Below are 144,179 nucleotides of genomic sequence, written 5' to 3'. Positions count from 1 at the left end.
AATTCAATGCACCTTTTTTCTGAAAAGAGAAGATGCATTTTGTTCGAGCGATTATAATAACCAATCGGGTTCCTAGTGGTTGCTTCGAATTATAAACACCAGCACAGACTAGTTGGGCCGAATGGCCTGTTTTTGTGTTGTATATTCTATGTAATTCTAATTCTATGTAATTCTCTTTCTCCAAGCACTGCTGGAAATTCCCTACCACAAGTTCCAGACAGAGAGTGTATTTTTTCAAACATACTAAACCATGGAAGAAAAAAGACCATCTAGCCCATCAAGTCTTATCCTGTTACAGACCATGGGAGTCATTTTCACCTTTACTTCCTGGGCGGTAATCTGATAGAGCAGCTCGCTCACTCGTGTTGAACCCGCCCAGTTGTCATCCCATCGATATCAATGGGACAAACATCGGGCAGGTTCTACAATGGGTGTACCATCCACCCCTCCAGAATACCATCCAGGTGATGAAGGTGAAATATTACCCCCCTCCCCCATGTACAATAAGCCAGATCCTTCCACACACCATGTAAAATCCACCTTTATCCAATGATTGAATTTGGAAGGAAAGTTCTGTTCTGATCCCAAAGACAATGCAATTCCCCACGCGGTTGAGCCCAAAGCACAAAAAAGCCTATAACTTTCCACTAAATTTACTGTGTGGGAAATCGCAAAATATCACAGTGTTGCAATAGAGAGTACACGTCTGAGGTTTGGGCTATTCCGGTAAAAGATCAAGGCCCAAAGTGCAGGACACCACCAAGGTCATCAGAAAGACAATCAGGTGAGCTCAGTGAGAGAGAGTTGCAGTGTGTATTCTAATGCTTCTCCCTTTATTCTAATAAGGGTTGCAAGTTCTGACTGGCCTCCAAGTCGATTTGGGGCCAGTTGATTACCAAAAGCACAATACCAGCTGCGGCCTCTGCAGACTCCAGGAGACGCGAAATAGTAAGTCTCTGAGAAGCCACAAAACTGAAGAACTGTAAACTCATTTTTATAATTATAGATTTCTTCAGAGAGGCATTGGTAGAGTACTTCAAATGTCCCGACATTTTGCTTCCCCTTTGATGAACTCAAGCAGTGACATGGCAAAGATAAAATATGAGTCACGGTTTGGGAATGAAGCATGTTGGAGGTGACTGGCACTGGCTTTGTTCCACCTGACTCACACTTTCCTAAACTAATAAGCACGATCTTTCCAAGTGGTGATGATACTGCAGACACATATGGAGCTTCCTGTCACCTGGTATTAGGCACTAAAGCTTATTATTGGACTTCACTTGGCTGCAATCAAACCCTGCATTCTGTCTGGTTGTCAACCACTTCAAGACCTAAACTGAATTAAATAAATAGGGTTTAACTGTTTCTCATAAGAACTTCCACATCATATTTCATAGGTCATTGCACCAGTGTAAAGGAAACTGTTCTATTATTTGTTAAAAGCATCAGGATTTGACAGGCAGTGAGCACGCCAGATACAAGCTGATAGCTCATGCACATCTGTTGCTGTAAGGCTCATATGTGTTTTAGTCTGTCTTCTCTCGTTCTCTTTTCAACCACATTAATGTCAGGTATCATGGCTTTGGCCTTCATCTGGTTTGCTCAATTTTGAAGGCCCTTCTCCACCATAGTCTATCTTCCAGTCTAGAAAAGCTTCAGTGTTAAACATATTGCACAAACAATCTTCGACATATGAAACCCAAGCCTGAATTGTTTCAGCCTATAAGACTTGCGTGAATAACTGAAAATAACTATTTTAGCCCACCTTGTGCTGGGGATACATATCCTGGACTGCAGTGTCTATCAATGCAATTCCCTGGTCGTTATATTTTCCACCCAGGTGTCTCCCCTCCGCTCCTGAATGCATTGAATCATGCTGGGGTATGGTTGAACGCTACCATCCTCTGTCCAAGTAACCGTTGTTCATGTGTGAGCCTGGACAGAACGACGCTAGGCTATTTGGCTGTGGCGGGCAGCACAGCTGCGCTTTACTCGGTCCTCACCAATATCTACACATGGACTTCCCACCAGCAGTCATTGGATAGTGATGAGGAGTCAGAACTCCAGCAGAGCCCAATAACAGCACCTCCATCCCCTTGGCTGCAATCAGCTAACTTAAGATAGACCGATGATTTGAACCTTAAACGCTGCTCTCTGATAAGAGAGTGTTCTCTCATAAGAACATAAGAAACAGAAGCAGGAGTAGGCCATTTGCCCTTCGGGCCTGCTCCGCCATTCAGTAAGATCATGGCTGAACTTCTACCTCAACTCCACCTTCCCACACTATCCCCATATCCCGTAATTCCCTTCGTTCCCAAAGATTTATCGACCACTGTCTTGAATATACTCAACGGCTGAGCATCCACAGCCCTCTCGGGCAGAGAATTTCAAAGATTCACCACCCTTTATGTGAAGAAGTTTCTCCTCATCTCAGTCCTAAATGACTGACCCTTTATTCTGAGACTGTGACCCCGTGTTCTAGATTCCCCAGCCAGGGGAAACATTTTCTCAGCATTACCCCTGTCAAGCCCCTTAAAAATTTTACATGTTTCAATTAGATCACCTCTCATTTTTCTAAACTCTAGGGAATATAAGCCTAGTCTACTCAATCCCTCCTCATAGGACAATCCCCCCATCCCAGGAATCAGTCTGGTGAACCTTCGGGTAGTCTATTGGCTCCAGACTCTCTGGCCAAGTTTTGCTGTGTAGTGCTGCATCTGAGCATTTGACTGAGAAATAGGGGATCACTCCCAACCAAAGCAGGCAACTCTTTTTCATGATGGAACAATTGGAAATAGAAATCAGGGAAAGTAAACCAGTAATTTATAGACTGGTAAATACTATGGCCTTGAAAATCCATGTGGGTTCTGGGGGGCACGCACTGTAACTCCAGCAGGAAACCAACACAACCCGCCAGAAAAGCAGGCACCTGATTGTGATAGGTCGCTATTATTGCTGTGTTTTCCTGGCCATCCATGTATGCATTTCAAAATCAAACCCTTTCCCTACACATGTGCTCCATCACAACTCACTCACAGTTGAAATGCTAATGGCAGTTCTGTACTCGTGGAAGAAGGGCCAGTGCTTACTATTATGTGAAATATCCCTTGTGTTTGGCATGAGCTTGAGGAAAGAGATTTGGTTTCTGTTCATCTGTTTCGGCCTCCACTCTTTCACCAGCTGGTGACGGGTTCCGAGGCGGCGGCCATATTGCTCTTCTCCTTTGCACTACCGGTAACTTGAAACGTCTTGGAAAAAAAATGGCTCAGCAGGTCACGCAACATCCGTGGAGAGAAAAACAGAGTTCACGTCTCAGGTTGAGATGCTGCCTGACCAATTGGGTATTTCCAGCATTTTATGCTGTCATTTCACATTTCCAGCATCCGCTCGAAGAGGGGAGAGGAAGACATTGAAGAGGAGGAAGCCGAAGAGGAGGAATCAGAAGAAGAGGAATCAGATGGAAGGATTTGTTGTGCAAGGGGATTGTAATGTATTTGCTTCATGGGTTCTTTACTTAAGAATTCATAGCAACATATTGCTATTAAGTTGATTTATTAGCAAAGGTTTAACAATCATACTACACAATACCAGTTCATTCACCAGGCTCACAACTACCTGCCTCATCGTGGATCACCCGAACCCAATTGGTTGGGGTTTTATTGAGTCTTGTGAACATCATGTGACTGGCTAAGCCACTCACAACTCAACAGCTCTACAACTATTTGAGTAGAAACTTTAAATCAAGTGCCTGGAACAGCTCCACAACTATTTTTGTGAACCCATAAATCAAGTGCCCCCTTGTTAAAGGGGCACTTAAACCGGCAAATTAAACAAATTAAACTTTAAACTTTAAACATCAAATTAAAATTTGGTTGGCGGAGGTGATGATGCACTCCAGTCCCTCCGGTGCCCACCTCTCGCGAAAGGCCGCGAACGTACCGGTGGACACCGCGTGCTCCATCTTCAGGGACACCCTGGCTTGGATGTAACCGCGGAAGAGAGGCAGGCAGTCGGGCTGTATGACCCCCTCGACCGCCTGCTGCCTGAACCGGCTGATGGCACCCTTTGGCCGTGCCCAGGAGCAGTCCAACGAGGAGGCCTTCTGACCTGCCCGCTCCCCTCCGCACAAGGTGCCCAAAGATCAGGAGTGTGGGACTGAAGTGCAACCAGAATTTGAGGAGCAGCCCCTCAGATATTGAAAGAGGGGCTGCAACCTCACACATTCACAAATATATGGAACACAGACTCCTCCAGACTGCAAAAATTACAGGCGGCCTGGGAGCCCGTGAACTGACTTAAAAACTTATTGCACGGGATTGCTCCATGCAGCACCCTCCAGGCCAAGTCCCCAATAAATAAAGGGAGGACTCCCACGTATAGAGCACCCCATTGGGGACCCCCACCTCCTCCGTACGGCAAGATGGTGCGTCATGGCGTGTCTGGACGGCAGACGAGGATGGCAAGGTGGAGAGTGTGCAAGAGCAGCCCGTACAGGAAACCCCTCCACACAGAACTGAAAGGCATGGAGGGGATTTCCCGGAGGAGGCTCAAGTTGTGAGGCGCCGGCTCCCGAGGGAGGTTTCGGGGTCAACAGCTCTATAAATTGTGAACATACTCACAGGTGCATATATTACAGGGAGGAACTTCCTTTTGCCCTTTACAAGGCAAGTGAGAGTTAGCGGGTGTCCTCGGGGGTGGGGAGTGGTGGAGGGGGCAGAGATGCGGGGCAGGGACTCCTTACACCATAACTTCCCACTTCTGTGGCTCAGCTGGTGGTCAGTGTTGGAGTGGGGGGTGATGTGAGGGCATGTTGGGGGAGTGGGGGGGAAGGGGCGGTACTAACCCTACTGCTCTGTTTTCCTCCTGGATTGCCGGATGACATTTGGATGGGCTCCCTGAGGAAGTTGGCCTTAAGCTGCTGTGCCTTATTGAGGGCCTGAGCAGAGGATCTGAGCAGGGACACACAGCAAGAAGCTGTTGCAGGGTCAAATGCAGCTATTTTCTTTCAGCTAATCAATACCATCTTCAGGGCTGAAGCTGTTCTGGCTGCTGTTTTTAGACCTGCCGTGGGCAGAGGTATCTGACCTATTTACATCACCTGAACCTGATTCAGGTCAGTGCAGGTGGAGCGTACTGTACCAGACTAGTCACGTATAAATCCCATTGGGCTTTTAGTGGCACCACTAATTTGTTTAGACATGTTTAGAGCAAATTAAGGCACACATGAAGGTGCAACTTAGAGGTAAGATCTTGCAGTCGTCACAGGCTCATTATCCCTAGTTTATTAGATACTTATATTGATTTAAGTCTCAAAAAATTACAGTATGCCATCCCCTATGTGAGTTCTGGGATTATTGCATCTTTAATTGCAATTATCTACTTTCTAATACTCATCACTCCGGACCTATCCCTGAAGACATAGATCAGCAGTAGGTTCGTTCTGAATATATATGAAATTGCCATGAAATTGACAAATTAGTCAGTGCATTAAAGATGATGAACTTTTAGAAAGTTTTACACTACATCAGCCAATTGATAATTTTTCAATGTACTATTTTTTTCAAATCCAATTTTCTCAGTACATTGCATATTAACTAGCTGAAATGGCATTAACGGTGAACCTACCGCCCTATTAATGCCGCCAATTAGCCCACTCACACCTGCACCGAGGCATCCTGCTTGGGCGTCCAAGCAGCTGCCTGTTTCAAGCTTTAGGCCCATACTAATATAAAAGCTGGTGTCCTATGAGGTACATCGGACCCGAATTGCCATTTTAGGATAGAACTGGTCAGAGCGGGCGGCATGCAATCTCCAACCAGTTTCACTGGCGGTGGCGGCACAGAGGCCCTGAAAAGGTGAGGGTGTAAATTATTTTTGAGGGGCCAGGTTGAGCAGGAGTGCTCCTCTGGGCCCCACACAGATAACCTGGGCACCTGCTGCTCTGCAATTACAACACCCTTCCTTCATCTTGGACCCACCTTGCAGCCGGCCTGGCTCCAGGCCGCCAGATATTGGGCCAGCCTGAATCCGGCGAGCTGCATCGGGACACCCGCTTGGTGCCTGTAGCTTACCAGGTCCCATTTAAATGAGGACCCGGCCTCACAATGGCTCCAGCCGCTTCACCCCGGAATCGACAGTTTGCCGCCACGCTCTGCCGATTAATCGCCCAAAAGTTAGAATTCGTTCCATTAAGCCCGTCAACTCCTTCCACGGCCTCTGTATAATCTAGCCTATTATAGACCCTGTCTCACCCATTTCATCTCGTGAGGGAAATTTCTGCATAAATATTCTCTGGTCCCCAAAGGTGATCAAAACATCACTATCAGGATGCATTTCAAAATTGTAATCCTTCCTTGCACGTGTACTCAATCACAACTCACCCACAGCTGAAATGCTAATGGCTCTTCTGTACTCCTGGAAGAAGGGCCAGTGTTCACTTTCATGTGAAATATCCCTTGTGTTTGGCATGAGCTTGAGGAAAGAGATTTGGTTTCTGTTCGGCTTCTTACCGGCACTCCGTAGTGCCATGAAATGATGATAAAATGGCGGCTGCCGCTCTTTCACCAGCTCTTTCACCTGGTGGCAGGTCCCACAATGGCCGCCATATTGCTCCTCCCCTTTGCGCTGCCGGTAACTTGAAATGCCCTGGAAAAAAATGGTGTTGCAATGACGTCAATCCATGTGCAATGTCGAGCTGTGTCCTAAGAACACAAGGTTAACCTGGCATGCAAGCAGGCTGAGATTGGCGATGTTTGCATCTCCTAAAGGGACACACACATCATTCAGCTAAGTTTGAATGAAAGGTGTTGGACTGTTTTTTTTTGATTTTATTGAAGTGGTGGCTTGCTGTGATAGATGTGAAATATTTTTTAAGTGTGTAGGGAATGCTGATGGATGCTTGCAAGGGCTCGTATGGTAAATGAAAGCCTTTGAGAAGACAAAACATACTGTGAATACTCAGCAGGCCACGCAACATCCATGGAGAGAAAAACAGAGTTCACATCTCAGGTTGAGATGCTGCCTGACCAACTGAGTATTTCCAGCATTTCATGCTGTCATTTCACACTTACAGCATCCGCTCGCAGAGTGAAGAGGAAGACACTGACGAGGAGGAAGCCGAAGAGGAGGAATCAAAAGAGGAGGAATCAGACAGAAGGATGCATCCCAGACAGCCCTTTTGTAGCCGGGATATCCAGGATGGAATCATTCGCCTGCGGTCCCAGTGACCACAGCCCAAATTCCCCTTTCAACATTAGTCCCACACCTTACCTTTCATCTGTTACTGACCATCACAATGCCCTCTTGGCCACAGTAGTGAAATAAAAGCCACCACATTACAAACTTTCCTATATACGTCTATCCATCCAATGTGACATCAAGAAATCAACTCATCATTCTCTTAGTGAGTGTCTCGTGTGAGCCTTTGCCTATCTACTGATGCCATGCAGTGCTACCCCAGTGGCTGCAGCATGGCTAGTGGAAGACTGCTGAATTTCAGTGGGGGAAATATCCTTGCTGATTGAACTTGAGGAACTGGTGGCTGGGAGTGTCACATCAATCTTCTTCTGTTCTTTTTCTTTTTCACTCTCCTCTCCCTCTACTTGGTCACCTACTGGCTGGGCAGGCTTCATTTCTTAGCCGTGTGAAATTAGGAAGGCGCAAGTGTGGAGTTGTGGTGACGGGAGGGTGGGAAAGCAGGAGGTAGCTGCCAAAAGGAGGATAACGTATGAAGACACGAGCATCTTTTATCCTTTCCGCTGTGCTGCTGGCCAAGGGCTCAGCCATGCCCCTGCCAAGACTGGCCAGCACTGTCTGCTCCACGGGGGTGAGGTGAGGCTAGGATTGGGATGTGCGCCTCGGATTAGGTGCAGATTGTTGGTCGGTGAGTGACTGTGGGGGCGGCAGGGGGTGTGTGTGGGGGGCGGGGTGGGTGGCGGGGTTAGTTGTGCAATGAGCAGTATGTAATGCTAGTGGTGCAGTTGGTAGAAGACGGCTTTTGAAGGTGCAGTCACTCACCTTGACCAGTAGTCTGAAATCATAAACCTTCTTTGGGCACTGGAGCCAGGTGGTGAGGGTGATACTGCTGGCAGTGACGGCCTTGGTAATGTACTCCCACATTGTTCTTGCTGGAGGGCCTCCTGGCGCCTGTGGGTAGAGGACCAGTCTTTCAGTGTTGACCCCCTTCACAAAGCTGGAGTGTTGCATGCGAGACCCTGGCTGCCCCTTCCTCAGCTTGCTGAGCCACTTGTGTTAATGCTGAGGCAGTTTTCCCATTTGTTGATGTTAGAAAGGTAATTAAGCTTCAGAGCTAAATATTCATAAATCAAAGGTAGTGCTGTGACTATACTGGCAAGGGGCTGGAATATGCTCCCACAGGATATAGGATACCAGGAGAATTCTTGTCATCTGATAAGCAATCCTTCCCTTGGCTCTAGTCACAACGTTGCTTATCTTGCTCTCTTGATGACTCTGAACATTCCCTCAAGAAATTAATCAGGTAGGGGAGAGCCCATGTTTGTATCAGGCTTACACTCCAAATATGCTGTTCTACATTTTCCTTCTCCTGCCTTGTATCTATTGTGTTAAAATTGAGACTCAGTGCACTATTCAACCAGGACCTCAAAACTGAAGAATTCCTACGACTGGATTTTCCTCCGGGCATAAAGAATCATGGTCAAGAATTGCAAGGGACACAATCTGGTCACCTCTCCCTCTCCTAACCTTTCCGACAGACAGCTTTTCTGTCCCTAGAATCATTCCGAACCAGTGTAAAATGTCCACCTGCACATGTTGGTTGGCTTCCACTCTTTTAAACCTCTCCCCACCAAACTTGGCTGCTGCGAGTGCCCCACTGTGGCACCTTAATATTCCTTTGGCTGGATTTTCCGATCCTTTGCGCTCCGGGTTTCGCCCCCAGACCAGCGTGAAAGGTGGCGGTGAGGTCTCCAGTGTCCTGCTGTGATCCTCCAGTCGGGTTTTGTGGCAGCACAGAGCATCACTGCCCGTACCAACACCGGCGCGAGTTTTGAGTCTTGCCAGACGCGTCTGCAGGAAAGTGCGCCCGTAATGACCGCCTGAGAAATCAGAGCGGTCCCACAATGCCGGCGGCGGTGAGCAAGGAAATGGACTCCAAAATTAAGTGCGAATGATTTTGGTTTTAACTTTTTGTGCGATTTGTGTTGCAGTGGCGTGGGCAATGGTTTAGGAATGTTTTTGTGGGTTTTTTTAGGTCCCCCCCAGACCTCCCTTGGAGCATTCCCTGGTTGGTTGTTTCGCTCGGGAGTTTTCCAGCCTAGCGACGAGAGCAGTGTACAACGCCTCCCTGAGCGCTGTGCCCCCTGACGCTGGGGCCAGAAGCCTAAACTTAAATACTAAAGCGCAAACTATTCCCGGCCGGTAACTTTCCTGCCCTGCCGCCATTATCGCCCAGAGAACAGAAAAGCCTAAAATCCAGCCCCTTCTATCCAGCAGTACTGGGTTCCTCCTGAAGAGAGAGGATACCACTGCGAGACCATCCTGCAAATGTAACTGAGCTGGCCCTAGAAAATGGGCAGGGTTACAACAGAGTTGACAGCCCAACTCACTTGCAGCAGTGATATCATCCTTAAAGTTAATCACCCCTCTTAACTCCTTGAGTCGTCCATTTATCCCATTATCTACAGATTGGTATTATGATACTACTTCTTGATTTACTTTGCCTTCTCTGACTGTTATCAGGAATGGTGGAGAGTTAATGTTAGCAAGTCATTTGACCATGAGTGGCATCACATGAGTCAGCAGCAAGGGTCACTATGGGCTTTGCCCTTCATCTGGATTCCTCAACAATATAGGATCAATGCTATTTGATGCCAGTCTAATATGTACAAATGAAGTACACGAGGCAGTTTTATTCAGTTTCGAGGAATATCTATTTCACCTGCATTAGTTGGCATGAAAACACCAAAGGAAAATCTTCAGAATCGAACAAGGTAATTTGAACAAAGTACTAGCACACCATGGGGTGAAACCCTTAGATTATCCATCACCTGGAAAATTCCTTTCCCTTATATCGGGTGTCAACTTTTGCCAAGTCCAAAACGAACAGAGACCGCTCATAGGTCGAATCAAAGTTTAAATTGTAAAGTTTGCTTTCACGATGATTAAAATTCATTAACATTTTTATTATTCTTGTCTCCACATGATAACACAGAGAAGCAATTGGGAAATATGAACTTAGTAACTGGACTGCTTTTAGAAATCTTTAGTCAGCCCACTCATATCCAGACTGTCCAGTGCAAAATTGGATGAGTGGCAATTTTAGCCCAATAACCTTACTGCCAGGTTCTAAATGTTTAGGCCATGAAATTCCATGCCGATTTTTCTTGTTTTCTGACGTAACTCCACAGCGCGAAACACCAGAGAAATCTTACGTGTCATTTCTGGGAGTTAACTCAATGCCGTGTAAGGGGCAGAACTTCTATCCATTCTCCATGGGGCAAATGACAGCCAGAAGACAAAGCAAAGCAAAGGGACTCTCTAAGCCAGGAGTTTCCGATCCTCAGGCCCACAGGAGCCTTAGCATTGTATTGGCTGTAGGTATGGCAACTGTGAGGGGAGCACACCAACCTTCACAAAGGGTATGTGGGCCCGGCTAGTGACCTGGACTCCCGAAGGCTCTGAATTTCTTTTTAAGTTAACAAGATTAGCTCTCTTGATCAGGGGGCCAAAAGGAACAGTTTTGGAGTTGGAGAGGAGGAGCTTGGGAAAAGTCTCCCTCTCAAGAGTTTCCAGCAGTCACAAGCTAGAGATGCACCTGTGGTAGTGTTTGCACTCAACTAACCCATGCGTATAAGGTGCCCTCCCTCTGACCATGCAACTTCAAGGAGATCAGCATTGGAACTGATGGGATCGAGACCCAAGGAATTTCATGGCCTTTGTTTCAAAGAATTTATGTTACATTTCATTGTTATCTCGTGACCCCTGTCAGAAAATGTTGGACTATGGATGTCAAGGATAGGATTGAGTTCAGATGTGATGCCTCGAAAGATGAATACTGACTGTCTAGGCTCACACGTTAAGAATGGCCATTTGACTGAAGTAGCTGAGGGTGACTGGCATCTGTGGAAATGCTTATGAGATACAGGGAAGAATTCTTTACATAATAAGTGAAAAATGCTTGGAATAATTTGCCAGAGGAAGTAATGGAGACAAAAACGTTAAAGAGGCGCTCATAATAGATCTGAAGTTTATAATGAGAGAATTAGACTGTGGCCTTTTTTACATTTCTTTCTTACATTTGATATATCCCTGTATGAGCCAGCATCTTCAGGAGAGGAAGAGAACTGGGAATAAAAGTGTACTTCAGACTTGCAGTGAAACAAAGAACTTTATTATAACTTCCATTTTTGCTTTGCACTCCAAGAAAGAAATGTCTGCAGCCTCTGTGTTGCAGCATCATGCAAGGCCATTTCCTTGATGGCCACCTGGAGCGTCAATGTGGAAATATTAAATTTAAATCTGAACGATGAATATTTAATGAGAATAGGTGAAACAGTGCCTGGAGGCACTGCGATGCAGCCAGAAGAACAGAACGCTTCCCTATAGCTTTGATATTTCTCACAAGTCATCGATAAAGCTGCCTGGTGTGTAGAAACACTCAGCTAGTAATTTGAAAATATAAATGCCGAACCAGTTGATCCAGATGTGTTATGCTTGTGTACGATATACACAGATCGCTTATTTTTTTAAACCCCCCCCCAGTATCTTAATATATAAATGAATTATATGGTTGGTGCAGTGCCATGCAGATCACAAAGGTCCCAGCTTCCATCCCCAGTCTGTGTTGAGTTAGCAGGTCTCCGCCAGGGAGCTGGAACTGGTATTACATTTGGCCTGAGTGCCCCAAGGCTGGGAGCAAAGGAATCCGCCAGGGTTCTCGCTCCTGATTGCTATCTAGTGACCTGGTTTGGCAGGTACATGTGCACGTACATTGGGTGAAGACAGAATCAGGCTCAGTTATAATCGGGGACAAAATTGGTGAAGGCCCCCGCCCGCCCAAGTGCCGTCCAAAGGGCTGCCGATGGTCGCCGAGGTACCTGACGGTGCTTTGGGTGGGGTTTTCATCAAAAAGGTTCTTGAAAGGGCGGCGGGCGGCAAAAGAGGGACTTATGCCGCCAATCTGGGTGGCGGCCAGCGGGAGCTCCCAATCTCGGTGGCAAAGGCGCTTGCCGCCCAAGTGCTGCCGAGGATGGAGTCGGACCCACGATGGGTTGGAGACCTGAAAAGGAAAATCATCAAAGAACGACCATCGGAACACCTTCGGGGATCCCATCCAGGTAAGTCGCTGTAAAGAAAAAATTGAAAAAATGTTTACTAACCTTTTTTTTCCAGCTCTTCCTACTCACCGTCGGGGATAGAACAGCCTCCAGCCAGCAGTCCTTCCCCATTCCGGCGCCAACTCCAGCCATCTCCCGCCCGCATCAATGTGGCATCTCGGCGAGCGGGCGGTCAGTTGCGCTACTCGGCCGTCAGCAGGCAGTTCCAGAAGGTTCTCTCCTCTCGCCCGCTCCAGCCCAAATGGAAAGTGGCACTGAGTGTAACTTCAAGAGGAATGTCGGCGACAGTGGGCGACAGTGGGCGACAGTAGGCGACAGTGGGCGGTAAGGCCATCAATTTCGGGCCCAGATGTCCTCACGGTCTACGCTCAAAAATGAAGAATTACTATTTTGAGTAAGGAGCCAGAGGGTAGCTGGAATTATACTCAGCATAATTCAGACCCTTAGGGAGGGGAAGGGAGAAATTTGTTGGGAAAAATAGTTATCATTTTGTGATGCAGCATTTGTGGTATTTCAACTAAATTAGTTGTTCTTGCTGAAATTGAATCTAAATGAGCTGCTTTATTATACACAACATGACGTTTGACAAGAAGCTGATAGTTTCTGAAAGATGACTGACATACACTGATTTGACAAAATGCAGTGTGCTGAGAAATGGCAGAACAACAAATTCGGGACAGATTTGCTTGAGTCAAGGCTACACATTTAACTGTTAGATATATGGATCACAAATGGAATTCGATAGAATACTATGTTGGACAAAGGCTTAGTATCATGGAATTATAGAATGGTTACAGCACGGAAGAAGGCCATTCGGCCCGTCGAGCCCGTGCCAGCTCTCTGAGAGCACTTCAACAGTCCCACTCCCCCACCCTTTCCCCGTAACCCTGAAAATTTCTTTCCTTCAGGTACTTAGTCAACTCCCTTTTGAAAGCAGTGACTGAGTCTGCCTCCACCACCCCTTCAGGCAGTGCATTCCAGATCCTAACCACTCGCTGTGTGGCTTAATGCCATTTTTTTAAATTGAGAAGCCTAAGTGAAGGGCCAATGACCATAGTGCAGAACACCATCAACACCATTGAAATTCGACTGGTCAAGCCACATAAATGCCGGGGCTACTAGAGCAGGTCAGAGGCTGGGTATTAACTCCCCCAAACCTCTCCAGCACCTGCAAGGCACAAATCAGGAGTGTGATGGAATACTCTCCACTTGCCAGAATGAGTGCTGCTGCAAATAAGCACAAGAAGGTTAATGCTATTCAGGACAAAGCAAACCATTTGATCGACCGGCCATCCACCACCTTAAACCTCCATTCCATCAACCACCAGCGCACCATAGCTGCAGTGTGTACTATCTACAGGATGCACTGCAGTAATTCGCTAAGGTTTCTTCAACAGCATCTCTCAAACCTACGAGCTCTACCACCTAGGAGGACAAGTGTAGCAGATGCACGTGAACGCCATGACCTCCGGTTCCCCTCCCTAGTCACGCATCATCCTGACTTGGACACCTATCATCGGTCCTTCATCGTCGCCATGTTAAAATCCTGGAACTCCCTATCTAACCATACTGTGGGAAAATCGTCACCACATGGACCACAGCAGTTCAAGAAGAAGCCTCAACACCACATTCTCAAAGGCAACTAGGAATGGGCAATAAATGCTGCCCTTGCCAGCGATACCCACATCCCGTGAATGAATACAAAACAAAACACCACCAATGTTGGAAACAGTTGGTGAGAAGGAGAGTTAAAATCAAAACATTATTGTTTGTTGGTGCCAAACTTAAACTTTTGATTTAAAAGGCTGTAGATAGTACAATGGGACAATTGAGGCAGGAAAGGAGTTTTGAGGTCCTGGGAAGGAGCACTTTAGTGTAAAATTTGGTATTGCCAGCTTTGAGGCGGTGATGCTGCCGGGGTGCTACCTTTAACGCCAGGCGATAGGCGATGTTTACCACCTCAAAGTGAGATATTCAGTGATATTGCCCCGAGAGGAGAGTGGTGCACTAAGGGAAATGTTGCACAATCCTCTTAGGGCGCTAAAGGCCCATCGCGGGGCGGTAGCATGGGAACGCTTCTCAAGTTTAAGCGCGAGGATACCGGCATCCTAGCGCCTAAAGTGGAGGTGAGGTCGACCATGTGAAACCTGCAAAACAATGGAAGGGAGCCTACCAACAGCCTTCCACAGGGAAGAGAGATAAGTAATTGTTAAAAATTTAACTCTGAACACTTACCTCTTTATTCTCTGCGATATCGCCCCGGGATCCTCTGTGCATCATTTACTTCCCCCTGTCGGGAGCAGTGCCAGGTGCTACGACAGGCAAAAGCAGTCACTTTCAGAAACATGTCGCAAAGGGGGCTTTGCACACTCCTGACATCACCCAATGGGTGACGCTAGAGTGCACAGCACTAAATGACAGCGCCACCCCTAAACCACCAGTGAAGTTCGCGGCAGGCTGTCAGAGTGCGGCGTGCGGGCGGGAAGTGTTTAGCGGCCCCTTAGCGCCCCTCTCTGGCGCTAATGTTGGCGCTAAGCAACCGAATTTCTCCCCCTATGTTTTTAATCTTTATTTTGTTTGTTTAGTGGTGACTATTTTTAACAGTAATAAAAATGTATGTGGTGCTTTGAGTAGGTCTATTGCCTACGAGATCCAACACCGCCTCCAGTGCGCCAGTGCAGCCTTCGGCCGCCTGAGGAAAAGAGTGTTTGAAGACCAGGCCCTCAAAACTGTCACCAAGCTCATGGTCTATAGGGCTGTAGTAATACCTGCCCTCCTATATGGCTCAGAGACATGGACCATAGTAGACACCTCAAGTTGCTGGAGAAATATCACCAACGATGTCTCCGCAAGATCCTACAAATCCCTGGGAGGACAGGCGCACCAACATTAGCATCCTCATTCAGGCTAACATCCCCAGCATTGAAGCACTGATCACACTCGATCAGCTCCGCTGGGCGGGCCACATAGTCCGCATGCCAGACACAAGACTCCCAAAGTAAGTGCTCTATTCGGAGCTCCTTCATGGCAAACGAGCCAAAGGTGGACAGCGAAAACGCTACAAGGACACCCTCAAAGTTTCCCTGATAAAGTGCAACATCCCCACTGACACCTGGGAGTCCCTGACCCAAGACCCCCCTAAGTGGAGGAAGTGCATCCGACAGGGCGCTGAGCACCTCGAGTCTCAATGTCGAGAGCATGCAGAAAACAAGCGCAGACAGCAGAAAGAGCGTGCGGCAAATCAGTCTCACCCACCCCTTCCCTCAATGACTATCTGTCCCACCTGTGACAGAGTCTGTGGCTCTCGTATTGGACTGTTCAGCCACCAAAGAACTCACTTCAGGAGTGGAAGCAGGTCTTCCTCGATTCCGAGGCACTGCCTATGATGAGGTCAAGTATTTAGTGTTTGTGTCAGTGTCATAGTGCAAGAGCTGGAAATGAAATTGGTTGGTTCAAGGAGTTAGTTTCCCTAAACCTGCTGACAGTCTAAGTGAACAGTTTACTTAATTGGCACCCATGCCATTTGACTCACTATCCATCAGCACACTATGGCTGCGGTATGTATTATCTACAGGATGCATTGCAGCAACTCAACAACAATTCCCTCCCCTGTGACCTCTACCTTTGAGAAGGACAAGAGCACCAATATCATTGGAATACCATTAGCTCCAGTTCTCCTCCCAGTCACATACCAACCTGACTTGGACATATATTGCATTTTCTTCACTGATGCAGGCTCAATTTTTTTTTAATTCGTAGCCAATCTTTCCAATTCTTTGTCAGATCACAAACGCCAGAGGTCACCTTGCACACATCATGGATCACCCTGTGCTAATGCTCTTAGCCAAAAGGCCTAGAGCCCAAGCACCGTTCCTGGAAGTACTGCAATACCAGGTTCGTGCCATGGAGGTGGATGGGTCAGCAACCCCACACATCTCCGTGGAGGTGGATGGGTCAAGCCACCCCACCCACCTCCTATTCCCAAAAAGCATAGGAGAACCACCTTCCTGATCCAGGGAGAACCACGTTGGGGTCATGGTTACTCCCCTGTCAGGTCAGTTACGCATGATCTTAGCCAAAAGGCCCAATATCCAGAAATTCCCTACATATTACCTTGTGGGACCACCAATACCATAAGGATTACAGCAGTTCAAGAAGGCCCACCACCACCTTCTCAGAGCAACTAGGGATGGACAATAAATGTGGCCATGCCGATGTCACCCACATCTGAAGAACAAATAATAAAAAGAAGGATGTCTCGGTAAACTGGTTTGTAGTCACAGTATCAGGTTTGCAACGTGCTCTGTGTTGCAATGCTGAATGCAGTTCTGTGCACTTGGTATGGTTCCATGAGTGCTGAACAACCTCCAGTAACTCACCCAGTGGCCATGGGTGTGTCTCGATAGTGAGCATTAGCAGCCAATTTGGTCACATGGGCATCATAGATGAACCTGATCCTGTTCTGATTTGATGTTCGCACATGCATATTTTTACTTTCAGTATACTGCACTTGCAGGGAGCATGTTGGGCATATAAAAAAGGGTAAACGGTGTAAAACTAGGCCTGTACAAATGCTATCTCTCTTCCTCTCCTTCCAATGATCATAGCTTGGACTTCTTGAATGATCTGGTTTCTCAGCCTCTCTATCACAAGCTTCTGACTCATTGCTTGTTCCAAAAAATTCACTCTGCAGACCAAATGGCTAGTGAATTAATTCCTGGACTTACACAACTGACACTAGAGCCAACAGGTGCCACTAATTCTGGCAGAAAATGGTCTCACCTTCGGGCAGATTTCTCCCCGGGCTGCCAGAGGAACTGCGGCAAAAGTAAACGGGTATCACCCCGTTTGGGGGTGGTAACCGAGGCGAGGCAGGACTTTCTGAGCCCGGCGCGGAAGTTCCTCACTGGCCGCGATATTGGGGTTACCGCCTCCCAAAGGAAGTGGAGCGCATTGTTGGGTACTCCACTTCCTCTCGGGGGCGAGACTGGGGCTGTAAGCTTGCAAATGTTGCAGCCTCTCCACGTAGCACTGTCGTGAGCACAGACCACCGCCCCCCCTTCTATTAAAGGGGAGGCCACAGTCCGAGTTCTGCAGTGGAGCGAGAGGTCTCCACTACGCCACCTGGGAGCAGGGTGCCGTGGCCACGGCCTGTCACAGAAGCAGAGTGCCGGGGTGCACCATCGCAGCACAGATCCCGCGCAGTACAACATGAAAGGCCTGACCGATCGGGAGAAAAAAATGGCACCGCGCATTTAATCTTCGCCCCGCGAGCGGAGTGCGGCCTGGTTCACGACACGTGAGGCTGACATCGCCTGCGGCAGCCTCACAGGGCGCTGCCCAATTTCCGCCACGGGGCGAAAACTGGTCGATGATGTCATCATCGCCGGCGCAGTAGCCTTGGGCGCTACTGACAGGAACAGGGCGCTGCCAGTCCTGTGCCTCCGCTAACTCCCGAGCAATTCCGCAGGAGCCGGTAGCGACCCCCTGCCCCCGGCGAAAAACCATTTACGTCTCATTAACACCCCTCAGTGGTGCTAACGGCAGGAGCATAGGAGCCCAATCTCGCCCCCAATGGGTTCTGCTGCTTGCACTGAACACCACATGCTGCAATGCTCAGGTCACTTGTGCAGATCAGGAATGTGTTGCCTTTTTGCTGTGTTGATCTGTAAACCTCTCCCTCTGAAAATGGGCAATCCGAAAATCAAACCTTCAGTAACTGCATGGCCTCTGAGTATTGCCCACAGCCGTAAACAGGGCAAGTTCCAGAGAACTGGAAGCTTTGACATGCCACAGACCTGCTTCAAAGAAGCTGACAAAAGAATTGTAACATTTCTTCAAACCTTTGTGCAGCTTTGTGCCAGTTACTTCAGTCGTTAAATGTTTGTGTGATTATTCAATAGGCTTATTATATCACTCTATTCCGACAATGAATATTCAAACTGCTGCAGTGTCCTTGAAAACCCAACACAACTTTTAACAGTGTCATTCATTCAAATGGGTTCAAATATTTTCACATGTTTTTTTTTCTGTTGCAGTGGATAGTTTCTTGCCAAAATAATTTTACATTGAAGTATGGAAGCACCAGCAAAGTGCAGCCCTTGTCTATCGAGCCCGCATGTCAAATCCGTTGATGTCCAGCTGAATTCTACTATGAGAATTATCACCAGTACACTTTTATCGACACCGACACCTTGGCTGCCCGTGCTTGCAAACATCGCACCACCACAACTACGCTGCAAACATGTAGTCTCCAGAGAATACAACCGCTACCACCAACAAAGACCTGCCGATCCAGGCCGACTTGAACAGCCTACCACCAAACTGTCTCAAATCTAGAAGGCCATTTTGAACCATTGTCGAAGCCCTTCAGCGATCTCCCCTCAGCCTTGATGACCGATGGCAAAATGCTTGGAAGAACCGTGACATGTGGAATGGATTCCTTACAGAAGACCTCACAGTACAACCTGAAGGATCAAACCTTCCTCGCAAACAGTGGATAACCATCAACCGCATCAGAACTGGTCATGGTAGATGCTGCCACCTCCTCCATAGTAGGAAGATTAAAGCATCCCCAACATGTGAATGTGGAGCTCCTGATCAGATCGGAGCACATCATTGAGCACTGCCCTCAGACAAAATTTGCATGCATGCCTACAAGGTATCCACGCTGTTACACAGAAGCTTTGGCCTGGATATTGCTTTGCTACTTCCATATGAAAGAAGAAGAAGCGTGCAGCCCTCTCCTATCTTCCAGAGTTCTAAGCTTTCAGTACTTGTGGAAGATCCAATAGAAAGAGGTTGGGGCTACATTGGATAGCCCCTGAAAATGGAAGGTGGGATCGCGATACGCAATTAACATACGTCCGTTGATTAAAATGCAGGAGGCGTGCCAACGCTGTGCTGCCTGCTCATCATCATGTTTTCTGCGTGCAGCCAGCACTAACTGTGCTGCACATTTGCTGCATGCTTTAGCAGGGGCGGGGGGGAAATCTTAACTTCCAAGCACGACATAAAGCTCGCCTGCACAGCTTAAAGCTAGCCAGCACCTCTTAAAGGAGAGGTTAATTGTGGCTGGTGCAGGTGCATGAATTGAATCTGTCCTGGGAAAAAGTGAGGAATGGCACAACATGGGAGAGAGTGGGCTGCATTAGAGGTCTCGGTGGGGGAGGGGGAAAGGAGTAGAGATAACCTGCATCTGCAGGGGGCAGGGGGCCCTCCAGACACATGGTCAGAAGACAGTGGGAGCAGATAGCCATGGAGGTCAATGCCAGGAGTCAAGCCCCAAGGAGCTCGATGCAGTGCTGCAAGAAGTTCAATGACCTGACACGAGTGGCCAAGGTCAGTGAATGCATCTTCAAATGCTGCATCCTACCAACTGCACCATTAACTTCAAAACTGCTCAATTTACTATATCCCCATCACTCAGCTACCAACAATCTCTATCAATCAGGAATCATACCTAACGTTCATATGCTTTACCTCACCCTCACGCACTTAGCATTGCTGCAAACCTCACACCCACATCCCACAGCTTGTCTACACATGCTACATCACCCAAACACAGTGCACGACATTCACTGACACACTTCCCTCTCTCTTGAAGGACAAAGCAGCTCACAACTGGAGGCAACTGGAGCGAACCACGACATACAGAATGTCCCAACCCGCATGGAGGAGTAGGTGCTGGCAATTATTGGAACAGCCATTGCTGACATCCTGACCAGTGGCACGGCTGAAACCATCGAAGATGATGGTATCCTCACACCTAATGCTCCTTCTCACATCCCACTTCCCCCTCATCCCATAATCCCTTCTGATTTACAAGCTGCAGATGGTGTAAGCATACACTTTCCCCCACCCCCCACATCACAACCTTACCCTTGTGCCTTTCTATTTTCGGATGCCCAAGGGGTGCAAGCTGACCAGACAGTGGAGGAACACCAACAGGAGAGTGGTGATTAGAAATTCTGCACCATCATTTCATTTCACACTCGCAGCCACCAGCTCAGATACTGATGCTCACATATCTTAGAGGATAGAATAGAGGCGGGATCTGCATGTGGTGAGACACTGGGCACGAGTACATGGCAGCCAGGGCAGGGGGCAAAGATAGCGCAGTTGTTAGCTTGCTGCAGGGTAAGGTGGCACACGGTTTTTGCTGTGGAGGACTCAGATGAGGACTTTAATGGGGCAGCCTACAGAAGAAGGCTGATGGGTATGCGCAACGAAATGCTTGGTGCATTGGGAAGCCTGCCAGAAAGCCTGAGTGCAATGTCAAGGCGCATCCACCTTGCACAGGGCTTTGCACAGAGCTTGGAGCCCATCCTTTCCAGCGTGGAAGTGGTGCCCACCTCTGTTCGCACACTTGTGGACCCAACCATGACGCAGCGTCTGATGGCCGATGTCACAACTTCCATGGAGGGGAGAGTGCCAACAATAACTGAGAGAGGTGGAAGATTTGCAGGTGTCGCAGCAGTCCAGCAACCTGTCCGGCAACAGATTACTCGGATTGCTGAGGCACTGCCCCGGGGGAAGTGGCAGTGGCTCCATGGAGCACAAACCTGCTGTCCTCTCGTCCCGCCATTTCATCAGTATCCTTGCTGCTGCATGTCAGCCAGCCAGCACAGACTGCTGCCGCCCGTGCCGAGAAGGTGCATTCCGCAGCTGAGTCTTCTAGACCCAGAGATGCTCAAGGTCATCCTCCAATACCATCTGCAGTCTCCTCCACTGAAAGTCAGCAGCCTTCTACCTGCCTTGCTGTAGCCACTGGGGTCGCACTGCATCAGAGCACTAGGATAGGCAAAGGCACAGGGAAGAAAGACACTAAGGGGATGCACAAGGGTCATTAGTTTATGTTTGTATGCAATATGGCAGGATTTCATTTTCAAATTTGGTTTGGTATGGTTGTTTTGTGGTGGTTTTTATTTTTGCTGTGATGATCAGTGACAGAGGGGAAGGGAAGGTTCGGGTCTATGGGTGAATGGGGAATTGGGATTACGGTTACTGGCATCACATTCAAATTAGTCCTTCACAGACAGCCCGGCCTGAAAGAGGCTGTCCAGGTAGCCTCCTCCCTTCCTCTTCCTCCTCTTCCTCCTCCTCCTCCTGCTCCTCAGCTGCTTGACGTATAGCTGGTGGCAAGGGCTGCTCCCTTCATGATGGCGAGCCTGTGCAGCATACAGCAGATCATTATGAATCTTGACACCCACTCTGCCGAGTACTGCAGGGCTCGTCCAGAGCAGGTCCAGGCAGTGGAAGCGGTGTTTCAGCACACCAATGGTCTGCTCAATACTTTGTGTGGCAGCACGGCTTTCATTGTATGTATGCTGCGCACGTGTGCGTGGATTTTGCAACAGAGTCATGAGCCATGTGGTCAGCGGATGGCCCTTGTCGGCCAGTAGCCACCCTTTGGTTTGTCGAGATGGCTCAAATGCACCTGGCACAGTGGAGAGCCGCAGAACGGAGGCATCATGACTGCTGCCAGGATACCGGGCATTGACCTGCATGTTTCGCTGCCTATGGTCGCACACCAGCTGGATGTTGAGGAATTGGAATGCCTTTCGGTTCCGGTATATGGCAGGGTTGACATGCGGTGCCCGCAGAGTGATGTGCGTGCTGTCGATGGCACACTGCGTGATGGGGGAAGCCTGAGATCCTAGCTAAGCCGCATGATCGCTCCGTCTACTGGTCTCTGGCAAGCGAGAATTAAATCAGTTTGCTCTCTTTGAATAGTGTCTTCCCGTATGCAGCAGTGGACTGCAAACTGCGAGATGTTGCAACTATCGCCGGCTCCAGCCTGGAAGGAGCCAGGCACGTCAAAGTTGATTGCCCCACTCACCTTCACAGCCACTGGCAATGCCGTCCTTGCCCTGCTCGGAGGCTGTGGTTGTGGCTGCAGCAGGTGGCATATTTCAGTGCGGATGTCCTTAGTGAAGCGCAGACATCTCACACATTGTTCCTCACTGAGGATCAGATAGGACATTTGCCTTCTGAACTGCCTGGCCGCATATGGCCTCCTACTGAGAGCCCTTCTCCCCCTCCTTTTCCTCCCTCTTCGAGCAGCTTGTCCCGCTCTGCGTGGCCTCTGCTCATTCTCCCAGTGATGTTGTATTCCAAGGGCAATGCCTACTAGTGCACCCATGTCTGGGGGCAGTTAGTTTGTGCAGAAGCCTTGAATTCAACAACAAGTTCTTCAGCATCTGCCACACCACTCCCTGTAGACTTTAGCAACTTGAAAGGACTATGGAAAGCACTAAACACTTGTAGAATCGTAGAAACAGCCAGAAGAAATCAACCAGCAACTAACCTGTAAGTAGTTGAAGATCCTTTAAATAGCACCGGTGCGGGCCCTTCCTGCTGCTTAACGCGTGTTCAGCTGTGCGAGGTTAAGCGAGGGCATCGGCTGGAGCGTTTCAGCTCCAAAATGGCACCGCTGGCATCAAATCAAATTCCAATACCTACTAATGTTGTACGGTGATTGACGCCATGATCTGCCTGCTCTGGATACTTCCGGCGGACGTTAGCTGCGCGCGCTAACACCCACACCAATATGGCACACGGCACGATTCATGACAGAAGTGTGCACGCGTGCATCAGAAGCCATTTTGGTCCTCGAATAGCACCCATAGTTCCCAAACAACGGGCGCTACCGAGCCTAATTTCACACCCATTGTCTTTCCTGACACTTGATAAATCAGGTTACGGCCACTGTCGATGGCGTGAAATCCACTTCCTTTATATTATTATGTGTTGTCAGTGGCTGGAGTGTCATTACACCAACTCCTGCCCTATCTTATTCTTTCCTGTGACAAAACTTTGAAATATTCGTCGATCAGTTTATATCATTTCAAACAACTCGGGTGGAAAATGGAGCTGCTTTCTTTACCAGATTCAAAAGTAAGACAGGTGACAGTCCGACAGTGGGAAGAGAGAAATTCATTTTGATCAGGAATCAGACATGATAAAGTTGCTTTGATGTTCGGACAGCATACTTAAAATATTAATGAGTGCAGCATCTTTCCATACTAAAATGACATTTCCAATTACAGTCGGGTGTTAAAACAAACGGGCCCCTATGATAGGAAGCTGACAGTTGCAAGCGATTATCTTTCAAGGTGTGAAGGATGTTAACATTTCAGTTGCCTGACTGCTTCAAAGACTTTGCTTGAACTTCAAAAGAAATTCCAAGCTTATAACTTTCATCTACCCTCCAGTTTGCATTAATCTCGATGTATGGAAGATAAGAGTTTCATAAGCACCACTTACAAAGGTTTCAGCAGACACTTTGGGGGAGAACTATCTATGGTCTAGCTAAGTGTGGCTGAATTCGCCTGGTTCCATTCTTATCTATCTAATCGTAGCCAGAAAATCACATGCAACCGGTTCTCTTCCTACTCCCGCATCGTTACCTCTGGTGTCCTCCAAGGATCTACCCTTGGCCCCCTCCTATTTCTCATCTACATGTTGCCCCTTGGCGATATCATCCAAAAACACGGCATCAGTTTCCACATGTATGCTGACGACACCCAGCTCTACCTCACCACCACTTCCCTCGACCCCTCCATGGTCTCTAAATTGACAGAAATTTTCTCCAAATAGATTTTAGGAAGACCGAAGACATTGTCTTTGGTCCCCGCCACAAACTCCGTTCCCTAGCCACCAACTCCACCCCTCTCCCAAGCATCTGTCTGAAGTTGAACAAGGCTGTTCGCAATCTTAGTGTCATATTTGATCCTAAAATGAGCTTCCGACCACATATCTGCGGCAAAACTAAAACCGCCTATTTCCACCTCCATAACATCGCCCACCCCCCTGCCTCAGCTCATCTGTTGCTGAAACCCTCATCCATGTCTTTGTTACCTCCAGACTTGACTGACTCTAGCAGAGTGCAGGGCTGATCGATCACGGCCGAAGAAAATGCTGAAAAATTGATGGAAGGGATTCAGAAACATTTTTTATTGACACAACCATCATCACCTTTAAATACCGCTCCCCAAGCGTCCAGCGTCCCTAACAACGCCTCCTGCGGCTGTCGATGTTGTCGCCCGGTGATGTTGCAGGGGGCGGAACCGAAGTTCGAGTCCGGGCCGCCACTGGGGCGATGCGCAACATGATGACATCACGATCTCCAGGAGCAGGAGATCGTGGCGCTACGGGTTACCGTTGCCGCAAACCTCCACGGAATTATATAGAAACATAGAAACATAGAAAATAGGTGCAGGAGTAGGCCATTCGGCCCTTCTAGCCTGCACCGCCATTCAATGAGTTCATGGCTGAACATGCAACTTCAATACCCCATTCCTGCTTTCTCACCATACCCCTTGATTCCCCTAGTAGTAAGGACTTCATCTAACTCCTTTTTGAATATATTTAGTGAATTGGCCTCAACAACTTTCTGTGGTAGAGAATTCCACAGGTTCACCACTCTCTGGGTGAAGAAATTCCTCCTCATCTCGGTCCGAAATGGCTTACCCCTTATCCTTAGACTGTGTCCCCTGGTTCTGGACTTCCCCAACATTGGGAACATTCTTCCTGCATCTAACCTGTCTAACCCCGTCAGAATTTTAAACGTTTCTATGAGGTCCTCTCTCATTCTTCTGAACTCCAGTGAATACAAGCCCAGTTGATCCAGTCTTTCTTGATAGGTCAGTCCCGCCATCCCGGGAATCAGTCTGGTGAACCTTCGCTGCACTCCCTCAATAGCAAGAATGTCCTTCCTCAGGTTAGGAGACCAAAACTGTACACAATACTCCAGGTGTGGCCTCACCAAGGCCCTGTACAATTGTAGCAACACCTCCCTGCCCCGTACTCAAATCCCCTCGCTATGAAGGCCAACATGCCATTTGCTTTCTTAACCGCCTGCTGTACCTGCATGCCAACCTTCAATGACTGATGTACCATGACACCCAGGTCTCTTTTCACCTCCCCTTTTCTTAATCTGTCACCATTCAGATAATAGTCTGTCTCTCTGTTTTTACCACCAAAGTGGATAACCTCACATTTATCCACATTATACTTCATCTGCCATGCATTTGCCCATTCACCTAACCTATCCAAGTCGCTCTGCAGCCTCATAGCATCCTCCTCGCAGCTCACACTGCCACCAAACTTAGTGTCATTCGCAAATTTGGAGATACTACATTTAATCCCCTCATCTAAATCATTAATGTACTGTGTAAACAGCTGGGGCCCCAGCACAGAACCTTGCGGTACCCCACTAGTCACTGCCTGCCATTCTGAAAAGTCCCCATTTACTCCTACTCTTTGCTTCCTGTCTGACAACCAGTTCTCAATCCATGTCAGCACACTACCCCCAATCCCATGTGCTTTAACTTTGCACATTAATCTCTTGTGTGGGACCATGTCGAAAGCCTTCTGAAAGTCCAAATATACCACATCAACTGGTTCTCCCTTGTCCACTCTACTGGAAACATTCTTTAAAAATTCCAGAAGATTTGTCAAGCATGATTTCCCTTTCACAAATCCATGCTGACTTGGACCTATCATATTACCTCTTTCCAAATGCACTGCTATGACATCCTTAATAATTGATTCCATCATTTTACCCACTACCGATGTCAGGCTGACCGGTCTATAATTCCCTGTTTTCTCTCTCCCTCCTTTTTTAAAAAGTGGGGTTACATTGGCTACCCTCCACTCCATAGGAACTGATCCAGAGTCAATGGAATGTTGGAAAATGACTGTCAATGCATCCACTATTTCCAAGGCCACCTCCTTAAGTACTCTGGGATGCAGTCCATCAGGCCCTGGGGATTTATCGGCCTTCAATCCCATCAATTTCCCCAACACAATTTCCTGACTAATAAGGATTTCCCTCAGTTCCTCCTCCTTACTAGACCCTCCAACTCCTTTTATATCCGGAAGGTTGTTTGTGTCCTCCTCAGTGAATACCGAACCAAAGTACTTGTTCAATTGGTCTGCCATTTCTTTGTTCCCCGTTATGACTTCCCCTGATTCTGACTGCAGGGGACCTACGTTTGTCTTTACTAACCTTTTTCTCTTTACATATCTATAGAAACTTTTGCAATCTGTTTTAATGTTCCCTGCAAGCTTCTTCTCGTACTCCATTTTCCCTGCCCTAATCAAACCCTTTGTCCTCCTCTGCTGAGTTCTAAATTTCTCCCAGTCCCCGGGTTCGCTGCTATTTCTGGCCAATTTCTATGCCACTTCCTTGGCTTTAATGCTATCCCTGATTTCCCTTGATAGCCACGGTTGAGCCACCTTCCCTTTTTTATTTTTACGCCAGACAGGAATGTATCATTGTTGTAGTTCATCCATGCGGTCTCTAAATGTCTGCCATTGCCCATCCACAGTCAACCCCTTCAGTATCATTCGCCAATCTATCCTAGCCAATTCACGCCTCATACCTTCAAAGTTACCCTTCTTTAAGTTCTGGACCATGGTCTCTGAATTAACTGTTTCGAGGGCATTGGTACTCTCGCCGCGCCCAGGTACAGAGCCGTTTGCACCTCCGGGGGCACTAACGGGGGGCGCAAAGGAGGCCAATTTCTCACCCTTTATCTCATCAGGAGCCTTGAAAGCGGAAGAACCGGGGATTATTTTTTAAACAATTATGACTCGAGTGCAATTGCTGAATGTAATGTATAGTGCCTCGCCTTGTTTTAAATGTATTAATTCATGGGATGTGGACGTTGTCGGCAAGGCCAGCATTTATTGCCCATCCCTAATTGCCCTTGAGAAGGTGGTGGTGAGCCACCTTATACAACTGAATGCCTGGCTAGGCCATGTTAGAAGGCAGCTAAGAGCAAACACATTGCTGTGGGTCTATAGACCAGATCAGGTAAAGACGGCAGATTTCCTTCCCGAAAGGACATTAGTGAACCAGATGGGTTTTTACGACAATCCAATAGTTTCATGGTCACCATTACTGATACTATCCTTTTATTTCAAATTTATTTAATGAACTGAATTTAAATTTCCCAGCTGTCGTGTTGGGATTTGAACTCATGTCTCTGGATTGTTAGTCCAGGGCTCTGGATTACTGGGTGCAATGGGTGTAGTGAATTGAGCAGTGAATGAGGCTAGTGGTGCAGTTGGGAGGATACAGCATTTGAAGATGCACACCTTGACAAGCCATGTGAGATCATTACGCTTCTTACTGCACTGCATCCAGGTTCTTGGGCTATATTCCTGGCATTGACCTCCGCCGCTATCTCTTGCCACTTGGGTGACCACTTTGCAGAACACTCCCGTTCATTCTGCAAGTGTGACCCCGAGCCTCCAGTCGCCTGTCACTTAAATTCTCTGCTCCACTCCCACTCTGACCTCTCCGTCCTCAGCCTCCTCCACTGTTCCAATATAGCTCAACATAAGCTCGAAGAACAGCACCTCATCTTTCGATTAGGGACTTTGGGGCCTTCTGGACTCAACACTGAATTCAACAATTTCAGATCATAATCTCTGCCCTCATGTAATGGGATGGCAGCTGTTGATGCTTCTGCTATTCCCATTTACATCTCTTCTCAACCCATCTTTTGTTCCTTTACTTGTCCCATTACCATCTCCTTTTGCCTTGTACCAAGATCCTTTTTGTCGTTTAATCTCTCCTGCCTTCCACCCTATCATGGACCTTCCCTTTTGTTCTTTCCTCCCCTCCCCCTTTCCCCGCCTCTGCACTTGTTTAAACCCTGTTATAACTCTAACCTTTTTCAGTTCTGACGGAAGGTCATCGCCCTGAAATGTTAACTCTGTTTCTCTCCCCACAAATGCTGCCTGCCCTACTGAGTATTTCCAGCACTTTCTGTTTTTATTTCATATTTCCAGCCTCTGCAATATTTTGCTTCTGTATTAGTGGTTTCCCAATTTCTGATCTGGCTGCGATTAGCCAGTTTACCACATTGCAGGGACTAACCTGGGGCACTCTGATCAACACTGGGCAGAACTACACTGGGCAGTGCCTTGAACTATGGGGCAATCAGGAGAGCTTCTCCTCCTCTTTGTAATCTTGTTGGATTGTGCACTTTAAGACGACACCTGGTTTCTCAACACCAAAGGCACCAGCATTGGCCATTCATACGTGTTGGAAAATACTCTCTCAAATTAAATTTATTCCGGTTCACAAGGGATGGTTTCAGACCTTAGTCCTAGTAGAGGCTGATCGTGGTGGGTGCGAGTGTCCTGGTAGAGGCTGATACTGAGCAGTGCGAGGTGTCGGGGGTGGGGGGGTGGGACGTTTGACATCATCAGTCAAATACATCAACCTGTTGGCATTTGTGTTGCCTAGAATATGAGCAGGATTATGAGCCAGGGTCGTCAGAGTGTCTGCAGCTCTCTGGTTACATGTTGCTGATCCTGGACAACCCCCAGAATCAACCCACCAAAGGGAGTGTTGAATTTCCACTCCTGAATACTGAGCTTTATATACTCCCTCTGACTGTGGAACCACTTCCACTTGAAGCCTTTATGCACGGCTCTGGGATTGCTGGCACTGAGGGATTTACGTCATTTGCTTTAGAGCACAGATTTCAGAACACTGACAGTGTGGGGAGCTATTGTCGAAAAGTCACAACATTTGGAGTTGATTTTAAGGCTGCCTGCTAACAGAGCAAAAGGGGTCTCATGCCATCAGAGGTGGCTATTCCCCATGTACAAGTTAGATGTTGCAGTAATGTGTTTTGAGTGTACATTTATTACAGTTATGGGCAATGAAGTACAGAGGCATTTTTTGTCCACTTGTTTGACCTCAGGAACGATCGAGGAGATCTCCCCTGGCATTGCTCATCCCGAGTCAGAGGAGCTGCTGTTTGATAACAATTAGTGCGTCGTGTCAAATTGGGCATACCATCAGGGCTACTGATTTATTGTGACCAAATGAGTCAAATCCGGCCTGTATTAGGGATCCCTACCAGTGTTACAGATCCCCAGCATCTGGCCCATGTAATAAAATGATCGATGATAAAAATTAAATAAATAGGTGGTGGTGGGAGTGAATGTTTAAGCTGGTGGATGGGGTGCCGATCAAGCAGACTGCTTTGTCCTGGGTGGTGTTGAGCAAGTTAGTGCAAATTAATAAAGCATTAAAGAAATAGCAAGTTTTGGCAGTGCTGCAGTGTGTCCTCACCGATTGTAACACAGCAACAGGAGCTTTATAATGAGCATATTCTCAGGTCAGCAGTCAAATACCCTATTCGAATTTGCTTCAGCTCCCATCGTGCTGTCTGGGTGTTCAGACGCTGGCATACATATTTATTTTTAAAATATGCTTATGCAAATGAGTACTGGAAGAACTCATGGAGAGTCAAGTTATTTTTTATGGATACGTCTCCTCGAGATTTAACGGAGTACTGAGCAGGTTGCTTGACATTGTTTAGATTCTTCAAAGCTCATTAAAGCACACTAGTTTTTTTCTTGAGGAACTTAAGACAGAAGGTCAAAGCCTGTAGTGTGATAACCACAGAGTCTGAAGTGAGTAGGGGGAAGAAATGAAGTAAATTAAGAAGGTATATATAACTGATGCACAGCTTGGACTTTCAGGGACCGCTTTGTGCTCAGAATATGCTTATTTCTCAGATACGAAGCAGAGGTAGAAGGGGATAGAGATGTACAATGCTGAGCCTTGCTCCTTTTGTGCTCCAAACACACTTCCAAGGGCTTGGGTGCTAAGCTCTGTCACCTGCAACAGGTAGAAGTATGTTAATTCTATGGTAATGAGACAGGGATGGCATCACCATAACACCCTTCTCAGATGAATTCTGACCTTAAATTTAAATGCCTTGCCAACCAAAAAAAGAACTGGTGAAAGTACAATACAATCCTAAATCCAAAAATCTCAGGACTGTACAGAAACATGGATCCTTTGACATAGACCACTCTGAAACATGGATGTGAATCCTTCCACTGCTGCCTTCCGCCCCCCCCACCCACAAGTGGTAAGACTTTTAAAAATGACTTTATACACTGTACAGCCCAACCCGTTATGGGGATGGCTCAATGTACTTGTATCCCGTTGATCAGTGCACTCTGCTCATCTATGCAATTCATAACTATTGGTTTGTTGGGACTTTCCCAGCCTGCAGGGAGGGTTCAACAGATAGAAAATAAAATAGTGAATTGGAAGGTTACAAAGATTGCGTATGTGCAAACCTGTGCATCTATAGAATCATAGAATAGTACAGCACAGGTGGAGGCCATTTGGCCCATCGAGTCTGCGGCAGCTCTTTCGAAGAGCAATCCATTTAGTCCCATTCCCGCTGCTCATTTCCCAAATCGCTGCAATTTTTTCTCCTTCAAGTATTTATTCAATTCCCTTTTGAAGGCTACTATTGAATCTGTATCCACCACCCCATCAGGCAGTGTATTCCAAATCCTAACCACTCGTTGCGTAAAACAGTTTTCCTTATGTCACCGTAAATCTGTGCCGTCAGGTTACCGACCCTTCAGCCGTTGGAAACAGTTTCTCTTCATTTACTCTATCTAAACACTTCATGATTTTAAACCCCTCTATCAAATCTCCTCTTCACCTTCTCTGCTCGAAAGAGAACAACCCTAGCTTCTCCAGGCTATCCACGTATCTGTAATACCTCATCCCTGGAACCATTATAGTAAAGTCGTCATGTCCTTCCTAAAATGTGGTGCTCAGAATTGGACACCGTACTCTAGCTGGGGCCAAACTAGTGCTTTATATGGGCTTAGCATAACTTCCTGGCTTTTGTACTCAATGGGGCTGAAATTGCCCTTTTCTATAAGAGCCGTGACTGCCTCAAAGAGGTGCATCAGCGCGACCGCCCGCCTGACGACAGCACATCCGCCCCGCTCCAAAAAAACCAAAGCTGAATTTTCCCGGATTGTCCGCCCTATGTATTGGGGCAGACAGAACACTTAAAGATCGGTAATTGCGCCCCTTTTCAGGTGGGATGCAATTTTGGCTCCTATGCCTCTGTTTATAAGGATCAGGATCCCACATGATTTATTAACTGCATTGTTCCTGTCGCCTTCAAAGATTTGTGCACAAACCACCCACCCCCAGGTCTCTCTGTTCTTGCAGCCCCCTTTAAAATTGTACCATTTGGCTTGTATAGCCTCTCCTCATTCTTCCTACAAAATGTATCACCTCGCGATTTTCTATCTTGAATTTTATCTGCCATGTGTCCACCCATTCCACCAGCCCATCTGTGTCCTCTTTAAGTCTCTTACTATCTTCCTCACTGTTTATGATTTCTAAGGATCACGTCACTGCAGATTTAGAAATTGTGTCCCATACCCCCAAGTCCAAGTCATTAATGTTGACCAAAAACAGCAGCAGTCCTAGTACTGAACCCCGGGGAACTCCACTGTATTCCTCCTTTCACTCTGAAAAACAGCCATTCACTACAGTTGTTTGTCAATTGCTATTTAATACACCCCATAATATAAATAGAATAGTTTCCATGCCACTGGCAGGCTGCAGTGTTACTGAATGCCATCTCCTTCTCCTTGAAGCAGCTGTGTAACATGAATGCAGCATTTGATCAAGGTCTTGCCTTCAATCTCTCATCATCTTGTCATGACCAGTGTGACAGCAGCAAAGATAGGTGACTTTTAACTGTATCAATTTAAACGCTTTTTTAGTGAACTTTTGCACTCAACTTGCAGAATATTAGTGTTAGAGAATGTCCTACATGTGATTAAACTTCAAGTTAAAATAGCTGCCTTTGAGTTTATTCACGGTGTCAGCTGTGGCTCAGTGGGTAGCACAATCGCCTCTGAGTCAGAAAGTTGTGGGTTCATGGCCCCTATTTTCGCCATCATTAGGCACCGATATTTTGACGGTCAGCAATTTATTTTGGTGTAGTGGGTCAGTTTAAATTTTCACCAAAGTGTTGGCGCCAGCGCCGACTATCAGCACCAGAGGTTTTGGCGGCAGATATTTTGGCGCTGGTCTACGTAGAAAAGTGATTCCGCGGCGTTTCTAGCCAGTTAGGCCATTTTCCCCATCACCAATTTTTATTTAAACAGCGCACAGAGACCTTTAGAGCCTGTTTTAAAAGAGCCTACCTTAAGTTAATGAAATCAGCGCTGGCCCGCTTCTATCCCTGGCCGAAGGTCCTCCACGTCAGACTAAACAACAAACCCCAGGTAAAAATAAACCAGGCAAAAAGTAACTTACAGAAGAGCCTTTTCGTCTACCCGACTCGACCCGCTGCAATCCTTGGCAGTGGCTTTCTTTTTTACAGCGCATGCGCAGTGAGTGTATTTTTTTACAGCGCATGCTCAGTGAGTGTATTTTTTTACAGCGCATGCGCTGTGAGTGTTTTTTTTTACAGCGCATGCGTAATGACTGAATTTTTTACAGCGCATGCGCAGTGAGTGTATTTTTTTACAGCACATGCGCAGTGAGTGTTTTTTTTTTACAGCGCATGCTCAGTGAGTGTATTTTTTTACAGCGCATGCGCAGTGAGTGTATTTTTTTACAGCGCATGCGCAGTGAATGTATTTTTTTACAGAGCATGCGCAGTGAGTGTTTTTTTTTACAGCGCATGCTCAGTGATTTTTCGTGTACGCTATAAGCCCCGCCCCCCCCGAAATGGACTCGGGTAGCGCGGTGCTTAAAATAACTTTTAGTTGGTGGAAACTGCCGGGTTTTGTTTTGCCGCTAACTGGGGGGAGAGGGGGGAGGGAATGTACGTTAATGTGCGTGGGCGCCAGAAATCTTTATTGTGGAAAATAGGGGCCATAGTCCCACTCCGGGAATGTGGGCACATAAATCTAAGCTGACACTCCAGTGCAGTGCTGAGGGAGTGCTGCATTGTTGGAGGTGCCGTCTTTCAGATGAGACGTAAAACCAAGGCCCTGTCTGCTCTCTCAGATGGACGTAAAAGATCCCATGGCACTATTTCAAAGAAGAGCAGGGGAGTTATCCCCGATGTCCTGGCAAATATTTATCCCTCAATCAACATAATAAAATCAGATTATCTGGTCATTATCACATTGTAGGAGTTTACTGTGTGCAAATTGGCTGCCGTGTTTCCCACATTACAACAGTGATCACACTCCAAAAGTACTTCATTGGCTGTAAAGTGCTTTGAGACGTCTGGTGGTCATGAAAGGCGATATATAAATGCAAGTCTTTCTTTCTTTTTTCCTCTTACTCCCCTCAAAAATCTTTCTTACACTTTAAGACAGAACTCGCAGTTGTAGTAAAGCATTCTCTTTTTGTGCGGATAAATACTGCTCATTGACATACCGATCAATAAATTACTGTAGGATTCATAAACTTAAAATTGTGAGACTCCGTGCCAGGAATGGGTCAAAACATTGGGTGTGGAAGTCAATGCGGCGAATTCACAGTGGGGAAGGGCAACGCAAATCTGGTGCAGTGTTCCATGCCTGCTTCTCTGATCAGCTCTCTGGATGAGCAAGACTCCACACTAGGAGCACAGTACTTTCATGCAGTACTACTAAAGTGTGATGTTCTGTGATTGGGGGCTTCTGAAGAGCCATGCAGCATGATGGGTCAGTCAACAACAACTAGTATTTAAATAGCGTCTTTAACGTATTAAAACATCCCAGGGCGCTTCACAGGAGCGTTATAAGACAAAATAAATTGACACCAAGCCACATAAGGAGAAATTAGGGCCGATGACCAAAAGCTTGTTCAAAGAAGTAGGTTTTAAGGAGATTCTGAAAGGAGGAAAGAGATTAGAGAGGCGGAGAGGTTTAGGCAAGAAATTCCAGAGCTTAGGGCTTCGGCTTCATCAGACTTCATACGTATCTGGTCTATCTAGCCTGATTTCATGAGCTACCTTGAGAGCACAAATCCCCTGCCAAATGAGGGATGCCTGTAAGATGCGGGAGTGATGGGACCAGCGGATGGCCACAGAGCACCACCAGTGCAGTCTGGCCTTCCTCCTGAGATTTCACATATCCGGGAATTCCCATTGGGAGATCCAGTGGCGGCACTAATGGAGCCGGAAGAAAAATATATGAGCAGTTACCCCAAAAGGCTCCTGAAAGCCTAAGTGGCAGCAGCAATAAATAGCGAAACAGTACAGGAGTTGCCTTAAAGCTGTTCACATTATCTTCTAACTTTGCCCTTCAAAATGAACGTCTGACTACAGCTGATCCCCAGCAACCCTCGGTGCCAATATATATCTGCCTGGGTTGAAAGTGGCACTGTGCCAACATCAAGGCTGGAAAAGGCACGGAAGTTGTTACAATCCCATCCTGTGGAAGTGCATTTTATATGCAAGTGGGATGGAGATCCATTGTTACAAACTGTGCCCATTATGCCCATTAACTGGCTATCCAATCATGGAGGACACCACAACTGAGCTCAATCCTGCCCTCATCTCATTAGCTGGCTTTCCAAGTGGCTTCTTCCCATGCGTGGACACAAATGCAAACAGTTGCCTTGACTGACAAGAGGTGCCACCAGGGATCAGTTTTTCTGGCTGAACGACACCTCTGGCCCTCCCTTCCCCAGACGTCAGGAAGGTCTGAGGTCAGAAATGGCAACAACTGTTGAGCAGTTGCATGTGCATTTCCTTCAATATTGCCATGGGCACTCTGAACCTACCTCCACAATGTAAACAGAGTGAATTCACAGGAACTACAGTAGCTTTATCATTGGAGTATACTACATTCCCAATACAGAGTGTATCCCCTACACAGCTTGCACATGATACATGTGTAGTCTCAGCTGCAGTAGTATTCAATATACCCCACTTGCAATGCCAAATTGTTGCGGACTTGATTCAATATAAACGCTACACTGAAGTAAACGTGTTACTGTAAGTCCTTGCTACTGATATTTGCCAGTATAAACTCACCCTGCTTTTGGGTTCCATGCCAGAACTAGACAAATATCAGCACAGTATAAAGATAGGCCTCATTTAGCAGTGGAGTGAGTGTTCATCTACTTGGTTTGCCTCTCGACAATAAAGGATATCTGAGTCACTGTGCTGGAATTCTTCATCAATGTAACACCTGTGTTGTGTTTTGATTTTTCATACCTATTTCACCAGATTCCAGAGGAACGAAGGATGCTGTAATAGAAATTAAATCGGTTGTTCCCACAACACAGCATATGAAGGAGAAAGGAATAAAGGCTTATGCTGATCGAGTTAGATGAGGAAAGTCGGGAGGAGGCTTGAGTGGAGCATAAACGCTGGTATGGGCTGGTTGGGCCAAATGGCCTGATCCTATGCTGTGTATTCCACATAGTCACTTGATTCTTCAAGCACTCACACTACAATTCACAACAACCCCTTTTCCTGGTTTAGGTTTTACTTTTGGGCCTAACCTAAGATCTTGGTCAAAGAATACTTTGGGCCCTTATTTTAGGCCTAGCTTTGGCCCTTGTTATGGACCAAGCTGTGGCTTTGACCTTTGGGTCCTTGTCCTGGGGTAGCAATAATCCAGACTTTTGATACTGCTCACGCCACAGTTCCTGTCACAATAGAAAACATGGCGACAGAGCAAATCCTACCCGTAATAAATCATAGCGCCTGGTAGCTGTCTCCAGTCTTCTGGCTCATCTCTGGTCTTGTTCTGGGAATAATTTGGTGGCCACGGGATTCCAGTCGGTGCTGAGGAGTAGACTCTCGGAACTCTCATTTTGAAGAAGGGTCATAGAAAAAGGAGTTGGCCATTCAGCCCCTCGAGTCTGTTCCGTCCTGCAGCTTCCATTTTTGAAATAACGCAGGTTTTCTTTTTAAAAAACAATAAAAATATTTGTAAAATGTATCCCCCATTCTGAAAGAGCTTTTATCAAAGGAAGATTCTGGAATATCCATTAATTTGGGTTAATTGATAAAACTGCTCGAATTGAGTACTGACAGCACTTCATTGGTAATCTTGCTCAGATGGTGCACAGGGCTGCTGAGTTGGGAAAGGAATGAAGCTGCACTGGTGCTGGAAGAGTGCATTCTTGTACATTTGGGCTTATGGCATATTTTTGGGGGTAAAGTAATTGCTTGCTTTGCTTCTGTCCCATCTAGTCTTTGATCTGGGAGTGCTTTCAGATGATGTTTTATATTGATAGGCCTATATAAAGTGCAAGGGTCACAGATTAGAACAAGGGGTCGCTTTTCAGCAAGGCCTCCGTCTGCCTAAGTGCTGCCCAAAGTGCCGCCGAGGATGGAGTTCGGCCCACGGAGGGCCGAAGAGCTGAAAAAAAAAATGAACACTAAAAAATAAAAAAACTATCTGAAGACCTTCAGGGGACTCCATCCAGGTAAATCGCTGTTGAATTTGTTTTTTTAAACGTTCACTTACCTTTATTTCAGATTCTTCCTACTTACCGTCGGGGACAGGCCAGCCTCCAGCCAGTGGTCCACCCCCATTCTGGCGCCAACTCCCGCCCGCAGGAATCTGGGAGCTCGGCGGGCAGGAGATCAGTTGCACCACTCGGCCGTCCGCTGATGTCAGCGGGCGGTTCCCGGCAGCTCTCCCCTCCCGCCCGCGCCAGCCCAAATGGACAGTGGCACTGGGCGGATCAGGAAGAGCAATGTCGGCAGCAGCGGGCGGTGAGTGATGAATTCCGGCCCCCAAGAAAGAAAGAAGAAAGACTTGGATTTATATAGCGCCTTTCACGACCACCAGACGTCTCAAAGTGCTTTACAGCCAATGAAATATTTTTGGAGTGTGGTCGCTGTGTAATGTAAGAAATGTGGCAGCCAATTTGCGCACAGCAAGCTCCCACAGACAGCAATGTGACAATGGTTATGTTGATTGGGGGATAAATATTGGCCAGGACACCGTGGATAACTTCCCTGCTCTTCTTCGAAATAGTGCCATGGGGGAGCAGACAGAGGCCTCGGTTTAACGTCTCATTCGAAAGACAGTGCAGTGCTAAAAACAAGAAGGCTAAAAACAATAGGAGAGGGCAAATGTAGTTGAAGAATTAGTGGTTAGGCACTGCCAAGCTTGATTTGTATATGTCTGTGGATTGTAGGAGGAAAGGCAGTTTGAAGGAATTGAGGAGTTTCACACTTTCGAGTTGCTGGAAGAGAATGAGCTAGACATTAAGGGATGGTACAATGAGTTTTGATTTCAATTACTAAGAGAAGGAGGAGTGTATGTTTTAAGCTTGGATAGAATGGAAAATTGAAGCAGCAATAAGCATAGCAGAGTCGATAAAATCAGTAGATGCAAGAAAAATTGGGACAGATTAAAAAAGTGAAGTGTTCCATTCCCCATGACAGATATTCTTAATCAGCAAAAAAAAATCTAAATTTTAGACACATGCAAATTCCTGAAGATTCAACTTCAAAAGCTCACAAAGATCCTTGATCTGTCATGAACAACTTTTAATCAAGATGATTCAAAGCCAGTTTTTAAAATCATCCAACACTTGAGACCCATTCTTGAGAAACAGCTCTTTTTTAAAAAGAATATCAAAGCTATTAAATTATGCAGATTTCCATCTGGTAAGCTGCAATGCACGTGGGTAGCACCTAATCCCCAATCTAAAACATCATGAATATGGATCTGAGGCTGAACCAGACTGTTCGCAATCTTGGTGTCATATTTGACCTTGAAATGAGCTTTTGATCACATATCCACAGCATAATTAAGACCGCCTAGTTCCACCTCCGTAACATCGCCCGTCTCTGCCCTTGCCTCAGCTCATCCGCTGCTGAAGCCCTCATCCACGCCTTTGTTACCTCTAGACTTGACTGTTCCAAAGCACTCCTCACTGGCCTCCCACATTCTACCCTACGTAAACTAGAGGTGATCCAAAACTCAGCTGCCCGTGTCCTAACTCGCACCAAGTCCCGCTCACCCATTACCTCTGTGCTCGCTGACCTAGATTGGCTTCCTGTAAAGCAATGCCTCGATTTCAAAATTCTCATCCTTGTTTTTCAAATCCCTCCATGGCCTCCCCACTCCCTATCTCTGTAATCATCTCCAGCCCCACAATCCCCTGAGATATCTGCATTCCTCTAATTCTGCTCTTTGATTATAATTGTTCAACCATTGGTGGCCACGCCTTCTGTTGCCCAGGCCCCCAAGCTCTGGAACTCCCTGCCTAAACCTCTCCCCACTCTACCTCTCTTTCCTCCTTTAAGACGCTCCTTAAACCTACCTTTTTGACCAAGCTTTTGGACACCTGCCCTAATTTCTCCTTATGTGGCTCAGTGTCAAATGTTATTGTCTCATAATACTCCTGTGAAGCGCCCTGGGATGTCTCACTACATTAAAGATGTTATATAAATACAAGTTGTTGTTGTTGGTGAAAACTGACATGCTTAAAGTCACTTGCAAAGTCCCAAATAACTCCATAAAAGTATGGCTGGAATTGTACTTGAAATTGATTCCCTTTTGTCAGCATCAAATACTTTATCCCTGGATAGCATGCACAGAGCCAGAGTGAAGCTCCCTCTATTCTGTCCCATCAATGCACCCAACTTCAGAACAGCAGTGAACACTGCACCAGCATAGCATTTTTCCATTTCTCATCAGTCATCTCTGAGTAAGATTGCCAATTTGGAATCAATTTAGGGGCAGTTTTGTGCCGTGAGGAAACCATACTACAGATTAGACGGAGCGAGTTCAATATTATTACACATATGGCCCTTACAGGCAGCAGAAAATTTTTTTCATTTTCATCCCATTAACTTGCCCGATTTTGAACCCAATTCCTGGAATTGAAATGACAGTGTCCAACCCTCCTTATTTCCTAATCTTTCAATGTACTAGGATGAAAGGAAACAGTTCCTTACTTATTATCAGGTCGTATCGAGGATCAAAATATATGGTACAGTGAAACCAATTTGTATTATGCTTTAGCAAAATTGATATATTTTCAACTGTCAAAAGTAACTTAAAATCACCTTCTAGCCAATTGGTTTCTATTAGCTATGGTGTATTCCAGAATAATTTAATGCACAAAGACAGTGATCCAAAATATTATGCTATCCAGGCATGCTCCTGATTATTACCCAGAGAGTCCTGTTAGAAGGTCCATTTGTGCAAGTGTTGGGGAAGTATAGCAGTGAGCACCCACACCAATATTCTGCCAACACACACAGTTTAGACTCTCACATGAACAATGGCCAGTTGGGTGGGGTATTGAACAGTGACTGTATTTGAAGAGTCAAACTCAAGGAAGTGTAAATGCCTTCCGGAAAAGAGTAAACTGTAAGGAAAACAAAATAACTACAAGATAACACTGCAAAAATGTTCTAACAGTCAATAAAAGAGAGACCAACCATTCTCGAGAATTCATGAGGGAAGATATCCTCATTGTGCCCTGTGTAAAAATATTTACAAAGATTGCGATAATGATTTTGTTGTACATGACTCACAGAGGAACTCACTTCCCCCATAGCTTTTACTCATAGTGCATGAATTGGTGGCAGTGCCCTCTAGTGGATTAGAGAGTGTCAGCTGCGTTGCCAACTAATTAAACTATCTGTCAAATAAATATTAATATCTAAAATCAAATGTAATTAAACCTACATTTCAAATTAAACAGAAAGAAACTACTGGTCATAAAACTGCTGACCCATAGTATTTGATATATTTGTTCCATTTGCTGAAAAGTACTAATCATATTCTTTTGTCAATTATATTTTAGTAAAGGATTATATGATTGCGAAGATTACAATGAATACAATAATATTGATATTATAAATGTTATTCCGAGGGGAGGGCTTTAAAGTGAGCAGATTCAAAACGAAATTAAAAGTGTATTTATTACATTTATGAAATTATCAGAAATTAAATATTAAAGGACATGCATATTAATGTTAAAAAGACACATTTCATATTTTCAGGGATGAGGGGTTATAATTATGAGAAGAGACTAGATAATCTAGGGCTCTTTTCATTAGAACAAAGAAAGTTACTGGAAATATCGAGTTAAACAATGACTCAGAGAATGTAACAATTTGGGCTCAATTTCCCCCAGTGATTTGCACCGTTTCTTTGGCGCGTGCCGCTTTTTTTGGCCTAAATTTTAAAATCCAAGTTTCCCCAATCTTTATGCACCAGCGTAACTCAGTTAGTTACAATTTATTTAGGTTAGGTTTTTTTTGTGTCATGGAGGGCGTAACCTGATGTGTGCGCCAGTTTTTCACAATTATGGACGTTTTGCCAATTTAAATTTCTCCTAGGACGGCGTATGTGACCACTCCCGAAGAACCTTCTGAGCACGTAAGAAAAACCAGCGCACATTAAAAATTTGGCGCAGAGAGATGCCATTGTTTTTATGCAAAGTTTTGGAGGGACTCAAGAACACATTAAATATGCATCATCAAGCTTAATTTTTTCAAACTTAAAAAGCAGGAAATGGAAGTTTAATGGAATTCTTTAAATTTTCATTTTTTTAAAACTGAAACACCACCACCGACTGTCTCCAAACCAGGCTCGAGGGTCGGAGCGTCAGCCGGCAGAATTGGTCCCGCGACCGGACACAGGGGCTCGGCTTCAAAAGAAGCCAGGTGTAGGGAGGGTGGTGGGTTGTGGAAGGCATGAGGAGCCTACACTATGCATCAATGAAGGGGAGGTTTCCAGATCATTGTACCTGCTCAGACCTGGTGTGGTCCATACTAGGGCATCAACCTTGGGGAGAGAGAACAAAGAACCTTGTCCTGTCTGCCATTTTGAGCTTCTTACAAAGGTACAATTTAATCATGGGGTCAATACTTACAAGCAATACCTTGTGCAAGCCTTCTGCATGATGGTGCTGTGGAGGAGACAATTAATAAGACGTCATCACATGAGGAACCTCAGAGCACGTAGGGTGAGGGGCAGGAGGCCTTATCCACATCGCGTATATAGAGACAGGTGTTCATACCTGCACCTGAGTGATACAGACTGTGTCAGAAGGCTGCATTTCCGCAAAGAAGTTGTAACTGAGATCAGTGAGTTAGTAAAAGCAGACCTGCAACCTAGAAGCATTAGGAGGACTGCTTTGTCAGTTGAAGTGAAGGTTACAGCTGCATTTTCATTCTATGCATCTGGATCGTTCCAGGCTACAACTGGGGATGTGTGTGCCATTTCTCAACATGCAACACATATCTGCATTCGGCAGGCAATTGTTGCACTATATGCCCAGAGGAATGACTACATAAAGTTCTCCATAATTGTCCAGGCAATGCGTGACAGGGTTGTGGGCTTTTCCAGGATTGCTGGCTTCCCAAAGGTGCAGGGCTCCATTAAATATACCCACAATCGCCTTGCGTGCATCTTTGTAGGATTCCGAGATGTACAAGAACAGAAAAGGCTTCCACTCCATTAATGTGCAGCTCGTGTGTGACGACATGCATCGCATCATGTTAGTTGATGCAAGATACCTTGGGAGAACCCATGATGCGTTCATCCTCCACGAGAGCGTTATATCAGCCATGTTTCAGCAGCAGCCAGAAGAGCAGAACTGGCTACTGGGAGACAAAGGGTACGGCCTTGCCACCTGGCTCATGATGCCCCTACGCCTAACCCGGATGGAAGCTGACCAGGAAGACAACATGTCGCACATTGCATTGCGATGTGCAGTATAATAGAGAGGACCATTGGCATCTTGAAACAACGTTTCTGATCCTGGACCATTCCGGAGGCTACTTGCAATACTCCCCTGAGATTGTCGGTCAGTTCACTGTTGTGTGCTGCATGCTGCATAACTTAGCCATCATGAGGCAGCAGCAGCTGGTAGTAGAAGACTCACCTGAGGTGAGAGTGGCTGATGATGATGAGGAAGATGCAGATGACGAGGAGGAGGACGAGGACAAGAAGGATGAAGCCATGCAACTACCTGAACCCGGAGCATTTCTCAGATTGCTACCAAGCTTATTTTTCAAACATCTCGGGTAATATAATGTGGAGAGCCCGGCTTGGGCCTCTTCAGAGGCTGGTCTGCAGATTGGAATGGCAGTGACAGTTGATTCTGTCAATGGGCGCGGATCTGGGCATGTTCCTTATTGTAGCTGTTAACTCCGAATTCCTTTCCTCATGTGCCCTGACAGTGTGTCAACTACTTGCGACATTCCCTCCCTCATGTTCGCCGACAGTGTCTCAGCTACCTGTGACATGCCCTCCCTCATGTTCACCGACATTGTTTGAACTATCTGAAACATTCAGTCCCTCATGTTCACTGACAGCGCATCAGCTACCTGCGACATTCCCTCGCTCATGTTCACTGATATTGTTTCAGCTGACTGAGACATTCCCTCCCTCATGTTCCCGGACAGTGTTCCCATTTCTCATGAGAGTGTTGTTACTTTTCCCGACAGTCCCAATACCTCATCACCCATCCCACTGATGGTGTCCAGGAGTGATCGGGTAAGATCAATCCTCTCCGCACTCATTGCCATCATCTGAACCACATCTGTTACATCCTGCACCTCAGGAGAGCACTGTCAAGTTCTCCTTCCCCTCCTCACCCTGGGTGTGGCTCGCTGCACCCCACTGGAATCCCCAGTCTCGGACTGTGGGAAACCATGGAATGTCCCACCAACTCTCAAACCACTCAGGGAAGAGGCTGGCACCTCAATGGGCAGCATCTGCACCTCCTCCAGAGTGAATACAACAGGGTGGGCTTCATCCATCCCCTCCCCCCCCCCTCACCCCCATGCTCATGGTCTGGAAGGTGGGATTGGAAGATGTTCTCCTCTTCAGGCTCGTCCGCGTCTGAATCTTCTTCTGCATCGTCAGGGTTGGCCTCAAGTTCTGCAAAATATAACAGAACAGACAAATGATTAGCAGCAGAGGAGGGGGCAGGGTGGGTGGCATGAGTAGGCTCACACAGTGCAGGCAGCAGGCTGATTTGAAGGACCACGATGAATGATAGCACATTGCATCAACTGAAGCGTAGCTGATGGAGACATCCCCATGAACCGAAGCATGGCTAGCCCGCGCAGTACTTAACATTTAGCAAAGCCAGACTATGGAATTTGCAGGACTTACCTTCTCCCTCGAGTGTGGGCCCAGCTTGTGCAGTGGTGGTTGCTTTTCTCCAGGCGGGATGCATCAAAGCAGCGACTCTATCTTCCAAGGGTGTCAGTGGGTGCAGATTTGCCGGGCCTCCTCCTGTTCAAGTTCTTTCTCATTTGTTGTGTGCCACTTTCCTCTGCAAAGATGAAAATATAACTTTTTAGAGAGGGTGCCTTTCTGCTGGATGGGACATATACAGCTAGTCACATTTACAATTGCAATTCCATTGAATAAATGAAAATGTTACTTACACTAACTACTTGACCAAGGTCGTGCCATTTCTTTTTGCACTGGCCACCAGACCTCGGGGTGTTCACCATTGCACAGTAATCTTCTGCAAGTTGGTTCTAGCATTTCTTAATTTCTTTGGGTGGAACTTTTATGTGACCTCTGCTGGTGTCCAGCTCGTGTCATCTGGCCTCAATTACAATAACTGGTGTCTCCACTTCATCCTGTAAGAAATTCTTGCACCTTGCGCCGTGTTACATCTTATATTGCAGCTCTGATTTTTCCAATGAGAATTAAAGTTCTCACACACAACTGGCTCTTTAAACATGGCCGAATGCAGATCGGGAGCTGAACTGGTCATGCACGCCCATAGCAGTCACAAAAAAAACCCTTCCTTTTTTTCCCGCGCATGCGCAGAAGGGGCGACATCGTTTTTTCGGCACAGACATTAGGCTCCACCCCCCGAGGCTACAGGACAGACTGCGTGGCGCCAATTTCAAAAAATAGAACAGGGAAACTTGCCACTTTTTTTTGGAGTTGTTGGGGCCAAGAAAAATGGGAATAACTCTGGCAATACGCCAGAAACGGCATTGAGGAAAATTGAGCCCATAGAACCCTTGCTGTGTATACTGGCTATAATGTTACCATATGTACTGTCACATATGCTCTATTCTCTTTACGGCAGGCAGACTGAAAGGTTGTATTGAATGCAAAGGAACAAAATGGTTAATTTAAAATAAAATAGATGAATGAACAGAATACAGAGTTCACAGTGAGATCTGTCAATTTCCCAAGCTCCTCATTTTATGAAAAGCAACAAAGATGCAAGCTTAGTGATGCCTTAAGCATATGTCCACTTTCAAACTAAGATATTCAAAATCTCACTGATCCAGCCTTTCTGTTACGAGCTGCTAAATATTATTCACACTCATCGAGAGAGAGTGAGATAGCACTGATCCCTCACTTAATTCTGTGTGGTTGGAACTCAGCCCACCGAGCTTCCATTTAAAAGATTCATTCTTAGTACGTGGGTGTCGCTGGCAAGGCTGGCATTTATTGCCCAGCCCTAGTTGCCCTTGCAAAGGTGATGGTGGGCCTTGTTTTTGAACCCTTGCCATCCGTATGTTTAAGGTGCTGTTAGGTAGCGAGTTCCAGGATTTTGACCCAGCGACGATGACGAAACAGCGATATAAGTCCAAGTCAGGATGGTGTGTGAGTTGGGGGGGAACTTGGAGGTGGTGGTGCTCCCATGCACCTGTTGCCAATGGCCTTTAAGGTGGAGGAGGTTTCCTTGATGTCAAGGGCAGTCACTTTCATCTCGCCTCTGGAATTCAGCTGTACCTTTAACAGGTTATTTGTGAGTAAGTGACGCTTGATAGCACTGTTGACGACTCTTTCCATCACTTTGTTGATGATTGGGAGTAGGCTCTTGAGGCAGTAATTGGGCACCACCATTCATGACCCGGTGTGGCAGGGTTACAGAGCCTTGACCCGATTCGTTAGTTCTGGGGACTCCCAATAAGGATCACCTTTAGGACTGTGGACCAACATTTACCTCATTGTTTAATTATTCCAGAATAACTATCTATCATCATTGAATAAAAATAAAATTGTTTCACTAGCTATTTAAACTAACTGATCTCTTAGGGTTTTTCCCATTGCCTCAAAGCTACTGAACTATATATAAATAAGCAGCTTCGATATCTCAGTAACAACTCCATATCTGGATAGCTCATTAACGAAAGTAACAACCTGCATTTAAATGGCACATTTAGCATAGTAAGATGTCGCAAAGAACTTCACAGAGGTGCAAGGAAAGAAATGCATGCTGAGCCAAAGAAGGAGTTATTTTGAGGGGTGATTAAAAGCTTGGTCAAAGAGGTGGTTTTAAGGAGCGTCTTAAAGGAGGAGATGGGTGTGGAGAGGCGGAGAGGCTTAGCAAGGGAATTCCTGATTGTGGAGCCTAGGTGGTTAAATGTACACCCACCAACAATGGGGGTGAAGGGAGGCATAACAGTCAAATTCAGAGGAACGCAAGTTTGGCACGGAGAGGGGAGGGAGCCGGCGAGGGCGGGGGGGTCGGGGGGGGTTGTAATACTGTAGAATATTTCAAGTTAGAGAGAGGTGAAGTCATGGAAGGATTTAAATAAAAGGATGAGGATTTTAAATTTGAGGCATGAAGGGGGTGGGGGGGAGCAGAAGCGATTGTAGGCAACAAGGACAGGGATAATGGATGGGCGGGATACGATTTGGGGAGCAGAGTTTTGGATGAGCTGAAGTTTATGGAGGATTGCAGGTCAGCCAGAAGAGCATTGGAATAGTCAAATCTGGAGGGGACAAAGACATGGATAAGGGTATCAGCAGGAGATCAGCTGAGGTAGAGGTGGTCGGACGATGTGATGGATGTCGAAGTAGGCAGTGTTTGCGATGTGTTCACTAGCTCAATTCCGAGTCATATAAAAGGCTGAGATTCAAATTACCATGGCAACCACTTTGCTTTTATCTCTGCTGGCTTAATATTGAGTCAACTGCTGCAATTAATATTACAGAACTATTATAAAGGAATAAATTAAGTACAGGCTATACAGGTTGAATGCAACAGTGACATTGGATGGATAAATAAAATGTTCCATGCCCCACCATTGCTCAGCTTGTTAAGCAAAGCAAAAATAACATTGTAAAATAAACATTTAGTTAACAGTTATGATTATACATACACATACGACAAGACGGTGGGCCAGAATGTCCTGGGATGCTGCTCCAGCTCTTGACCAACTTCCCTCTTGAAAGCAATCTCTCCTGCCGCTGTCTCCTGCTCCTCTCCAACAAATACTGTGAATAGAAGACATGGTGAATCCCTAAAACATGCTGATCTGTCATTAGTACATTGTACATGGCACTGTCGGAGGTGACGTCTTTCGGATGTGACGTTAAACTGAGGCCCCGTCTGCTCTCTCAAGTGGACGTATATGATCCCACGGCACTATTTCGAAGAAGAGCAGGAGAGTTATCCCCTATGTCCTGGCCAACATAACGAAACAGATAATCTGGTCATTATCACATTGCTGTTTGTGGGAGCTTGCTTCTGTGCAAATTGGCTGCCGCATTTCCCACATTACAACAGTGACTACACTCCAAAAGTACTTCATTGGCTGTAAAGTGCTTTGAGACGTCTGGTGGTCATGAAAGGCGCTATATAAATCCAAGTCTTTCTTTCTTTTATTGTAAACATTTGAAAACAAATATTTTCTCCCGGTGTATCTCAGTTGCATTACTCTTCAAGGCATTTTAACAAAGAAAACGTTTATAAGCCTCAGGATTCTCTACCATTCAAAAAGGTCTGAGCACTCCGAATGGCACATTCCACTTTTGTCTCTGGCTTCGAGTGCTGGCTCACCTCAGGTATTACGGAAAAGACAGGAGCGTTGTGTCAAACACTAAAAAGAATCAATAACAAGGATTTGTTTTGGCTTTCAAAGCAGGCATTGTTGTTTGTAAATAGCTGTGTACTCTTGCGTTGAGCGTAACAAACTAAATTCAATATAAGTAACAATAATGGTAATGGAGAAACTAATGAGATTAAAAATAGAGCTAATGGTTTCCACTCCAGAGTATTAGAAGAAGTAAGTGAGGAAATTGTTGATGTGTTAGTCATGATCTTCCAAACCTTCTCAATTCCGGAATTGTCCTCTTGTTGGAAAATTGCCAATATCTCTCCATTATTTAAGCAGGGTAGGAGAGACAAACTAGGAAATTATAGGCATATTAGTCTAATATCAGTTATGGGGAAGTTAGTAGAATCTGTTATTAGGGAAAAAGTGGCTGAGCATTTGGACAAATATGAGCTGATCAGAGAGAGCCAGCATGGATTTGTAAAGATTAAGTTGTGTCTAACAAGCCTAGTTGAATTTATTGAGGAGGTCACTAATGTGGTCGATAAGGGAGTGTCTATGGATGTTTTTTATATGGACATCCAGAAGGCATTCAATAAGGTTCCACATAAGAGACCATTAACACAAATGAGAGCACATGGTATTGAAAACAAGCCATTGGCATGGATAGGGAATTGGTTAGGAGGTAGAAGAGGTCAAGCGCAGGCAGCGAAAGGAGCGTGCGGCAAACCAGCCCCACTGAACCCTTCCCCCGACGAATGTCTGTCCCACCTGTGACAGGGTCTGTGGCTCTTGTATCGGACTGTTCAGCCATCAAAGAACTCACTTTGGGAGTGGAAGCAAGTCCTCCTCAATTCCGAGGGACTGCCTATGATGATGAGGAGGCAGAGAGTAGGGATAATGGATATGTAAATGACTTGGCAGAATGTGACTAGCGGTATCCTCGAGGGATCTGTACTTGGACTGCAGCTTTTCACTATACTGTATTTATAAATTACTTAGATGAAGGAATAGAGTGCTGTATGTCTACATTTGCCGATGGCACTAAGGTAGATGGCACAGTAAATAGAGTAGATGGAAGCAAAAAGGATCAGAGGGACATTGGCAGATGAAGTGAGTGGCTCAATCTGTGGAAGGTGCAGTTCAATGTGAGGAAGTGTGGGGTCATCCACTTTGGATCTAAACAAGAGAGATCAGAATATTTACTAAATGGTGAGAAGCTCGGAACTGTGAAGGATAAGAGAAATTTAGGGGTTCAAGTACAGAAATCATTAAAAGCCAGTGGACAGGTACAACAAATAATTTAAAAGGCAAATGGAACGTTGACCTTTATCTCGAGGGCTAGAATATAAAGAGTGGAAGTTATGTTGCAGTTGTACAGAGCTCTGGAAGAGAAGGGATATCCATCCGTGGATAACTAAAGAAATAAGGGATGGTATCAAATTGAAAACAAGGGCATACAATGTGGCCAAGACTACTAATGGGAGGCCAGAGGATTGGGAAACTTTTGAAAGCCAGCAAAGAACGACGAAACAAATAATAAAGAGGGAAGACAGATTATGAAAGTAAACTAGCACGAAATATAAAAATAGATAGTAAGTGTTGTGTATGGAGAAAGAGTCGGACTGAACACTGAGCTCAAAGTAAAGTGTGACCTTAGTCTTTTATTGCAGGTCCCCAGAGTGCCTCTCCAACCTGTGAAGCCTCCTTAAATACCTGTGCTCCCAAGGGATTATGGGATCCCTTGGCACTCTAGAGGATGAGCTCTCTGGTGGCTGTACAGAGTAAATACAAATCCACATACATAACAACACTCCCCCGCAAAGTCAATAGTGTAACTATTTACATTGTGAGTCGATCTGGGGCCCTTCTTGCCCTGGTTGATCACCTCGGTGTGAAAGCTGGTGTTGTTGAATCATTTGTTGGGCCCGCTCTGGGCTGCTGTGCAGCTGGCCTTGCTGGGCTGCCTGTTGTGTTGGGCCCTGCAGGGCTGCTGTGGATGATGGGTTCTGCTTCGTGGTCAACCGTGGTGTTGGTTGCCACTGGTGTGTGTGTTGGGGGATCAAAAAAGGTAGGGTCCAAGGTGGGTTGCTCAGGATAGTCCGTGAATCTGAGTTTGATTTGGTCCAAGTATTTTCGGTGAATGAGTCCATTTGAAAGTTTGACCCGAAACATCCTGCTCCCCTCTTTGCTGGGAAGCCACATGGGACCTTGTCCATAATTTAATACAAATACAGGATCATTGATTTCAATCTTGCGTGACACATTTGCGCTATCATGGTATGCACTTTATTGAAGCCGCCTGCTCTCTACCTGTTCATGTAGATCAGGGTGAACTAACGAGAGCTTTGTCTTAAGTGGTCTTTTTATGAGCAGTTCAGCAGGTAGGATCCCAGTGAGTGAGTGGGGTCTCGTGCGGTAGCTAAGCAGGACTCGGGATAGGCGAGTCTGCAGTGAGCTTTCAGTTACCCTCTTCAAGCCTTGCTTGATGGTTTGCACTGCTCTCTCTGCCTGACCATTGGACGCTGGTTTAAACGGGGAAGATGTGACATGTTTGATCACGTTATGGGTCATGAATTCTTTGAACTCAGCACTGGTAAAACATGGCCCGTTGTCGCTCACCAGGACATCGGGTAAGCCGTGAGTGGCAAACATGGCCCGCAGGCTTTCAGTAGTGGCAGCAGTTGTGCTAGCTGACATTATCTCACATTCAATCCACTTGGAGTACACGTCTACAACCACAAGGAACATTTTACCCAAGAACGGGCCTGCATAGTTGACGTGTACCCTCGACCACAGTTTGGAGGGCCAAGACCATAAACATAGCTGCGCCTCCCTGGGTACATTGCTTAACTGCGAGCATGTATTACCTCTGTGAACGCAGGACTCTAAGTCCGCATCGATACCGGGCCACCACACGTGGGATCTGGCTATCGCTTTCATCATTACGATGCCTGGGTGAGTACTGTGGAGGTCATTGACGAAGGTGTCTCTGTCCTTCTTGGGGACCACTACTTGATTACCCCACAGAAGGTAGTCTGCCTGTATAGACATTTCATCTTTGCGCCACTGGAACGGCTTTATCTCTTCCTGCATTTCCACTGGGACACTGGACCAGCTCCCGGGAAGCACACAGCTTTTGACTAGAGATAATAAGGGGTCCTGTCTTGTCCAGGTTTTGATCTGCCGAGCAGTGATAGGTGATTGCTCACTCTCAAGTGCTTCCATAACCATGGCTAGATCTGTGGGCTGCACCATTTCTACCCCCGTGGTGGGCAATGGCAGCCTACTGAGAGCATCGGCGCAGTTTTCTGTGCCTGGCCTGTGGCAGGTGGCGTAGTTGTATGCGGACAAAGTGAGCGCCCATCTCTGGATGCAGGCCGATGCTTTGGTATTTATCCCTTTACTCTCGGAAAACAGGAATATAAGTGGCCTATGGTCAGTTTCCAATTCGAATTTTAATCCAAACAGGTATTGATGCATTTTCTTTACCCCATAGACACACGCTAACGTTTTTTTTCAATCATGCTGTAGGCTCTCTCAGCTTTAGACAGACTCCTGGATGCATAAGCAACCTATTATGTATCTGGACTTGTATATACTCTGTACAGCAACCAGAGGACTCATTCCCCAGAGTCCCAAGGGATCTCATAATCTCTTGGGAGCACAGGTATTTAAGAGTGTTTCACAGGTTGGAGAGGCACTCTGGAGACCTGCAATAAAAGACTAAAGTCAAACTTTACTTTGAGCTCACAGTGTTCAGTCTGACTTTTTCTCCATACACTACAACTGGCGACGAGATACAGATAGCAAACCCAAAGATGCAGAGAACAGTGGGTATCCTGGAGAAATTTTCGGACGGAGATGATTGGGAAACTTTTGTGGAGCGACTCGACCAATACTTCGTGGCCAATGAGTTAGATGGGGAAGAGAGCACTGCCAAACGTAGAGCAATCCTCCTCACCGTCTGTGGGGCACTAACGTATGGCCTCATGAAGAATCTGTTCACTCCAGCGAAACCCACGGGGAAATCATATGACGATTTGTGCACATGGTCCGAGAGCATTTGAACCCGAAGGAAAGCGTTCTGATGGCGAGGTACCGGTTCTACACCTGTAAAAGATCTGAAGGCCAGGAACTGGCGAGTTATGTCGCCAAGCTAAGACGTCTTGCAGGACATTGCGAATTTAAAGGACATTTGGAGCACATGCTCAGAGACTTTTTCGCACTTGGCATTGGCCACGAAATCATACTTCGCAAACTTTTGAGTGTAGAGACCCAAACCTTGAGTAAGGCCATAGCGATAGCCCAGGCGTTCATTGCCACCAGTGACAATACGAAGCAAATCTCTCAGTACACAAGTGCTGTTACAAGTACTGTGAACAAAGTGATGTTGTTTTCAAATTGTAACAGACAGGGCAGGTCACACATACCTGCAGCTACATGTTCGTAGATGACTCAGAGTCCACCATCAAAGGTGATGAATGCAAGGCCATTAACATCTTGTTGGCGCTGCAGGGGTGATCATCGTTTCCATTCATGCCGATTCAAAGGATACATTTGCAAGGGCTGTGGGACAATGGGACACCTCCAACGAGTGTGCAGCCGAGCTGCTAGGCCTGCTAAACCTGCAAACCACCACGTTGCAGAGAAGGACAGATGCACGGAGGATCACGATGAAATAAAACTTCTGATAGAGGAGGCAGAGGTACATGGGGTGCACACATTCACCACGAATTGTCCCCCGATAATGCTGAATGTTGAACTAAATGGACTCCCGGTGTCAATGGAGCTGGACACGGGCACAAGCCAGTCCATCATGGGCAAAAGGACTTTCGAAAGGTTGTGGTGCAACAAGGCCTCAAGGCCAGTCTTAACTCCAATTCGCATGAAACTAAGAACTTACATGAAAGAACTGATTCCTGTAATCGGCAGTGCTACCATAAAGGTCTCCTACGATGGAGCGGTGCGCAAGCTACCACTCTGGGTGGTACCGGGCGATGGTCCCATGCTGCTCGGCAGGAGCTGGCTGGGAAAGATACGCTGGAACTGGGATGAGATCCGAGCGCTATCGCCCACTGACGACACTTCGTATGCACAGGTCTTAAACAAATTTCCTTCGCTGTTCAAATCAGGCATCGGGAAATTCCAAGGAGCAAAAGTGCAGATCCACCTAATTCCGGGGGCGCGACCCAACCGTCACAAGGCGAGAGCAGTTCTGTACATGATGAGAGAAAGGGTAGAGATCGAACTCGACCGGCTACAAAGAGAGGGCATCATCTCACCAATCGAGTTCAGCGAGTGGGCCAGTCCTATTGTCCCAGTCCTCAAGGGAGACGGCACCGTCAGAATCTGTGGCGATTACAAAGTAACTATCAATCGTTTCTCCCTGCAGGACCAATACCCACTTCCAAAAGCCGATGACCTCTTTGCAATGCTGGCGGGAGGAAAAACGTTCATGAAGCTGGATCTGACCTCAGCCTACATGACGCAGGAGCTGGAGGAATCATCGTCGGCCCTTACCTGAATCAACACGCACAAAGGTCTTTTTGTTTATAACAGATTCCCGTTTCGAATCCGAAGGTTCTTAGTCGACTCAACTGAGTGGGGCTCAGGTTAAAACACTCGAAGTGCGTTTTCCTGGCACCTGAAGTAGAGCTCTTAGGAAGGAGGATTGCGGCGGATGGCATCAGACCCACCAACACGAAGACGGAGGCAATCGAGAACGCACCCGGGCCACAGAACGTGATGGAGCTGCGGTCGTTCCTGGGACTCTTGAACTACTTTGGTAACTTCTTACCGGGTCTCAGCACCCTGCTAGAACCACTACATATCTTACTATGAAAAGGAGGCGAATGGGATTCAGGCAAAAACCAAGAAAATGCCTTTGTAAAAGCGAGAAGATTGTTATGCTCGAACAAATTGCTTGTGTTGTATGATCCATGTAAGCATTTGGTACTAGCATGTAGCTTGGATGAAGGGACCGAGTGTAATGTAGCCAAGTTTGCTGATGATACAAAGATGGGTGGGAAAGCAAATTGTGAGGAGGATACAAAAAATCTGCAACGGGATATAGACAGGCTAAGTGAGTGGGCAAAAATTTAGCAGATGGAGTGAAATGTGGGAAAATGTGAGGTTATCCACTCTGGCAGTAAAAATAGGAAAGCAAATTATAATTGAAATGGAGAAAAATTGCAAAGTGCTGTGGCACAGAGGGATCTGGGGGCCCTTGTGCATGAAACACAAAAAGCTAGTATGCAGCTACAGCAAATAATCAGGAAGGCAAATGGAATGTTGGCCTTTATTGCAAGGAGGATAGAGTATAAAAGCAGGGAAATCCTGCTACAACTGTGCAGGGTATTGGTGAGGCCACACCTGGAGTACTGCATACAGTTTTGGTCTCCGTATTTAAGGAAGGATATACTTGCATTGGAGGCTGTTCAGAGAAGGTTCACTAGGTTGATTCCGGAGATGAGGGGGTTGACTATGAAGATAGGTTGAGTAGGTTGGGCCCATACCCATTGGAGTTCAGAAGAATAAGAGGTGATCTTATCAAAATATATAAGATAATGAGAGGGCTCAACAAGGTGGATGCAGGGAGGATATTTCTACTCATAGGGGAAACTAAAACTAGGGGGCATAGTCTCAGAATAAGGGACCACCCATTTAAAACTGAGATGAGGAGGAATTTCTTCTCTCAGAGAGTTGTAAATCTGTGGAATTCCCTGCCCCAGAGAGCAGTGGAGGCTGCGTCATTGTATATATTTAAGGCGGACTTAGACAGATTTTTGATAAGGGAATAAAGAGTTATGGGGAGCAGGCAGGGAAGTGGAGCTGAGTCCATGACCAGATCAGCCATAATCTTATTGAATGGCGGAGCAGGCTTGAGGGGCCTAATGGCCTACTCCTGCTCCTATTTCTTATGTTCTTAACCCTTCTGCAGTACAGCTTCCAGTTCTGGGCACCACACCTCAGGAGGGATATATTGGCTGTGGAGGTGGTTCAGTGCAGATTCACCAGAATGGTACTGGGACTAAACGGGTTAAATTATGAGGACAGGTTGCGTAGATTAGGCTTATACTCCCTTGAATATAGAAAGTTAAAGGGTGATCTAATTGTGGTGTTTAGGATAATTAAAGGAGTTGATGGGGTAGGTATGAGAAACTATTTCCTCTGATGGGGGAGCCAAGAACAAGGCCACATAAACTTAAAATTCGAGCTCGGCCTTTCAGGAGTGATGTCAGAACGCACTTCTTCACACAAAGGGTAGTGGAAATCTCGAGCTCTCTCCCCCATGAAAGCCGTTGAGGATCAGTCAATTACAGATTTCAAAATTGGGATTGATAGATATTTGTATTTTTGTGTAAGGGTATCAATGTTATGGGTTACAGTAGATTGAGTTACGAGTCAGATCAGCCTTGATCTAATTGAATGACAGAACAGGCTCGAGGGGCTGAATGGCCTACTCCTGTTGCTATGTTCCTAACAGCAGAAAATTGCCAACATTTCTCAGCCCTTAAAATAGTTCAAAGGTGCATGTTTTTCACTGAAACTTCTATAAGAGGTTGCCATGACTAAAATTCTTCACAAACAGCATATTACTGTAGGTGGTGGTAGCTTGGATAGTGCCAAGCCGAGTCAGTCACCATGGAAACAGCTTCGGCATCTTTAAGTTATTTTCTATAACAACTTTGCTTGTCTCTCACAATTTATTGATGTGATTATAATCATTACTTCTTCAAACTTCCCACTCTTCTTCCCCCAAAGCTCCAGATACTTCACCCTACAGCGCTTCTTCCTCCTTATATCCTGACTGTGTTGGTCAGAATTTATCACACAATCCTCTACTCTAGCTACTACTTTCCCAGGAGTGATGGGATAAAGAATCTCCTCCATCTGTATACTCCTTGTGTGTACTATGTGAAGTGAATCAGGGGAAGAGGGCATTTCAAACCAGTACCGAGAGGATTGGGGCCAACTTCACAATAATGCCCCTGATTGGGCAGCAACAATGAATAAATAGACAATGGCCCAGAAATCCCAGTTTCTCCTTCCCGCGGGCGTTCGACTGGATTCTAGAAAAAAGAAGCGCAGCTACCTGAACCTGCTGCACCCACTCTAGTTCCCGGTCCTGAGGCCTCCCCTGACTGCGCATCGGAGCATGTGCACATTGGGACGTGCACAGGGCTGGAGCTGCAGTCACATGGCTCTGGGCAGCCAATCAGGTTAAGTATGTTCTCATTCATAATAATGGGAAATCCGTAAGTTGGAGTTCCAATTATTATGAATGAGAAACCCTCCAAACACACACGACATTCATAAAAAATAGAAAAAATACACTATATATTTAACATTAATTCAAATTAAAGTTATTTATGTATTATTAAAAATATATATTGTTCTGATTTTTTTTAAAGTTTTTAAAATTATGCTTTAAAATAAATTTAACATGGGGGCAGGGTTTTTAAAAATAAAATGTGTTTTTTTAATTTTATTTTTTATGTTTTAAGTGTTTTAAAACTCTTACATCTGTAAAAGTAGGCTATGCACCTGCTTTTATCAGGCACAAGAGTTTTCAGGACATTTGCTGGGCAAGATATGGGTAAGTACCGCAATCTTGCCCTTGCAATTGTCCTGGCTGCCGCGATGCGTTGGATCTGTCAAGCTCCAGCTTGACAGATTGGAAAAGCCAGTTTTCAGCGCATGTCCGGGTCAGTACGGACCCGGGAGGCTGGAATTTCTGGGCCAATCTCACTCAGAGAGACTACAGTGTGGCTGATGCAGTAGGATTGCAGATCTGTGATTGGGGCTGAGTCACATTGTTGGGCTAATGTAGGCAAAGCCTTACTCTTTCATCGAACCATCTGGTACCTGAGCGGGAAGTGCTTGATGCCAGCACTGAGTGCCTGAAATGGAAGATCTATCATCGTAATGTTCACAAAAAAATTGAAAAAAATAAACTATTGTTATAATCCCACTGTCTCTCACTCTCTCCAAAGAGGTGCCAATCTATCTTTAGCTGTGGAAATAACATCCAGCAGGTAAACAAACCAATGCTTGGTAAGCACATTAAACACACCTGGAAATGTTCAAATAGTATACCATGCATTACAGTATTCTGCGTTATATAAACTAACAGACATCGGCTTTGAATGGAAGGATGATGAGAGCTAACAGTGTGTGACTGTCACATTCAAAATGTTCTGGAAATCTGCAAGGCTTACTGAAATGCTTTGCTTCAGCCTATGACTATGCAATGAAACCCACACGAATATCTCATTGATATTACAATCTGGCTTTTGGAGGCAGCTCTGTAGCACAAATGGGGTGACTTAACAGCCACTGCAGCCAGCGAGCATAACTTTAGCCCCGTGCCTTCTGAAGTAGTGTGCTGGTGACAGAGTAGACAAGCTGTTGGCGCTGCTTGGTGTTGGGGCTTCCATTCCATTGTGACTGGGAGTGGGCTGAGCCCTCAGCTCATATTTACAGGCCTGCAGTGGGTTTTTAACATCACCAATCTGTAGCCTTGCCCAGTACTGGGGAAGGTCTGTGGCCAGAATGTTATAAGAACATAAGAAATAGGAACAGGAGTCGGCCATACGGCCCCTCGAGCCTGCTCCGCCATTCAATAAGATCATGGCTGATCTGATCATGGACTCAGCTCCACTTCCCCGCCCGCTCCCCATAAACCCTTATCCCCTTATCATTTAAGAAACTGTCTATTTCTGTCTTAAATTTATTCAATGTCCCAGCTTCCACAGCTCTCCGAGGCAGCAAATTCCACAGATTTACAACCCTCTGAGAGAAGAAATTCCGCCTCATCTCTGTTTTAAATGGGCGGCCCCTTATTCTAAGATCATGCCCTCTAGTTCTAGTCTCACCCATCAGCGGAAACATCATCTCTGCTTCCACCTTGTCAAGCTCCCTCATAATCTTCTAAGTTTCGATAATATCACCTCTCATTCTTCAGAACTCCAATGAGTAGAGGCCCAACCTACTCAACCTTTCCTCATAAGTCAACCCCCTCATCCCCAGAATCAACCTCGTGAACCTTCTCTGAAATGTCTCCAAAGCAAGTATATCCTTTTGTAAATATGGAAACCAAAACTGCACGCAGTATTCCAGGTGTGGCCTCACCAATACCTTGTATAGCTGTAGCAAGACTTCCCTGCTTTTATACTCCATCCTCTTTGCAATAAAGGCGAAGATACCATTTGCCTTCCTGATCACTTGCTATACCTGCATACTATCCTTTTGTGTTTCATGCACAAGTGCCCCCAGGTCCCGCTGCACTGCGGCACTTTGCAATCTTTCTCCATTTAAATAATAACTTTGATTTGATTTTTTCTGCATAGTTGTAGCAGCTGCATATGTGAAAATTGTTTGGGTGTCCAGCCAATGTATTAACCTGCCATGCGGTAAAGACAGGTCAGGTTTGACACACAAGAATCAGATTACATTGTTAACTTGCTCTCGGTGTAACTGGCTCTACAATATAAAAGGAGTATAGGGGCATATTAATTGATTTTCTTGGTCACATTTTTTATGATCTTTCAGTAATGGAGCAAATGTATTCATAGACCAGTTCTATTCATCCCCCTCCTTTCTGGCACTGACACTCAGACGCTGATATTAACGGGGGAGGGGGAGCAGTGGGGAGGGTATGGGATCGGCCAAAATCGGCTGACGAACTTGGCAAGGCTAGCCAAATGAACAGCCTGGCTGGCGGGAGGGATCACTGGGAACGGAGGCAGGAACTCTTGGGGTTGCTCCCTGGCGATTGGGTGGAGATTGCCGAGCGGGAGGCCTGGGGCCGTGGAGGCTAGAGATCAGGACACGGGAAGGCCGAAGGTTTCCTTGAGGAGTTTGGGGGAGCACTTCTCCTCCTGGCCCACAAGATGTTTTACCTTGGATCAGCTGCTGGGAATCCCACAGCTCAGGCCTCCCCCTCACTGACTCAAAATTAAGGTGTGGCTCCGATAATGTTATCAGGCCGTGAGCGTGGGATGCTAATTAGGCCCCCACCTGCCTTTTGCAGGAGCCTCGTCCATGGCCTGGTTTCTGCACTTTAAAATGTAATTGGGCAGGAATGGGGTTAGTTTTAGGGTTGGGTTGCCCGATCTTGAGATTTTACCCCAGACCCTCTCCCGCACGTCAATAGGGGGCTGGGAGGGGGGGGCGGGAATTAAAATCGAGGCATCAGTGTTCATGCACACAGATGAAGAATGGCCACCTGACTAAAGAACTGGCGAGTGTTTGACATGTATAGAACGGATCCCCAGCAGATAAACCTTCGGGAGGAAAGAGAAACTAAGTGGAAAAGAAAACTTTAAAGGTGAAAAAAATCAATGATTTTGTTGGGAATCCATTTGTATCCTTTGTATTAAAAGTACTTTTTAAAAGCAATTTCTGACAGTTTTAGAACTGATAAAAAAAGCAGGCTCTAATGTTTAAATTACAATCTCATGAATTGAAATGAAGTCACAGTTTCACAAACCAAGCTTAAACATTGTGGGGCGATTTTCATTGAATATTTTAGGTGCTAAACAGATAAAGAAGTGGCCAAGATAGGGCCTGAAGTGGAAACGCCGGTTTAGCCCTGGCTTAGCGCAAGATGCCATCTTGCTAAAGGATTTGAAGCCAGCGCAAGGAACAGAGGCTTGTTAAACAGCTGATTTCCACTTAAACTACCTGCTAGCGCTCATTAAAGAAGCTGTACTGCATTTTGGAAGCAAGCGATTCAACTGCCCCGCGCTGGATTTGCAGTGCATAATTCAAATTAGTAGGTCAAGTTGCGCCAGTGCTGGAAACTGATTTGCCCTCTTTTGCCGGATAAAATGATGTAGGCGGTAACTGTTCCCTCTATTGGTGCTCCTGGGGCGCTCGTGCGGCACTCTTGGTGCTTGACGCTCAGCGCTGCGCTACTCACATCAGCGCATCGGTGCCGACGTCAGCACGTCAGTGACGCACCACGTCGCAGCGTCACTCCCCTTCTCTTAAAGGGGAAGGCCACTCAGCCGCCGCGACCTGAGCAGCACCTTCAGTGCCACCCACTGGACCACCAGGGAGGGACCAGCGGCCACCATTGTCAGCTCGACTGAAAAGATGGCGGTCGCCACGAGGGCAACTCCCCTTTCGGAGCGGCCAGAACGCCACATCTACCACAGCCTCTCGCACGAGAAGTCGTCGGTGGCATCGCCCCGTTCCGACTTCGCTCATGCGGGGCAATTTCCCCCGCGGGGCGATAAGGGGTTGGCATGCACGGCGATGACGACATTGCTGTGGCGCAGCACAAACCCCATTTCTGTGGCAGAGTCCCGGAAGCAATCTCGGGGGGAGCGTAATGTGCACAACCCACGGGCGAAAACCCTTTAACGCACCCTTATCGCTGGCCGTCGGCGCTAACTGGCCCTGCGCATAGGGTCAATTTCAGGCCCACGGTTTCTACTAACATGCCGATTTCAAGCACTATTTAAAGGGATACACACCACCTAAAGGGATACTCACCATTTAATGACATCCTTTGTGACTGTGACAAAGGTAACCTATCCCTCCTCATCCTTCTGGACCTGTCTGCAGCCTTTGACACAGTTGACCACTCCATCCTCCTCCAACGCCTCTGCACCAATGTCCAGCTGGGTGGGACTGCGCTCGCCTGGTTCCATTCTTATCTATCTAATCATAGCCATAAAATCTCCAGAAATGGCTTCTCTTCCCACTCCCACATCATTACCTCTGGTGTCCCCCAAGGATCTGTTCTTGGTCCCCTTTTATTTCTCATCTATATGCTGCCCCTTGGCGACATCATCTGAAAACACGGAATCAGTTTCCACATGTACACAGATGACACCCAGCTCTACCTCTCCACCACTTCTCTCAACCCCTGCTTGGTACCCAAATTGTCAGATTGCTTGTCTGACATCCAGTACTGGATGAGCAGAAATTTTCTCCAATTAAATATTGAGAAGACCAAAGCCATTGTCTTTGGACCCCGCCACAAACTGCGTCCTCTAACCACTGACTCCATCCCTCTCCCGAGCATCAATCTGAGGGTGAACAAGACTGATCGCAACCTAGGTGTCATAGTTGACCCTGAAATGAGTTTCCAGCCACATTTCCAGCATAATTAAAACTGCCTTTTTCCACCTCCGTAACATTGCTGCCTCCGCCCCTGCCTCAGCTGTTCTGCTGCTGAAACCCTCATTCATGCCTTTGTTACCTCTAGATTTAACTACTCCAACTCACTCCTGGCTGGCCTTCCACATTCCACACGACATAAACTTGAAATCATCCAAAACTCAGCAGCCCGTGTATTGACCCGCACCAAGTCACGTTCACCCATCACCCCTGTGCTTTCTGACCTACATTGGCTGCCAGTTAAACAATGCCTTGATTTCAAAATTCTCATCCTTGTTTACAATTCACTCCATGGACGTGTCCCTTCCTATCTCTGTAATCTTTTTCAGTCTCACAATCCCACAAGGTGTCTGCGCTCCTCAAATTCTGGCCTCTTGAACATCCTCATTATAACTGCTCAATCATCGGTGGCCGTGTCTTCAGCTGCCTAGGCCCTAAGCTCTGGAACTCCCTCCCTAAATCTCCATGTCCCTCTACCTCTCTTTCCTCCTTTAAGACGCTCGTTAAAACCTACCTCTTTAAACAAGCTTTTGATCATCTGCCTTAATTTCTTCTGTGGCTCGGTGTCAAATTTATCGATTTGTCTGTAACACTGTTGTGAAGCGCCTTGGGACCTTTTACTACGTTAAAGGCGCTATATAAATAAAAGTTATTATTATTATTATTACTAGTATTATTATGGTCACTGCTTCTGGAGCTGTGAAGAGGACCCCTGAAAAGCATCAGGAGACTTTCTGGGACACTTTATCAAGACTTCACCATCACTCGAGAAACCTTTATTCTGGAAATTCTCTGGGGACCTAAAAAGAGTAAGTGCTATGCTAGTCCACCTTATAGGAGTCACCAGGAGAAAGAGAGTGCTTGCTCATCAGCTTTTTGCTAGCGATTGCCTTGGTCTGGACGAGGATGGGAGGAGAACATTAGGCCAGGCAGAGCATTAGCTCTGGTGTCCTCCAAGGATCTGTTCTTGGTCCCCTTTTATTTCTCAATCTATATGCTGCCCCTTGGCGATATCATCTGAAAACACGGAGTCAGTTTCCACATGTACACTGATGACACCCAGCTCTACCTCTCCACCACTCGGTCCCTCGGTCCAATTTGTCATCTCATCTCAGATGGCGAGCAAATGTCCACATCCACTGTGGAAAGGACGATTCTATTCACATGGGCGTGAGATGAGTTGGCTGGGGAAGAATATGTTCTTGGGGGAGGGGAGAGTGGAATGCTTTATAGGCCTGCTGGTGAATCCCTGCACGGGAAACGTGGAAGAAACACTTCCGCTCTGTTTCCTGGGATTAGAATATTCAGAAAGAAGAAAAAAACCCACGTTCAGGAGGCACTTGGGTTTGGAATAAAAGATGGTGAGAGACAGCCATTGGCCGAAAGCTGGATTCCAGAAGATCAGTTTTTGCATTTACCAGAAAGAAAGGTAATGCCAAAAGCAAGTTTGTTATTTATCCTCATTTTACATGGAGAGAAGAGAAGTTGGATGAATCTAGCCTTGTCTCACTAAAGTGTTTCTTGACCGACCTTTGAAAAGATTGGAGAAGTGCACGAGGGCCCATGCAAAAGACACAATATCCAGTTCAGTTCACAAGAAAGCCATATTGCAATACCCCTGGGTTCCACGATCGGATAGTTAGTTACCAGGTCGTATGGGCTCACAACTGAAGAGAAGATGGTCAGACCACCGACGGGAGTGACCATCACCACTGTACCTGAAAGACTATCTAAGGTAGACCTGAAACTTGTCGCATCACCGTATCCCTCAATCCCTTCCCACTCCAGAAACACATACTATTACTTGTTTTGAATCTTTTACACTCTTCGTTTCAATGGTATTCCACAATTTCAATACCCTTTGGATGGAAAAGATCTGTCCTACTGTCCAGCTTACCATTAGGATTGAAAATTCGCTGGGATACTGCCCCTCGCGATGGTTGGAACAGGGGCGGTAAAGAGTTGGCAGCTGCGAGCCCCGGCATTGGTGCCGCTCGGCAATTTCAGTGAGCCGGTACCTGCGGCGCAGAGGAGTACCGCCCGGGAGCATCGCGCCGGTGTACAACGTCCCCGGTATGGACCTGATTTCGAAATGTATTTTGCGCTGAACCTGTAGCGCCCCGTAGTGACCCTCCCAGAGAAAGCTGGCATGCAGAGCTGTCCCAGCGGCAGTGAGCGAAGGAATGCCTGCACGAGGTAAGTGTGATTGTTTTTTTCTTTTTACGATTTAACTTTATTTGGGGTGAGTAATATATCGGGAATGTTTTTTGTGTTTTTTGCTCTTTTTTTTTTTAATCACAGGGAGGCCTCTCTTAGGCTGCTACGAAGCCGGCTCTTTAGCTCAACATATTCAGTTGCTCACCTGACCTAGCACTCTAAGATAAGTGTGGAACGCTTCCATTAGCGTTCCACTCCACTGTCAGCTGCTGAATTTTTTGGCTGCCGACGCAAACCTTTGCGCGCCGCTAAATGTATCCACCGCCCGAGATTACTGCCTCAAAAAACTGGCAACCTTCTTAATTTTTAACTGTATTGCTTGTTTTGGAACTTTTCACCGCAGTGAATAATTTGTCAATCCCTTACATAGTCTTGAGAATTTCAATTTCTTTCGGGGAATGGAAATATTTATTTGAAAAAGATTCATTCAAATAATAGCTATACTTTATTTTTTGCAATGCAAGTTACAAAATGCTGTTATTTCTATAATCATACTTAATACAAGTGGTCTGTACAACATCATGCTCAAGGGTATATATATCTCTTACAGGCTTAAAGCCAGTAAAATAAGAACAAAGAAATAGGTGTAATTATTATACTCTTTCAGATAGTAATTCCTTACCGCAAATGTTCCTGATCTCGAGATTTTATTAAGCACGTATAAATATATCTGAGTGGAACCCATTCCAGACTCCTGACATACTACTAGATAACATAGTGTGGTATTAATACTATAAGGCCACGTTTTCTGTCTCCTCAGAGCTTTTAAGTGCACAACAGTTAGTCTACAACCTCAGAAATTCATTGTTGTATAAAGCTACATAATCATTTCTGGAGGGCTATTGAATGCGATTGTCAGATTGAACACAGCAGTTGCTGTAGTCTTTTTAAATCTGTGTATACTTTGAACTCTTCTCTCCCGTTCCCCCTAAGTTTCAAATATGAAATTCTAGACATTCTTCCTCCCCTATTTTTGAAAAAAAAACTCACTTTAAACCATCTCCTACTCTCACTTTGTTTTCCCCCAGGATTTCCTCACCCCTTCCTATACTGTTCAGGCTTTTAAAACACGAGCTTGGCATCACACAACTACTTTTAGACCATAACCTCTGCCCATATTTCTTATCCTTGTCCTCCTTTATTTTGTACAAACCCCCCTTTTTTTCTCTTTCCCATGGCAGCAGGTGATGACTCCGCCATTCACATCCTATCTAGACTCATCTTTTGTTTCCTAACTTGTGCCATTGTCATCTCATTTTTGCCCATCATCCCTTTTGTCTCTCTAATCTCTCCTGCCTTCCACCCTATCACATACCTTCCCTTTTGTTCTTTCCTCCCCATCCCCTTTGAGTGCCCCTGCACTTCCGTAAGAATCTGTTACATCTCGAACTTTTCCAGTTCTGACGAAGGGTCATAAACCCGAAACGTTAACTCTGTTTCTCTCCACAGATGCTGCCTGACCTGCTGAGATTTCCAGCATTTCTGTTTTTATTTCACTTCTTTATTTATCTTGTCTTCTGTTCTACACTACAGGCCTTGGCCCTTCACCAAACTCTCTCAATAAAAAAGAAATACTGGTGCATCATCTAAATCATCAGGCACTGGGATTTTATGGAATTCACAGCAGTATGGCCGTAAAACTCTGCACACCAGCTCCTGAGTGCCTTTTGATTACAAATGACATGGGTTAATTTAGTTTTGTTTCTGGTGACTTCCAAAGAATGGAGCAGGGATGAGCAGGCCAGAACTGGTTTTAAAATGTCAAGGAGTACTTTATGGCCGCTATGGCATTGATTGCCAGTCACTTTTGTGTAATGTATGCACCTGTGAGTATGCTCACAGGTTTGTTTGCTTATTGAAAACTTTTCCCAATACCCCGCTATGATGCAATAAAAGACTTGTAGAGCTGTTGTGAGGGGATTCCTGTACAGGCTGCTCTTGCACACTCTCCATCTTGCCATCCTCGTCTGCCATCCGGACACACCATGGCCCATCATCTTGCTGTCCGGAGGAGGCAGCGGTCCCCCTCTATCCGCACTCTACGCGGGAGTCCTCCCTCTATTTATTGGGGACTTGGCCTGGAGGGTGTTGCATGGAGCAGTTCCGTGCAGTAAGTTTTTAAGTCGGCTCATGGGCTCCCAGGCTGCCTGCAATTTCTGCGGTCTGGAAGAGTCCGTGCTCCACGCTTTTATTGAATGTGTGAGGTTGCAGCCCCTCCTTCAATATTTGAAGGGGCTGCTCCTCAAATTCTGGTTGCACTTCAGTCCCACACTCCTGATCTTTGGGCACCCTGTGCGGAGGGGAGCGGGCAGGTCGGAAGGCCTCCTTGTAGGACTGCTTCTGGGCACAGCCAAAGGGGCCATCAGCCGGTCCAGGCAGCGGGCAGTCGAGCGGGTCATACAGCCCGACTACCTGCCTCTCTTCCACAGTTACATCCGAGCCAGGCCTTCCGCGAGAGGTGGGCGCTGGAGGGACTGGAGTGCATCATCACCCTCGGTAACCAAATGTTAATTTGAACCATATCCAAAGTTTAATTTATTTAAGTTTGGCAGTTTTAGTGCCCCCCCCCCTTTTTAGCCAGGGGGCGCTTATATAATTTGTGTTTTTGGTGCCCTCAAAAAAAAAACGACAAAAAAAAAGGGGCACTTGAAAAGGTTTTGGAGTGTGCCCCCCTCCCCCCCCCCCAGCCCAACCCTTTAATCAGGGGGCACTTGATTGTTTCTACACAAAATAGTTGTAGAGCTGTTGAGTTAGGAGTGGCTTAGCCAGTCACATGATGTTGACAAGACCCAATAAAACCCCAGCCAGTTGGGTTCGGGGGGTCCATGATGAGGCAGGTGGTTGTGAGCCTGGTGGATGAATTGTAAAGTGTAGTGTAATTAGTTCTTAATAGCAATGTGTTGCTATGAATTCTTAAGCAAAGAATCCATGAAGCAAATACATTACATTTTGCAGCTTCAGGCTGCATTTTAAGCCCATAATGGGAGCGACACCACCTTTCAGCAAACACAGGCCGCCGCTGGGCCTAACAGGGGCATGCTCCAAACTGCCGGGTGTCGTAATGGGGGTGGGCAGAAGTGCCTGGTCTCCCAGAGCACAATTTCTTTGTTTTTTTTCATCAATGGAGCAGAGACCTACCAGATCTGCGTTCCATCACATTTTATGCCTCCTTGCTGGAACTTTTCCACAATTGCGCTGCTCCACCATTTGTGCAATTTCTGCTGTTATATATCAGTGATGACAATGGCCCGGATTTTGCAGTCAGCAGCGAAGGCTTGCAATTCACTACACTGACAGCTGCCCACAGACTTTACGCGGGCTTGTGAGTTGGAACCTGTGTCTGATCCAGCGTGGTGCCCTCTACAGGGGATCTGTGGCATCTGTACATAGGTCAAGCAACAGTGTGGCTCTTCAACCAATCAGATCACTGTATCAGACAGAGTTTAAACCAGGAAGCATAAATTAAATTTAAATCACGTACAGAAAGCAAAATAAAGAGCAGGAGAGCAAGGTGGGATTAAGAGAGAGAGAGATAAAAGAGACAGAAATAAAAAGCTAAAAAAAAGTTTAATTTAATTTTAATTTAAAAAAAACTCCAACACTAACTAAATTCTGAAGGAATGAGACTCCACACTTGTAAAATTAAATTTTCAAGGCTTGAGAGGTTGTTTGGCTGTAATTATGACTTATCACACTATTAATAATTCACTTACACCTGAATGTACCAACCTTAACTTTTTCTGCCATGTTTACTGGGTAATTGATGGATAAGTACCGCAACTTCACACAGTTACGTATATTTTAATGCCACGTCTATTGGTGAGGTACCATTATAATGCAGCCTATGGAGGAGCAGGGTAGGTCAGATGGCAATTTCCTGATTTCCGCGTTTTACTGTGCATGTGTGGACTCTGGGTTTACTCCAAAATAATGGTGAGTGCTGCTTGCCTCGCGTTATTCTCAATGGGCCAATGCATTTTATTTTAGAGATGCAGGGTAAAAAACTTAATAGTTGCGGCCTGTGATTTGACCCTCTTGTGGGAATGCTGCCGAAAGTGTGTCAGAGAAGAACCTCTGCTTTTCCGAGGTTAGCCTTATTTACGTATGTGGAGTCAGCTTTATGTGAATCTGGGAGGCAGGAAATCATTACTGCTGTTGCATGCGATGCCAGCAACAGTTTAAAGAGTTCAAATTGTTGTTGCCATGGAGAAACTAGCTATAATCTACCAACCAAACATCTTCATCGATGGTACCTTAACTGTTCTCCTAGCTTTGTCCCTTTGATGTATTTGCTGCATTGCACTTTATCTAGCACCACTGCACACTGCTGGCATTCCCAGCGTCCAGCAGTACTAGGGTGGAAATGGTAGAACATGTGATGAATGTTGCCAACCCATCATTCCCGACTTATTAGAATACACCCACCCATATATGGTCAGGTGCTTCCGGCATCTGGTGGTTGTGATGCTGGAAGATTGCTACGGGTAAAGATCTAGGCGGTGATCAGACGACACACTTCCATCCCTGATTTTCCACCCCTGCCTTCTCCATTATCATTGCAAACTGGAGGTACAGAAGAAGAAAATCCCGTCCGTGAACTCATAGCTTAGTGGCTCAATGCGCCGTTCGACCAGTAATGTCTCAGGTTTAATCTCTAGTCTGTGTTGAGTTAGTTGATATCAGCTGGGCAAGCATTGGGCTCTACAGCCTGGAATTTCCTCCGTGGGCACAACCCTGGTGCTAGACCCGGAAATTTGCCCCATTTCCGCACCCATTCTGCCGATGTCAGATGCTGGGTATATGAGGGAGAAGGGAATAGAGGGTTGTGTTGATAAAGTTAGATGAGGAAGCAGGTCGGGCCATAAAAGGAGCGGAGGGGTGGCGGCCCAGGAGCAGCATGGAGGCCACTTTAGGGAGCCGCGCGAGCTGGTGCAGGAAGGCGACGACTTGGAGAAGAGTGACTGGATTGGACATCACCAAAATCCAGGTCGCTGATTGGACTGTGGGCAAGTACAACAGGAGAGGCGGCAAGGTTGGAGCAGAGGAGCAGCGAGGTTGGGGCGAAGGAGCGGCAAGAGATTGTAGAGCGAAGTGATCAGGGCCCAGGAGAGGCGTGACTTTGGGGCCCAGAAGAACCGAGGGCCCAGGGGCAGCATGGGCCAGCCCACACTGCCCATATGTGCCCACACTAGGTCCATGCAGCAGAGCAGGTCTCCAGTCGTCTTGGTTAATCCTTGCCACTGGAACAAGACCTAGCTCTGTCAAACCCATGTGGCGGCTGGTGTGCAACGGCCACCACACGTTAAAAAAATCCACGCACAGGCATCCTCCACCCTTCAATATGTAGTTCGGGACCTGGAATGTCAGGGCCTTCATTGAAATACCTGTGAACTCATCCTTTTTTGGTGTGGAAGCAAGTCATCCTCGATACGAGGGACCGCCTAAGAAGAGATGAGGAAGGAGGTGAGGAGGCTCGAGTGGACCATAAATGCTGCCATGGACTGTTTATGTGCTGTATACTCCATGATGTCGAGTAACACTCAAATATCCTACAAATCTCATTAGAATATGGCCAAACATAAAATGGGTGTAAATCAGTATAAGCGATCGGGCCTCAAGGAAAGTGCCGGGCTCACAACATATATTTCTCTTCTTTAAGTATTAAAAGTCAAGTTTCAACTCATTTAACCATCATTCATGCATATCAGGCACAGCATGTTTAAGGACCTGCAATTTGGGAAGCCTTTCAGTTTTTAATGTGCAATAAAAATGCATTAAAAGAAATATAGGGCAGCTCTCAGTGAGGATTTTTTTTTATTGCTCAAAAAATTGCAATAAAACATCAGAAAAATGAATTTGTTTCCTGCTGCGCCTGAAAATCTGATCGCAATTTGACGAGGGCCTCTGAGCAAGTACAACTGCAGGAAGCTCGTATATGAGACGCTGTAATGTGGCGGTGGGGCGGTTTTATGTGCGGATATGTGTTTGGGTAGCAGGATCGATAGTCAGCCATTAAAGATCGAAGAAATATGGGCAAATTGACCCTACGCGCTTAACTCAATTGCGCCCCGAATTCCAGGATTTATTAGGCCATGTAATTGATTTGCGCCTCGTTTATGCGTGTCTCTGGATGGAAATACAGAGGAAGTTCAAGGTCTATAATTGGCTTCCGCACCATCGGCTTAAAGAGGTGAAAAGAATTAGCTGGAATTTGGAGTCAGCCAGTGGCTCAGTGGGTAGCACACTCGCTTCTGCGTCAGAAGGTTGTGGGTGCAAATCCCACTCCAGGACTTAAGCACATAAATCTAGGCTGACACTCCATTGCAGTGCTGAGGGAGTGCTGCACTGTCGGAGATGCTGTCTTTCAGATGCGACGTTAAACCGAGGTCCCATCTGCCCTCTCGGGTGGAAGTAAAAGATCGCATGGCACTATTTCGAAGAGCATGGGAGTTATCCCTGGTGTCCTGGACAATATTTATTCCTCAATCAACATAACATAAAAACAGATGATCTGGTCATTATCACATTGCTGTTTGTGGGAGCTTGCTGTGCCCTGTTTCTCACATTAAACAGTGACTTAGGGCCTAGACAGCTGAAGGCATGGCCACCGATGGAAGAACGATTATAATCAGGGATGCTCAAAAGGCCAAAATTGGAAGTGCGCAGATGTCTCGGGGGGGTTGTGGGCAATGTTCCCTGTAATTTCTTTTTGGGCTGTGAGGTCCCTTTAACAGGTTGCGCAGCTCAATCAAAATTCCGTGCAAGCGCGGTTTTCTCAATTTAAAAGGTGGCTCACCGACTGTACGCGACCCCTCGAGCGCTGCATGGCCACGGCTGTAGGACTGGAGGAGATTCCAGAGATTGAGAGACGTGGGGCCATGGAGAGATTTGAGAATAAGGATGAGAATTTTAAAGTAAACTGTGATGTTCTTTAAGGCTAAATTACTTGCCAACATTCACTATCTAGACTTATACGGAAAAGGGCCACCTTTGTATTAGGAGGAGAGAAATTGAAAACTGTAATTATCAGATTTGAAATTTCAAGTTATTTTTGTGAAACAAACAAACCAATAAAGAATCGCAATGGGTCTGCTCTACTGAAGCTATAGTCTTCGCAGATTCTTCAGCTGATGGATGCTTTAGTGCAACCATTAAAATAGCAGTATCTGGAGCTCTCCACTTTATAGTTAATGCACCAAAAATAAACTCAATATGCGCATCCCATGAGGCATGCAATCGACCTACTACATCAGGAAGATTACAACAAACTACAACAGACCAACTTTCAATTGGTATAATCAACTGACTGAATGTGGGTGTAACAAAGTATACATGTCATGCATAGAAGATTTCATCAAGCTTTTGATTGATAAAGTCTTTTTCTTAATATATTTTGCCCCACTTTCTTATCCTTTTCTCTATTTTACTCATCATTTTCTGTCTTCTTTTCTCTTCGCATCCATCCCATTGCAAGAGTTTCTCTTGCATTCTATCACCAGAGAAGAGAAAGCACATGCAAGTTATGGAAGCTCCCAGTGTTCACAGCAATAGCACAAATTCTCCATACTTTTACCAGCAAGTGTTCGCGATCATTACGGATGCTGGGATAGCCCCAGCTCCATTTCTCTCCAGCTGCTGAAAATGAATACTTTGAATTTGGGAAATTGCAATTTTCAAGGGTTGCATCCATAGGCCTGCAAGAAGCAGTGTATATACCTTGTATCATTACAGTGGCTTGCAGACGTCAGGTGGTCATGAAAGGCTAGACCGTGTCGGAGGTGCGGCAAATGAGGGTACGGGGCCCAAAAGAGCAGAGGGCCCAGGGACAGCATGGGCCAGCCAACACTGCGATATGTGCGTGCACTAGGTCCATGCAGCAGAGCAGTTCTCCAGTTTTCCTGGTTAACCCTTGACACTGGACAAAGGCCGAGTTCTGTCGAGCCCGTGCGGTGGCTGGTGTGCAACGGTCACCACATGCTAAAAAAAATCCATGCACAGGCATCTTCCATACCCTTTGATTGGAGTTCAGGACTGGAACATCGGGTCCTTCATTGAAACATCTGTGAACTCATGTGGAAGGAAGTCATCCTCGTTCGAGGGACCGCCTATGATGATGATGATGACAGTCACCATTAATTACCTGGCTAGCACATACTAAAGGAAACGTAGAAACATAGGGCCCAAGTTTCGGCATCTGATGAAAACGGCGCACCTCCGAGACTTACGTGACCTGCCTGGGCTCGAAGGTGCGCCGGAATATTCTGTAGCAATTCTCCGGTCCTCCTGGACCATGGCGTGGAGTGGCGTGGCGTGGCGCAGCGTAGTCTCCCTGGGGAGGAGACTGCCTGCAGGGGGGCGGGGCTAGGGATCATGCCTTCTTCTCAGAGCCGGCAGTGTGCAGGCGCGCTGGAGCATGCGCGCCTGCGCAATGGCTCGCGAGAGCGTGGGTACCGGGGGGGGTGCGGGTACTGGGGGGGGGGCATGGTACCGGGAGGGGGGAGGGGAAGGGGGGGGGGGGGACATGGATACCGGGAGGGGAGGGGGTACGAGGATACCGGGAAGGGGGGGGACGTGGGTACCAGGAAGGGAGGGGGGACGTGGATACCGGGAAGGTGGGGGACGTGGGTAACGGGAGGGGGTGGGGGGGGCGTGGCAACCGGGATGGGGAGGGGGGGAGCGTGGCAACAGATGGAGGGGGGAGCGTGGCAAGGGATGGAGGAGCGTGGGTTGGGGGGCACTCAATGATCGAAGGGCCGGAGGAGAGAGCAGGGATTGGAGGGAGCATGGGTTGGGGGGGAACTCAATGATCGAAGGGCCGGAGGAGAGAGCAGGGGTGCCTCCTTCCAGCCTCTCCCCCACACCCCCCACACACACCCCCCCCACCCCCCACACACACCCCCACACACACCCCCCCACACACACACCACCCCCCTCCCACTCACCCTCACACACCCCCCCACCCCCCCACACACACACACAGACCCCCCCCAGCCCCCCCACACACACACACACCCCTCCCACCCCCCCACACACACCCCCCCTCCCATCCCCCCACACACACCCCCTCCCACCCCCCCCACACACACATAACCCCTCATACCCACCCCCACACACATACACCCCCTCCCAACCCCCCCCACACACACCCCACCCCTCCCATACTCCCCCCCCGCCACTCCCACACATACACACACACACCACACACACACCCGCCCCCCCAACTCCCCGCACCCCTCACTGTCAGATACAGAGAGAGAGAGACAATACAGAGAGAGACACTGACAGAGACACCTTCCGTTCACATAAAGGTAGGACTTCTATTTTTTATTGATTGATTATGTCATGTATTCAACCAGCTTTGTAACCCATGTATAAACTAACCTAAGTTGTACACCATGAGAACACTGACCACTAGGTGGGAGACACTCCTAACCTGGACCTTCAGGTATAAAAGGGGAAGCTCCACCCACCTTCATCACTTGAGTGCTAAGGAATAAAGGACAGGTCACAGACTGACCTTCTCTCAAGCATGGGCCTCGTGTGCATTTATACTGTGTAGTAAGGACGTATCAATGGCGACAAGAAAATGGGATTTAAACCACGCGAGCATGGCCACTAGCAGAACAGACGAGAGGTACTGTGTTAAGGAATGGTTGCGACAGAGATTCAACATTGTTAAAGCAGCACACAGTTCTCCAGGCAGACAAGGACAGTCAGGTATGCCCCAACATGTAGTCGAACCCAGAGGGGGAGTTCGACAGAGACATAGGCAAGCTGAACAGCGATTCACGCCATTGCAAGGGACAATGCGGCCAGTAATGGGGCCATCAACACCTGTTAATGGTGCACTCAAGAACAATAACAGGGGCAGTCAGCGACGATCAACTGGCAAGGGACCTTTTGTTTCAAACCGCAACTCATGCTGGAGGCGTGGAGGCATACATTCAGCCGGAGTTTGCAGAGATGAGCAAAATACCTGCAGAAATTGCAGAAATGGACACTGGGGGAAATCGTTGGAAGCTGAAGTTCAGCGAGTTCATGTGGCGCACGTATACAGTTCATACACCAGGACGCCACCGATAATGATGAAAGTACTCCTCAATGGCATCCCAGTATCAATGGAGTTAGACACGGGTGCCAGCCAGTCCCTGATGGGTATCAAACAGTTCGAAAGGTTGTGGGCATCCAAGGCCAGGAGGCCAAAATTATCGCCGATTGACGCACAGCTACGGACTTACACAAAGCAGATCATTCCGGTGCTAGGCAGCGCCACGGTAGTCGTGACCCACAAAGATTCGGAGAACAGGTTGCCACTCTGGATTGTCCCAGGGGACGGTTCCGCACTACTGGGGAGGAGTTGGCTTGCTGGCATGAACTGGAAATGGGGCGATGTCAATGCAATTTCCTCTGTGGAGCGAGTATCATGCTCACAGGTCCTGGACAAATTTGACTCATTATTTCAACCCGGCAATGGCACTTTCATGGGGGCCAAGGTAGTGATTCACATAAACCCGGACGCCAGGCCAGTACACCACAAGGCCAGAGCGGTGCCGTACGTGATGCGGGAAAAGATAGAAGGCGAATTAGACCGCCTGTTGAGGGAAGGCATCATCTCGCCAGTCGAATTCAGTGACTGGGCGAGCCCGATTGTGCCAGTGCTCAAGGCGGATGGGTCGGTCAGGATATGTGGCGATTACAAGGCCACCATCAATCGGGTGTCACTCCAAGACCAGTACCCGCTACCGAGAGTGGAGGACCTCTTTACGACGCTATCCGGTGGCAAACTTTTTTCAAAATTGGACCAGACCTCAGCTTACATGACCCAGGAGCTGGTGAGTCGAAGAAGCTGACCACCATCACGATACACAAGGGGTTGTTTGAGTACAACAGATGTCCGTTCAGGGTTCGCTCGGCCGCCGCGATCTTCCAACGAAATATGGAAAGCTTCCTCAAGTCGATTCCAGGGACGGTGGTTTTTCAGGACGACATCCTCATTACGGGTTACGATACTGAAGAACACCTCCACAACCTGGAGGAGGTGCTACGCAGACTGGACCGGGTAGGTCTGCGACTGAAAAAGGCGAAGTGCGTCTTCCTAGCTCCAGAGGTAGAATTCCTGGGGATGAGGGTAGCAGCAGACGGGATCAGCCCTACTGCATCCAAGACGGAAGCGATCCAGAGAGCACCCAGACCCTGTAACACGACGGAGCTGAGTTCGTTCCTGGGGCTCCTGAACTATTTTGGTAACTTTCTTCCCAAATTGAGCACGCTGCTGGAGCCGCTACACGTGCTCCTATGCAAAGGTCGCGAATGGGTCTGGGGGGACAGCCAGGAAAGGGCTTTTAATAGAGCACGCAATTTGTTATGTTCCAATAATCTGTTAACGCTATATGACCCATGTAAGAAACTTGTGTTAACGTGCGATGCGTCGTCCTATGGTGTCGGGTGTGTGTTGCAGCATGTCAATGCCAAGGGTCAGTTACAGCCGGTAGCTTATGCCTCCAGGAGTCTGTCCCAGGCAGAAAGGGGCTACGGGATGGTAGAAAAAGAGGCGCTCGCATGTGTATATGCGGTAAAGAAAATGCACCAGTACCTGTTTGGCAGGAAATTTGAGCTGGAGACAGATCACAAACCCCTAACGTCCCTTTTGGCCGACAACAAGGCCATAAATGCAAACACATCGGCCCGCATACAGAGTTGGGCACTCACGTTAGCTGCCTATGACTACACAATTCGGCACAGACTGGGCACCGAAAACTGCGCCGATGCACTCAGCAGGCTCCCACTAGCCACCACTGAGGGGGCTACCGAGCATGGTGCTGAGATGGTCATGGCTGTTGAAGCTTTCGGAAGCGAAGGCTCACCCGTGACAGCCAGTCAGATTAAAGTCTGGACAAATAGAGACCCGCTATTGTCTCTAGTCAAGAAATGTGTCCTGAATGGGGAATGGCCAGCCACGTACAGGGCATGCCCTGAGAAATTTAAACCATTTCACAGGCGCAAGGATGAACTCTCGATTCAGGCCGATTGCCTACTGTGGGGAAACCGTGTAGCCATGCCCCAGATGGGCAGAGAGGTGTTCATCAGAGAACTCCACAATGGGCACCCGGGCATTGTCACGATGAAGGCAATTGCCAGGTCACACGTTTTGTGGCCAGGGATGGACGCAGATCTGGAACTTTGTGTTCGCAGGTGAAACACGTGTGCCCAGCTGGGCCATGCGCCCAGGGAAGCCCCCCTTAGCCCCTGGCCATGGCCCGCCAAGCCTTGGTCACGCATCCATGTGGTCTATGCAGATCCTTTCATGGGGAAAATGTTTTTGGTTGTAGTAGACGCCGACTCCAAATGGGTCGAGTGTGACATTTTAAATTCAAGCACATCCTCTGCCACGGTAGAAAGTCTACGGGCAATGTTCGCCGCCCACGGTCTACCGGACATCTTAGTCAGCGACAATGGCCCGTGCTTCACAAGCACTGAATTCCAGGACTTCATGGCAGGCAATGGAATTAACCATGTTAGAACGGCACTGTTCAAGCCGGCCTCAAACGGCCAGGCAGAACGAGCAGTGCAGATAATCAAACAGGGGATGCTCAGATTCCAAGGGGGTTCCCTACAAACCCGCTTATCACGCCTCCTGTTGGCCTATAGATCCCGACCACACTCACTCACAGGGGTTCCACCCGCAGAGCTACTAATGAAAAGGACGCTCAAAACCCGATTATCCCTTATACACCCCACCATGAAAGAAATTGTCGAGAGCAGGTGCCAGTCACAATATCACTACCATGACAGGAATGCGAGGGCGCGATGTATTGATGTAAATGATCCTGTTTTTGTCCTCAACTACGCTGCAGGGCCCAAATGGCTCGCAGGCACTGTGGTTGCCAAAGAAAGAAATAGGATTCTGGTAGTTAAACTTACCAATGGACAAATCTGCCGCAAACATGTGGATCAAATAAAAAGGAGGTTCAGCAACCCCATAGAAGAAGCAGAGGAAGAACACGATATAGAGTTCACTCCACCACAGGTGACCGAACACCGGAACCAAAGGGAGGAGAGCCCAGTCACTGTGGGCAGTCCAGACAGGCCTGAGGCACTGCAAACAGCAGACACTCAGGCCAGCGCCCAACAACCGGAGCCCCAACTCAGGCGCTCTACAAGGGAGCGTAAACCACCAGAGAGACTCAACCTGTGATCCCAATAAGACTTTGGGGGGGAGGTGATGTCATGTATTCAACCAGCATTGTAACCCATGTATAAACTAACCTAAGTTGTACACCGTGAGAACACTGACCACTAGGTGGGAGACAATCCTAACCTGGACCTTCAGGTATAAAAGGGGAAGCTCCACCCACCTTCATCACTTGAGTGCTAAGGAATAAAGGACAGGTCACAGACTGACCTTCTCTCAAGCATGGGCCTCGTGTGCATTTATACTGTGTAGTAAGGACGTATCAGATTACTTATTACTTTTGTCTTGGTGCTTTAGGTGCAGGGTTCCTTCTACTTTTTTAAAAAATTAGTTGCTTATTACTTTTTGTGCTTCGTTTAGTGCTTGGTGCTTTAAATGTACTTTGCTTCTTTAATGTTGTTGTGAAGGTGTTTATGGAAAATCCTTTAACTTCCCTTACCCCCCGCTGTTGTGATGTTGATGTGTCCTTTGTGCTTAATGCTTCCCACCTGCCGTCTCTGGCTGTGCCTGCACTAAACTTAACTCTAGGTAAGGTTTTTCAGAACTTACAAAAGTGGACACTTACTCCATCCTAAGTTAGTTTGTAGTAAGTTTTCACTGCCGAAACTTGCAAAACAGGCCTGAGTGGCTGGACACACCCCCTTTTGAAAAAAAAGTACCTTACCTAAAGCCAACCTAAACTAACTCACTAGAACTGGAGCAAACTAATATCCGAGAATTGCAATTTCTAACATACTCCAAACTAAACTAGTTGCTCCAAAAAACTAGGAGCAACTCCACCCGAAACTTGGGCCCATAGAAACATAGAAAATACGTGCAGGAGTAGGCCATTTGGCCCTTCGAGCCTGCACTGCCATTCAATGAGATCATGGCTGATCATTCCCTCAGTACCCCTTTCCTGCTTTCTCTCCATACCCCTTGATCTCTTTAGCTGTAAGGGCAATATCTAACTCCCTCTTGAATATATCCAATGAACTGGCATCAACAACTCTCTGTGGCAGGGAGTTCCACAGGTTAACAATTCTCTGAGTGAAGAAGTTTCTCTTCATCTCAGTTCTAAATGGCCTACCTCTTATCCTAAGACTATGTCCCCTGATTCTGGACTTCCCCAACATTGGGAACATTCTTCCCGCATCGAACCTGTCCAGTCCCGTCCGAATCTTATATGTTTCTATGAGATCCCCTTTCATCCTTCTAAACTCCAGTGAATAAAGGCCCAGTTGATCCAGTCTCTCCTCATATGTCAGTCCAACCATCCCTGGAATCAGTTTGGTGGACCTTCGCTGCACTCCCTCAATAGCAAGAACGTCCTTCCTCAGATTAGGAGACCAAAACTGAACACAATATTCCAGGTGAGGCCTCACCAAGGCCCTATACAACTGCAGTACGACCTCCCTGCTCCTATACTCAAATCCCCTAGCTATGAAGGCCAACATACCATTTGCCTTCTTCACTGCCTGCTGTACCTGCGTGCCAACTTTCAATGACTGATGAACCATGACACCCAGGTCTCGTTGCACCTCCCCTTTTCCTAATCTGCCGCCATTCAGATAATATTCTGCCTTCGTGTTTTTGCCCTCAAAATGGATAACCTCACATTTATCCACATTATACTGCATCTGCTATGAATTTGCCCACTCACCTAACCTGTCCAAGTCACCCTGCAGCCTCTTAGCATCCTCCTCACAGCTCACCACCCAGCTTAGTGGCATCTGCAAACTTGGAGATATTACACTCAATTCCTTCATCTAAATCGTTAATGTATATTGTAAATAGCTGGGGTCCCAGCACTGAGCTCTGCGGCACTCCACTAGTCACTGACTGCCATTCTGAAAAGGACCCGTTTATCCCGACTCTCTGCTTCCTGTCTGCCAACCAGTTCTCTATCCACGTCAGTACATTACCCCAACACCATGTGCTTTGATTTTGCACACCAATCTCTTGTGCGGGACCTTGTCAAAAGCCTTTTGAAAGTCCAAATAGACCACATCCATTGGTTCTCCCTTGTCCACACATTGCTTTACTTATTTTGCACAATATTCCTTCAGATAGAGACTAACAGGTCTGGATTTCCTTCTGTTTAGTTTCCCATTTTCACCCGGACTTAGATCGGTCAATGTAGGTGGTAAGGCCCAACACTAGATCATCGCCCCAAATATATCCCAGATTAATTTCCCTCGAGCGGGTCAGACATCTTCAGTGGCTGCACCTATGTCCCGCTATGTGTAAATCTCGGTGGGTAAGTGGGGTTTTGTGCTGGGCTATATTTTCCTCACCTCACCACCCAATGGGCACCGACAGTGCAGAACACCTCAGGAAAAGAGCTGTTGGAGCCTGGTTCGGCCCGGGCTCCATTGTTAAAGGCCAGAACAGACGTCAAGCACCCTAAAGAGGAGTTTGTAAAATTTACTACATAAACTAGGTTTAAAAACAAAAGTTCTGGTCTCCATGGCCTAGAGTTTCCTCGTTTTTTGCCTGCTTAACGCCCACTTAATGCCCATTTTACCGCTGAAATGACGTATAACGCCCATATATCGCCCATTTAGCCACAAAATGGAAACTGACAGGCATTTTCAGAAACTTATTGCCGAGCGTTACTTTCCACACGTGCATAATACCAGGAAAAAATAATACCGCCCGCCCACTTTTTTTGGGCGGAATCATCAGAATGGGTGAAATCAACGGCCATAATATCGCCCAGCGTTACTTTCCACACGGAATTAATGCCAAGATCCAATAATACCGCCCGCCCATTTTTTTTTGTCGTAAAGAGCAAATTTGGCAAAACTAACGCCCAGAGATCGCCCACCGTCACTTTCACTATCTTGCATATATATCGCCGACAATATCGCTCACCCAAAAAAACGCCCTAAAAAAGTGGAACTGTTCTGAACTAAAGCCAGCGGTGTGGCTGCCATTTTTAAAATCGCAGGTCGCTTCATTCAAAAGGCTGCTTCAACTTCGGGGGAGTTTACATTGACTCTGGAATTCTTCTCAGGTGAAGTGACCATCTCAACAGACATATTTTCAGACTCTGGACTATTGGGGACTTACTCTAGGTGTATTTTAGTGAGGAAATTATTGCTTCTGATCAATCACTATTATACTTTCATTGCAATGGGGCCAGCCATTTCTCAGCCTGCCTTGATTAATACGCAGATGCTGCAGAGTGCAGATGGCTCAATATGTGATGCACATCATTATGTCCCCAATTTAAGACGTGCAAGAATGAGAAGGAGGTCCAGACCATACACACCCCGCACGTACAGGGAAAAGAGGTCTTACCTTGACGTGTCCGACCACACCTGCCTTCGGAGACTGTGCTTCCATAAGGTGGTGATCAATGAAATATGTGAGCTCATCAGGCCACATATGCAGCCTGCCATCAGGACGTCAGTGTCGGTCGAGGTCAAGGTCACCACGGCACTGTCTTTCTATGTGTCCGGTTCCTTTCGGGCCTCTGCGATTGAGATTTGTCCTCTGTCTCACCATGCAACCCATCGCTGCATTAGCCAGGTCACGGAGGCCCTGTACGCGAGAAGCATGGACTTTATCAGCTTCCCCATGATCACGGAGGGTCAGACTGACAGGGCTGGAGCATTCCACCACATTGCTAAGTTCCCCAGAGTGCAGGGAGCTATACAGTGCACTCACATTGCCATGCGGACACCTTCTCAGGACCCAGAACGTTTTCGTAACAGAGAAGGATTTCACTCCCTGAAGATCCAACTAGTTGTCAACCACAACCAGATCATCATGGCAGTGAATGCCAAATGTCCTGGCACATTCAATGAGGCTCACATCCTGTGTGAGAGCGCTGTCTCTGACATCTTTAAGAGTCAGCCACAAGGACAATGCTGGATGCTTGGTGATAACCGATATGGCCTAGCCACCTGGCTGATGACACCCCTGCGTGACACCCATACCGAGGCCGAGAAACGATACAACCAGAGCCACAGAGACACATGCAATGTGATCCAGAAAACAATAGCTGTACTTAAGCAGCGCTTCAGATGTCTGGACCACTCAGGAGGGGAGCAACTATACAACCCTAACCAGTCGGTAAATTCGTGGTTATCAGGAGGAGCCAAGAATTGCCAGAAGGGACTGATGCTCCACCTCAGGAGAGAAAGAAAGAGGACGATGAGGGGCTGGACGCTGACCTAGAGCCAGATAATCAGGCTGGCTATACAACCATGCCCACGAACCCCTCCAGACCTCAGGAAAGGGCCCGTGGTGGCTACATAGCTGCAAGACTCTTATGTGAGGAGCTGATATCTGAACGATTTGCCTGAAAGAACGTTGCTGTGAGTGACAACGCTGACACACTGCTGTGTGTGTGCAGCTCAGATATCAATGGTGCCCATCACCTTGGTGCCAGTTAAAGTTTACGTTGATTGAAGTTAAGTTTTATTTAACCCTTTCATGTGTGTAATGGTCCAGCTATCTGAGACAATGCGCAACAAGGTTATGATAAATAAAAAATTTTTTATCCCAACATTGGTCTGAAATCCTAAGTATCACAGGAAAAAACACTCAACCACCGCCCACACCCCACTTTTTCCACCATAGACATCAATCAAATGTTCAACATGTCCAGCAACACAGAATACAAATGCAAAGCAGGAGGGTGGTCCCCTCCCCCCATACATTACAACTAATTGCATACACCCAGATGGAGATATAACATAGCCATCACCTGCGGACATGCACCTCACTTTCCTTCCCCCCTCCCCTTCTTCTCCCCACCTCTATCCCTTCCCCTCCTCGCTCCACGGCCTCATTGGGGGGGATGAAGGCAGAGGCAGTGGTTGTACAGGTATGGAATGGGGGGTGCCAAGGGGGCAACATGCTGAAGCAGGATCTTGGTCCTTGCTCTCATCTGTCATTCACAGTGGTGGTGCGGAACCTAGGGGTGGAGTGCCATGCTCTGCGACCACTGGGAGGCCTGTGCCAGCAGTGTTCCTGGCTATCGCATCCAGGGCCTCCACCATCCGTGGAATGTAATCAGTCATGGTGGCCAGCTGTCGGGATATGCCCCCCAATGCTTCGATAAGCTAGTCACCAATGTCTACAGTCCTCCTGGACAACTGTACCATCTGTCCGCTCTCATGTGGTGCTCGGGAACCAGACCTGTCGCGTCCACGAGGCCTCCGCGAGGTCGACGCCATCCTGGGGACAAATGGGGTGCCCTGTGGCAAGGTGCTTGGGGCCAGTACCTCCAGAGTGGAGGCGGGAATGACCGGAGGACCACTAAATGGCCTTGGGGCGGAATGGCTTCTGGAGCGTGGCGATGCAGGTTCCTCGAAGTCCACGCTCTCATCTGTCTAGAACAGACCCAGCGGATTGACGACCAACAATCAGAGCTCCTCAGCACCAGATGTAGTAGGATCATCTGCCGACTCCTGCCCTGCGCCCCCAGCTTCTGGCCTCTGTGGCCTTACCTGGGCCCCTGCTGCTGGCTGAGCTGCAAAACACAAATGAGATTATTAGAGGAGAAGGGGGTGCTCGAGTCACAAGGTGAGTCCAATGCTACACACAGCATATGCACGACAAAAGCACCACTGCTATCAAGATCATCACAGACATCACATTTCATGATCATCAACACATTTACATTGCAATGATTTTCATTGGGCCAGCATTATTTCTAAGACAATTTTAGCAATCTTCTATCATATATGATTGTTCGGATATGTGTGGGTGTGGCATCTATTGACTTTACATCATGCAATGGTGTAAACTTTACTCACATGGCGTCACTTCAGGGTCTGCACTGCTTGCGTGGCCGTCCGGGTATGTTTCCCCACGAGTGTGAGCACACGCTCCTCCATGTCAGTGATATCGCTGGGGACTGGTGGCCCTTCACCCGTTCGCCTCTGCACGGACCTCATCGTCGATAACTTCTTCTGTAAAAGGAGACAGGACGACATGGCATGAGATCACTGCGTGATACAACATATAACCAACAGGTGTAATCATGATTATTATGATAATTATCATTCTTTGCCTAAAGACATGCACTGTGACCGCAGACTTTGAGTAAAACATTCCCGATATAAGTGCAAGACGTCACATCAGATTTTAATCACTCATTACACACTACTCTTTACTCATCACTCATTACACTTATCACTCATTATACTTACAGTTCAAATTATATAAATATAATACTCTGGCGGATCCGACAAGGTCATTCCACCGCTTGCGGCACTTGTTGCCCTCACGCACTCTTTGGTCGCCGACGAGACCACCTCGGCTATGTCGGCCCATATCTTGAGGTGGGATTCCTATGTTCACCCTGGGTCAATTGACACCAGCGTGACTCTACCTCCTGCAGGAGAGAGGCATGTGCCTCGTCCAAGAATCTCCTCGCTCTTTTTCGTCCTCCCAATTATTCCTCTCCCACCTCACTGCTTTCCCAGCGTCAGTCTCCACAGCATGCTGTGGTGCCTCCTCCTCTCCCTCCATTATAGGCCAAATTCGGGCAAATATGTGGCTGGTAACAGCTAATTTTTGTTTCCCTATTTGCTGTAAAGCTCTAAACTCTCCCTCCTTCCTCCCAAAGCAGCCACACCACACCCACACGTCTTCAGTCCCTCTCAGCTATCTCTCTCTCTGTCTCCTCTTATGCACATGTCATGATGACCCTTGACCTCCTGAATCATGGGAATCGAGCATTGCCATGCCGTGGCTAAGGTCGGCGATACTTTATGGCAGAAGGTCAGCGAGATTTAACACTACCGCCCATTTCATATCGCTCGCGGTAACGCCCAATTTAAAAAATGGAGACTAGGTGCTTTGAGAATGTGCGAGAAGCCAGCGATCTGAAAACCCATTTTTACCGCCCACTAAATATATATTTATCTATCTAGTGACTGTTGGCACGTTACACCTGGTATTCCCTGTTGAAATAGCATCTATACAACCGGCTATACTAATTTAGAACATTTCAATGGCTGTCAGAGGCCGATGAGGAGTGATGTACACTTGTATTCAAGTACAGATGCGAGGAGTCCTGCTTTCCCTGACTACAGAGGAATGCAAATGGACAACATGAGGGTAATTTTCAACGGAAACTTGAGGGAGTCAACCAATGACTGTTGCAGAATCCGCCTGATTGTTGTTCTATTGATTTCAATGGAAAGAAAATCAAACAGGTTCGACAATGGGTGGGAGATGCGTTCTGCCAGGTTACGCAGGCAGCGAAGTTGAAAACGACTCTCTATAACTTCACGTTATTTGATCATAATTATGCAATCAACACTAGTACTAGCTCTGTAACTGCTTTGTGACATGCACAGCCAATATCATAATTGATCCATGGTCAATGCTGGCTTAGCTAATCTCAGCTGGGGTAGCAGCGCAGGTATTACAATCGCAGTCAGTGCCATTGGATTAAAATGTAAAAAAAATATTCAGGCTTCCTACTCTTGATCAATATTCAGTGACGCTTTAGTGGACGTTGGGTGAGGGTAGAAAGGCTTGGCTGTGATGCACCTCACAAATGACCAACCTACAAATACTCATCGTTAGGCATACACATGAAAGGACAAATGTTCCTCTGTAGTGCTTGAGAGTAAAACATCGCCTGGCGAGGAGGATCACACATATATAACACAACCTGCCCCATTTTCTGTCCAGATAAATGAATGGACAGGAAATCGGACAGCGTCTATTACAGATAAGTGATGCACCCCGCCAATTTTCCTCCATGTGCTCAACCCAGTCAATGCTTAACATCTAAGTGCTAAAGAAGAGGATCTACCTTGAGGAATGGCACCAGTGTGTGAATTAGATTATAGTGAGGAAGATTTACACAATGTCTCTTGTTTCCCGCATCTAGACCTAGTGGCCATTGATGGCTGGAGATGAAGTCAGCTGTAGTGAATGGTTGCATAGTATCCGGTGTACCTGCACCATTGACCTCAGCTATCCACATTGCTTTGTTACTGTGCCTTCTCATTCGGTAGACTAGGAAGGGAGATGAGTGTCTCCCTATCACTGAGGTTCATCTGCCCAAGAACTACTCTCTACCTACCTTAGCCTGCGAGCCAGCACAGTTGGCCAGGGTGTGGGTGTCACCATGTACAATAACTACTAGGAGCCATAGGTGAGATGGCAGCATTGGAGACCAGAGATGGGAGGGAGTCCATCCACAGGGGCTGCAGCTGCCTCTTCGTCAAAGGGGCTACTCGTAATGTTACACATTACTCCTGGGAAAGAAAGAACAGACAGACAGACTGACTGACTGACTGACTGACTTGGATTTATACAGAGCCTTTCACGAACCATTGGAATCAACCCACAGCATGTGTCGGTGTCTTCAGCAACATAGGGGGAAAAGGGAACAGAGCTGAGGGAAATCCAGTTGCTGCCTCTGCTGTCTCGAAACCAAAGCCAAGTTTTCTGTGTTTTTTATAAACCAAACTTTCAAAAGCAAGTGAAGTAAAACAAATATAATTATCCTTTGTCAGGGGAATATGCAAATCCCATCGTCGTTTGAAGATTAGTTTTCAACAATTCTTTGTGAATGCAAAATGTTAAAAAAAACCTGAAGAATTTGCATAGATATAGCATCTACATGCAAATGTTTAATTTATTTCCCAGCTCCAGAAAAAAATAATTAATTTTTGTTACATAATAATCAAGACAGCCTAGACTTGTAGCATGATTCTTTTGATCAATACATTGAGAAAGATGATTAATAAGTGTTGTAAATATCTATGGCATCTTAAGCACCAGAAAGGAGTGAGCATGGTGCTTCAGAATTCAATAATCCATTGGCCCAGAAGCCCAATAGGTGAATATTATGTGTTTCTGACATACAGATTAAGAAAATGTGATCTGAAATGTCTGTGGAGCCAGTTGATCTCAGCAAGATAGCGGTTGGGCTATTACACCTGTGTTCAGTAAGGGAGGGGGAAATCAGCCAGGGTTCCTATTCCTGCTTGCTATCCAATGATCTACACTGGGAAGTATCGTTTGCATGTCAGGTAAGAATCATCAGTATTTGGCTTAGCTGTGATGACCCCTATGGTTGAATAGTCCTTGCTGTTTGCCAGCACTCACTGTCTAGGCTTACGCATTTTTCGGGAGTATACACTCAATGGAACCCTGCTGAAAGATGGGGAGACCTAGATATTCAAATATGTCATTCCCTGAAAGCAGGAATGCAGCTAATTAAAGACAGCAAAAAGGCCAGTGTCATTTTGAGTTTTATAAATCATGGCATACCATACAAGATTAAAGAGCTTAGGCTAACTTTGTACATGCAATGGTTAGGCTACAGTTAGAGTCCTGTCTGCAGTTGAAAGGACATTAAATCCATCGAATATATAGTGTAGGTTTATGATGATATCAGGAATGAAAAAATATAGCTGTAAGGAGAGACTTGAGATTCAGGGACAATTTCCACTGGAAATGGGGAAGGAAAATTTCATCAAGCTTTTTAAAATTATGTACGGTTTAGATAGATTGAATAGGGAAAGACTGTTTCCTCCAGTTAGGGAGTCAGTTTTGAGGAGTGAGGTTACCAGAATTGTCTTTCTGCAGAGTAATTAGAGCAAGGTATGTGTTGCTACAATGGATAGTTAACCATTACATGTTTTTAAGGTAAAAGTGAATGAACATTTGAAACAGCAGATGATACAGGTTTTTGGGGAGAAGGCAGAGCATTGGGATTAGGTTTGGATTGCTCTAGCAGAGAGCTGGCACAGATATGATGGGCCAGATGCCTCCTTCTGTGATGTAAAAATTCTCTGGTTCTATGACATGAAGCGCAGCCTTTACATTCCCTGCAAGAGTCAGGAGATATGAGGAGAAAATTGGATTTCAAAAAACGATAATCTATACCAACTGTAATTAACCACAAATTATTCTCCATACACTTATCAGTAATACATTTTGAATCGTTGATTCTTCAGTGCGAATTGTAGCAAGGTAAACTGCTCGGCTAAACAATTGTTTAGACATGTCTAAATACATAAAGGGCCAGCCATTTTTAGAGGGGCAAGCTGGGTAAGAGGCAGTGAAATTGCAATATTGCAATAGCAAATAGTTTGAAATTCAGCACATGATTCCTCCATGTCTCTCCAGGGAACAGAGAGGCAAACATAAATAATACTGTCAATGCCAGGGGACATGAGGCTGTCAGTATCTGGACTGACTGCTGCTGTTAACACCAACAGATGCAACCAATCAAAGGCAACTCAGAAGTGAACAGTGTATACTTTCGTCATTAAGGTAAAGGTTGTTTCTGCTCAAAATGGAGCACATTTACTACTTTTGCCATTCAGTGTCAGCATCAGTACTTTTGGGTCAGGTAAAACACTGTTAAATGCAGGGGTAGGTTGCCGGGGGCCTCTACACTGCTCAAAGTATTTCAGCACCAAACTTAAAAGTGGACTTTGACATATTCAAGAAGGGATATCCTGTGATTTTTGAGTGATAATTCGATTAATGCACAATTACAGCCAGCTTTTTCTCTGGGATCATACCAATTAAGAACTGGATTGGGACTAGCCTACAGCCTTACAGACAGAGATCAACTTCATTCCATCACTCTGGGTTAGATGTGAACCCAAGTCCACAGATAAAAGGTCAGCGTCTTAAATTTCGGCCAAAAGTTGCGGTCGGAGGCTTCCCTCAGGCAGATGCCTCCGACCGAATTTCTTTTACAAAAGGTGGTCCCGGAGGAATGAACACTTCGGCTCCGAGGTCTAGATGCGCAGGCCAGCGCAGAGGCCCATACATTCCAGGAGCATAAGCGCTTCCTGAGATCATGTGGGCCTGGACCACCAATCACAATCTAATATTCTCATTCATGGTAATGGAAGCTCCGAGCTCCCATTACTATCAATGAGAAAACCTACAAGAACAAAAAAACCACACACATAAATAAAAAGAACACTTCACTTTTTTTAAAGTAATAGAAATTAAATTAAATTCAATGTTTTATAAAAATATATATTTTTTTGATTTTTTAAAATGTTTTAATAGTGTTGAACATCGACTTATCTTCATGGGTAAGGTTTTTAATATACAAGTAACCAATAACCTCCTCAAGGGCAATTAGGGATGAACAATAATTGCTGGCCTTGCCAGCGACGCCCAAATCCCTGGAACGAATTTTTTAAAAATGTATTTTTTTCTATCTTTTAAAACTCTTATGCTGGTTATGCCTGCTTTTAACAGGTGTAAGAGTTTGAAGGACATTCGCTGGGCAAGAGTTGGGCAAGTAGCCAAACTCTCCACCCGCAGAGGCCCTTCTCCCAGGGAGGCACGCGATCTGTCAAATGACAGATCGCAAGTGCCGGGTTAAGGAGCGTGCGCTTGGCGCGCCTAAACCCGGAACTTGCGAGGCCTCATCGGGCACGTGCGCACATCATATACATCCAGAGAGGCCGCAATTTATGTCACCCAATACTCCTTTAGAGTGCTGTCAACAGGGGTCAGATTACAGTTGTAATACTACTCAAACTTTGCTCTTGTGGTTTATGATCCTTCCTGAAACACTTGAATTTAATTATCTCCAAGTGACTGTTAATTTCCATTCACTGGTGTATTTTTCAGATGAAGCCATAAACCACATGGAAGAAACTGATAGCAGAAAGAAAGAATTTGCATTAATATAGTGCTTTTCACAACCTCTGGAGGTCTCAAAGCACTTTACAACTAATGAAGCACTTTTGAAGTGTAGTTACTGTTGTAATGGGACATGGGGCAGGCAGATTTGTGCACAGCAAGCTCCCACAAACAGCAGTGAGAGAAATGACCAGATTATCTGCTTCAATTTTGTTGATTGAAAGATAAATATTGGGCAGAACACTGGGAGAACTCTCCTGCTCTTCATCGAAAAGTATCATAGTTTATGTCCACCCGAGGGGCCCTAAAATCGCATCTGAAAGATGGCACCTGCAGCAGTGCAGCACTCCCTTAGTACTGTACTGAAGTGTCAACCTGGATTAAGTGGTGGTTTCTCCAGAGTGGGGTTTGAATCCAACACCATATAACTCAGAGACAAAACTTCTACCACTGAGCCAAGGCTGACACCTTATGATACAAGCTAGTTGACTGTTGATAACATAGGAGATATTGCTTTCATTACGATCTAAGGGAGGAAGAGCTATGACTAGTATGGGAACATGACAAGCAGCACACACACGGGCAGCACTGTAACTTCAGAAATTACAGAGCCAATTTATGTATGAGATCTGAGATAATCTGCCGAGCTGCTTTGTTGTCCTCTCTTACTTACCAGGTAATGTCTTGCTTATCTTGCAAGCATCTTTGTAGCTGTGGTAAGATTTTGAAGTCTTTCTCTCAGTTAAACTCAGTGACAGCAGATCTAAATTGGAATTCAATATTCACTTTTCATTTATCCTTCCCTGCATTTAATCCTGATTGGCCTTTAACAAGGTCTTAACAAGCAGAAGACTATTTTTGTGAACTTGTTGCCAGATTTCCTGAACCCACTTCAGGATAGAAACAATCCCCTGAACGACGCCAAGTGCAGACAAATATTCTGTTACTATTCCAGATTGCACGGTTGTTTACTCAGGGGGAAATTGTCCTCCGGGCCATTTGAATGAAATGGAGAAGTACCACCAGAATAGATGGGGCGGAGAATGGGGCAATATTCGGCACTTTTGTGGAAAGAAATGAACGGGGCGGTATTGGCGGAGTGGGACAGTAACCTTTTGCGCTTGCAGAAATTAAAAGGGCAATGTCCCAATCGTTGTTGAGGCCACCCCAACCAGGCGGGTACTAATTTCCGCCCCGTTACCGGCTCAAAGAGATCCTTAAAAAAGGGACAATTACGGCTCCCTTATGTTTACTTTTTTATGAAGTTTATTCAGCACAGGAAAATATGATCCCAAGAGCTAGAATTGGACTAATCAGGCAGTCCTTGTCTGAGACAACGCCACAGGTCTTAGCAGCGAATGGGCCTGTTCCAATTGCCTAGCTAAAGCGGATCTGCTGGAGGAATTTCAAACTGGACCAATCACTTTCCCACATTCGAGAACAAATATGATTAAATATATCCAAGAATGCGATCAGGAGAGTATATTCCACTAATGAATCCCACTTGGGATATATAGGATAATTTTAGACAGTCTGCTCTCAGACTTCAGGTTAAAACTTGTTAGCCGAGGATTCCAAAGTAAGGTAGAATGGGATTCTGGGGTGGAAACTAGTGGGGAGATGAGTCAGACAGAAATTAGACTCTGATTGGTAGAGAATGCAGCAAACTCTTTGGGAGAGGCAGCAATCTAATGCAGAATATAAAACCTGGCACTGCTTAAAGGGGCAATGGAGTAGCACCAAAGGAAGAACTTGATCCTGGCAGCAACAATAGCAGGCAAGCTGATAAGAGAAGAAACCAACCTCAGAGAGTCAGAGCTGGATGTTCTGTTGACAGAAATTCAAACGAGGAGGGTTCGGGAGATCTGTGAAACAGGTCATCCAAACTTTGTAAATGGAGATCGCAGTTTCATTGAGTGAAACATCCCCAGGACTTGTTTTCAGTGCAAGATGAAGTTGAACAACCTCACCATAGAAGCCAAGGTAAGTTACCCGCTGCCTGCGTCCTTATTTATATTTATACGTGTATCTCCCCCTCAAACTGGAAGCAATACGGTGGAGGAGGATTTCCTGGAGTGCATAAGGGATGGTTTTCTAGACCAATATGTCGAGGAACCAACTGGGGGGGAGGCCATCTTAGACTGGGTGTTGTGTAATGAGAGAGGTTTAATTAGCAATCTCGTTGTGCGAGGCCCCTTGGGGAAGAATGACCAGAATATAGCGGAATTCTACATTAGGATGGAGAATGAAACAGTTAATTCAGAGACCATGGTCCAGAACTTAAAGAAGGGTAACTTTGAAGGTATGAGGCGTGAATTGGCTAGGATAGATTGGCGAATGATAAGGGGTTGACTGTGGATGGGCAATGGCAGACATTTAGAGACCGCATGGATGAACTACAACAATTGTACATCCCTGTCTGGCATAAAAATAAAAAAGGGAAGGTGGCTCAACCGTGGCTATCAAGAGAAATCAGGGATAGTATTAAAGCCAAGGAAGTGGCAAACAAATTGGCCAGAAATAGCAGCGAACCCGGGGACTGGGAGAAATTTAGAACTCAGCAGAGGAGGACAAAGGATTTGATTAGGGCAGGGAAAATAGAGTACGAGAGGAAGCTTGCAGGGAACATTAAGACAGACTGCAAAAGTTTCTACAGATATGTAAAGAGAAAAAGGTTAGTAAAGACAAACGTAGGTCCCCTGCAGTCAGAATCATGGGAAGTCATAACGGGGAACAAAGAAATGGCAGACCAATTGAACAAGTACTTTGGTTCGGTATTCACTAAGGAGGACACAAACAACCTTCCGGATATAAAAGGGGTCAGAGGGTCTAATAAGAAGGAGGAACTGAGGGAAATCCTTATTAGTCGGGAAATTGTGTTGGGGAATTTGATGTGATTGAAGGCCGATAAATCCCCAGGGCCTGATGGACTGCATCCCAGAGTACTTAAGGAGGTGGCCTTGGAAATAGCGAATGCATTGACTGTCATTTTCCAACATTCCATAGACTCTGGATCATTTCCTATGGAGTGAAGGGTAGCCAATGTAACCCCACTTTTTAAAAAGGAGGGAGAGAGAAAACAGGGAATTATAGACCGCGACATCGGTCATGGGTAAAATGATGGAATCAATTATTAAGGATGTCATAGCAGCGCATTTGGAAAGAGGTGACATGATAGGTCCAAGTCAGCATGGATTTGTGAAAGGGAAATCATGCTTGACAAATCTTCTGGAATTTTTTGAGGATATTTCCAGTAGAGTGGACAAGGGAGAATCAGTTGATGTGGTTTATTTGGACTTTCAGAAGGCTTTCGACAAGGTCCCACACAAGAGATTAATGTGCAAAGTTAAAGCACATGGGATTGGGGGTAGTGTGCTGACGTGGATTGAGAACTGGTTGGCAGACAGGAAGCAAAGAGTAGGAGTAAATGGGTACTTTTCAGAATGGCAGGCAGTGACTAGTGGGGTACCGCAAGGTTCTCTGCTGGGGCCCTAGCTTTTACATTGTACATTAATGATTTAGACGAGAGGATTAAATGTAGTATCTCCAAATTTGCGGATGACACTAAGTTGGGTGGCAGTGTGAGCTGCGAGGAGGATGCTATGAGGCTGCAGAGTGACTTGGATAGGTTAGGTGAGTGGGCAAATGCATGGCAGATGAAGTATAATGTGGATAAATGTGAGGTTATCCACTTTGGTGGTAAAAACAGAGAGACAGGCTATTATCTGAATGGTGACAGATTAGGAAAAGGGGAGGTGCAACGAGACCTGGTACAGCAGGCGGTTAAGAAAGCAAATGGCATGTTGGCCTTCATAGCGAGGGGATTTGAGTACAGGGGCAGGGAGGTGTTGCTACAGTTGTACAGGGCCTTGGTGAGGCCACACCTGGAGTATTGTGTACAGTTTTGGTCTCCTAACTTGAGGAAAGACATTCTTGCTATTGAGGGAGTGCAGCGAAGGTTCACCAGACTGATTCCCGGGATGGCGGGACTGACATATCAAGAAAGACTGCATCCACTGGGCTTGCATTCACTGGAGTTCAGAAGAATGAGAGGGGATCTCATAGAAACGTTTAAAATTCTGACGGGTTTAGACAGGTTAGATGCAGGAAGAATGTTCCCAATGTTGGGGAAGTCCAGAACCAGGGGTCACAGTCTAAGGATAAGGGTTAAGCCATTTAGGACCGAGATGAGGAGAAACATCTTCACCCAGAGAGTGGTGAACCTGTGGAATTCTCTACCACAGAAAGTAGTTGAGGCCAATTCACTAAATACATTCAAAAAGGTGTTAGATGTAGTCCTTACTACTGGGGGGATCAAGGGGTATGGCGAGAAAGCAGGAATGGGGTACTGAAGTTGCATGTTCAGCCATGGACTCATTGAATGGCAGTGCAGGCTCAAAGGGCCGAATGGCCTACTATTTTCTATGTTTCTATGTTTCTATTCATTGGGTTCTCTGTACTTCAAGGCTATATCCTGAGGCAATAGTCACTTCTCGCACCCTCATCATCATAGGCAGTCCCTCGAAGCGAGGATGACTTGCTTCCACGCCAAAAAGGGATGAGTTCAGAGGTATTTCAATGAAGGACCTAATATTCCAGGTCCTGAACTACATGTTGAAGGGTGGAAGATGCCTGTGCGTGGAATTTTTTAACGTGGGGTGGCCGTTGCACCCCAGCCTGTTGCATCTGCGACATACCGATAAACTCTCTCTCACTGAATGCTGTGCATGAGCACCCCTCCCCAGGTGATAACAGTTGTCCTGACTAGCTTTGTTAGAAGCTCATGGCTTGAGCTGTAATAATAAAAGGCATAGCCAAAACTTCACTGCTGTACTCATGTCCTCTTCTCTTTTATCACAGGTGAAGTGGCGCATAAAACCGCTAATCTCAGGCTAGAGATGGTGAACCGGGTCCCAGACAAGTTTGCAGCGATTTGGCACTCCCTCTGAATTTATGGCCTAACCCTAACCCTAATTTCAGGACTGCTATGTAAACATACAGCACTTTGGGAGGCTAATAAGGAAAGGATATACACATTAAGCGGTAGGCCACTTAATAGTGTAGATGAACAAAGGGACCTTGGAGTGCTTGTCCACAGATCCCTGAAAGTAGCAGGCCAGGTTGATAAGGTGGTTAACAAGGCATATGAAATGTTTGCTTTTATTGGCCGAGGCATAAAATATAAGAGCAGAGAGGTTATGCTTAAATTAATACTTTGGTTAGGCCACAGCTGGAGTATTGCGTGAGGTTCTGGTCGCCGTATTATGGGATTGAAGTGATTGCACTAGAGCAGGTGCAGAGGAGATTTACTAGGATGCTGCCTGGAATGGAGAATCTTAGTTATGAGGACTGATTGGATAGGCTGGGTTTGTTCTCATTGGAACAGGGGAGGTTGAGAGGAGACCTCATTGAGGTGTACAAAATATTGAAGGGCCTGGACATAGTGGATAGGAAGGGTCTATTTCCATTGTTGGAGGGGTCTATTATGAGGGGGCATAGTTTTAAGGTGGTTGGTGAAAGATTTAGAGGGGATTTGAGAAGGGGGGGCTTCTTTACGCAGAGGGTTGTGGGGATCTGGAACTTGCTGCCTGGAAGAGTGATGGATGCAGAAACCCTCACCACTTTTAAGAGATGGTTGGATGGGCACTTAAAGTGCAGCGACCTGTTGGGTTACGGGCCTAGACCTGGTAATTGGGATTAGACTGGATGGCCTTTTGTTGGATGGAGCAGATATAATGGTAACTACTGCAGGGAATTGAATTCGGCCAGGGTGATCTCCTGGACTAGTTTCAATCGCCTGGATGGGTCGGAGAGGAATTTTCCCAGATTTTCTCTCCCTAAATTGGTCTGGGTTTTTATCTGGTTTTTGCCTCTCTCAGGGGATCGCATTTCTCCGGTTGGGGTGGAGTGTAGAATGTTTTTGTATAAGTGGTGTTGCAGTTGTGGTGAAGTGGATTGGTTGGGCTGGATTCTCTGTGCCTTTCCATCATTGTTCAGAGGTTTATATGTAACCTTTAGGGCTGCTGACCAAGGCCTTGTGGCTCTTTGTCAGCCAGCGTGGACTTGATGGGCCAGAACGGCCTCCTTCTGCGCTGCGAATTTCAATGTTTCTATGTTTCTATATAGCTGTACATTAAAGGGAATTTAGTGAAATAGCTATGGGTGGGTTGGAGATGGGAATCATAAGCTATGGCAAAAGAGTATCATAAGCTTGTTCCTCAGGAACCAGTTGTACGATGTAGTGGGATATCTATAAGCACTATAAACAGCCACTCCCAACTAGACCTAATGATACTGGTACTCACATCTGCTTTATATTGATGCAAGTCAAGTCAGGTACAGTACTGTGGAAAAGTCAGAATTTCTGATGGAGGGCATCATTCCATCATTATCCTATCATTTCCATAGATTGGCCAGCCTTAAAACAGTCCTACTTAAACCTGCCCCCATATTTACTGGAATGTCCAATGCAGGAAAGGGCAGAGCTTTCAAGTGTCTGAGTCCTCCCCGGTACTCCAACCCCACGGAACAAAATCTGCCACTTTTACGTGATTTCTGAGCATATTAATGAATCCAAGTTTGATCCCCTCCTCTCCTGTTGATGCCAACTCTAGGCTACTGTTCCATGGTCATTGTCTCTATCCACTTACATGGCTATTCTATGGATTCTAATAGCTAAAACATTATTGAACTACTGGATTGTAGGGTTGAATTACAGCTGAACTCAATCCCACCCTAAGGCTAACAAATTTTGCTAAGGCAGATTATTGATCAGGAGCAGCAGCCTTAGCTGATAGGGAGGCTTAGACCAATTCCAGTTGTCACTTCAGCGAAGAATATCTGACTCAACGCAGACTAGGGATTCAACTTGGAACCTCCTTTATCTGTGGTGATCCAAACTCAGCTGCCCGTGTCCTAACTCACACCAAGTCCCACTCACCCATCACCCCTGTGCTCGCTGACCTATGTTGGCCCTCGGTTAAGCAGCGCCTCGATTTCAAAATTCTCATCATTGTTTCCAAATCCCTCCAAGGCTTCACCCCTCCCTATCTCTGTAATCTCTTCCAGCCCCACAACTCCCCGAGATGTCTGCGCTGCTCTAATTCTGCCCTCAGGAGCATCCCTGATTATAATCACTCAACCATTGATGGCCTGCCTTCTGTTGCCTAGGCCCTAAGCTCTGGAATTCCCTGCTTAAATATTTCTGCCTCTCTACCTCTCTTTCCTCCTTCATGACACTCCTTAAAACCTACCTCTTTGACCAAGCTTTTGGTCACCTGCCCTAATTTCTACTTATGCGGCTCAGTGTCAAATGTTTTTAATCTCATAATACTCCTGGAAAGCGCCTTGGGACATTTCACTACAATAAAGGCGCTATATAAATACAAGTTGTTGTTGTTGTTGTTGTATGAATCGGTACCACCTGGACAGTGCAGGTGCTAATCCATTGGGGATTATAAAGGTAACTATTCTATTGGGGAACATAAGGGTAATGCTTTAGTTAACATGTCACAACCACAATAGAAGATGAAATCAATCTTCAAGAGGCATTTTGTACGGGTTTATTGTCTTTTTACAGATTGCACAATGTGATGCTTTCAGTCAGAAATTAGAAAGGGACACATCAGTAATCCTGTAATCTAGGAGTTCAGTTAATAATAGAACTAATTCTGACACAACAATTGGAATCTGCAGGGAACAATCTTGCCTGTGGGTTTTTTTTGTTCTGCATTTTTACTCTTTGCTTCTGTGAACTGAACAGTACAGATATTGGCACTGAACCAGGTTCAATCATTTTAATTTAGAAAAAATAAATTGGATGGATGGCATCTCTTGTTGGGTGGTGACTTTCTTCATAATGTAGGATTTACTACAGGTGTAAAACTTTACAAATTCCTGCCTTCTGAAGAAGATAGTAATCTCAGGATTGCTACCAGTGTCACGTGCTAGTCAGAGTAGAAATCGCAGGATAACTAAAATGAATACGTGGCTTGAGGAATGGTGCAAGAGGGAGGGATTCAAATTCCTGGGACATTGGAACCGGTTCTGAGGGAGGTGGGACCAGTACAAACCGGAAGGTCTGCACTGGGCAGGACCGGAACCAATGTTCGAGGGGGAGTGTTTGCTAGTGCTGTTGGGGAGGAGTTAAACTAATATGGCAGGGTGATGGGAACATATGCAGGGAGACAGAGGGAAATAAAATGGGGGCAGAAGCAAAAGAAAAAAAGGAGAATAGTAAAAGTAGAGGGCAGAGAAACCCAAGGCAAAAATCAAAAAGGGCCACATTACTGCAAAATTTTAAAGGAACAAAGAGTGTTAAAAAGACAAGCCTGAAGGCTCTGTGCCTCAATGCGAGGAGTATTCATAATAAGGTGGATGAATTAACTGCGCAGGCAGCTATTGACGATTATGATATAATTGGGATTACGGAGACATGGCTCCAGGGTGACCAAGGTTGGGAACTCATATCCAGGGATATTCAACATTCAGGAAGGATAGACAGAAAGGAAAAGGAGGTGGGGTAGTGTTGCTGGTTAAAGAGGAAATTAACACAATAGTAAGAAAGGACATTAGCTTGGATGATGTGGAATCTGTATGTGTGGAGCTGCGAATACCAAAGGGCAGAACACGCTAGTGGGAGTTGTGTACAGACCACCAAACAGTAGTAGTGAAGTTGGGAATGGCATCAAACAAGAAATTAGGGATGCATGTAATAAAGGTACAGCAGTTATCATGGGCCACTTTAATCTACATATAGATTGGGTTAACCAAGTTTGGTAGCAATGCGGTGGAGGAGGATTTCCTGGAGTGTATTAGGGATGGCTTTCTAGACCAATATGTCGAGGAACAAACTAGAGAGCTGGCCATCCTAGACTGGGTGTTGTATAATGAGAGAGGACTAATTAGCAATCTTGTTGTGCGAGGCCCCCTGGAGAAGAGTGACCATAATATGGTAGAATTCTTTATTAAGATGGAGAGTGACAGTGTTAATTCAGAGACTAGGGTCCTGAACTTAAGGAAAGGTAACTTCGATGGTATGAGACGTGAATTGGCTAGGATAGACTGGCAAATGATACTTAAAGGGTTGGCAGTGGATAGGCAATGGCAAACATTTATAGATTACATGGATGAACTTTAACAATTATACATGCCTGTCTGGAGTAAAAATAAAAAGGGGAAGGTGGCTCAACCGTGGCTAACAAGGGAAATTAGGGATAGTGTTAAATCCAAGGAAATAAATTGGCAAGAAAAAACAACAAACCTGAGGACTGGGAGAAATTTAGGATTCAGCAGAGGAGGACAAAGGGTTTAATTAGGAGGGGGATAATAAAGTATGAGAGAAAGCTTGCAGAGAACATAAAAACTGACTGCAAAAGCTTCTATAGATATGCAAAGAGAAAAAGATTAGTGAAGACCAACGTAGGTCCTTTGCAGACAGAATCAGGTGAATTTATAATGGGGAACAAAGAAATGGCAGACCAATTGAACAAATACTTTGGATTTGTCTTCACTAAGGATGACACAAATAACCTTCTGGAAATACTACGGGTTCGAGGGTCTAGTGAAAAGGAGGAACTGAAGGAAATCCTTATTAGCCAGGAAATTGTGATAGGGAAATTGATGGGATTGAAGGCCGATAAATCCCCAGGGCCTGATAGGCTGCATCCCAGAGTATTTAAGGAAATGGCTCTAGAAATAGTGGATGAACTGGTGGTCATTTTCCAATAGTCTATTGACTCTGGATCAGTTCTGGATGGACTGGAGGGTAGCTAATGTAACACCATGTTTTAAAAAAGGAGGGAGAGAGAAAACGGGGAATTATAGACTGGTTAGCCTGACATCAGTAGTGGGAAAAATGTTGGAATCAATCATTAAGGATGAAATAGCAACGCATTTGGAAAGCAGTGACAGGATCAGTCCAAGTCAGCATGGATTTATGAAAGGGAAATCATGCTTGACAAATCTTCTGGAATTTTTTGAGGATGTAGCTGGTAGAGTGGACAAGGGAGAACCAGTGGATGTGGTGTATTTGGACTTTCAAAAGGCTTTTGACAAGGTCCCACACAAGCGATTAGTGTGCAAAATTAAAGCACATGGTATTGGGGTAATGTATTGACGTGGATAGAGAACTGGTTGGTAAACAGGAAACAGAGAGTCGGAATAAACGGGTCCTTTTCAGAATGGCAGGCAGTGACCAGTGGGATGCCACAGGTTTCAGTGCTGAGACCCCAGCTATTTACAATATACATCAATGATTTAGATGAAGGAATTGAATGTAATATCTCCAAGTTTGCAGATGACATTCAGCTGGGTGGGAGTGTGAGCTGTGAGGAGAATGCTAAGAGACTGCAGGGTGACTTGGACAGGTTAGGTGAGTGTGCAAATGCATGGCAGATGCAGTATAATGTGGATAAATGTGAGGTTATCCACTTGGTGGCAAAAACAGGAAGACAGAATATTATCTGAATGGTGACAGATTAGGAAAAGGGGAGGTGCAATGAGACCTGGGTGTCATGGTACATCAGTCATTGAAGTTTGGCATGCAGGTACAGCAGGCGGTGAAGAAGGCAAATGGCATGTTGGCTTTCATAGTTAGTGGATTTGAGTATAGGAGCAGGGAGGTCTTACTGCAGTTGTGCAGAGCCTTGGTGAGGCCATACCTGGAATATTGTGTTCAGTTTTGGTCCCCTAATCTGAGGAAGGATGTTCTTGCTATTGAGGGAGTAAAGCGAAGGTTCACCAGATTGATTCCTGGGATGGCAGGACTGACATATGAGGAGAGACTGGATCAACTGGGCTTGTATCCACTGGAGTTTAGAAGAATGAGAAGGGGTCCCATAGAAACATATAACATTCTCACGGGATTGGACAGGTTAGAGGCAGGAAGAATGTTCCTGTTGCTGGGAAGTTCCAGAACCAGGGGTCACAGTCTAAGAATAAGGGGTAAGCCATTTAGGACCGAGATGAGGAGAAACTTCTTCACTCCGAGAGTGGTTAACCTGTGGAATTCTCTACCACAGAAAGTTGTTGAGGCCAGTTCGTTAGATATATTCAAAAGGGAGTTAGATATGGCCTTTACGGCTAAAGGGATCAAGGGGTATGGAGAAAAAGCAGGAAAGGGATACTGAGGTAGAATGATCAGCCATGATCTTATTGAATGGTGGTGCAGGCTCAAAGGGCTGAATGGCCTGCTCCTGCACCTAATGTCTATGTTTCTATATTAAGCATGTGCTAGCCCAACTAAAGAAAGACCTTTAGTTTTCTAATATTGCTTGAGAGCACAAAAGAGCAAGAATGTACATGTGTGTTTTGCTTTAGTAAACTGTAGAACCTTGTCTACTCTGTCAGACAAGATTTGTTCCGCTTCCTTGTGGATACCAGTTAGTTCTGAATTCTCTGAACCCTTGTAGATTGATTTTCGAATAATTTTTTTAAATCTCTCTTGAGATCCCTTTCTTGTTTCTGTGCTTCCTGTCTCCTGCTTTCTGGCATAGACCTGGAATATATCATCCCCATAGAACACCTTTGACCAGCTCCGAAGCCATGGACCACTAGATTTTTCCTTTGCATTGACAAACCTAGGAGAACGGCCAAGACCCTCAGTGTAGAGCACCACCAAGATTGAAAATAGCACTTGAGAAGCTGAGATAAATTCGGAAACAGTGGTTAGATGATGTGAAGCAAGGGTTTTCAATTCTGAAGTAAACAGGTCTGCAGTTTTAAGGTTGTGCTAGAGTTTTGATGGTCTGATGATTCTTGGTTTCAATACAGGGAAAAGAAGAAGAGTTTAGAAAAAACATAGGAGGAACAGTAGGAAAATATGGAAGAACACTGAGAATAGCAGTGTAGACAAAAGAGAGAAAGAGGAGAAAGGTTACAATGGATACAGAGAGGTTGGAGGCCAGAGATGATGGAATTTAGTGGCAAGCTTTTTCTTGCATCCCGTCAAGGAATCCTTGAAAGATGCTTCATTCTTTTCTATAAGCACAATGATTACACTAAGATGGTGATTAAAACATTTAGGTTTAGCCAGATTAAAAGTTAAAAGTTACCTAGGATAGCAGTATCAAAATGCCAGTGTCTATATTTTTGAGTTATATGAGATTATTGCTAGAGATAAAATGAAATGCTCATGATATGATAAGGACATAGCAAAACATGGTAAAGAAAGACTTGCATTTTATATCGGGACTTTCATGACATCAGGATGTCCCAAAGAGCTTTACAGCCAATGAAGTACTTTTTGAAGTGTTGTCATGTAGGAAAGGCGGCAGCCAATTTGCGCACAGCAAGCTCCCACAATGTGATAAAGACCAGATAGTCTGGTTAGTACTGATGTTGGTTGAGGAATAAATATTGGCCAGGTCACTGGTGAGAACGCCCTTGCTCTTCTTTGAAATTGTGCAATGGGATTTTTTGCATCCACCTGAGAGGGCAGACAGGGCCTCAATTTAACACGTGGGGGAATGAATTTGCAGCTCCTACGGGCACATACGAGGTGCGCTTGGCCCTTGGGCCCACGCATGTTCCGGGTTTAGGCACGCACTGCTAGAATTCTCTTGACAGATCGCCAAAAGTAAAGGGCCTCCGCAGGCGGAGAGTTGGTCTATTTGCTTAATTCTGACCAGTGAATGCCCTTGGAATTCTTATGCTGGTAAAAGCAGGCATAAGGCCCGCTTTTACCAGCATAAGGCCTGCTTTTATCAGCATAAGGCCCGCTTTTATCAGCGTAAGAGTTTAAAAAAAAAAGAAAAAGAAAATGTTTTCACTCATTTAAATATTAAAAACCATGTCCATTAAGGTAGGTTTATTTTTAACCCTGGTAAAACATATTAAATTTTAAAAAAAAATTTGTATAAAGAACTTAATTAAGTTGCAATTTAATTAATTTAAAAAATATAATGTGTTTTAAAAATGTATTTAATGAATTTGTGTGTTTTTGGGGCTATTCCCACTCATATTTATGGCAACTCCGTAGAAACAGAATACACCATAAGTATGAATGGGGATGCCCCTACTTTCATTAGTTGGGCCGGCTCACATGATCCTGGGTCCCCTGCGAAACGCCTGTACTCCTGGGATAAGTAGCATCCACGCAGGCCTACGCACAGTGGCCCAGGACTGCAAGTCACCGAACCTCCCGGGCCATTGGATAAGTTAATTAATTTTTTGCAGGTCGGAGGCATCCGCCCATGGAAAGCCTCCGACCGCAAAATGTGGGTCATTATCTGAAAGACTGCACCTCTGACAGTGCAGCAAATCTCCCTAGTAAGGCATGGGGCTCTCCAAAAAGGAGAAAGTAGCACAGTTTTTAAAAAAATGCCACATCCTCACTAAAGCCCAGGGGTCAGTGCAGTGTCCAATTTTGTTTCTGATCTCTAGATGATTTCGACTTGGGCATAGGCAGCAAGATATCAAATTTTTGTTGACACAAAAGTAGGAGGTTTGGCAAACAGCAAGTGGGACAGGGGGTGAAATGGGCAGATAGGTGGCAGGTGCAATTTAATCTTGAGAACTCTGAGTTAAAATATTTTGGGCAGAAAATCAAGAATTGGACGTATAAGCTCAATGGAAAAATGCTGAAGGATGTGGACAAGCAAGAAGATTAGGCGGTTCTATAATTTCCTAAAAGTAGTAGATAAACCATAAAAATGCCTGTAACATTTTGAGGTTTATAAATAGGGGGAATAGAATACAAAAATTGATACATTTGTACAAGTTAATGGTTCGACCACGATTAGAGTATGATGTGCAGTTTTTGGTGCCCCCATTACAAACCTATCGAGAGGTTGTACAGTGTAGATTCACCAGTATAATCAATGGGGTAAAAAAACTATTGTCTGTGGAGAGACATAAGATTTGTTCTTATTTTAATTTGTTCTCAGGGTATGGGCAATGCCAGCAAGACCACAGTTCTTGCCCACCTCTAGCTGCACTGAGAAGGTGGTAGACTTTCTCCTGGCTGGTAGTGTTATGCTCTTACAGCTTGCTAAGTCACTTCAGAGGACATTTTGAGTCAACCAGATCAGACAGGTCTTTAGTTAACCTGCTGAGTTTTACAACAATGGTTTTCATGGTGGCAAACTAGAAATGAACATATTTATTGAATTCAGTTTCACAATTTGCCATGGTAGGGTTTTGAATTTATAACCTCTGGGGATGCAAGCCCACAACACTACCATAGCTTTTTATAAAAACTATTTCCACTGAAGCAGAGAAGCCTAAGAGGAAATATATCAAAGGCTTTTTTAAATTATGAAGCATTTTGATATGGTGAATATTGATAACCAGTCTCCTCTAATTGGGGAGTTAGGTGCAGATTCACATATATATATATATATATATATATATATGAAAATCCTCAAGGCTTCTCCCAAGATATCCATTATAACTCTAGCAGAAGACTGGTGATACCCCCACAGAAACAACGGAGACCCAGTCACTTCAGGTCCCTGCCATTTCCAGAAGTTTACTTGTAAGGAGAGGAACTTCCAACTATCCTTTACAAGGCAAATGATGGGCTGGAGACTGGGCCAAGGATGGGGACAGCACTAAGCTGGTAGTCCCTGGTCTTGGCCGTGGAAGGGAACCAGGCATACAAATGGCAGCTGGTACCTCCAGTAACATGAGAATGAAGATTGGGCTAAATTTTAGGCCCCCAGACATTTTAGGTTCTCACAAACCCTACCACCAGTAACATTTTGTACACTTATTGACAGCAAAGCTAGCTGCATTTGCAACACAGCAAAATGCGCTTTCAGTGCTGTTTTACACACAGTGATGGATCCATTTATGCTCAAAGAAACAAAGCAAAGTGCTGATGAATTAGATGGACTGTCAGCAAGGAATTGTGATGCCAGCCACCTGATTATTTGGATTCACTTGGATTAGGTTCAGTGAAGACATTAGACCTTACACTTTGTTCACTAGGGCCCAAAAAATGGGCGATGTTCCAGCCTTAGCAATGTTGCAGCCTTTATGAACGGGTGCAGTGGCTAGCATCGCAAGACCTGAGCGGGCGCGGGAGTACAAAGGGCGGCAGCAGTTTGGAGCAGCGGCAGATCGGAAGCAGCTAGCTGCGACAGGGTAAGAGAAAAAGTTCAAAAAAATCAAAAATCGAAGTGTGAGGTCACAGCCAAGCAGGCCAGTGATTGGCTGGTGGATTGGTGAGTATTTTTCTTTTCTTTAAGAAACCTTGGGCATTGTTGTAAGTTAGGAACTACAATTAAATATATGTGATCTTTATTATCTAAGGAGAACCAGTTAACTAAATCAGCTGTTTGCTGAGTTGCGGCTGGGTGTGTTGTGCTAAGGTTTAGAGTTTAGTTCTCTTCGATAGTTGCAAGTGTAACTCGAGGGATGGCAGTGCAGCTCAGTCCGTGGATTGCACATCTTGTGGCATATGGGAAATCCTGGATGCTTCGCGCAGCTGGGGTCACTGCGGTGAATCTGCGAGACTGAGAGCAATGTGGATAGCACATTCCTAGAGGTGGTCACCCTGCAGCTTAAGAGTGTGCAGGCAGATAGGGAGTGGTGACCACCAGACAGAAGAGGAGGACTAGGCAGGTAGTGTCTCTGAGTCCATCTTGCTCCCCAACGATGGTGGCTCTGGGGAGTGCAGCCAGAGCCAAGTCCACGGCACCACGGGTGGTTCAGCTGCACAGTGGGGGAGGAAGAAGAATGGAAGAGCTATAGTGGTAGAGGATTCGATAGTCAGGGGAGCAGACAGGCGTTTCTGCGGCCGCAAACATGACTCCAGGATGGTATGTTGCCTCCCTGATGTCAGGGTCAAGGATGTCACTGAGCAGCTGCAGGGAATTCTGGGGGGAGAGGGTGAACAGCCAAAGGTCGTGGTCCACATCGGTACCAACGATTTAGGTAGGAAGAGGGATGAGGTCCTGCAGGCAGAGTTTAAGGAGCTAGGAGAGAGATTAAAAATCAGGACCTCAAAGGTAGTAATCTCCGGATTGCTCCCAATGCCACGAGCTAGTGAGTACAGAAATAGGAGGATAGAGCAGATGAATACATGGCTGGAGAGATGGTGCAGGTGGGAGGGCTTTCGTTTCATGAGGCATTGGGACTGCTTCTGGGGGAGGTTGGACCTGTACAAGCCGGACGGGTTGCACCTCAACAGAGCCAGGACCAATATCCTCGTGGGGGGGAGGTTTGCTAATGTTGTTGGGGAGGGTTCAAACTAGCTTGGCAGGGGGATGGGAACCTGAAAATAGATTCAGTAGGGAGGGAAGTAAAGCTGGAATTAGAAAGCAAAAATAAAGAAAGTGAGTTTGAAGGAGAGAGGAAACAAGCAGGAAAAAAGGGTAAAAACACAAATGTAAAGGCACTTTGTCTAAATGCACGTAGCATTTGTAACTAAATAGATGAGTTGATGACACAAATTGAGACAAATGGGAAGATCTGATAAACCATTACACAGACATGGTTGCAAGGTGACCAGGACTGGGAATTAAATATTCAGGGGTATTTGATAATCCGGAAGGACAGACAGAAAGGAAAAGGAGGTGGGGTAGCTCTATTGATAAAGGATGGAATCACTGCAATAGTGAGAATGGATATTGGCTCAAATGATCAGGATGTTGAAACAGTTTGGGTGGAGATAAGGAATAATAAAGTGACAAAGTCATTGGTGGGCATAGTCTATAGTCCCCCAAACAGTAGCAACTCTGTTGGTCAGAGCATAAACCAGGAAATAGTGGGGGCTTGTTAAAAGGGAATAGCAATAATCATGGGTGATTTTAACCTCCATATTGATTGGACAGATCAAATTGGTCAGGGTAGCCTTGAGGAGGAGTTCATAGAGTGCATAAGGGACGGGTCCCTTGAGCAGTATGTAACGGAACCAACCAGGGGGCAGGCTATCTTAGATCTGGTTCTGTGTAATGAGACAGGATTAATAAACAATTTCCTAGCAAAGGATCCCCTTGGAATGAGTGATCATAGCATGATTGAATTTCAAATTCAGATGGAGGGTGAGAAAGCTGGATCTTTAACCACGTACTAAGTTTAAATAAAGGAGACTATGAAGGTATGAGGGCAGAGTTGGCTAAAGTGGACTGGGAAAATAGATTAAAATGTAGGACGGTTGATGAACAGTGGTGTACATTTAAGGAGATATTTCACAACTCTCAAGAAAAATATATTCCAGTGAGGAGGAAAGGGTATAAGAGAAAAGAGAACCATTCATGGCTAACTAAAGAAATAAAGGACGGCATCCAATTAAAAACAAGGGCATACAAAGTACTAGTGGGAGGACAGAAGACTGGGTAGCTTTTAAAAGCCAGCAAAGAATGACAAAAAAAATGATTAAGAAGGGGAAGATAGACTATGAGGGAGAGAGAAAACAGGGATTTATAGACCGGTTAGCCTGACATCGATAGTGGGGAAAATGTTGCAATCAATTATTAAGAATATAATAGCAGCGCATTTGGAAAGCAATAACAGGATCGGTCCAAGTCAGCAAAATCTAGTCAGGCAGAGTCAGCATGACTTTATGAAGGGGAAGTCATGTTTGACAAATTTGCTGGAATTCTTTGAGGATGTAACGAACAGGGTGGATAAAGGGGAACCAGTGGATGTGGTGTATTTGGACTTCCAGAAGACATTTGACAAGGTGCCACATAAAAGGTAACTGCACAAGATAAAAGTTCACGGGGTTGGGGGAAAAATATTAGAATGAATAGATGATTGGCTAACTAACAGAAAACAGAGAGTTGGGATAAATGGGTCATTCTCTGGTTGGCAACCAGTAACTAGTGGGGTGCCGCAGGGATCAGTGCTGGGACCTCAACTATTTACAATCTAAATTAACGACATGGAAGAAGGGACTGAGTGTAACATAGCCAAATTTGCTGATGATACAAGGACGGGAGGAAAAGCAATGTGTGAGGAGGACACAAATAATCTGCAAAAGAACATAAACAGGCTAAGTGAGTGGGCAAAAATTTGGCAGATGGAGTATCATGTTGGAAAGTGTGAGGTTATGCACTTTGGCAGAAAAAAAATCAAAGAGCAAGTTATTATTTAAATAGAGAAAGATTGCAAAGTGCTGCAGTACAGCGGGTCTTGGGGGTACTTGTGCATGAAACACAAAAGGATAGTATGCAGGTATAGCAATTGATCAGGAAGGCCAATGAAATCTTGGCCTTTATTGCAAAGGGGATGGAGTATAAAAGCAGGGAAGTCGTGCTACAGCTATACAGGGTATTGGTGAGGCCACATCTGGAATACTGTGTGCAGTTTTGGTTTCCATATTTACAAAAGGATATACTTGCTTTGGAAGCAGTTCAGAGAAGGTTCACTTGGTTGATTCCAGGGATGAGGGGGTTGACTTATGAGGAAAGGTTGAGTAGGTTTGGCCTCTACTCATTAGAATTCTGAAGAATGAGAGGTGATCTTATCGAAACGTATAAGATTAGGAGTGCGCTTGACAAGGTGGATGCAGAGAGGATGTTTCCATTGATAGGAGAGACTAGAACTAGAGGGCATAATCTTAGAATAAGGGGCCGCCCATTTAAAACTGAAATGAGGAGAAATTTCTTCTCTCAGAGAGTTGTAAATCTGTGGAATTTGCTGCCTCAGAAAGCTGTGGAAGCTGGGACATTGAATAAATTTAAGACAGAAATAGACAGTTTCTTAAACGATAAGGGGATAAGGGGTTATGGGGAGCGAGCAGGGGAGTGGAGCTGAGCCCATGATCAGATCAGCCATGATCTTATTGAATGGTGGAGCAGGCTCGTGGGGCCGTATGGTCTACTCTTGCTCCTATTTCTTATGTTCTTATGATCGCTGGAACATCGCCCATTTTTTGAATTGCGATTTTCGGCTCGGCGTTAGCCCAGCGATGTGAAATGGGTGAAGCGATAGCCCAGCGATGGCCAAGGCAAAAGCTTCCCTAGCAACGGCCTTCTGCGCACATGCACATTTTTTTTTTGGTGGCCATATTTTCCTGTGTTTCGGGAGGTGAGGGGTCATCCACACATGCGCAGAAGGGGGAGAGAGATAGAGAGAGGAGAGAGAGGAGAGAGAGAGAGAAACAGAGAGAAAGAGAGAGAGGAGGAAGGCAGAGACAGAGAGGTGAGAGAAAAGAGAGAGAGAGAGAAAGAAAGACAGAGAAATATGTCTGACAGTGATGAAAGTGGGAGAGATGTGGAGACGGGGAGGAAGAGGGCCAAACCCTTCTCCGAGGAGTCCAATGAGGCCCTCGTGGTGGAGGTGCACTACCGCTGGGCCCAATTGACCAGGGGGGAGCATGATGGGAAACCAGCACCAAGGGCTTACCGCAGGTTATGGGGTGAGATAGCTGAGGTCGGCTCGTCTGTGTCCCACGAGCCCAGGGGCTCCGACCAGTGCCGCAAATGCTGGACAGCCTCGTTGCTTCAGCAAGAGTAAGTACGACTTTATATTTTAATGATGCACATTCTAAGTATAATAATCATTATAATGATAATTCTCCTGGATTGAATGTAAGCTTGTTATTCTAACTTCTATAACATATATCATCCCCGCTAAGAACTGGACAGGGCCATGAACCTGTGCCCATTTTAAGTCTCTCTGGCTGCTGTTACTTACACAGGGGCCCAGCATGGACTGGGGGAGAGCTGCCTTTGTTCACTGTCTGGCCTGGGACACTTTTGGACAGAAGCTACTGTCATTGAATTGTGAACACAACCCCTATTAGCATATAATGTTTGAAACTGTTGTGTATAAATGACATAACCTAGTCCAGTAGCTTATGCCATGCTCTATTCCTGTTTGCAGAGGAAGATATCTCATGATCGGGCTCAGCAGAGGTGCACCGGGGGAGGCCATGCTGTAATACAGACCCTCACCGAGCTGGAGGAACGTGCTGCAGCACTAGTGGGGGCCCTCAGTTGAGCGGTCACCACCCGTGGTGTTGCCGGACCATCGCATGCGCCACGTGAGTAATGTGTCAAGCAGTGTAAGTGCTATGTGACATCATTTCATTCTCATATCTTCGATGAATACTGTCATGTTATGCATGCGGCCTCTGTGTGACTCTCTGCCACACTCGGGTCGACAACATAAGAACATAAGAGCAGTCCATCTGGCCACCTGTCCCCTTCTCTGCCCGCACCCCATAAACCCTTGCTCCCTTATCATTCGGTCTATCTGCGACCGATCCAGCCTCCACAGCTCTCTGGCGCAGTGATTTCCACATAGATGTCATGCCATAGGTACCACCATATGATGCATTAATATGTAATGTTTCTCTGTCACATTTACGGGATGAGTGCTGTTCCGCCTACGTCTGCCAGCACGGCGCAACAATGCTTTCTGCTCTAACAATCTCCATTGTGTCTTGCAGCTTTACCAGCTCCAGAGGTGCAATGGGAGGACAGACGCTCACATGGACGTGACCCACTGCATGTGTCATTCACCACGGGTGGTGAAGAGGAGGAGACCACCGAGCCCGAGGAGGAGGAGGAATACCTGGAGACAGAGGAGGATGCCCCTTGCATCCTTCTGTCTGGGGAACCTGCGGCTACGAGGGGATCCTAACTGAGGAGGTACCGGAACCAAGCGGCATGCATTTGGCGACTCCACAGCGCACATTGGTGCTGTCGCAGACCCCACGGAGGCCGGGTCAGCGGCTTGAGGAAAAGCCTACCCTGGACGACCTCGTGGAGCGCCTGGCACGACTGTGTGAGGAGCCTGTTGTGATCCAGCGCGAGCAGCTCCAGGCGTTTGTGGGGTTCGCGAAGGAATTCTCCCGGGTGTCTGCTCGCCAAGCGGAGGCAACGCAGCAGATGATCCTGGAGTTGCGTGGAATCTCCTCCTCCAACGATGCCGTGCGGCATGCATTCTTGGCGGTACACAGCGCTCACCCTGAGCTCCCGTGACCACAAGCACCAGCACACAGGCGGGTCCAGAGGATGCACCACCTCCTGACTCGGAAGGCGATCCCCCTGTTTTGTCTTCCCCGCCAACAGTCCCCCGACAGACGATCGTCCCAGCATGTCCCCAGGAAGTCTTGCCATTGCCCACTGCACGCCGGCCTTGCAGCAGTGCCCGGGGACCAAAACGGGTGGGTGAGGCAACGACACGGGTGGGTGCAGGATCTGGAGGGAAACGTGGCCTCAGGTAGGGAGGGGGGTGCACTCTTTTTAATATTGTTCCTATTGTTCACATTTACTGTTGGTGTTGTCGTTTCACTGTTGGGGTGTGAGATGGGTGGTGGTTGGGAGGGTGTTTTGGTGTTTGTAATTGAAAAATTACGTTCAAAAGTTGTCATCTTATTAAAGCCATTTTATTTCACATTACAATTGTTGTGCAGTGTCTTCTAATAATGTAAGTTAAAATAGAACAGTAATGCAGCTGTTGTTAAACAATGTTCAGGCTAGACCAAGTAAGTATGAAATATCACTTATTTATATAAATATAAGAAAACGGCTAATTGTGAGTGTATCTACTTTTAAAAGGCCCTAAATAATTCACAAACTCTCTAAGCTCCTGTTTAAGAGGCCTCCTGTCTTCCTCCGACGTTCAAAGTGGCGTCCGTAGTGCCGAGGTCCGTGAGGAAGGCCAGGCAATAGCAACTATTCTCCAACGATGTTCTCGGCGAGCGATCAGCCCGGTGATGTGCCGGTGATGTGCCGGTGATGTGCCGAAAGTTGGGCTGGGCGATGTGTGGATGATCACCTCAGCGATCACCTCAGCGATGTGAGCCGAAAGTTGCGCCGGGCGATGTGTCGGCGATAAGCTCGGCGATGTGTCCAACTTTCCATTTTTGGGCGATATCAGCCCTTTTTTGGTGATATATGGGCACTAGCCCAGCGATGTGAAGTGGAAAGTCTAGCCCGTAACCTCAATGTATTCTGTGTCAGTGCCGGCTAATGACAGCATGCAGCTATGCTAGCTTTACCGGAATCTGTTTTGGTAAGCGTGTGGAATTATTTCAGAGGAATCTGGCTGAGCTAAGAGTCCAACGACACAAAATACTGTTCCGGGAAAAGCACAGGAGACATCCTAATGGGCCCAAGTTACCACACGATAAAAAACGGGCAATCCTCCAAGCTGGGCATCCGTTTTTCGCGCCGAAAACGGCGCCGGAAAAAAAACTCGCGATTCTGGAGCGCCCTGCAGCTCCATGGCTGCTTGGCGCGGCGCCCAGGGGGGCGGGGCCTACCACTCGCGGCGATTTTGTAAGTGGGAGGGGGCGGGTACCATTTAAATTAGTTTTTTTCCTGCCGGCAACCCTGCGCGTGCGCGTTGGAGCGTGCGTGTGCGCGTTGGAGTGTTCGCGCACGCGCAGTGTGAAAAAAACATTGGTACTCGGCCATTTTAGAAAGTGCTGCAGAAAACGTGAATATTTGTTCTTGGACCCCTGCAAAGGCTTGTATTTTAATTTTCTTGATATTTCTGTGTGTGAGGGAGTGCTTTTAGCAGCACTGCTGAAGAAATCACCTGCTGAAATCAGTGAGTTCAGCTTTTCACTGCTAAACTTGCAGAACCGGTGCCTGCAAATTAAGGACTGTGTTTGGAGAAAAAAAAGTGCCAATTCAACTTTGCAATGGATCAACGTCCACCAAGAAAAAATAATTTCTTACGTGAGGAAGTTGAGATATTAGTGAATGTAATTGAGCAGAGATGGCAGGAGCTAGATACCAGCAACAGAGGTCGCATAAAAGTGCCACCAAAAGAAATGAAGAAACGCTGGAACCAAGTTGCAGAAGATTACTGCGCAGTGGTGCATACCAGGAGATCTGGAAGTCAGTGTAAAAAGAAATGGCACGACCTTGGTCAAGTAGTTAGTGTAAGTAATATTTCCCATTTTTAATTTAATCGTAATTGTAACCTGGCTATCTGTATGTCCCACCTTGCAGACTGACACACTCTGTAAAAAGTTATATTTTACTCTTTGCAGAAGAAATTGGCCCACAACAAAAGGGAAGCAACTCGAACAGGAGGAGGCACGCCCAATCTGCATCCACTGACACCCTTGGAACAAAGGGTAGCTGCTATGATGAGTCGGACATGGAGTAAAGCAATTGGTACAGCACAAACTGGGCCCGCACGCGAGGAAGAGGGTAAGTCCTGAAAATGCATCGTGGCCCTTTAAATCAACCTGCTGCCTGGCCTGCTATGTGTGAGAGTACTCATGCCACCCATCCGGCCCCCTCCCTTGCTGTTAAGCATTTGACTGTTCTGATGTATTTTGCAGAACATGATGATGATGACGATGACGATGCTGCTGCTGCCAACCCTGAGGATCCTGAGGGTACAGAACAAGGACGGTCCAGACTGGATGATGGCAGCGATGACTGAAATGTCTGCAGGGGGGAGCTTCCAATTTAATGTTTATGAGCCCCCATCAAGGGGCATCAGAGTTTCAACCCCTAGCATAGGTCTTGGTCCCACCATCCATGGTTTCGCTTCCGATGTTGCGGGTCCCAGAGGTGCTGCTGGTATAATGCAGCTTTCTACAGTCACTGCACTACCATCCCAGCCTACGCCTCCCTCTCGCATAGGTTCTGGTTCCACCTACTATGGTTTCGATTCCGACGCTTCGGGTCCCAGTGTTGCTGCTGATATCATGGAGCAGTTTACACCCATTCCTCCAACATCCCAGCCCATGGCTCGCACTCGAGTGCTGCCGCCTGCAACACAGAGCATCCCACCATTCCAGCCTGAGCCTCTCCCTTCAGTTCAGCCGTCTGCAACACAGAGCATCCCACCATTCCAGCCCGAGCCTCTCCCTCCAGTTCAGCCGTCTGGAACACAGAGCGTCCCACAGTCCCAGCCCGCGCCTCCCTGTGCAGTGGTGCCGCTTGCAACACCGAGCATCCCACCGTCCGTGCCCACGCCTCCCAGTGTAGTGGTGCCACGAGGCAGACCCAGGCAGAGGAGAAGGAGATTGGAGACACGTTCTCCTGAGATGCAGCGTGCAACAGATGCGGTTCAGGTTGTGGCATTGGCTATGGAGACCAATGAGCTTACCCGATCACTCATCGGTGGCGTCAATGCAGTAGGTGAAGAGTTGACGGTCCTGACGGGAGAAATAGCAGTAATGACACGGGAACTTAGAGAGGGAATGTCCGAGGGAGTGCAATCGACGGCACAGGCCGTCAGGGAGGTAGCTGCTGCAATAAGGGCACACAGCCTGGCCAATCAAATGACACCCCCATGAGGAAGTGAACATTGACTGAGATATGGATGAGACATGGTTGCAGCCTTTCTTTGCTGCTTTTGTTCTTGTTCTTGATGTAGCTGTAGTAGTGTTTTTCAAATTGAAATTGTTTTGTAAGTTTTGTTACGTTACAACTTATAAGGGATCTTATGGTTTTTAAGTGATCTTATAGTGTAAATGCTCTCACATTTTTTTGTATCTTATTTAATTTTGCACCTAAAAAGTGATCCTGAAGTTTAAAAGTATTCTTCAGAGTGTAAGATTTTTCAAATTGAAATTGTTTTGTAAGTTTTGTAACTTTACAACTTATAAGTGATCTCAGGGTTTTCAAGTGATCTTATAGTGTAAATGCTCGCACATTCTGTAAATTATTTAATTTTGCATCTAAAAAGTGATCTTGAAGTTTAAGTGATCATAGAGTGTAACATTTTTCACATAGAAAGTGTTTTGTAACTTTTGTAACTTTACAAGTTTATAAGTGATCTTAAAGTTTTTAAGTGATCTTCAAGAGTCATATTAAAAAGTATAGTTTGATACAATAAATATTTCATTGGAGTGATGTTAACTTTTCAATAAAATATTTTTTCATTAAAACTGTTTCATGTTCCATTAACACAACACAACGTAGGAACAACTGCAAAGAATGAACGTGTCCATGCGCAAAAGTGGTCACAGAGCTCTCAGGCATCAGTAGTTGAAGCGTTCACGGATGAGCTGCTGGCACAAGTCTCGAGCAATCATTAAAGGGGCACGATGGACGGTCCTCCTCCGACCTCGTGCTCCGGCATCAGGCACTTGAATGCTTTCCTGATTGTCGTTATCATCCACATCCTGGTCTTCTGTAATATTATCATCATGCACTGGACCCTCACGTGGGTCTTCGGGTTCCACTACCAGCTCCTGCTGCCTCATGATGGCTAAGTTATGAAGCATGCAGCACACAACAGTGAAGTGACCGACCATCTCAGGAGAGTATTGCAACTGTCCTCCAGAATGGTCCAAGCATCGGAATCGCTGTTTCAATATGCCAATGGCCCTCTCAATGATGCTGCGTGTCGCAATATGCGCCATGTTGTATTGATGGTCAGCTTCTGTCCGTGTCACGCGTAGGGGTGTCATGAGCCAGGTGGTCAGGCCGTACCCTTTGTCTCCCAGTAGCCAGCTCTGCCCTTCTGGCTGCTGCTCAAACATGTCAGATAGAACGCTGTCGTGTAGGATGAACGCATCGTGGGTGCTGCCAGGGTATCTCGCATCGACTGACATGATGCGCTGCTTGTCGTCACACACGAGCTGCACATTGATAGAGTGGAAACCTTTCCTATTTCGGTACTGCTCAGAATCCTCCACAGGTGCTCACAAGGCTATGTGGGTACAATCAATGCAGCCCTGTACCTTTGGGAAGCCGGCAATCCTGAAGAAGCCCACAGCCCTCTCATGGATCGCTTGTGTGGTCATTGGGAAATTGATGAAGTCATTCCTTCGCGCATACAGTGCAGCCGTGACCTGGTAAATGCAGGCATGTATTGCACGTTGAGAAATGGCACACACATCTCCAGTTGTAGCCTGAAACGATCCCGAGGCATAGAAAGAAAGTGCAGCTGTTACCTTCACTTCAATAGACAAGGCAGTTGTCCTTCTGCTTCTGGGCTGCAAATCTGCTCTCACCATATCACAGATCTCAGTGACAACTTCTCTGCGAAAATGCAGCCTTTTCACACAATCAGCCTCGCTCATGTCCAGGTACGAGCGCCTGGCTCGATATTGTCAACGTGGGTAAGGTCTCCTGCCCATCAACCTACGGGCTACGACGTTCCTGGTGCGGTGAGCTCTAATCAATTCTCTCCTATGCAGTGAATTGATGGCGTACCATTGCATAATATGTGGTGTTGACAATGCAGCACCCATTCTGCAAATGTAAATATAAAACTGTCGATGTGGCTGCCTCTCCCTGTCCAAATGGCCTCAGTCCCCCTCGCAGCTCGAAGCCTGCTGCTGTATCTTTGGCTGCCTGCCTGCCTGCCCCTCCCTCCCTCCCATTGTCGGGAACGACGCCACACCGCTGAGCTGACTTTAAGGCCTCCACCTCAGGTGGAAGGCTGCTTGCTGCCTGCTTACTGCCTGCCTGCCCCTCCCTCCCTCCCGTTCGCGGGAATAACGCCACACCGCTGAGCTGACAGAAGCAGTTTCACACAGGTAGGAAGATGGTTTATTTAATCTTTTCTTTACTTATAAATTTTTATTCAGGTTGGATTTATTTGTATAATATTTGTATAAGTATAAATAAGGATTTATTGTAGAACTTAATGACTTCCCTTCCCCCCCGTCCCCCCCACCCCACCTCGTTCTGGACGCCTAATTTGTAACCTGCGCCTGATTTTTTAATGTGTAGACAAGGTTTTTTCAGTTCGACAAAAATCTTTACTTGCTCCATTCTAAGTTAGTTTGGAGTACGTTTTCACTGTGGAAACTTTGAAATCAGGCGTCAGTGGCCGGACACGCCCCCTTTTGAAGAAAAAATTCTGTTCCAAAGTGAAACTGTTCTACCTGACTAGAACTGCAGAAAAAAAAATGTGGAGAATTGCGATTTCTAAGATAGTCCGTTCTCCACCAGTTGCTCCTAAAAATCAGGTGCAAATCATGTGGAAACTTGGGCCCATTGTGTTTCATTATGTATTGCCAAAGCCACTAATCCTCACAACACTGCATAGATGCAAAGTCTCCCTGTGCAAGGGATATGTCGACCATGATGATGATGATGAAGTCAGCAAAGTAGTTAGATTAGGTTCCACTTTCCAACCATTGTGGTTATTATTTTAAAAAGCAAGTCCTTGAATGCAGCAAGCATTGTGCGCGATGGATTATCTGACCCTGCACGTGCTATCAGGTGCTTTGTCCTGTCTGTTCAGAAGGCGGATTGAAAAGCACATTAGTGACATGAGGCCAACTGAAAACCAACAAACGGAGATGGGATAAAAACAGGAAATGCTGGAAATCTCAGCGGGTCAGGCAACATCTGCGGAGAAAGAAACACAGTTAACTTTTCAGGTCGATGACCCTTCGTCAGAACGTGGCGATGGAATCTCTGCACTTCTTTGAAACATTGGAAAACTTTGTGCAAGAGGATAATTTCCTGTCAACTGAAAATACACACCTGTGTTTGCTCAACATTTAATGGACCCTGGAGGACCATTGCTCAAGAACTTTCCAGAATCTGACATTTAGGTCAATGTAATATATGCATCTGTGAGTATGCTCACTGGTTTGTAGAGCTGTTGCCCCAAAAGAGTTGTAGAGCTGTTGAGTGTGAGTGGCTTAGTCAGTCACATGATGTTCACAAGACTCAATAAAACCCCAGCCAGTTGGATTCAGGAGATCCATATTTAAGCAGATGGTTGTGAGCTTGGTGGATGAACTGGTAATGTGCAGTGTGATTGTTAAACCTTTGCTAATAAAGCAACTCGTTCTTAATGGCAATGTGTTGCTATGAATTCTTAAGCAAAGAACCCTTGAAGCAAATACATTACAGTGAAGAACCCCTTCAATACCAACACCCGCACTTCATTTTCACCAGAGGAGGATGAAAGCCTCACTGAATCATCAAGAAACACTGAAGCTGACATTTTCTCAGATGTTAATAACATACAAATAATGACAGACAAGTAAAGACCCTCTGGTCCATCCAGCCTGTCCCGCACAATTGTGCTATGTATCACAATGTATACACTCTCCACCTCACTCAAAACCATATGATCTCCTGGAAGAGGTGAAAATCCAGAATAAAACTTTGGTCAATTTGCAAAAAAAAATCTGTGAAATTCCTCTCTGACCCATCTCGCTGATCAAAACTAAACCCGGAGATCACTATGGCCCTGAATTCCCTGAAGTTCGAACCAACCCCTTGCTTCTGAGGCCTACCCACCCATAGCCTTCCAGCCTCTCAATCTGGCTGGCTGCGGGCAGGAATCCGTTAAAGTCGGCAGAGCCTGCGGGACACGAGTTCCCCCACCCCCAATACGTCTCCCTTGACAAAATTCCGGCCTACGCTTCTCTAGAGTGTAGAGTCCTATCTTTATAACTAAGATGCTTTATTCCGGGAATTAGTCAAGTAGCCCTCTTCTGCATCCTTTCCAAAGCCTTCATATCACACTCATCTATCGATGCAAATCAGGTCTCTCCGGGAGTGCCGCCGAGTTTTCTGGGCGGTCTCCCCTCTGAGTGAGTTTGGTGGAAGCCTCCCACCGGCGGGGAGGGAAGACCGCTGGGGACCATTAGTTGACGTCTGCTGGTGTGCAATGCACGTAAGTGTCCTCCCGCCCGCCGAACTGCCAGTTTGGTCCAGGCGGGAGTCCGCTGCAGCACAGGGAAGGACCGCCGCATGGAGGCAGGTCTTTCCTCAACGGTAAGTAAGAAGACCTGCAAAAAAAGGTAAGTAACCTTCTTTCCTTTATTATTTCCCAGCGATTCAGGTGGATGAGGTCCCCTGAAGATTTTCCAGTGTTTTTTGGGGGAAATTTTAATTTTTATCTGTTCCTTGGGCCCGACTCAGTCCTCGGCGGTACTTTACCGAGGATTGCATTTGCTGCCGAGATTGGGAGCTCCCGCCCGCTGCCGCCCATATTCAGGGTGTAAGTCGCTTTTTTGCCGCTGAGCGGTCTTTCCAGGACTTTTTCAAGAAACTTCTGCCCTAAAGTACCGTCAGGATCTCAGCGGTCCTTTGGGTGGCACTTGGGCGGAACTTGACTTCCACCAGGTTCAGGGCCACAGTACTGGCTGGACTCTGAACAAAACCATGAGCGTATCTTAATGCAAAGAAGTTGCCTTAGCCCAGTGAAAGCACTCTCACCACTGAGTCAGAGGTTGTGGGTTCAAGCCGAACTCCAACAAATGTGAGCACATAATCTCGGTTAGCATTTCAGTACAGTATTGAGGGAGTGCTGCACTGTCGGAGGTGCCGTCTTTTGGATGAGACATTAAACCGAGGCCCCGTCTGCCTGCCCAGATGGATATAAAGAATTACCATGGCACTAATCAAAGAGCAGGGGAGTTCTCCGGGAGTCTTGACCAATATTTATCCCACAACTAACACTTAAAAGAGATGATCTGGTCATTTATTTCGGTAGCATAGTGGTTATGTTACTAAGACATAAGTTCAAATCGCACCATGACAATTGTGAAATTTAAATTCAGTTAATTAAATAAAGCTGTAATAATTTTGAAAAAGCTAGCATCAGTAATGGTGGCCATGAAACTACCAGATTGTCATAAAAACCCATCTGGTTCACTAATGTCCTTTAGGGAAGGAAATTTGCCGTCCTTTCCCAGTCTGGCCTATATGTGACTCCAGACCCTCTGAAATGGCAGCTCACCACCACCTTCTCAAGGGCAATTAGAGATGGGCAATAAATGCTGGCTTTGCCGGCGATGCCCATAGCCCATGAACAAATAAATAAAAAGAAAAATTTATTTCACTGCTGTGGGATCTTGCTATACATAAAATTAGATCCACGTTTCCCATATGACAACAGTGACTACACTTCAATAAAAAGAGTAATCAAGTGTCAGTAAATCGCTTTAGGATAATCTGAGGTAGTGAAAGGTGATATAGAAATGCAAGCAAGTTATTTCCTACCTTCTTTCCTTCCAACATCAACTTGACAATCTGTGCACCCAAGAAGCAACGCTACCTGTTTCACCAATGACAATAGAATGGTGGAGACAATAATATATATGACAAAGTTTGTAGATCGGGAAATATTTACACAGAATTTTCCTTTATTAAATGAGCAGCATCGAGTCCGTGACAGGAGAGATCAGTACACTCTCAATCCCGTATTATGCTGCTTGGAAAGTGCTAGATTTTAGCACTTCCCTCTTTAGTTTTGCTGATTTAACAACTGGATGGGCACGTGATTTTTTTTGTGTATGGCATGGGCACTCTTCAAAGCTGGAAAACCCCTGATCTCTCATATCATGGATTCTGCCACACCCAGTCTTCCAGGAGAAAGTTTGGCATAAATGGCGCTCAAAACCAATAGAGCAAATTCCAAAAGTTCATCCATCCTTATATCTCCACGATTCAACCCTGGCTTACTACAGTAAATGTTCTATAGCTATATTAGTAACTTTCCTCTCTTGCTCCAAATACACTATTCTATGTCCTCTCTGCACCCCCACTGTGCTGAAATACTCATGACACTTTGACTCAAACGCATTCTTTCCCACAACTTCAAAACTGTAACTCCTTCCTTCTTCAGTCTTCCCTTCCTCTCACAATCTACAGGCTTTTAAAATACAAGCTAGATGTTCACCACTCATTATTTCTTTACTTATCTAATTGTCTTGCCATCTAGGGTCTCTTCTGCTTGCCAATGTTTTACCCCTACCTCCACTCCTAAAGCCATCGGCTCCTTGCTGTGGTACGGTTCCATGGGCGTTTGGCAAACTCCGGCATTTACTCGGGAACATACTATAAATCTTGCCTGTGAGTATTGATAGGCTATTGAAAGATAGGGGAGGTCACCTGCCCTCATTTCTCCTTATGTAGCTCAGTGTAAAAAATGTTATCTTGTAATACTCCTGTGAAGCGCCTTGGGACATTTCACTATGTTAAAGGTGCTATATAAATATACGTTGTTGTTATTGTTGGATGGAGGTAGAACTGGAAGTGAAAAGCATCTATATAAATGAAAAACATTGCAAATGGCTAGAAAAGTAAAAGCTCACAAGATCTAAGGGAAAATGTCAAGTTGGATCCAAAATTGGCTCAGTGGCAGGCAGCAAAGGGTAATGGTCGATGTGTGTTTTTGTGACTGGAAGGCTGTTTCCAGTGGAGTTCCGCAGGGCTCAGTACTGGGTCCCTTGCTCTTTGTGGTATATATCAATGAGTCAGACTTGAATGTAGGGTGTATGATTAAGAAGTTTGCCGATTGTACAAAAATTGGCCGTGTGGTTGACAGTGAGGAAGAAAGCTGTAGACTGCAGGAAGATATCAATGTACTGCTCAGTTGGGCAGAAAAGTGATGAATGGAATTCAATTTAGAAAAGTGTGAGGTAATGCTTTTGGGGAGGGCTAACAAGGCAAGGGAATACACAATAAATGGTAGGATACTGAGACGTGTAGAGGAAAAGAGGGACCTTGGAGTACATGTCCACAGATCCCAGAAGGTAGCAGGGCAAGTATATAACGTGGTTAAGAAGGCGTACGCGATATTTTCCTATATTAGCTGAGGCATAGAACATAATAGCAGGATGGTTATGCTTGAACTGTATAAAACATTAGTTAGGCTACAGCTAGAGTACTGCGTACAGTTCTGGTCACCACATTACAGGAAAGATGTAATTGCACTCGAGAGGATACAGAGGAGATTTTCGATGTTGGCAAGACTGGAGAACTTTATTGATGAGGAAAAATTGGATAGGTTGGGGTTGTTTTCTTTGGAACAGAGGAGGCTGAGGGGGAGACTTAATTGAGGTGTATAAAATTATAAGGGGTCTAGATAGAGTGGTTAGGAAGGTCAATAACCAAGGGGCATAGATTTAAAGCAATTGATAGAAACATTAGAGGGGAGTTGAGGAGAAACTTTTTCACCCAGTAAGTGGTGGGGGTCTGGAAATCACTGCCTGAAAAAGTGGTAAAGGCAGAAACCTTCATCGCATTTAAAAAGTACTTGGGTGTGCACTCAAAGTGCCGTAACCTACAGGCTGCGGACCAAGGGGGAGAAGTTCGGCATGATAGCGCCTCTCATTAGCGCCTGGCGCTAATTCTCCAACATTTTAAAATTTAGTGCCCCAACCAGGGCGATACCGAATTTCTAGCCTGGAACTGGAAAGTGGGATTAGGCTGGATAGCTCTTTTTCGGCCGGCATAGACATGATGGGCTGCATGGCCTCCTTCTGTGCTGTAAAGTTCTCTGATTCTATAATTCTTTGATGGCAGAGCTCACCAATATGGCAGCTGGTAACTCCCCTATTCACAAAACCCAAAAGTTATTGTGATATCTCAAGTAGAAATAACTCTCTCTGATATCAAACAAATGTGGGTTAGTTTGAAAGAGGAATACATTCCTGTGTGTGGGGGGGAAACATGCCTGGCCAGACTAGCTTAACCAAATACAAATGAGAATGGACCCCAAAGGTCACCCTGCAGAAGTAAATACTGAAACAAATCCACACCCCAAGGCCAGTAAGTGGCAATAAGAATGAACTTACACTTGGATTAATTGAATATAAATGTTTTCCTCTGAAGGCTGTCATGATTTGGGGCAGATGGTCCGAGAGACACATGTGAACAAGTGATTAGTCCCAGTACAACCAGAAAGCTTGCAATCTGATAGAACAAATGCCTGCCCTGCTGTTGCTGCTGGGCTCTGTCTGTGGTATCCAAATTGAATGACCTGTTACTCTGGCAAAGAATAGCTGTCGCCCGAGACTCAGAATACCAAATGGATGGTTGGCTAATGCCAGATATTCCGTCTTCTCCAACAGATGTGTCAAATGAATCCAAGGCATAAGAGACTAACACTGCAGATTCCACTCAAAGATACAGGCTATGCAGAACCTCTGGTGTAACTTGACTCAAGTTCCTGTATGTCCAAATCTATCTGATAGTCAGCGGCTGCACCGCTCAAGTAACAATTTGGTCAGTGTCAGAACACCCTTTCATATCATCTCCCATCTCGTTCATCAGCAAAGGCTGGATCATTCAATTAGAAATGTATCAATGCCAACACTATTGAAGATCATTACAGAATCTGGAGGCTGATCCAGTTCTATGTGCTGCAATTTAATACTTTTTTGCAGGTCCGCAGAGGTATGTGAACTCAGCCAGTGTGTATATTACATGGATCCACCCAAAATAATGTCAAATGGAACAGACTGTCAACCCAAACACAATCTATTCCCTTCATCATCTTAAAAACCTCGATCAAATCAACTCTAAGTTTATACTTCTCTAAAGTATAGAGTCCCAGCTCTTTCAGCTTATCATAGAAATCATTGAAATCATAGAAATTTACAGCACGGAAGGAGGCCTTTTCGGCACATCGTCTCCACGCCGACCGTCAAAGAGCTATCCAGCCCAACCCCACCTTCCGGCTCTTGGTCCGTAGTCCTGCAGGTTACTGAACTTCAAGTGCACATCCAAGTACTTTTTAAATGTGCTGAGGGTTTCTGCCTCTACCACCCTTTCAGGCAGTGAGTTTCAGACCCCTACCACCATCTGGGTGAAGAAATTCCCCTCAAATCTCCTCTAAATCTCCCTCCAATTTCTTTAAATCTATGCCCCCTGGTTGTTGACTCCTCTGCTAAGGGAAACAGTTCCTTTCTATCCATTCTATCTAGGCCCCTCATCATTTTTTACACCTCAATAAGGTCTCCCCTCATCCTCCTCTGTTTGAAAGAAAATGAACCCAGCCTATCCAATCTTTCCTCATCGCCAACATTCTCCAGTCAAGGTAACATCCTCATAAATCTCCTTTGTATCCTCTCTCGTGCAATCACATCTTTCCTGTAATGCAGTGACTAGAACTGCATGCAGTACTCTAGCTGTGGCCTAACTAGTGTTTTGTACAGTTCAAGCATAACCTCCCTCGGCTAATAAAGGCAAGTATTCCGTATGCCTTCTTAACCATCTTATCTACCTGGCTTGCTCTCTTCAGGGATCTGTGGACCTGCACTCCAAGGTCCCTTTTTTCCTCTACACTTCTCAGTGTCCTATCATTTAATGTGTATTCCCTTGCCTTGTTAGCCCTCCCCAAACGCATAACCTCATACTTCTCAGGATTGAATTCCATTTGCCACTGTTCTGCCCATCTTACCAGTTCATTGATATCTTCCTGCAGTCTACAGCTATCTTATTCATTATCAACCACAAAGCCAATTTTAGTATCCTCTGCAAACTTCATAATCATACATCCTACATTCAAGTCTGAATCATTGATATATACCACAAAGAGCAAGGGACCTAGTACTGAGCCTTACGGAAGCTCACTGGAAACAGCCTTCCAGTCACATAAACACCCTTTGCTTCCTGCTTCTGAGCCAATTTTAGATCCAACTTGCCATTTTGCCCTGGTTACTTTCGTGACCAGTCTGTCATGTGGGATCTTATCAAAATCCTTGCTAAAATCCATATACACTACATCGAATGTACTACCCTCATTGACCCTCCTTGTTACCTCCTCAAAAAATTCAATCAAGTTAGTCAGACATGACCTTCCCTTAACAAATCCGCGCTGACTGTCCTTGATTAATCTGCGTCTTTCTAAATGGAGATTTATCCTGTCCCTCAGAATTTTTTCCAATAATTTTCCCACCATTGAGGTTAGGTTGACTGGCCTGTAATTACTCGGTCTATCCCTTTCTCCCTTTTTAAACAAAGCTCCAATGTTAGCAGTCCTCCAGTCCTCTGGCACCACACCTGTAGCCAGAGAGGATTGGAAAATGATGGTCAAAGCCTTTGCTATATCCCCTTTTGCTTCTCTTAACAGCCTAGTATACATTTCATCCGGGCCTGGGGATGTATCCACTTTCAAAGCTGCTAAGCCCCTTAATACTTCCTCTCTCACTATGCTTATTTCATCTAGTATTTCAAACTTCTGTTCCCTGACTGCAATGTCTGCATCGCCCCTCTCGTTTGTGAAAACAGACACAAAGTATTCATTAAGGACCATACCCACATCATCCTTAATGACCACAAAAAGGGTAATTTCCAATACCAGCTACACCTTCAAGAAAGATTAAAGCTCTGTGGGGAAGAGGGGTGGTTAGAGTTTAAAAAAAACATTGGGGGAGAAGTGTCCCAGCGCCCTGATTGGGGGCAGTAATCGACTCAGAGCAGGACATCCTGTGTCCGGCGCAGAAATCCCTCCCCGGCCACCAAATTGCGGTTACCGCCCCTCAGAGAACGTGGAGCGCATCTTCTTGTGACGGGTTTCAAGGCGATACTAGGGCACCATTGTCAGTGCTTCGTGGCTGTTCGGCATAGCACTGATGTGTTTCAACGCCCCTCCCTTTCGGTTAAAGGGCAACTTTGCAGTAAAGTATTGTGATCTACTGAGATCATTGAAAGGTTTGTGCCACTGCAGCCAGGTCCTTCTGACCACATCCCCACTTGTGCCCTCCTGTGCAATGTGCAACCAGGCTGTGTTGGTGTCCTGGGGAGGCCCCTTCCGCCCATGGAAAGGGAAGAGAACCTCCCTGCGTGCTGTGGCTCCCTCCATATGGAGGGAGTCATGGAAGAGCCTGTGTGTAGCCGTGCACCTTTGTGCAGTGTTTGTCAGTGTTTGCAGCAACTCAATGCTGTAGAATAGTGACAGCACAACTGTCAAAATCAATGTGGACATGGTCCCTTTAAAGAAACTGGCGGATGACATGCCGTCAAGTTACGGCATCAGACTCGCTTCCTTTTAATTTGCTGGGCACGCTTAACAAACCCAATCAATGTAAAATTAGAATCCAACAGAAAATAAAGGATACAGTGTAAGTTGGCATGAACAATTTTGTTATGGGATGGAGCCAGGAGCGGGATCACAGTCCATCACCTAACCCGGCCGCACTGGACCCGCCTTGGTAGGTGAAATTGCAGCCTTTAATATTCAAGTACTCCAAAGTCAAGTAAGGAATGTGTTAGATCGGGGTAAGGACAAAAACATTACTGCCCTCAAATGAAATGGGGCACTCCTGACTGTACCATTCTTTTACCACCATCAGGAACTGAGTCCAAGGTCACATCACTTAGCAATCTTAGATGACAGAGATAGGATTTGTCCCATGGTGCTGGGAGCAAACCTTTTCAATGATATTAAGAAGTTTGTTAGCACGGACTCTTAACACAAAACTAGAGCATCCAGGCTTATAATAAATAAGTCTTAAGTGTTTCTGCATTCAGAAAGAGGCTGAACAAATATCTGTTTGAGAACAAACTGTAGATCACAAGGATAGATCCAGACTGAGAAGATCAAAGAGACTAACAGCATGAGCAAAATGCGTGGCAGAATTAGTTCACTGAAGAAGAAAGGGAAATGCATACATTTTTGAAGTAAGATTACAGAAAGGAAATACACATTCAATGCTAACGACAACAACTTGTATTTATAGAGTGCCTTTACCGTAGTAAACCGTCCCAAGGTATTATAAGACAAAAAATTTGACATGAGCCACATAAAAAGAAATTACAGCAGACGACCAAAAGCTTGGTCAAAGAGATAAGTTTTAAGGAGTGTCTTCAAGGAGGAAAGAGAAGTATAGAGGCAGAGAGGCTTAGGGAGGGAGTTCCAGAGCTTGGGGCCCAAACAGCTGAGGGCACAGCCACCGATGGTTGAGCAGTTATAATCAGGGATGTTCAAGAGGGCATAATTTGAGGAGCGCAGAAATCTCGGGGGGTTGTGAAGCCGAAGGAGATTACAGAGATAGGGAGGGGCAAGGCCATGGAGGGATTTGTAAATAAGGATGAGAATTTTGAAATCTAACATTGTAAATGGAGTAGATGTGTGCAGAACGACCTTAGTTTGCAGATACAGGGGTCCTTAAAAGTGGTAGCTCAAGGAGATAAGGCCATTAAAAGATCAATTTAATCCTTGGTTTTGTACCCAGAGGCATAGGCCTGGAATTTCCTCTGCTATGCCATCCCAAATTAGACAGTATAGTATTGGAGAATGGGGGAAGGTTGGGTGGGGATGTCTATCAATGCACAATGTCCAAAAACTCAGGTTTCCTCTCCCCATCCAAGAAGAGAAGGCCTCTGGCTGCCCCTTCACCTCTCCACCAAGCTGCCCAATGTCCCTGCTTTCCACTGCTACTACTGCCAATCCCACGGACCACCAGAAGAAGAATGGCGACAGTCCCTGGGATAGCTGTGGGCAAGTCTAGTTACGGGACGAGTAACACAGAGTCCTGGACTAATAATCCGGAGACATGAATTCAAATCCCACCACAGCAGCTGTGGAATTTAAATTCAGTTAATTAAATAAATTTGGAATAAAGAAGCCAATCTTCAGCCAATTCGATTCACTCCACGTGATAGCAAGAAACGGCTGAGCGCACTGGATACAGCAAAGGCTATGGGCCCCAACAACATCCCAGCTGTCGTGCTGAAGGCTTGTGCTCCAGAACTAGCCGTAGCTCTAGCCAAGCTGTTCCAGTACAGCTAAAACACTGGCATCTATCCAACAATGTGGAAAACTGCCCAGGTATGTCCTGTCCACAAAAATCCAATCCAGCCATTTACTGTCCCATCAGTCTACTCTCAATCATCAGCAAAGTGATGGAAGGTGTTATCGACAGTGCTATCAAGTGGGACTTACTCACCAATAACCTGCTCTCCAATGCTCAGTTTGGGTTCTGCCAGGACCACTCTGCTCCAGACCTCATTACAGCCTTGGTCCAAACATGGACAAAAGAGCTGAATTCCAGAGGTGAGGTGAGATTGACTGCCCTTGACATCAAGGCAGCATTTGACTGAGTCTGGCATCAAGGAGCCCTAGTAAAACTGAAGTCAGTGGGAATCTGGGGGAAAACTCTCCACTGGCTGGAGTCATACCGAGCACAAAGAAAGATGGTTGTGGTGGTTGGAGGTCAATCATCCCAGCCCCAGGTTATTGCTGCAGGAGTTCCTCAGGGCAGTGTTACAGGTCCAACCATCTTCAGCTGCTTCATCAATGACCTTCCCTCCATCAGAAGGTCAGAAGTGGGGATGTTCACTGATGATTCCACAGGGTTCAGTTCCATTCGCAACTCCTCAGAAAATGAAGCAGTCCATGCCAGCATGCAGCAAGACCTAGACAACATTCATGATTCGGCTGATAAGTGGCAAGTAACATTCGCGACACACATGTGCCAGGCAATGACCATATCGAACAAGTGAAAGTTTAACCACCTCCCCTTGATACCACAGACCTTCCTGACTTGGAAATATATCACCGATCCTTCATCATCGCTGGGTTAAAGTCCTGGAACTCCCTCCCTAACAGTACTGTGGGAGTTCCTTCACCATATGGACTGCAGCAGTCTCAAGGGTAATTAGGGATGGACAATAAATGCTGGCCTTGTCCACATACCAGATCAAATTTTTAAAAACACCCACTGAAATCCCCATTGGAGGGAGAAGGCCCTATAGTTCCTCCCCCTCTCCTCAAGAACATAAGAACATCAGAACATAAGAAATAGGAGCCATTTGGCCCCTCGAGCCTGCTCCGCCATTCAATAAGATCATGGCTGATCCGATCCTGGACTCAACTTTATTTCCCTGCCCTCTCCCCATAACCCTTGACTTCCTTATCTTTCAAAAATCTGTCTCTCTCCAACTTAAATATATTTGAAGACCCAGTAGAGAATTCCAAAGATTCACAATCTTCTGAGAGAAGAAATTTCTCGTAATTTCTGTTTTAAATGGGTGACCCCTTATTCTGAGACTATGCCCCCTAGTTCTAGATTCTCCCATGAGGTGAAACATCCTCTCTGTATCTACCCTGTTAAGCCTCCTCAGAATCTTATACGTTTCAATAACATCACCTCTCAGTCTTCTAAACTCCAATGAGTATAGGCCCAACCTGCGCAACCTTTCTTCATATGACAACCCCTTCATCTCAGGAATCAATCTCGTGAACCTTCTCTGAACTGCCTCCAATGCCAGTATATCCCTCTTTAAATATGGAGACCAATACTGTACACAGTACTCCATCAGTGGTCTCACTAATGCCCTGCACAGTTGTAGCAGGCATTCCTTACTTTTATACTCCATCCTCTTTGCAATAAAGGCCAACATTCCATTTGCTGTCCTAATTACTTGCTGTAACTGCATGTTAACTTTCTGAGTTTCATGTACAAGAACCCTCAAATTACTCTGTACCACAGCATTTTGTAATCTCTCCCCATTTAAATAATAATTTGCTTTTTTATTTTTCCTTCCAAAGTGGATAACTTCACATTTTCCCACACTATACTCCATCTGCAAAATTTTTGCCCACAAACTTAGCCTGTCTATATCCTTTTGCAGATTCTTTGCGTTCTCCTCACAATTTGCTTTCCCACCCATCTTTGTATCATCAGCAAATTCGGTTGCATTACACTCAGTCCCTTAATCCAAGTCATTCATATAGATTGTAAATTGTTGAGGCCCCAGCACTGATCCCTGTGGCACCCCGCTCGTTACAGTTTTCCAACATGAAAATTACCCATTGATTCCAATTCTGTTTGCTGTTAGTTAGTCATCCTCTGTAATATATTACCCTCAACCCGTGAGCTCTTATCTTGTATAGTAACCTTTTATGTGGTACCTTATCGAATGCCTTCTGGAACTCCAAATACACGACACCTACTGGTTCCCCTTTATCCACCCTGCTCATTACATCCTCAAAGAATTCCAGAAAATTTGTCAAACGTGAATTTCTTTTCATAAAACCACGTTGACTCTTCTTGACTGCATTATGATTTTCTAAATGTTCTTCTACTACTTCCTTAATAATGGACTCCAGTATTTTCCCAATGACAGATGTTAGGCTAACTGGTCTATAGTTTCATAAGAACATAAGAAATAGGAACAGGAGTAGGCCATACGGCCCCTCGAGCCTGTTCTGCCATTCAATAAGATGATGGCTGATCTGATCATGGACTCAACACCAATTCCCTGCCCGCTCCCCATAACCCCTTATCCACTTATCGTTTAAGAAACTGTCTACTTCTCTAAATTTATTCAATGTCCCAGCTTCCACAACTCTCCGAGGCAGCGAATTCCACAGATTTACAACCCTCTGAGAGAAGAAATTTCTCCTCACCTCTGTTTTAAATGGGCAGCCCCTTATTTTAAGATCATGCCCTCTAGTTCTAGTCTCCCCATCAGTGGAAACAACCTCTCTGCATCCTCCTCAAGCCCCCTCATAATCTTATACGTTTCGATAAGATCACCTCTCATTCTTCTGAACTCCAATGAGTAGAGACCTAATCTACTCAACCTTTCCTCATAGGTCAACCTCCTCATCCCCGGAATCAACCTAGTGAACCTTCTCTGAACTGCCTCCAAAGCAAGTATATCCTTTCGTAAATATGGAAACCAAAACTGCACGCAGTATTCCAGGTGTGGCCTCACCAACACCTTGTATAGCTGTAGCAAGACTTCCCTGCTTTTATACTCCATCACCTTTGCAATAAAGGCCAAGATACCATTGGCCTTCCTGATCACTTGCTGTACCTGCATAATATCCTTTTGTGTTTCATGCACAAGTACCCCCAGGTCCGACTGTACTGCGTCACTTTGCAATTTTTTCTCCATTTAAATAATAACTTGCTTTTTGATTTTTTTCTGCCAAAGTGGATGACCTTACACTTTCCAACATTATACTCCATCTGCCTAATTTTTGCCCATTCACTTAACCTGTCTATGTCCTTTTGCAGATTTTTTGTGTTCTCCTCACACACTGCTTTTCCTCCCATCTTTGTATTGTCAAAAAACTTGGCTATGTTACACTCAGTCCCTTCTTCCAAGTCATTAATATAGATTGTATTCCTGCTTCCTGTCTCCCTTCTTTCTTAAATAGAGTCGTTACATTTGCGGTTTTCCAATCTGCTGGGGCCTCTCCCGAATCCAGGGAATTTTGGTAGATTACACCCAATGCATCCACTATCTCTGCAGCCATCTCTTTTAAGACCCTAGGATGCAGGCCATCGGGTCCAGGGGCCTTGTCCATCTTTCGTCCCATTAGTTTGCCTAATACTTTTTCTCTAATGATAGTGATTGTTTTAAGGTTGCCCCCACCCCCACCCCGCCCACAATAGCTCTTTGATTATCAATTATCAAGCTCCAAAACTTACCTAGTTTTAGGCCTTGATCCTGTCTGAGACCTAAAACACAATCTGGAGGCTGATTTTCTGGTCTTTTCTGGCCCTTAATGTGGCTCCCAGCTCCTTAGATGCTGCAGGGACTGTCCTGCACTGCTTGCCGAATCACCTACATTTTCCTTGGTTACAGTGGGCGACTCCTTTTTCTGGCAAGGACCAAAGCAAGAGCCTGCCCTGTATATTTAATTGTCTCCAACTCAAGAAATTGGGCCAACATCATGCTGGTGTTGCGGAGTGGACAGATGTCTAACTCCACCCTCCTACAATAAGGAGAGTGGAGTTGGACAAAATAGAATAAATAAAAAAGGAGGCAACGATGAACATGTATAAAACCTTAGTGAGGCTGCAGTCGGAGAATTGTGTGCCATTTCCGGCCTCTCATTATCGGAAGGATATACATATAATGGAAAAGATTCAGTTTAGATTCACTTGGCTGTTACAAGGAAAGACATGTTCTAATGCTGAAGGGATTTTTTTCATCAGAGGTAAGAAGCTTAAGGGGTGACCTGCTAGAGGTCTTCGAGATTATGATGGGTTATGGTAAGGTAAGTATTGAAAGATTGTTTTCACTGGTCAGCAAGAAGGCATAAATATAAAATAATTGGGAAAAAAATGAAATGGGAGGTTAATAAAAATGTCTTTACACAGAGGCTGATTAGAATTTAGAATAATCTGCTTTTGAATCATTGTTGAAGTAAAGTCTATAAATTCATTTAAAAGAGAATTAGGTCGTCGCTTGAAAGAGAAGAGTATTAATGGGTCTGGGGAGTGAGCAGGAGAGTTGGATTAGACTAGGTGGTTCATGTGGAGAAAAACATTGGCACAAAACTGACGGGCCAAATGGCCTATTTCTGTGCTACAATATACTTCAGTTCTACTCAATGAGATCTGTTGATTCCTAAGTTCCTCAGACCTACAGATCATATTCAGATGATCTGAAGCAGGATACAAAATAAGGAGGGAGCAAAATGTCTGAAGAACAGTAAGCCATGTTTGTACTGCTGAGATGTGAGAATCGATGAATATTCATATGTTTTGCTTTATTACCTTGGGAATCAAGGAGTATCTATGGAGGTTGCTCCCTGAAGAACATTAAATATATGGAACAGAGTCCATGTTAGATACTTTGGATGTGGTTGTAAAAGAAGTGGTCCCCATGTAGGGACTGGGTTTTTCTTGTCCTATATTTTGCTATATTCTTATAAAGGGCTGCTGTTTTAATCCACTGGGCACTTTGCTGAATTATGGTTTCCAGTGCTGTAGTCCTTTATCTCACTCTCTCACAATCTTTGTGTCTTACTATATTTTATCTCCACTAAGGTCATGACCTTTACAGAAGTTAATTTGTAAAATGATGCTACAGCAAGTTAGGCATGAATTTGTGTACAAACTCAAGGAATATAAATTACACTGTCTACTGATTCATATTTTCTCACTGACAAGTTAGCCAATTAAAAATTCCATCTAAAACATTTATCTGCATATCTAACGCATTAAAGCTTCATTCAAGGAAGTGCAAATTAATTTTCTTTTCAATTCCGTGCGATGTATCATATTTATGAACCATTTCTGATGTATAATATTATTATATGTTATATGTGAGAAATATAATTATCAATATTCTCTACAAACCAATTAAGTTTAATATATCACCATTGCATTATTTATGATGTTGCCCTGTTTTATAACTATCCTTTTGAGTTTATAATTATAGAAATGTGGGTTCTTTCATGTGGTAAATATTAGAATGCATCTAATTAGTTTCATTTGAAACTGAGAAATCTAGGTGAAGGCCTCTGTCCAAATAGTGTTGAACTGCACCAAGGTTTAAAAACAGTAGGAAGCAGTATATAGGTGATGCCTTGTTCAAGATTTAAAAGCTTGTATATTATAGGAAGAAGGGATGACTGTGGGAGTAAGCAGTTTCACCATTTAGAGATCCTGAAACAGAACAAGATGGTCATAGAAACATAGAAACATAGAAAATAGGTGCAGGAGTAGGCCATTTGGTCCTTCAAGCCTGCACCTCCATTCAATAAGATCATGGCTGGTCATTCACCTCAGTACCCCTTTCCTGCTTTCTCTCCATACTACTTGATCCCTTTAGCTGTAAGGGCTATATCTAACGACCTCTTGAATATATCCAATGAACTGGCATCAACAACTCTCTGCGGTAGGGAATTCCACAGGTTAACAACTCTCTGAGTGAAGAAGTTTTTCCTCATCTCAGTCCTAAATGGCCTACCCCTTATCCTTAGACTATGTCCCCTGGTTCTGGACTTCCCCCAACATCGGGAACATTCTTCGTGCATCTAAGCCATCCAGTCCCGTCAGAATTTTATATGTTTCTATGAGATCCCTTCTCATCCTTCTAAACTCCAGTGAATACAGGCCCAGTTGATCCAGTCTCTCCTCATATGTCAGTCCTGCCATCCCAGGAATCAGTCTGGTGAACCTTCGCTGCAATCCCTCAATAGCAAGAACGTCCTTCCTCAGAATAGGAGACCAAAACTGAACACAATATTCCAGGTGAGGCTCACTAAGGTCCTGTACAACTGCAGTAAGACCTCCCTGTTCCTATACTCAAATCCCCTAGCTATGAAGGCCAACATACCATTTTCCTTCTTCACCGCCTGCTGTACCTGCATGTCAACTTTCCATGACTGACGTACCATGACATCCAGGTCTCGCTGCACCTCTCCTTTTCCTAATCTGCCGCCATTCAGATAATATTCTGCCTTCGTGTTTTTGCCATCAAAGTGGATAACCTCACATTTATCCACATTATACTGCATCTGCCACTCATTTGCCCACTCACCTAACCTGTCCAAGTCACCCTGCAGCCTCTTAGCATCCTTCTCACGCTCACACCACCACCCAGCTTAGTGTCATCTGCAAACTTGGAGATATTACACTCCAACGAGTCTTGAATTCAAAACAGTGAGAATGCTACGGAAGGACTTGAGCAAGCAGTTTAAAAGGCTTACGGGATCCTGGGCTTCATAAATAGGGGTAATAGAGTACAAATGTGTGAAATTATAATGAACCTGTATAAAACACTGGTTCAGCCCCAACTGGAGTATTGTGTCAAATTCTGAGCACAGCACCTTAGGAAGGATGTGAAGGCCTTAGAGAAGATGCAGAAAATATTTACGAGAATAAGAACATAAGAACATAAGAAATAAGAGCAGGAGTAGGCCATACGGCCCCTCGAGCCTGCTCCACCATTTAATACAATCATGGCTGATCTGATCATGGACGCGGGTCCACTTCGCTGCCCACTCCCCATAACCCCTTACTCCCATCGTTTAAGAAACTGTCTATTCCTGTCTTAAATTTATTCACTGTCCCAGCTTCCACAGCTCTCTGAGGCAGCGAATTCCACAGATTTACAACCCTCTGAGAAAAGAAATTTCTCCTCATCTCAGCTTTAAATGCATGGCCCCTTATTCTAGGATTGTGCCCTCTAGTTCTAGTCTCCCCGATCAGTGGAAACATCCTCTCTGCATTCACCTTGTCAAGCCCCCTCATAATCTTATATGTTTCGATAAGATCACCTCTCCAAGAATAAGGGACTTCAGTTACATGGATAAACTGGAGAAGCTGGGGTTGTTCTCCTTGGAGCAGAGAAGGTTGGGAGGAGATTTGATAGAGGCATTCAAAATTATGAGCATATATAATGACACACAAGTGCCTATGCTGTTATCCATTCTGTGTGTCGATAAATTAACATGCTTTGTACAGCCAGATTGTATCAGAAGGATTTGCTGTATGAAACTCCCTCAGATTTCAATGTGTTATCAGTTTAAGTTATACGTTGGAGCCTGTATTTGTATTTGAAGCTTCCCACCCTAAATATCCTGAAAGGCTGGTAATGGGTCTTCTCCTTAAACTGCTGCAGTCCTTGTGTTCATGGTACTCCATCTGGTAGGACATCTGAGACTGCTTTATTATCAAATCACTTATGGTGGGTTTATCCTATTGGTGGCATACCCAGGGATGATAATGGAGGAAGAGTTTGGGATGCTGGCTGATAGTAATGACCTTGTGAGTACCACTCTGTCAGCTGTAACATGACTAATCTGTGGGACAGCTCTCCCAACTTGGACACTAGTCCCTATATGTTAGTGAAGGGGACTGTTTATGGTCAACAGGGCTATGATTGCCTGTCTTGTCCTAATGCAATGCTCAACTTGTTACTGATAGGTCTGTCCGATATTTCCATTACTTGTGCTGTGTAGCAATTGTTTACAACTGAGTGGCTACATCACTGCAGAGGTTATTAAGAGTCAACCATGTAATTCTGGGACTGGCGTTATTGTGTTCCTAACATATTTGAGGCTGCACACAGGAAGGTTAAAATAACAGTGACCTCAGTCTTTATTAAGACACTCCAGAGTGAGGAACAGGCCTTAGGGCCGGCTTATACACAGTGCTCCCAAGGAATGCTGGGATCCCTTGGGACTTCAGGGGATGCACTCCCTGGTGGCGGAACATGGGAGTGCATGCTTTACAGATACACAATACCACTCCCCCCTCAAAAGTCAAAGTGAAAACTATTTACAAGGTGAGGCGGTCGGGAGCCTTTCTTTCCCTGGTGGACCGCCTCGGTACAAATGTCTGTTCTGGTGTGTTGGCTGTGCCCTCGCTGGGCTGGCGTGTTGTTAGCCCTACAGGGCTGCTAGGTGAGCCTGGCCTTGCTGGGCTGTTGGGCATGATGGGTTCGATTTACTGGTCCGGCGTGGTATCGTTGATCCTTTGGGTGTGTATTGTGGGCTCGAAAAAGATGGTGTCTGCTGTGGGTTGTTCAGGGCAGTCTGTGAACCGCAGCCTCATTTGGTCCAGGTGCTTTCTGCAAATTTGTCCATTGTCTAGTTTGACTGCAAACATCCTATTCCCTTCTTTAGCTATCACTGTGCCCGCGATCCACTTGGGACCATGTCTATAGTTTAGCACATACACAGGGTCATTCAGATCAATTTCCCGTGACACAGTGGCGCGACCATCGTTTACATTTTGTTGCTGCCGCCTGCTCTCTACCTGATCATGCAGGTTGGGGTGAACCAGCAAGAGTCTGGTTCTAAGTCTCCTTTTCATGAGTAGCTCAGCCGGGGGCACCCCTGTGAGCGAGTGGGGTCTCGTGCGGTAGCTGAGCAGTACTCGGGACAGGCGGGTTTGGAGTGAGCCTTCTGTGACTCATTTAAGGCTCTGTTTGATGGTTTGTGCTGCCCGCTCTGCCTGCCCATTGGAGGCTGGAGGCCGAGGTGACATGTTTGATCCCATTGCAGGTCATGAATTCTTTAAAGTCGGCACTGGTGAAACATGGCCCGTTGTCACTGACTAGTATGCCAGGCAGACCGTGGGTGGCAAACATGGCCCTCAGGCTTTCAATGGTGGCGGTGGCAGTGCTTCCCGACATTATTTCACATTCAATCCATTTTGAAAAAGCATCCACCACCACCAGGAACATTTTACCGAGAAACGGGCCCGCATAGTCGATATGGATCCTCAACCATGGTCTGGAGGGCCAGGACCAAGTGGATCTGCACCTTTGTCCCGGATAAGTTTCCAATGCCTGGCTCAAAAAGGGAAGGAAATTTGTTAAGAATCTGGGTACATGAGGCCTCATCGACAGATGATAGCGCTCGGATGATAGCGTTGGTGAGGCATGACTATGGAGGCCTATAAAAAAGGCCGCGAGAGGCATCGGGGCGTTTGTTGGTGAGGCATGAGTCCGTGGTTAGAGGCCTATAAAAAGGCGGCGAGAGGCGTCGGGGAGTTCGTTGGTGAGGCATGAGTCCAGGGTCGGAGGCCTATAAAAAGGCCGCGAGAGGCATCGGGGCGTTTGTTGGTGAGGCATGAGTCCAGGGTCGGAGGCCTATAAAAAGGCCGCGAGAGGCGTCGGTGAGTTCGTTGGTGAGGCGTGAGTCCAGGGTCGGAGGCCTATAAAAAGGCCGCGAGAGGCGTCGGTGAGTTCGTTGGTGAGGCGTGAGTCCAGGGTCGGAGGCCTATAAAAAGGCCGCGAGAGGCGTCGGTGAGTTCGTTGGTGAGGCGTGAGTCCAGGGTCGGAGGCCTATAAAAAGGCCGCGAGAGGCGTCGGGGAGTTCGTTGGTGAGGCGTGAGTCCAGGGTCGGAGGCCTATAAAAAGGCCGCGAGAGGCGTCGGGGCGTTTGTTGGTGAGGCGTGAGTCTAGGGTCGGAGGCCTATAAAAAGGCCGCGAGAGGCGTCGGTGAGTTCGTTGGTGAGGCGTGAGTCCAGGGTCGGAGGCCTATAAAAAGGCCGCGAGAGGCGTCGGTGAGTTCGTTGGTGAGGCGTGAGTCCAGGGTCGGAGGCCTATAAAAAGGCCGCGAGAGGCGTCGGTGAGTTCGTTGGTGAGGCGTGCTTGTGCAGCTACAGGGAGAAGGCAAAAAAGAAGTTGAAAGAAATCAAAAGGTGACGTCACAGCCAAGTGATTGACTGGTGATTGGTAAGTAGCTTTTCTTTCTCTTTTTTTTCAGTAAGTAACATTTAGCATTGTTGTTGCCAAATTAACTTATTCTAAGGGTAAGTCATGGCAGGAGAGCTTGGACACGTGTTATGCTCCTCCTGTACTATAAGGGAACTCAGGGACGCTTCTGGTGTCCCTGACGACTACATATGCAGGAAGTGTATCCGCCTGCAGATCCTGACGGACCGCATTGCGGCACTGGAGCTGCGGGTGGATTCACTCTGGAGCATCCATGATGTTGAGAATGACGTGAATAGCACGTTTAGCGAGTTGGTCTCACCGCAGGTAAAGGGTCCACAGCCAGATAGTAAATGGGTGACCAACAGGAAGAGCAGTGGAAGGAAGGTAGTGCAGGGGTCCCACTGCTTTGGGTGCTGTTGAGGGGGATGACTCATCAGGGGAGGGCAGAAGCAGCCAAGTTCATGGCACCATGGGTGGCTCTGCTGCACAGGGGGGCAGGAAAAAGAGTGGGAGAACGATAGTGATAGGGGATTCAATTGTAAGGGGAATAGATAGGCGTTTCTGCGGCCGCAACCGAGAATCGAGGATGGTATGTTGCCTCCCTGGTGCAAAGGTCAAGGATGTCTCGGAGCCGGTGCAGGACATTCTGAAAAGGGAGGGTGAACAGCCAGTTGTCGTGGTGCACATAGGTACCAACGATATAGGTAAAAAATGGGATGAGGTCCTGCGACACGAATTTAGGGAGCTAGGAGCTCAATTAAAAAGTAGGACCTCAAAAGTAATAATCTCAGGATTGCTACCAGTGCCATGTGCTAGTCAGAGTAGGAATTGCAGGATATCTCAGATGAATACGTGGCTTGAGGAGTGGTGCAGAAGGGAGGGATTCAAATTCCTGGGACATTGGAACTGGTTCTGGGGGAGGTGGGACCAGTACAAACCGGACGGTCTGCACCTGGCCAGGACCAGAACCAATGTCCGAGGGGGAGTGTTTGCTAGTGCTGTTGGGGAGGAGTTAAACTAATATGGCAGGGGGACGGGAACCTATGCAGGGAGGCAGAGGGAAATAAAAGAGAGACTGAGGCAAAAGATAGAAAGGAGAATAGTAAAAGTGGAGGGCAGGGAATCCCAAGGCAAAAAACAAAAAGGGCCATATTACAGCAAAATTCTAAAGGGTCAAGGTGTGTTAAAAAGACAAGCCTGAAGGCTCTGTGACTCAATGCGAGGAGTATTCGGAATAAGGTGGACGAGTTAACTGCGCAGATAGCAGTTAATGGATATGATGTAATTGGCATCACAGAGACATGGCTCCAGGGTGACCAAGGCTGGGAACTCAACATCCAGGGGTATTCAACATTTAGGAAGAATAGACAGAAAGGAAAAGGAGGTGGGGTGGCGTTGCTGGTTAAAGAGGAAATTAATGCAATAGTAAGGAAGGACATTGGCTTGGATGATGTGGAATCGGTATGTGTGGAGCTGCGGAATACCAAAGGGCAGAAAACGCTGGTGGGAGTTGCGTACAGGCCACCAAATAGTAGTAGTGAGATTGGGGACAGCATCAAACAAGAAATAAGGGACGTGTGCAATAAAGGTACAGCAGTTATCATGGGCGACTTTAATTTACATATAGATTGGGCTAACCAAGCTGGTAGCAATGTGGTAGAGGAGGATTTCCTGGAGTGTATTAGGGATGGTTTTCTTGACCAATATGTCGAGGAACCAACTAGAGAGCTGGCCATCCTCGACTGGGTGATGTGTAATGAGAAGGGATTAATTGGCAATCTTGTTGTGCGAGGCCCCTTGGGGAAGAGTGACCATAATATGGTAGAATTCTTTATTAAGATGGAGAGTGACACAGTTAATTCAGAAACTAAGGTCCTAAACTTAAGGAAAGCTAACTTCGACGGCATGAGGCGTGAATTGGCTAGAATAGATTGGCAAATGATACTTAAAGGGTTGACGGTGGATAGGCAATGGCAAATATTTATAGATCACAAGGATGAACTTCAACAGTTGAACATCCCTGTCTGGAGTAAAAATAAAACAGGGAAGGTGGCTCAACCGTGGCTAACAAGGGAAATTAAGGATAGTGTTAGATCCAAGGAAGAGGCATATAAATTGGCCAGAAAAATCAACAAACCTGAGGACTGGGAGAAATTTAGAATTCAGCAGAGGAGGACAAAGGGTTTAATTAGGAGGGGGAAAATAGAGTACGAGAGGAAGCTTGCCAGGAACATAAGAACTGATTGCAAAAGCTTCTATAGATATGTGAAGAGAAAAAGATTAGTCAAGACAAACATAGGTCCCTTGCAGTCGGACTCAGGTGAATTAATAATGGGGAACAAAGAAATGGCAAATACTTTGGTTCTGTCTTCACGAAGGAAGACACAAATGACGTTCTGGATGTACTAGGCGACCAAGGGTCTAGTGAGAAGGAGGAACTGAAGGATATCCTTATTAGGCGGGAAATTGTGTTGGGGAAATTGATGGGATTGAAGGCCGACAAATCCTCGGGGCCTGATTCTCTGCATCCCAGAATACTTAAGGAGACAGCCCTAGAAATAGTGGATGCATTGGTGATCATTTTCCAACAGTCTATTGGCTCTGGATCAGTTCCTATGGACTGGAGGGTAGCTAATGTACACCATTTTTAAAAAAAGGAGAGATAGAGAAAATGGGAAATTATAGACCGGTTAGCCTGACACCAGTAGTGGGGAAAATGTTGGAATCAATTATAAAGGATGAAATAGCAGCGCATTTGGAAAGCAGTGACAGGATCAGTCCAAGTCAGCATGGATTTGTGAAAGGGAAATCATGCTTGACAAATCTTCTGGAATTTTTTGAGGATGTAACAAGCAGAGTGGACAAGGGAGACCAGTGGATGTGGTGTATTTGGACTTTCAAAAGGCCTTTGACAAGATACCACATAAGAGATTGGTGTGCAAAATCAAAGCACATGGTATTGGGGGTAATGTACAGGCGTGGATAGAGAATTGGTTGGCAGACAGGAAGCAGAGAGTCGGGATAAACGGGTCCTTTTCGGAATGGGAGGCAGTGAATAGTGGAGTGCCACAGGGCTCAGTGCTGGGACCTCAGCTCTTTACAATATACATTAATGATTTGGATGCAGGAATAGAGTGTAATATCTCCAAGTTTGCAGATGACACTAAACTGGGTGGCGGAGTAAGCTGTGAAGAGGATGCTAAGAGGCTGCAGGGTGATTTGGACAGGTTAGGTGAGTGGGCAAATGCATGGCAGATGCAGTATAATGTGGATAAATGTGAGGTTATCCACTTTGGTGGCAAAAACATAAAGACAGAATATTATCTGAATGGTGGCAAGTTAGGAAAAGGGGAGGTGCAACGAGACCTAGGTGTCTTGGTTCACCAGTCATTGAAAGTTGGCATGCAGGTACAGCAGGCGGTGAAGAAGGCAATTGGCATGCTGGCCTTCATAGCTAGGAGATTTGAGTAAAGGAGCAGGGAGGTCTTACTGCAGTTGTACAGGGCCTTGGTGAGGTCTCACCTGGAATATTGTGTACAGTTTTGGTCTCCTAATCTGAGGAAGGACGTTCTTGCTATTGAGGGAGGGCATCGAAGGTTCACCAGACTGATTCCAGGGATGGCTGGACTGACATATGAGGAGAGACTGGATCGACTGGGCCTTTATACATTGGAGTTTAGAAGGATGAGAGGGGATCTCATAGAAACGTATAAGATTTGGACGGGACAGGTTAGATGCAGGAAGAATGTTCCCGTTGTTGGGGAACATAAGAACATAACAACATAAGAATTAGGAACAGGAGTAGGCAATCTAGACCCTTGAGCCTGCTCCGCCATTCAATAAGATCATGGCTGATCTGGCCGTGGACTCAGCTCCACTTACCCGCCCTCCCCCCGTAACCCTTAATTCACTTATTGGTTAAAAATCTATCTGTCTGTGACTTGAATACATTCAATGAGCTAGCCTCAACTGCTTCCTTGGGCAGAGAATTCCACAGATTCACAACCCTCTGGGAGAAGAAATTCCTTCTCAACTCGGTTTTAAATTAGCTCCTCCGTATTTTGAGACTGTGCCCCCTAGTTCTAGTCTCCCCTACCAGTGGGAACAACCTCTCTGCCTCTATCTTGTCTATCCCTTTCATTATTTTAAATGTTTCAATAAGACCACCCCTCATCCTACTGAACTCCAACGAGTAAAGACCCAGTCTACTCAATCTATCATCATAAGGTAACCCTCTCATCTCCGGAATCAGCCTAGTGAATCGTCTCTGTACCCACTCCAAAGCCAGTATATCCTTCCTTAAGTTAGGTGACCAAAACTGCACGCAGTACTTCAAGTGCGGCCTACCAATACCCTATACAGTTGCAGCAGGACCTCCCTGCTTTTGTACTCTATCCCTCTCGCAATGAAGGCCAACATTCCATTCGCCTTCCTGATTACCTGCTGCACCTGCAAACTAACTTTTTGGGATTCATGCACAAGGACCCCCAGGTCCCTCTGCACCACAGCATGTTGTAATTTCTCCCCATTCAAATAATATTCCCTTTTACTGTTTTTTTTCCCCAGGTGGATGACCTCACACTTTCCGACATTGTATTCCATCTGCCAAACCTTAGCCCATTCGCTTAACCTATCCAAATCTCTTTGCAGCCTCTCTGTGTCCTCTACACAACCCGCTTTCCCACTAATCTTTGTGTCATCTGCAAATTTTGTTACACTACACTCTGTCCCCTCTTCCAGGTCATCTATGTATATTGTAAACAGTTGTGGTCCCAGCACCGATCCCTGTGGCACACCACTAACCACTGATTTCCAACCCGAAAAGGACCCATTTATCCCGACTCTCTGCTTTCTGTTCGCCAGCCAATTCTCTATCCATGCTAATACATTTCCTCTGGCTCCGCGTACCTCTATCTTCTGCAGAAACCTTTTGTGTGGCACCTTATCAAATGCCTTTTGGAAATCTAAATACACCACATCCATCGGTGCACCTCTATCCACCATGCTCGTTATATCCTCAAAGAATTCTAGTAAATTAGTTAAACATGATTTCCCCTTCATGAATCCATGCTGCGTCTGCTTGATTGCACTATTCCTATCTAGACGTCCCGCTATTTCTACCTTAATGATAGTTTCAAGCATTTTCCCCACTACAGATGTTAAACTAACCGGCCTAGAGTTACCTGCCTTTTGTCTGCCCCCTTTTTTAAACAGAGGTGTTACATTAGCTGCTTTCCAATCTGCTGGTACCTCCCCAGAGTCCAGAGAATTTTGGTAGATTATAACGAATGCATCTGCTATAACTTCCACCATCTCTTTTAATACCGTGGGATGCAATTCATCAGGACCAGGGGACTTGTCTACCTTGAGTCCCATTAGCCTGTCCAGCACTACCCCCCTAGTGATAGTGATTGTCTCAAGGTCCTCCCTTCCCACATTCCTGTGACCAGCAATTTTTGGAATGGTTTTTGTGTCTTCCACTGTGAAGACCGAAGCAAAATAATTGTTTAAGGTCTCAGCCATTTCCACATTTCCCATTATTAAATCCCCCTTCTCATCTTCTAAGGGACCAACATTTACTTTAGTCACTCTTTTCTGTTTTAAATATCTGTAAAAGCTTTTACTATCTGTTTTTATGTTTTGCGCAAGTTTACCTTCGTAATCTATCTTTCCTTTCTTTATTGCTTTTTTAGTCATTCTTTGCTGTTGTTTAAAATTTTCCCAATCCTCTAGTTTCCCACTAACCTTGGCCACCTTATAAGCATTGGTCTTTGATTTGATACTCTCCTTTATTTCCTTGGTTATCCACGGCTGGTTATCCCTTCTCTTACTGCCCTTCTTTTTCACTGGAATATATTTTTGTTGAGCACTATGAAAGAGCTCCTTAAAAGTCCTCCACTGTTCCTCAATTGTGCCACCGTTTAGTCTGTGTTTCCAGTCTATTTAGCCAACTCTGCCCTCATCCCAGTGTAGTCCCCTTTGTTTAAGCATAGTACGCTCGTTTCTGACACAACTTCCTCACCCTCAATCTGTATTACAAATTCAACCATACTGTGATCACTCATTCCGAGAGGATCTTTTACTAGGAGATCATTTATTTTTCCTGTCTCATTATACAGGACCAGATCTAAGATAGCTTGCTCCCTTGTAAGTTCTGTTACATACTGTTTGAAGAAACAATCCCGTATTCATTCTATGAATTCCTCCTCCAGGCTACCCCGTGCGATTTGAGTTGATCAATCGATATGTAGGTTAAAATCCCCCATGACTACTGCCGTTCCTTTTTCACATGCCTCCATTATTCTCTTGATTATTGTCCGCCCCACCGTGAAGTTATTATTTGGGGGCCTATAAACTACGCCCACCAGTGACTTTTTCCCCTTACTATCTCTAATCTCCACCCACAATGAATCAACATTTTGTTCATTAGAGCCAATATCGTCTCTCACAACTGCCCTGATATCATCCTTTATTAACAGAGCTACCCCACATCCTTTCCCTTCTTGTCTATCTTTCCGAATCGTCAGATACCCCTGTATGTTTAATTCCCAGTCTTGGCCACCCTGCAACCATGTTTCTGTAATGGCCACCAAATCATACCCATTTGTAATGATTTGTGCCGTCAACTCATTTACTTTATTTCGAATGCTGCGTGCATTTAGGTGGAGTGTTTTAATCCTAGTTTTTAAACCATGATTTTTAGTTTTGACCCCTCCTGCAGCCCCTTTATATTCAGTGGCCCTTTTTGTTTTTTGCCTTGGGTTTCTCTGCCCTCCACTTTTACTCATCTCCTTTCTGTCTTTTGCTTTTATCTCCTTTTTGTTTCCCTCTGTCTCTCTGCATTGGTTCCCAACCCCCTGCCATATTAGTTTAACTCCTCCCCAACAGCACTAGCAAACACTCCCCCTAGGACATTGGTTCCGGTCCTGCCCAGGTGCAGACCGTCCGGTTTGTACTGGTCCCACCTCCCCCAGAACCTGTTCCAATGCCCCAGGAATTTGAATCCCTCCCTGCTGCACCACTGCTCAAGCCACGTATTCATCTGCGCTATCCTGCGATTCCTACTCTGACTAGCACGTGGCACTGGTAGCAATCCCGGGATTACTACTTTTGAGGTCCTACATTTTAATTTAGCTCCTAGCTCCTTAAATTCGTCTCGTAGGACCTCATCCCTTTTTTTACCTATGTCGTTGGTACCAATGTGCACCACGACAACTGGCTGTTCTCCCTCCCTTTTTAGAATGTCCTGCACCTGCTCCGAGACATCCTTGACCCTTGCACCAGGGAGGCAACATACCATCCTGGAGTCTCGGTTGCGGCCGCAGAAACGCCTATCTATTCCCCTTACAATTGAATCCCCTATCACTATCGCTCTCCCACTCTTTTTCCTGCCCTCCTGTGCAACAGAGCCAGCCACGGTGCCATGAACTTGGCTGCTGCTGCCCTCCCCTGATGAGTCATCCCCCTCAACAGTACTCAAAGCAGTGTATCTGTTTTGCAGGGGGATGACCGCAGGGGACCCCTGCACTACCTTCCTTGCACTGCTCTTCCTGCTGGTGTTCCATTCCCTAGCTGGCTGTGGACCCTTCACCTGCGGTATGACCAACTCGCTACACGTGCTACTCACTTCATTCTCAGCATCGTGGATGCTCCAGAGTGAATCCACCCTCAGCTCCAATTCCACAACGCGGTCCCTCAGGAGCTGGAGGCGGATACACTTCCCGCACAGGTAGTCGTCAGGGACACCGGAAGTGTCCCTGAGTTCCCACATGGTACAGGAGGAGCATATCACGTGAGCGAGCTCTCCTGCCATGACTTAACCCATAGATACACTTAAATTGGCAACAACAATGTTAACAGGTTACTTACTGATATAAAAAAGAAAAAGAAAAGCTACTCACCAATCACCAGCCAATCACTTACCCCCTTGGCTGTGACGTCACCTTTTGATTTCTTTCTACTTCTTTTTTGCAAACCAGGGGACACAGCCTTAGGATAAGGGGTAGGTTATTTAGGACTGAGATGAGGAGAAACTCCTTCACTCAGAGAGTTGTTAACCTGTGGAATTCCCTGCCGCAGAGAGTTGTTGATGCCAGTTCATTGGATATATTCAAGAGGGAGTTAGATATGGCCTTTACGGCTAAAGGGATCAAGGGGTATGGAGAGAAAGCGGGAAAGGGGTACTGAGGTGAATGATCAGCCATGATCATATTGAATGGTGGTGCAGGCTCGAAGGGCCGAATGGCCTACTCCTGCACCTATATTCTATGTTTCTATGTTTCTATGTCATCCCAGTTCCAGCGGATTTTGCCCAGCCAGCTCCTTCCAAGCAGTGAGGGGCCATCGCCTGGGACAATCCAGAGTGGCACTTCATGCACCATGCCCTCGTAGGTGACCTTGACTGTGGCGCTGCCCAGGACAGTAATAAGCTCTTTGGTGTACATTCTCAGTTTCGTGTGGATGGTGCTCAGGGCTGGTTTGAATGCCTTGTTGCACTCTCAAACATCTTTTTACTCGTGATGGATTGGCTAGCGCCAGTGTCCAGTTCCATGGCTACGGGTAAGCCATTCAATTTTACGTTTAGCATTATAGGTGGATATTTCGGCAAAAATGTGTGCACCCCGTGTACTTCAGCATCTGTCTCCTCTCTCTGAGGCTGCAAACTGCTTTGATCCACCATGGACCAATCTTCCTCTGTCACGTGGTGGTTAGCAGGTTTTGCAGAGCTTGCAGCTCGTTTGCAAGCTCGTTGGAGGTGCCCCATTGTTCCACAGCTCTTGCAAACATACTCTTTGAAGCGGCATGAATAGGCTGAATGGAAGCCTCCACAACACCAACAAGGTGTGAATTGCCTTGCATTCATCCTTTGTTGGGGACTCTGAGTCATCTGGGTCACCTGAGGCCTGCTGGCAGTTGCAGACTCATGGTTTCTGTCCTGTACATTTCTGCTCACAAGCACAGTTCCAGTTAATTTATGAACATTGCTAGCATTTGTGTGCTGAGAGATTTGTTTGGTGTTATCACTGGTGGACATAAACGCCTGTGCTATCGCAATGGCCTTACTGAGGGTCGGTGTCTCTGCAGTCAAAAGTTTTCGTAGGATGGTCTCGTGGCCCGGTACAAAAAAGTCTCTGAGCATTTGCTCCAGGTAGCCATCAAACTCACATTGTCCTGCAAGTCGCCTTAGCTCGGCGATGTAGCTCGCCACTTCCTGACCTTCAGATCACTAGCACGTGCAGAACCGATACCTCACCATCAGCACGCTCTCCTTCGGGTTAAGATGCTCCCGAACCAGTGTACACAGCTCCTCATACAACTTATCTGTGGGTTTCACCGAAGCCAGAAGATCCTTCATGCGGCTTTAGGTCGATGCCCCGCAGACTGTGAGGAGGACCGCTCTCCTTTTTGCTGCGCTTCCTTTTCCGTCCAGCTCGTTGGCTACAAAGTACTGGTCTAGCCATTCGACACAGGCTTCCCAGTCCTCACCCTCCAAAAACTTCTCCGGGATGCCCACAGTTTGCTGCATCTTTGCATTGGATTCATATTCTCGTTGCCAGTTATTGTGTTCCTAAACAGATGAGACTGCACACAGGGAGGTTAAAGTAACAGTGACCTCAGTCTTTAATAAGACACTCCAGAGTGAGGAACAGGCCTTAGGGGCCGGCTTATATACTGTGCTGGGATCCCTTGGGACTTCAGGGGATGAGCTCGCTGGTGGCAGAACATGGGAGTGCATGCTTTACAGATACACAAAAAGATTCATCACAAATCA

General features: G+C 46.0%; 1 long non-coding RNA gene across 2 annotated transcripts; it reads left to right on the top strand.

Moving 5' to 3' along the window:
* Window positions 1-62,105: 62,105 nt before the first annotated feature.
* Window positions 62,106-108,159, top strand: LOC139229217 (uncharacterized). Of its 2 annotated transcripts, none has more exons than XR_011587690.1 (4): window positions 62,106-62,164; window positions 101,895-102,050; window positions 106,740-106,899; window positions 107,308-108,159. It is a non-coding gene; the product is annotated as an uncharacterized lncRNA (long non-coding RNA). The 2 variants fall into 2 exon arrangements; XR_011587689.1 differs by having other exon boundaries at window positions 101,895-102,130.
* Window positions 108,160-144,179: the final 36,020 nt, after the last annotated feature.

The sequence above is a fragment of the Pristiophorus japonicus genome, chromosome 18 (assembly GCF_044704955.1).
Source record: "Pristiophorus japonicus isolate sPriJap1 chromosome 18, sPriJap1.hap1, whole genome shotgun sequence".
NCBI classification, from domain to species: Eukaryota; Metazoa; Chordata; class Chondrichthyes; family Pristiophoridae; genus Pristiophorus; species Pristiophorus japonicus.
This window is presented reverse-complemented; position numbering and strand designations above follow the sequence as displayed.